At 42.2% G+C, this 144,179-nt stretch overlaps 2 protein-coding genes across 9 annotated transcripts; both read left to right on the top strand.

Annotated features, from left to right (window-relative positions):
• Positions 1 to 347: 347 nt before the first annotated feature.
• On the top strand, positions 348 to 3,845 carry rps24 (ribosomal protein S24). 2 transcript variants are annotated; one of them, XM_035951894.1, is made up of 6 exons: positions 348 to 439; positions 1,121 to 1,186; positions 1,275 to 1,484; positions 2,081 to 2,194; positions 3,179 to 3,199; positions 3,756 to 3,845. In XM_035951894.1, exons 1-5 carry the CDS (start codon positions 437 to 439, stop codon positions 3,182 to 3,184), a joined length of 399 nt encoding a protein of 132 aa, XP_035807787.1. In that variant the 5' UTR covers positions 348 to 436; the 3' UTR covers positions 3,185 to 3,199; positions 3,756 to 3,845. The 2 variants fall into 2 exon arrangements, with proteins under 2 accessions (XP_035807787.1, XP_023134033.1); XM_023278265.2 differs by lacking the exon at positions 3,179 to 3,199.
• A 33,662-nt stretch (positions 3,846 to 37,507) lies between these two features.
• zmiz1a (zinc finger, MIZ-type containing 1a) lies at positions 37,508 to 139,174 on the top strand. 7 transcript variants are annotated; one of them, XM_035951899.2, is made up of 26 exons: positions 37,510 to 37,687; positions 61,563 to 61,677; positions 63,494 to 63,565; positions 75,522 to 75,598; positions 108,127 to 108,235; positions 110,935 to 111,048; positions 114,652 to 114,757; positions 123,797 to 123,832; positions 130,060 to 130,195; positions 131,223 to 131,337; positions 131,469 to 131,689; positions 131,782 to 131,983; positions 132,132 to 132,413; positions 132,516 to 132,695; positions 132,876 to 132,944; positions 133,058 to 133,223; positions 134,189 to 134,330; positions 135,646 to 135,856; positions 136,043 to 136,148; positions 136,308 to 136,468; positions 136,576 to 136,643; positions 136,733 to 136,801; positions 136,897 to 137,180; positions 137,531 to 137,715; positions 138,204 to 138,479; positions 138,707 to 139,174. In XM_035951899.2, the coding sequence occupies exons 5-26, from the start codon at positions 108,167 to 108,169 to the stop codon at positions 138,812 to 138,814; spliced, it is 3,306 nt and encodes a 1,101-aa protein (XP_035807792.2). In that variant the 5' UTR covers positions 37,510 to 37,687; positions 61,563 to 61,677; positions 63,494 to 63,565; positions 75,522 to 75,598; positions 108,127 to 108,166; the 3' UTR covers positions 138,815 to 139,174. The 7 variants fall into 7 exon arrangements, with proteins under 7 accessions (XP_035807795.2, XP_035807792.2, XP_035807791.2 ...); XM_035951898.2 differs by lacking the exon at positions 63,494 to 63,565; XM_035951902.2 differs by lacking the exons at positions 63,494 to 63,565; positions 138,204 to 138,479 and having other exon boundaries at positions 37,508 to 37,687.
• Positions 139,175 to 144,179: the final 5,005 nt, after the last annotated feature.

The following is a 144,179-nucleotide window of genomic DNA, read 5'->3' as shown; positions in this document are numbered from 1 at the left end:
CTTCTATTAGGCGTTGTGTTACTGACGTCTAGTGGACTAAAGAGGAAAAGCAGGAGGTGTTTTCTTAAATGTCTGTTTCCCTAAAATACTTCACAATGTACACATATAGCTTTGCCGGATTATTACAAACGTCATCTGTTTTATTCATTTGTTATGCATGCTGACTTTTTTATGTTTTTGAGGTGGGAAAAAGGAAACCAGCTTTATATTTTATATTTGTATTTCTTTGGCATTTATTTGAGATACTGCATCATTTACTGCCAACATATTACGTTTAATGTAACAAAATTAAATTATTTCGCCGACTTCCTCATTTTGTCATGTTTTTACGTCAGGCAATACAAGTACGTGCCCACTGAGTTTTCTGCAGGCATTATTCCGGTCGCCTGCCGGTCCTTCCTCCTTTTCTACGTCCCTGAGCGAGGCCGGCGTCAAGATGGTGAGTCTTGTGGTGAAAATTACAAGTAAAATCCGTCGCTCATCGAGGCCATCCGCTCACCAACGCACATTTCTTGCAGACTAAACGGTCCTTTAAGTCTGGTGTATAATAAAATGTCAATATTGATGTAGTGTGAAGCTGTGAGAGAAAATTTAGCGACATTGTCCAAATGCTATTCTGGCTAATGTCGGTCCAGACGTTATCACACTATATTCAACTGTTTGGGACCGGATTTTAATATTTCTCACTGTGTGTTTTCGTTGTTCTACATTCACTATAGAATCATGTTAACGTACACCGCTGTTCCATCATTTATTACACAGACTTTAGTAAAAATTTACAGTCGTAGCCCCCCATGGCTAAACGTTAGCATACATTACACAGTTAGCTGTAGCGAGGCCCCCTGTTTAGGCGAATAGGGATGTAAAAATGCGCTACTCAGCTCTATTGTCTGACACGTGTTTATTAAAATACGGTATATTCAGTAAAACCTTTCACAGTTCTGGGACTGGAAACTATTCTAAGCAGTAGTATAGCCAGGAAGCTGATTGTAATGCTAGTGCTACGTGACAGTTCACTAAAATGCCGTTAGCTTGTGATGTTGAGAGTTGTATTTGAATGGCTGCATTTTCAGTAGTTTTGCGTCTAATGGCATCACCTTCTGCCCTCTCCTATCTTCAGAATGACACTGTAACAGTCAGGACCCGCAAGTTCATGACGAACCGGCTGCTTCAGAGGAAGCAAATGGTAAGACTTCACGTGTTTTGCCGCTTTCGTCTTTTGGTGATCATTAGCAGCTCTCAGTGCATCAATTTGTTGACTGTCTTCTCTGCAGGTCGTCGATGTCCTCCATCCCGGCAAAGCCACAGTTCCAAAGACTGAAATCAGGGAGAAGCTTGCCAAGATGTACAAGACCACTCCTGACGTTGTGTTCGTCTTTGGCTTCAGGACTCAGTTTGGTGGCGGCAAGACAACAGGCTTTGCCATGGTGTACGACTCTCTAGACTATGCTAAGAAGAATGAGCCCAAACACAGACTTGCCAGGGTGAGTTTAAACTGCGTGTTTAGTGTGATAGCTTGATTGACTATTATCAGAGAGCTGTGATTTTACAGTGACAGTCATTCACAAGCAACATTGCGTTGTCATCCATTTTAATTCTGCTGCAGCAAGAAGATGAAATGTTTTGTTGTAGGCCTCAAATGCAGTTTTATGGATAACTGTTCTTGACTGTAAGACCTTTTAATTATATTGTAGAGGCTCTTATTGCCGCTCAAAGTTGTCAGATACTTGAAGTACCTATTTTGCATGGATATAATTTAAAGATTTTGGCAGAGAGCCAGCAGAGCAGCACTTGACAGTTAAAAAGGTTGAATGACAGGTACAATTGAAAGATGTGTTGGCATGAAAAGTTAGTCCGTGAAGTGTAGGTCAATTATACATAATTACCATTAATGGTGTTAATGGTAGGAAAATTAGTGTTTTGCCCATTCATTTGGCCGTGGTAGTTATATGTGAATATAGACATGCATAATTTGAACTGTTTTTTGAGTCTGTAAAACTAAATTGTCTACCTCTCCTAATAGATTCAGAAAAAGTGAGCATAATATGGTAAAATGACATGCTCTATTTGTCTACCACAGCATGGTCTCTATGAGAAAAAGAAGACATCAAGGAAACAGCGCAAGGAACGCAAGAACAGAATGAAGAAAGTACGAGGCATCAAGAAGGCCAGTGTTGGCGCTGCTGGCAAGAAGGTAATGTCACACATGTTTAAATACTTGGTTTGAAGTAAACAAGTCACTAACCACATTTGTAATTTCTTCTAGACACTCAACTCAATGTAAAAATAAGTAGTCTTATTATAGTAGGATGTGAAAAACAGAATTTATTTGTCATATTTCCTAATCTAAATATAAGAGGAAGTTATGAAATATACTCCACATTCTTTCTTGACTTTCATTGCCACCTGTTCTTTTGCTATCCTGCTAATCTTCGTTTTCACCACTCTTTTACTGTTTTAATTTCTTTTGTCATCTTTCCAATCCTATCAAATGTTCTTCGGAAACTGTAGAAGGTAAATGTTGACCCTGAATAGACTAACTGCAGCGTGCAGATAATCCAGGAGTTATAGATAAATAGCTAACTCCTGCTTTTACACTCTCAGCTATCCATCTGAGAATGAAGGCCTTAACGCTTTCCCTTTGGATGTACATGATGCATCCAATATGAAAGGATTTGACCCACTGAATAATGCTTACCTGACCATCCCTGCTCCCAGTACTAATGAGTACTATAAACTAATAGTAAACCTTGTTTTAGAAACTTAATGACAGTATGAGGAGATCCTCCTAACAACAAAGACAAGTTGTTTAAGTAATGTACTAATCAGTGAAATCTCCTGGTGTAGTTTTGTTCTAGTGAAACCCTGCATACTCCTGCATCCCCCAACAGCACTGGCTTATAGTCACATAGAATTGATCTCTGAATTTCAAAATTCAGCTGCACTGTCTTTAATACCATACAGTTGATCTGCAATAGTTACAGCACAGATGGCAGGTAAAACATTGACGCTGTATCTGATCTGTAATATACTGGCTTGCATCCAAATGTGTTGAGTGCAGCCGCTGCAAGCCCATTCAGAGATCTTTTCTATTCCATATTTCAGTTTTCAACATGTTAACTTTGTTTTGTTCCACCTTTTTGTTCTTGATTTTGCTTTCCATGGATTTCTTTTGCAGAAATGAGGTGTCAGTTTGCAGGTATAGAAGCAGAACAAGCATGGTGTGCCATTGTGTTGCACATCAAAAGCTGATAGACCTGAGTTGTGTCATGCATGTCACACCCTACTTTTCCCTGCAGTTTTCCTTCAGTGTGTCTCTCCCTTTCTGTGTTGTTTCAAACTCCTGGCTAATAGGTTTTCCCACTACCCCAGTCCTTTGTACCGCTGTCTCGGCTGTAATGGGCATAACCATTAGGCTTTGCCCACTCTGACTTCAACACAAATGCTTTGACAATGCAGATCTGTAGTTAATAGAAGCAGAGTGTAGCATGTGGTTCTTAGTTTTTGTTGTCTTGTGTGTGGGGCAGCTCAACTAAAAGCCTGCCAATGTGTGAATTTTACACTAGAACTTCTGTTCTTTTTTTAAAATGTGTTGCTCAGACTGTCATTTTTGGTTTGAAACTGTCCTACCAAACAATGCTACTTTTGTCAACATTGTTGTCTCAGTTTTGCAGTGTTTAACTTAAGAATGCTCGCATTGTCAGTGGTTATTTCTACTTTTGCTGTCATACTAATTTACTGTTATCTCTCTGCAGTGAGCCCGGACAGCCAGGGAGGGTCTCCGTGCTCAAGATGTTCTTGTATATTGTCATCAAATAAAGTTTGGAAAAAATTGGAAAAAAAAATTTGGTCCTTGGGTATGTTCTTTTAAACAGGCATTTTTTGATGACTGTAACCAGTCTGTTTTGACTCGTTACCTTGAAACCAACAGAAAGGGGTTTGGGTGTCTCAGTGAAAATATTAATTCCTATTTCTGTATTCAGTTGAGTATTGAATACTTGGGATCAGTTTGCTGAGTGAACAGCTGACATGCTTTGACATCATATTGTATATTTAAAGACTCTGGTAGTTTTAAGTACAAAATGCACAAAAGCTGCTATTTGGTTTTGATTAATTTTTACCTCAAATTTCACAAGCTTGAACTGTGTTGATGGTGACATCCAGTGGTTGGAAATCATTCACTGATGTAACTGCAAGTGTCAAATTCTTATGATCTGACTGTGCATGACACATTTTCTTTCCGTTTCTTCATCTTACCCTAACCTCTTCCACCCTCGTGAGGGAGTGAAGTATTTTCAAATATAGTTTCGAAGCTATTTTTAATTAAAGATTTAGCTGTAGTAACTCAAATGGCCACATGAGGGCTCACTTCATTGAAGAAAATGTGACACTAGTGTGATACACTGATCTGGTGCTATCAGCATTTACCTGTCAGACAAACTGTTCACTGTTAATCAGTCAAAAAATAATTGTTCATCAAAGAGGCTTGTTGGCTAAATTGTGCTAATACAGAAGCCAGTCAGTGTATGAACCTGCCTTTTCCTGTTTATAAATAAACACCATTTGGAACAGAATAGATATTCCTCTGCAGCGTGACCTTTTCAGATAATTTGCATTGAAATACCTTCAGAGACTGTGTAAATGAAGTGATTAAAATGCCAGGGAATGGTCTGTCCTCAGGGTAACCCTCACTTCAAGCCTGCCTCCTTTTCTGCCTACAATTTCCTCATGTAGCTGCAATCAGGTGTGCCCTTATGAAATTTGCCTATGACTTAAGAGAAAGAAATGTTTGATGAAAGGTACAATGTTAATTGCAAACTGAGTACACACTTTACTAGTAATGAATAATAGCCTGCAACAGGAAACATAATGCCTTGTACTACTGATGGTTACAAAAAATAAGAACTTTATTGCATCTAAGTGCTGCAACTTTGTCTAATTGGATGTAACACCTGCATGTTAGGGGCAAAGCTCTGTGTTGTACATAATGTATATGATTGCCTTTAACCTTGCAATTTGACATATATTCATGCCTCTACAAAGTCTTGAATGTAGGCCAGACATTTTCTCCACTAGAGTCCTCAGTGCCTACACCACCGGGAAAAAAAAGGGGGGAAACAGTAGCTTGGAGGCACTTCCATTGACACATTTTGAGTCGTGGGCTCTCGTTTCCCAGTAGAAGGGCCTATATATACCCAGCATCCCCTGTGGGCTTTTCTTCAATCGACACCAGTTGGTTAAGATTAAACAATGACATTTTATCAGGATAATTTGGAGGCCAACAAAACAGAACATACTGTAATACGACCCCATTGATTAAATGGACAGATGCAAAGCTGAATGTATTCATCTTTCCTCAGCAAAATCCAAAATGACCCAAAAAATAGCATCCGGATTCACCGATCACAGCTGAAATGTGCGTAATCGTGCCCTAGTGGAAGCTGAGAATGGGTGCTGCATAGGTACGGAGCTGGAAAAAAAGTTGTCAGGGACAGATGAGAGAGATGCTGCGGTGCCTCTCGCAGCTCTGTGGCGCTCTACTGGTGTGTGGTTGTGGGAGGTTTGACATAAGTGGAGCTTTCAACCCAGGGACTGGTAACAGATGGTGTTGGGAAATTAAGCTCCTCTCTCCACAGCCCTGTTGGTCCATCCCAGGAGTCTCTGCCTCTCCGTCTTTGTCTCTCTTTCCCTTTCTTCTCGCAGCCCCCGTTCCCAGTGTATCTCACTCATTTTTCTTGCTTCTGTTTCTTATCTGCTGGCCCCTCCGTGTTGTGTTTCGGTGCTGGAGAAATGAAATCGGTTTCATTCCACCCTAATTCTTTGATAGTATTAAAGCAGGATGACATCAGAGGGAGCCCACTGTAATAAATAGAATATTACTGAGATAGTAATTGAAATAAACTGAGGAGAATGTGGAAAAAGGGAGATGGGTTGATGCGATGGTGCAATAATGGGAGGATGGAGATGAGAGATAAATGAGCTGACAGTGTTAAGAAGATGATGTATGACATTGAGTTGCAGGTTGGTATGTTTGTACGGTACCTGCAGTCTCAGCATTAAGAGGCCTGCAATCCTAACAATCTCCACACACGCTGCATAAAAACAGACAAAGGATAACATTCACTTCTGCTTTCCTTCAGGCCGGGATGGGGCTTTGTAATGAGAATATTCTTTTTTTCCCCGCTTGTACCACAAAGGTGTTTTTTTTACCTTCAGGGTTATGATAAATGGTTATGAGGAACACATGTTTATGCCCTCACAACAGGTGCCATTTTAATGGCCTGTTTCTCTCCATGCAGAGTTCAGTTGTGGTATTCTAAGAAGAAAACGGACAGAATTCCTCATGACTCAGTGTGTGTTTTTGCCAGCATGTGCATGCAGATATCAATAGCAACAATACATGTCCAAAACAGCGCTGTTGCTTCCCTTGTCATGTAACTGTCTATACTAGTTCGTTAATGTGCAGTGTTATTTCTCTAAACTGGATATCATACTGTAATTAAATTTCAGCTGTATGTTTTTAACGCCACTGTGAAGTTTTTTTTTTTTTTGCAAAAGGGGCAACTTGCTGCTGTAAAGTGTGGCCGGGCATTGGAGGATGTGCTGCATCTTAATGAGGTATGTCTCCCTTTTTGGCCTCAGCAGGGGAATCATCACAGCTCATTTTGCAGTCCTGCAGTGTCCTATCAGCTTTGGCAGCCTGCACTAAGTTCACTCCATCTGCCAGTTGCTAGGTGCTGATATATAAAATGATCTGTGCCTTGGTAGCCCCTGAGCACCGGGGAAGTGATTTGCTTTTGAGGACAAACTGTGTTTCGTGAATCCTAATTATCCTCTTTGCATCACCAAGCCTGACATGGTTTTGTCATTTATCCCTCTCTGGAAGCGGTGGAAGGGGGGAAAAAACCTGCAGAGACTGCAGCAAACTGCATCTGCCCAAACAGACAGGGCTCACCATAGATAAACTGTATAGTCGCTGAAATGCAACAATGGTATTTTCCATCACTCCATTTTCACAGCTTCGGGGAGAGGTGAAAAAATGATACCTGCCGTCTAATTCTGGCACTCTTACCAGTGTGCACATGTGAAAAATCACTTCTCAGTTCCAATCATGTGAGGTGTATTGAATTCACTCTGTGGCATTTCTTTCTCTCTTTTTTTTTCCAGGCTGTTAACACGCTGTCTGGGGCTCAGAGGACGTCAGACCGATGTAAAAGCGTGTCAGCTCACCTGTCTCCCCACCACTCGCCGGGAATTCTGCTCATTCGCGTTGGCAATGGAAGGATGGTCTACAGGGCAAGTAAAGAAAAGGAAGTGGGGGAATAGTGTGGAGGGTTGCAGAGGAGCAGAGAGAAAAAGGGGGTTTGGCTGCAGGGGAGGTAAAGGAGAGAGGGAGAATCGGCAGGGTGCGGTAATGAGAAAGGGCAGCAGATGTGAGTGACAGTATGATGGAATGCTCTGTGTGATAGTCATGCTTTCCAGACTGAGAGATGTGTGTGTGTGAGAGAGAGAGAGCAGTTACTGAGGAATCATTTGTGCATGTGTGTGTCCTTGGGTTTTAGGGGAAGGATATTTGATATAGCCTGTTTGTGCAACAGTGTTCATGACATAATAGTCCCTCAATGTATTCATTAAACTTAAACATGCCAAAATCCTATACATAAAGCCTCATTATGGCCTCTTGCTGTACAATTAATGTTAATTGTGATAATATTGGCTTTGATTAGCCTCTCATTCACCCTCTTGCCAAGAGTTAGATGAGAAGATTGATACTACATCCACACCTGTATGCTAAATATGGAGCCATACCGCCAGCAGCCAGGTAGTCCTGCTCAGCACAAAGACTAGAAATATAGAGGCAGCCAGCTCTGTCCAGAGATAATAAAATAAGTGCTAATGAGCACCTCTAAAACTCGCTAATTTCACATTTTCCATTTTTTAAAAAAAAAATATCCACCTACCTGCCCTCCCAACAAACTAACATGTCAATATGATGGATGATGGGAAGTGATGGAAGACAGATTTTTGCTAAATTTGGAAAGAAGCTGTCATGATATCAGATGTTCATTACAGAATTAGTGTGGCCAAAAGAATTCACAATAATGATATTGTCACAATATCTATAGAAAATCTAAATAATTAATCACAAAAAAATGTAAATCATTTAAAAAAAAAAAATCTTTATCTTTTTATTGCAAATGAATTGCACTAGAAATGACATATATTGAAGTGTCAGGCAGATAATTATTGGCACTGGAATATTTATGATATCATATCTGTATTATTATTATTATTATTATTATTATTATTGTTATTATTATTATTGAATTTATTTTATTTTAACACCGTGGTTATTGTCTATACCAATATATCATGAAACTCACACCAGCTGTGTCCTGTTTTTTTTTCCAGTCTTTAGGACAATCCACCTTTTAAAAATAAAAAAAAAAATCTCTTTTTAAATCTTTATCTTTTTATTGCAGATGAATTGCATTATTGCTGTATTATTATATTATATTATTATTATTATTATTATTATTATTATTATTATTATTATTATTATTATTATTATTATTATTATTATTATTATTATTATTATTATTATTATTACTACTACTACTCCTATCACTTTTATCACTATTATTATCATTACTATTATTATTGAATTTATTTTATTTATTTTATTTTAACACCGTGGTTATTGTCTATACCAATATATCATCATCATCATCATCATTTACTGTATGTGCTAACTGACACAGTATGTTTCAAAAACTGAAGTGTAACAATAACCTGTTGTGGTGCTACAGAGGCTCACATGCAGGATTATTTGTTGGTTTGCAATCTTTATGCTAAGCTATGGTAATGAATGTATGGCGTGGGCTGTTGCTGCATATCTCACAGACTGATGTGTGACTGTTCTTCAGGTTTTCCTCACACTCGCAGTAACATATTTTCCAGAATATCAAAATATTCCTTTGAATTCCTCGGTTTCAAATGTCAATTACAGTTCCTTGTAAGGGCTGGCGAATGTCATTCAAGTGAATTGGCAACTCAAAGAGTAACAAAATATGAAAAGCAAAGAGAAATTACATCCCACAAACTCAATCGGTTTCTAACTTATCCTTATTCGGGGGACATTAACTGCATACAGACAAATTTATAGATTCAATTTATGAACACAATGCTCCCTCGAGCACAAGCCTGGTCCAGTTTTCTTCAATCAATGAAACAAATTTGTGTTTTAGACATTGCATCATGCTGCTTCCAAAGTACCAATATAACTGTGGTACATGGTTTTCCAATAGCAGTCAAAAACCAAATTGTCTCAGTCTCTGTGGGTGCACAGCAGTTTGATATAGTCCCTGCTGGAGAACATGGTGAAATTGTAATAGACTTTATTCCTAGTAAGGATGAGACAAGGTTGTGTTTGGGCTGCACACAGCACTTGGCTGTCTGTACGGCTGAGTTATTCTGCCATTTTTCAGCACATGCACATTCCTCCACTCATTGGTATTCCTGTTCATATTACCCTCCTCAATCAGCAGCAGAGAAGCTCTGATTAATGGCAACTGTGAGAGCAATCTCCCAGTGATTCATTAAACAGGACTGGCATGAATAAAAAGGAAGATTTGCTCATATTGCCTCTCAGATCCCATAATATGTTCTGTCGCTAGAAGAAAAAAAAGTGTAATTCATGGTGTTGTTAGTGGCTCTTGACATATCCACATGTACTGCACATATGTGAAATAAATGGAAAAGTCAAATTACTGATCATCATTACATCAGATCATAGTTGGAATAATTGATGTTTCGTGTTTGAGTTTGGGTATTTCGGTTTATTCACTGCTTGCTTAACACTTGTCCAAGTAATTAAAATGTAATATATCTTATTATTGCTGTTTGACGGATCATCTCACCACTGGTACATTTTGTGGTAATCCAAGGCTTTGACACGTCTTGACAGATAGAAGACTTGATCTGTTTTTAAAACCAAAAGAAGCTCTCTTAGCAGTGAAGACCTACTAAATATTCTGGTTATTTGGATCATTTTCCTCATCAATATGCCTGTGTTTCCTGACTAAATTATGAAATGGATAATTGATTATTTCCTAAATAACTTGCGGGTGATTTAGCTGATTTGTTTTTACTTAATTCACACAAGCGGATGTGTAAATGCTGCTGTTTCTTTTAGCTAAATTTTAGTCACAGATTCACTTTCATGGCTAAGTGAGCAAGTTTATTTCATTGACAATACAAGGTTGTCAATATGAGTTCAGTTTATAAAACTGTAATTTTCCCACTTTTAGTCGCAATTAAATGAAGTTAAAAGTCTTCCAATCACTATCATATGAAGAACTGTGAAATAGCATATGGCAAAAACAGCATTGCTTTTCTAATGTGTGTTTAGGTGCCATAGGTTATGTGTGCTGGAAAACGCTGCTCGTCTTACAAGCTGATTGGGAAGCCAAAAGAGACATCCTCAGAGCCCGGACCGCTCTCACTAGACAAAACCCATCTCTGGAAAATCACCTCAGTGCTCCCATCCACCATATTACCATGGATTGATTTCTATCAAACATTATCCCTGCAAATGTGCATGAACATGGGCCATCAGGCGAGTGTCATTACTGCTGCTCATTTGCGAGGTAAGAGACGATCGGATGTGACAGGGGCGGAATTAGCTTTGTGTTGGCTCTCTGTCACTCTCATCCTAAACTGCTGCTGGGTGGAGGAGTATGATTAAAAGGATATATAATTCCACCCTGCACATTAAAGGCCCCGTGCCCCACTTTCCCTCACACCCATACCGCAGAGCGCACAAAGGCCGCACTTGTGTAGTGCATGATGCTGCAATGGAAGCCTCCCCACTTCTTCTGCCTTTCTTCTTCAAGGTGATTGCTGATCTCAGTGATAAAATGGATGAAAGCATCCAGGTGGAAAGCCAATCATATAGAGATCCCTTGTATTGCTTTTTCATTACAGCACACCTACATGAAATGGATGTAGCAGATGGTGTAACAGAGCTGAGGCCGTGTTTCTTTACACTGGCTCTATAGTGGTGTCTTTTGCACTGTGACAGCCTGCTCTCTCATTGAGCAGCGTTAAAAATCAATAGGCTCTGACCTTACCTCTGTCAGAGCCAGTGTTGGAGACCCCAACACACAGATCAGGACAAAGTATGTCTTCCAGTGTCGCAGTAAAAGCACCAGTTGGCTGCTAAAGCTACTCTGCGGCAGTTGAGTGCTTATGGCTAGTAGATGTTAACTAGTTTCAGCAATCTCAGGAGGTAATTTATAAAATATCGATGCTATTACATTTACACATAGAGTATTATTTCAGCTTCATTGCAGTATTTCCAAGTGTATTAATTATAATATATATATCTTTAAGAGTAACATGCTAAATGCTATGTAGCCATGGTAATGGCATGGTCCACCACTTTGGTCAAGACTGCATTTTCTAAACAGCAACACTGGATCGATCCATCAAAATGTTGTCCAGACATCGATGCTCCCTAGAAACTAAATATCTTCATTGAGCCCTTTAGTTTTTTGTAGTGCCACCATGAGGTAGTTTTAAAGAATCAGAAGAATTAGAATTACTGCCACTATTGCCAAGTAGATTTTCACATATAAGGAATTTTAGGTGGAGTTTTGGCGCGTATACAGTAGGACATTTTTAAAGAAGGATGAAAAGGTTTTTAAAAAGCAAAAATTGCAAGTCATATAAACAGCAAGTAACATATCTCAGTGGATTGGTGCAGACATCCATGTTTCCCTCAAGCTGAAATGTAAAGATTCTGGTGATGCCTTAATTTCTCTTTTAGTGCCATCATCGAGTCAATGCTTTCATTACTAACACTTTAGTTAATAACCAAATACCTGAAAAATAGAAGGACATTACCATGGACCCTGTCAGTAGTTTATAACTGGAGATAAATAGCTTGGTACACTTACTCAAGTATTATACTGAAATACAGTTTTGAGGTACTTGTACTTTACTTGAGTATGTCCGTTTTATTCTACTCCGTACCTCTGCTGCTCTACATTCTGAGGGCAAAATACTGCATGCTGTTGTCATTTTTATGCCATTGCATTTCAAGCTTGTCGTAGATGTGGAACTTTTCTCATTTTATAGCTTAAGCATTAAATAATGTTTTTTTTTTGTTTTGTTTTTTTTTTACAAGAATTTAAACCAAAAAAAAGATTCTTTGACATCAAAGTGACAACACATTTCCACACAGTGATGCCAATTTATTAAAAAAAATATGTAATGTACAATAAGTGATTGCAAAACTATTCACCCCTTTCAAGTCTGTATTTAGTAGATGAACCTTTTGCTGCGATTATAGTACTGAGCCTGTGTAGACAGGTCTCTAAAGGGGAAGACTTCCAACTGGGGTTAATACTATTTATAGGCGCTGTAGGTTATTTTGAAGATTTACATTAATAATTCAAAATACACTCAACAAATCATGTTGTATTACAATAATGTACATTAATGCATGGGTTATTCTTACCCAGTAATACAATACACAGTATTCATTGTATTTGCACCAATACCACTTATTACTTCACAATAATTCAGTGATGTAGTATTCGTTCATTAAGTACTTACTCCTCTGGTGTTAATTAGCAAATGTTACTTTGTGCTAAACAAAGATTGTGAACATGGTAAATACTAAACATGGGCAAGCTGTCATTCTGAGCATATCTTCTTGGTTTTGTAGGTCAAAGCCCTTTACAATTCCAAGAAAATACAGCATTTGCATCCCTAGAATTCATGGCTGTACAAGGATCCAGATGAATCACAACAGAATTTCCCGTAGGTTATTGTATTCACAAATAGTGAACTGATTTTTTTTCCATATATTTGAACTCCAGTGAAATGAATGGACCTGAAGAAAGCATAACCCCACAATGATTATTACATGTGCTTTAGGATTTGAATAGTTTACCATGCCATCTCCACATGCTACCTTTCCGGAGGTTTCTGTATCCACCGTAAAAACCAGGTGGAACTGGGTCAGCTTCTAATATTACCAGGAAAGTTGCACCTCGGAAAGAGTGATTTCTCCCTGTGTCAGTATTTCAAGTTGTGTAGATGGATTAGACTACGTGTTGAGAAGCCCATTAATAATTAAGAGGAACCCAGAATATAAGCTGTTCCCTGTTGTGCAGTCAACTGCACTGGCAGGAAAAAGAGCAGGGATAGAGGAGAGAGGGATGAATGGTGAGAAGACTTTATGAAATATGGATACCAGAAAGCGAGAAGGACAGTAAATCTAACAGTGAAATGCTTATTTGTTGTTTTAATCCTGCACTGTAGCACTGAATAACTGACTTTTGCTCAGAAACCGCATACATGAACGTGAAATGTGTAGATAAAAACGCTTTCCATGTAATGATATGTGATATGACTCCCATTTGCGTTCAAGCTCTGACTGCGTCATCATGTTAAAATACGGCAGCAGTAATTGTCTCCATAGACCATCATTGGCCGTGTATATTAATACAAGGCTTATTATCGCTCACTACAGGAGAAACAATTACTTTAAGTACTTCCCTCTGTGTATTTTGTCGGAGAGGTGGCATAAAATAGAACACCTTGGTAATCCCTAATGGCTTTTGTAACGTATGCATGATTTCCTGCCTTCTGGTGCAGCTATTCGAAGAGCAACAGCTATGATTAGCTTCCCAGTGGTGATGTTTATTCCCAGCGAGGTTCAGCCCAGAATCTCAGACATGATGCAAAGACCGAACATAAAACCCAATCAAATAAAATGAAAAAGAAACTGCGCTGCGATTGTGGTGATGCCGTGGTGGAGTTTATGTTTACTGCCAGGGCAACATTATTCACTGAACAGTTTATTGCTTTGGGCTTCCCGGGATATATCTGCTTTCCTAAGTATTTTAGTGCACCGAAGAAAAGCAGTGAGGAAAGAGCGAGCATGTGGAATGTGAACCCGTGCCATCATGAATATTTACTTAATACTTGAGAAGACTAAAGGCACCAGGATACTCTTCGACTTTGGTTATATTAACTTGACATGAGTGCATTATAAGCTACTTGAGTTGCTTCTTGCCAAATGTTACATGCTCCGTTGAGCAAATGACTGCGAGATTTTCACTGGCCTCTGTTGAAGCCCAGACTGCAATATTAAGATTTAACATCAGCGCTGACAAGGGTTGGAGGAAGGAGCTGTTTTGTATTCCCTCTTGCCAGGCTTGAAGACCAGCATCATACAAACTAGTGGGGAGAGTAGCACGCTATCAATGGGCTGACTGGCCGACTGGCTCTGGCGTTCAGCTTCAAAGAACCGCCTGCAGGCATCGTTTCTAATATTGTCTCAGAGTCTGTTTTTCACAAAAGTACTGATGCATGAGTGGCCTGAAAAAACAGAGGGGAAACATCAAAAGTGCTTTTGAAGTGTGGGGGTTTTTGTCAGACCACAACTAAACGTTCCCACCTGAATCCTGATTAGTATACAGCCATCTCACTGAAGGAGATGAACAGTCTTTTTTGGGGGGGATTATGCTTCTATCCAGATAAGATTTAGGATCAAGTGAAGTGGCGGATATATGTTAAGAATGTGTCAGTCATCCTCAGAAAGTGTGTGATTGTACACTTTCTCTACAAATGCTGACGATGGTGTACAGTGTGTAAGAGGGGGGGGCAGGATGAACAGCTGTGTTTGAATATGCACGGTTCCATGTCTGGCATGTTAATCCGCAACCAAAACAACAGTATCAAAGTGGAGGATACATCTGATTGTCTGAGTCTGAGCACACGGCTTGAGCAGAGTGTATATTTCTCCCCTTACCCCCTCCTATCTCCTTTTTTTCTCACATACTACCCACATCAACATATACAGCATTATGTAACCCAGGGCCTGGTGTTGCAGTGAGAGTGGTCCTCAGTTGGGGATGTGTAAACAGCTGCAGTGTCAGTTCTGGGTGCACTTTATCATCACAGCATAATGCAAAGACCCCAGGCATCTTATGTAGCAGAAACAGTGTGAGCGGGACCTACATGGAAAAATCACAGAGACCCTGAGTCACTAAGACCTTTTCTGGTGGAGCATGTTTTTATTCTATTTCCTCACATTACCACAATTTCGCTGATGCGTCCATAGATGCATAATCCGTGGCTTTGTGATTAAAATAACTGTTGCAAATCGCTGTTATTATGCCATATTACCATTTTTTTTTCACTTGCTGAGAGAGACAGACATGAGTGTCAGCACTGTACTCTGGGAAATGACTGGTCTGTCACGCTCTGGTTGACTTCCATCTTTCATCCCCTCAATCCCCGCCATGTTGTTTTCTGACTGTCACTTTAGATTGGCCTCACAGTACAGTAAGTCTCCGCTCATGTCTAATTGGAGAGACGAGAGGGACCCACCTCGAGCCCCGTGCTGTCTCCAAATGCTGCTACTCAAGCACTTAGAAACTCATTAAACTCACCAACATGGTCCTTTAGCTCCACCTGACATTTTCGTATCAAGTGTCACAGATGAGTATCATCAACATAGCTGACCTGGAGAGAGTCAGTTGTGTCTATTGTTCGGAGGGTGATTCTTTATTAAAATTAAATCATGGCTGGATAAACTGCAGAACACTAATTGCATTGTTTGTAATCTCAGTTGGTGATGCTTGATCCAATCAAATGTGTTTTGGTCATTTTTCAGCACATTGGCTTGATAAATTATATGGCTAAAAAAAGTGGGAACTCACGCTGACATTTTGTGATTTCCTTACGGTACAACATGCTTTGATATTTCTGCCAAAAGTGTGTCTCCAACTTTGCCAGCAGTTTTCTGGAGCCCAGTGCTGCACTGCATGAGGTCAAGTTCAAAAAGAAATCAAAAGTTTGATGTGGAAGACTGACTCGAATGCCGCTTTGACCACAATCTCATCCAGCACCTTTTCGGATGAAATGGAACATCATCTCTCAGAAAAGTGTGAGAGAAAAACTATATATTTGAAAGCGAAGAATTGCAGAATGCGTAAAATAAACACAAATACCATATATACATCAGGTTCCAGGTTAGACTGGTGCTCTTTTAATGATCTTGTTGTCCAACATAGATCGTGTAGAATGTAAGAAGACTTTTACAGCTAGAATAATAGTGGTTAGATAGTTTTCTTGGGTTACTGCCGTGTCTGAGAGGGTTCAGTGCGATGGACTCTCCTTATTCACCTGCTGTCATGGTTCATAGCACTTCACTCTGCTGCTTTGCTTTACTACCCATCTTCACTTGTATTTTCTCTGCTGATCTAACACTATTGTATGATGCTACAGTGAAGTTTAGCCTGCATCACTGAGTATGTTTTGTTCTCTAGATCACAGATTTTTTTTGTGCCCTTGAGCAACTTTTAACCTTCCCTTGTCATGTCACACTGTACAGTGGGCGTAACCACACGTGCAAAAAAGGAACAGGTGCGCACAGGCACACATACACAGCATTCACACAAAAGGAGGCAGTTAGAGTAAGCTCCGGACACATTTGTCACTCTGGCAGGCAGGCAGGCCTCCCATTCTCTGGGTTGGTGGCCTGGTTTCTGCACGGGGGCTGGGCATCTCCCCGCCTGCGCTGCCTTGTAACTGTCAGATCTCGACTGTGATTTATGCAAATTGGCAGGCAAGGGCTTGTGGGTCAACCGTGATATGTGGTAAGACCATCACTGGGACAGTGTACAAAGGCAAGGCAACAGATGCAGTCATGCTGCATATGTAACCATGTATACCAGCTGAAAGGTAAAAAAAATGAAGTGAAGTAGTGTATGAAACAACATTTTAGATGATGAAAAACACATTTTGGTTAAATAAAAATCCAGTGTAATGTACTTGCAATGAAAATCACAAATATTCTAAGCAATTTATTCAAGGGCTTTACATTTTAGGAATTTGACAGAATAATGAACACATACAAAACACTGCGTACACTGAAAAAAAATACAGTTTGAAATTGTAGCTGCCTAATATGATACAATGCCAACGTACTGTGTTCATGAAACAACAATAAACTCACACTTAAAATTAGTTTTTGGAACAATTTGGGTTAACAGAACAAAAAAAAACATATAAATCAGCTGCACAAATTTAACATATTATTAACGGTACCAAGTCATTACTTTACTATAATCAATTTGTTGTAACATCAAAAGCTAACATAAAACTACATAAAGGCAATCTCCAAGCACCCATAACTACAGAATTAAATCAGAATTTTACCGGCTAAAACCACTCAGCAACACAGACAGGCCCTTCCATTTCCCCCTTGAACGTAAAACGGGAGAAATATCTATCAATCAAACCTGCTGCCAACTTCTGGACTCGAATCTGTCCCAAATGGGTCTCTCACAATCAAACACCTGCTCACTTTGTTCCCATAACACTTTAGATGATTACTTGTGTGCAATCTGGCATTGTCCACCCGAACAACACTTCTGGAAGGAGATAACTAATAAGCAATCTAGCATATTGGACTACTGCATTCAGCTCTCCCCATCTTTGTGTTTACCAGGCAACCGCAGAGCCACTCAATTACCTCAAAATACTCACAGTGATCTCTTAAACAGACCCCAAGAAGTGCATCCACCTCCCCATTCCCAAAAATTAGAAAGCGGATAGACTGCTTTCTGACATGATCTACCAGCATGAGTGAAAGGACACAAAAAACACATGAAACACGATACTTAAAAGTGCCATGGGAGCAAGACCTTCCTCTTCTTCCTCTGACTTAGTTTGAGTTGCTGATGTTGGTCATCACTATCTCTTCAAGGAGAAGTTTTCTGGGTATTGGTCAAAGAAAAAGCATGTTTTATGGCACAAAAACATCAGAGGACTGCTAGTCATCTTCAGCAAGTCCTTCACATAAAAAAGTGTTTCGGTAAATGTTGCTGCTTTTAGATGCTTGTGTGATGTTTTAAAATCCATCTGCTGAAACTGGAAAGTTTCACATGCTCACCTAAAGAGTTTAATGAAAGGTGTACCTTCAAGCAGAATTCTTGAGATCTCAACTTGTTTGGAAACCAGTTCTGGTTCAACAGAAAACTTGCACAAGTAGGATTTTGAAGCTTGCAACCCTGCAATGAGAATTAGCTTTTACAGAACAAGACTATTTGTGTCAAAACATATCAAAAATATTAGTATATTCTTAAAAATTTTCAGCAAGATAAGACATAGATGTCATTTTCAGTATTATTTACCAGATAATGAAGCATTTTTATAGAAAAAAACAAATCAGGCTATTATCATCTATTGAGTGATCTCAAGAGATTTTACAATTGATATTCTTTGTGAAATAATATAAATAGATAAAGAAGTAAATAAAGTTCGAAATCCATGTAGGGCTCAAGAATTTTTGTCAGAGATGCTCTGCTCTGGTTAGACTTCAGCCAGAGTCCTTTGTTGCACATCTTCCCTCATCTGTCTCACCTCATTATGTGTCAGCTCCCAGCAGTCTCTAATATCTAATTAAGGCATGAAGTAAAACCCTGGGAAAATATTTTAAAAAGAAAAACGTGTGTAGATATTTAAAAGGATATCACTGCTCTTTGAGGATTCGATTCCAGGTAATCCAGGTGGCAACGGGGGTAAGTATATGACACTGCCATTCTCTGATACAAACAGTTGGCCTTTCTATTTTAACGGCTGGGCGCTTGTGGTGCCTGGCGCAGTTTAATTAGTGTGAATACATTAGGTCTGTGTGAGATCTTGCGACCTGGCAGGGTTCGGAGCTGGGCAGGGACTGCAGAGGAGCAGGCTGCATCAGTGGCGCTCCCAGGCCCTGCTGTAATGACCCTGCCAGGCTGACACAACGCTCCCACCTGGGGGACTACTGTGGCTTTCCAATGACAGATGGAGGGTTACGGAGACGCAGGAACTGGGCTGGATTACTGCAGGCTAACAGAGCAACCATTAGACCAGCCAGTCTGCCAGCAAGCCAACACGTCTTTGTGTTGGCTCCACCTTTGCCTGGTAAGTAATATAATGGTGTGACCAGACCGGCTGCCAGAAGACTAAGTACATCCTTACTCCATCATCATTTCGCATCACTGGTTATGTTTGGAATTGGTTACGTGCTGGGTGACTCATGCTCTCCAGTTACTGTTCATGTGTATTTCATCTACAGTTAAACACAAATGACCAGACCTCTCATACTCTTTCAGCTGAAGGCCCCAGTAAAATGTTGGATGATCTGCTGGTTTCACCATTGAGAATAATATTAGTAAAATATGTCATTTATATTTATATATTAATAATGACTGATGGGGCTGCACAGTGACGTGGTGGTTTGGTCTCTTTCGCCTTGCAGCAAGAAGGTCCTTAATTTGCGTCCTGGCATAGCTGGGATCTTTTTGCATGAAGTTTGAATGTTCTCCCTGTGCATGCGTGGGTTTTCTCCGGGTACTCCCACAGTCTAAAAATATGCTCAGGTTAATCGGTGATTCTAAATTGTCCGTAGGTGCGGTTGTTTGTCTGTATATGTAGCACTGGGATAGACTGGAGATCTGTCCAGGGTGTCCCCTTTCTTCGCCGTAAGTCAGCTGGGATAGACTCCAGCCGCCCCGCAACCCTAAAGGGGATTAAGCGGTGTATAGATAATGGATGGAGGGATAATGACTGATGTAGCTACTTCTTCTAACCAGTTTCCTATACCAACATCTGCATAGTTGAGTTTGCTATTGCATAAAAATAAGGGCCACAGCTACATGATATAATAATGAAGATGAAAGTAGCACCAGATAACAATAAGGTAGCTATAAATATCCCTTTTTAATATATCCAGTATTTATATTTTGTAAATTATTTGAAGTTTGTTCAACCTAAAAGTAAAAATTAACCTGCTGCCTTAAAAAAATGATTCATCTGAACATAGGTTGAATAATTATTTCAACATCATGACATGAATTTACTCAACAAGCTACTCAACTTAAGATTTGAAATTGAATTAGCTGTTTAGTCTCCCAGACAATCGTTAGACACATTTGATTACCATTTACCTTTTCTTAATTTAATGAGTGACATCTTTTTTTGACATGCAGAATTATCATTTACTAGTGTTAAAGCCAGAAAGCATTTCTGACTGATCCCAAGTGCTTTAGTTTAAATTCTGTGTAAAGGTGTAGGGACTGTTTTCAGTTGGAACCTTCCTCATGGTTTGCACTATTTTCTAACAGTTCTAACAGTCAGGATTATGATGTCTTCAATGGCACACAGCAAGTTTTCATTGTGAATTGGTTCTTCAAGCTAGAAGAAGAAGAGTATCAGGGGAGTTCTGACTCTCAAGCAATGCTTTATGGGACATCTGCCAGCATTCTAGTTTTGTTTCTTTAAGAACTTCATTTAATGAGTTGATTAAGCTGTCAGACGTAGCTTCATTTAACTCATCATTTAAAGTCAGATAGGGCAACTAATCTCTATAAAGTTAACTGAAAATTAACATACAGATATTTTAGGTTATATAAATCTGAAATGGACAAAACGTGTGTTTTTGCATTAAGTTAACAGAAAAGATTAGCTAATTCTACTAAATTACTGTTTAATGTTTAACAGTGTGTCCTTGTTTTGTTTATTTTTTTTAAGATACCTTTTTATATAATGTATCTGCATTTTCAATACATATACCACAAGCTGTCCTTATGTATCATTTCTGTCCTTTTTGCCAGGGCAACAAAAAAAAAAAAAAAATCGCTGCTCCATTCACTACTGCTCATTAATTTTATTGCTCTTAGAGCACAGTAATAATTGAAAGTGACTTGGGTGAGCTTATCAAAATGTTGATCAGCTCCTGTCTTCTGTCTTTTTTACATTATGATGCTTGGACAATAAAATAGAAATAAGATTAGAATAAACCTCTTTTTATTTCTTTCTTTTAAAATAGAATGTATCCACTGGAAATTTCATCCCTGGATTAAAAGTCTAATCTGAAGAAAGAGACTGGCTTTAAGTGCAAAATGATTAACTTTTAGATTAGAATATATATCTTTTGGTGGTATATTCAGAAACTATAGAGCAGTGCTGGACACCAGTTGACACAGGTAATGACATTGCACAGCTTTGTTCCACTGGACCGGTGAGATTTCATAACAGACTTGACATTATCTGACACATTTTGATCACAGTGTGCCAGTTAATCAGTGGTGTTTGACTTTAGACACAAGCAGGCAGGAGTGAATATGAACAACTCTTCCTTCTATTCCAGCGTGTTGATCAGAGAACTGAATTTGAAGCCATCAGATCTTAAACAAAAGGGGACTTCCACCATTGCCTCTGATGACCAGTGCTGCTCCTGTCTGTTTTAGTCAGCAGAAAAAAGGAGCTCTTTGGTCTGGTTTGTGTTAGTGATATAATCGTTAATAAATGAAAGCTCTTCTATCACACACCCTTAGGCAAAGACTGGCGGCTGGCTGGGACTTCACTTGCAGCCGGCGAACGAGGGGGAATGGATGTAACAGTTCTCATAAAAATAGGGGAGGGATGGCGTGATTGGAAAGAGAGATTAAAGGTGGAGAGGAGGAGAAGAAGGGAATAGACACTGCCCTTAATGTGCTCTGTCTATGCGCTGTCCAGAAATGCTTGAATCTAATGGGGGACAAGCATGCACCGCCTCCTGAAGGTTGTACAAGCAATTATGCCACTTAGGAGTCTTTGACAGGCAAGGTCGTATCGGCAAACAGACACGAGGAGCATTATAATATAATGTTCTGTATTCTGGGTGACACGGACCCTTTTCCCGAAGACAATATCAATCTTCTGAGTGTCACTCACCACCCTGGTGTGTCCACGGTGACCTAAAATCCTCCCAAATCCTACCTGAGTAGGTGTGGCACCAAACATAAAAACAGGTGCTTAAATTGTTTGTCCTCTTTAAAGTGGAGCTACCTTATTTGTTCAAACAAACCTGATTCCAATATAAATTCTTAGTGTCTGAGAATAAGGGAAAGGAAAAAGAGCGGCGAGAGGCAGATTTCATTCAAACCCTAACCCACCAGAAGGGAGCTCCTGTGAGCCGATAACAAAAGCAGATGTGAAGGGAGGACTTTGCCAGAAAGGGTTGATGTAACAGTTTGCTGGGTGTTTCTGGTGTTCATTTCATTCACTCCATGCAAGCTGTGCTCTGTTGTCAGGGGAGCCGTTAGCTCGAGTGTGTGTGTGTGTGTGTGTGTGTGTGTGTGTGTGTGTGTGTGTGTGTGTGTGTGTGTGTGTGTGTGTGTGTGTGTGTGTGTGTGTGTGTGTGTGTGTGCGCGCTGGAGAGAGAGAGCATGTGTGGAGGAACAGCGTGCACCTGAGCTCCTTGGTGCCAAAAGAAACACGGTTGCCATGGACACGGACGATTATTATAGGATGCAAAGAGTTCCGTGTGCAAGAATGTTGGACATGACTATGTTAACATTAGGGAAAATAAAGACTCTATTTAAATTAAAGCTGTTACACTTCCATTATAGAAATGTGCTGCTTAAATCAGACAACACGCACTTGCAACATTATGTTTTTTTATGTTTCTATGCACGCTCATTTATGCGATAAGATATGGACTTTATAATCCAAATACATAATAATAAAGCTAAGAGCTAAGATCTTTAGTCCTTAGGCGACATGTTTTTTTGTTTTGTTTTTTTTTTTTGGTATGTTATTAATCTACAAGTAAGAATGGGAGCAGGTTCACATGTGACAGAAGGGAGATTAAAAGCCTCAAATCAAAGTCACATCATATGTTTACACTAATAAAGCCTCTATCTGGCATTATGTTTGGTTATTCTCTGAGGATGAAGTATGTGCTCTTCCTGTGCTGCCGGATTGTGTAGCTTGATACCATCGTGTTACACTTAGAGCACACAACCCGCTCCATCTCCACAGTCTGCGTCAGCTTTAAATGTTCAGAGAGGTGACAAACTATCCTGCTTGGCGCCGGAGTGCAGAGGATGTTCAGACACTTTGCACCAAGGGACAGATATATTAACTTTAATGGTGTCAAAACCTGGAGCCTCTTCCCTTTCCATATGGCCCACTGAAACACTGAGCAAGAAGGGGCTCCTACCTCCAAAAGAGGGCGCTGTTTGATTGTTTGGAGTGTACACTGTCGCTCTGGGGTGTGGAGGTTGGAGATACAGAAAGGGATAATTATATCTAATTAAGCTGGATGTCATCTTCAGCCACTGCCTCCTACACACTTCACCGATGACAACCACAAAAGGTTGAAAAGAGAGAAAATGCAGAAGTAAAGCAGCAGATGTTTACTTTCCACCACGGTTGTCTGAACATCTGAAATGCATATGCATGTCGCTCTATTGTTTTGTAAATGGGGAAGCATTAGTGTGTCATCTCAGGCTTCCGTCACTGCAAACCTTCTGTATCCTCTTTGTGGTTTTTACTGCCGTGGCGTCATCCCACTCACTTATCAGCGGCTGGTCTCTAACAGCCTCCTCCATCCATCTCACGGCTCCTTCCATTCGCCCCTCCATCTCCTCCCATATTTTTATACGCCATCCTCCCCCTGCCTCCTCGCTCTTTTTTCATCTTTCTGTCCTCGGACCTTCTCTCTGCTGGTAGACACTGTGTCAGCATGGGATGAGATTAGCCCAGTGTGTCGGGCTCATGGGAAAACCTCTGAATATGCAGCAAAAGCCCTTTTGCTCCACTTTCTTTCTTTTGTGTATGTATTGTACTACGGCCATTTTTTCCTCATGGTCGGAGCATTAATTTAACCCCTTAGCAACGACTGCAACACCTTGAAACTAAATTTAACCCTAAAATCGCTGCTTAACCTCGTGAGGACCAGATTTTAGCTCCCATGTGACCCACAACCACAGCACAGACGAGTCATTCATTTTAAGTGCTGCTACCCCAGAGGCTACTTTGACAATTTGGATTCATTTTTGTGACACCATCTCATCCCTACACAGTATTTACGCTCTTAATATCTAAACCCACTGAGGTCAATATCTAGCCTTCTGCAGCTGAAGATGAAGGACAACAAGCTGTTGCACAGGCCCTTCGGGGAATTATCCAGCTGCAGTAGCTTTCGGTATCATATTGTTGGTCCCGGCAATATGCACATTAATCACCTGCTCTTTGCGAGTCTGCTGTTCTCACTGCCTGCTTGCTCGTCCTGTCACCTCCCTGCCCTCGAGACGTCCTTGCCTTAAAGTATCAGCTCCATGTGGATGTAATCCCAGTGATACATGGTAAACTCCTGACCCGTCTGCGCTGTGGCCTCTCTGTTAGATGCTATTACGTGGGCCTCTAATTGCTGCTGACATTCATTTACCCACTAAGGCTATCACCTTCCCTGTTACTGGACTGACTTCTGTCTCTGGGTTTTAGCCTGTGCCACAGAAGGCTGTGTGTTCGTGCGTGTGTGTCCATTCAATACATTCTAGGTTAAAGTAGCTGTTCATATACAGTAATCAAAACAGGTTTTCAATTCACTTCCCCTAACTGCACGAAAAAACACTGCAGCTCTGTTCCCCTGTGTTTTGTAAAGCAGGCACTGTCTTATCAGCAGTGCCTCAGAATGACAGTATTCGCTATATGTGCAGCTGTGCCACAGCTTGGTTACACAGGGACTTATCTTCCCAGAACATGCCATAGACACCTGCATTCAGCTGCACTGCAAATTGATTTAAGCGTCTGCGTAATATTGCTGTGTGTTTTCTGAGGCCACACGGCGACTAGAAACACAGACATCGTGGGGATGGGTTGTTGATTCGTCGTTATTTCTGATGCAGACCAAACACTTTTGTCATTTCCTTTGCAAGTTAATCAGCTTATAATGGGATGCAGAAATGTTATGGTTCCAGCAACTCCCACCCTACCTATGTACTCGATGTTTAGGAGAGATGAAACTATTCTTAATGTCTATATGAGATTAGAAAATGAAAATCAGCACTGCTATCTGTGCAGGGTCAGCTTGTGCTTGTGTGTGATTAAGGCAGAAGATAATCTGCTCAGCTTATCTGATGCTCTGATAAGGTAGCATGCAAGATGTAGGAGAAATAAAAGAAACGAAGAAACAAAAACGCTACAGTAGAGATATCATGTCATGTATTAAACTTGTTGCAGTTTAAGTTCTTTGTATTTTCTTGGAAACCTGATCCATCCTCTGATGGACACCACTTTTTAATAACACCTTTTATAAAAGGTTTAGAAATTTAAAGTGATTGCTGTTCGAATGCTTTATGAATTATTTACTTGTTCCTCATAGATAAGCTTTTAGCCAAGCATTGAGATTAATGTTTGTGTTGCCAAGTCTCTGGCTAGCGTTTATTTGCCTCCAGCGGGACACTTGCTTTGCAGTTCTAGCCTTTTAATTCATACAGTGCCTCCCAACAATGGAGCATTTGACCTCTGACCTTCTAAAAAATGACTCAGAGCCATTTGCAAAAATGGGTATAATCAATACTTTTAGACCAACAGTGAATGAAATTATTAAATCTACATGAAGATATTTAACCCCCAACTCTGCAGCTTCCCCAATCTCTACGGAGAGTTTAAACGGCTTTGCTTTTGCCTTGCTCCTTGCAAGTTTATATCTTCAATTCTTGTGAATGCTGTTTCTATCCACAGGACAGATGGATGCAATTGTGACTCCAAATGAATAATAATGTTACTCTACATCTAATATAATAATACACTCAAAAAGCCTTAACCCCACTGCAGGGTCACTACGGGGCAGAACACACGTTGGGTTAATTTCTCTCAAGTGCCGTGTTTTACCATTTAACCCAGAATCCTGATTTGTTCATTTGATCCAACCTAGGAAGTAAGATTAACTCTCTTGCTGGGAAAAATATTATCCATTTACTGGCTTAGTCCCAGTATAATTGCCATCCTGCTTTTGTATACTACTACTAATAATAATGATAATCATAATTATAAGAACGAGAATGTTTTATGTATTGATGCCAAGACACTAATGTAAGTTTGAATTTGGGCCATGTTATTAAAATCAACTTTAAGTGATTTGATGTGATCTAAGATAAACATCCCTATTAAAGAAAAAAAATCTTTAAAAACTTATGGGTATAAATATTTGTCAAACAAACATTAGTAGAGTACCTATAGACAGAGATTGTATCAGACGAGATCAGTATTTTATTTCAGTTATCACATTGTTTAACTGAGGTAAATTAAAGATGATATATAATGATTGTTAAAGTTAGCTAGAGTGCTTCCTGTGAAGCCACACACCATAGCACAGGTGCTATTTTACACTTAACTGAGTTTGTATTTATGACTCAGGTGACCAAAAAACATTCAACTGAACTGAACTAACCTTGGAACTAACCTTATAAACAATTCACGATCTGGCAACCTATATCTTGTCAGAGGCTTATCACATATCTATAAAGCATAGGCAAATTATTTATTATCATCAGTAAAAGCATTATTTACAGCTTATGAATCCTTCATAAAAATGCTGTACGAGGAAAGTAGTACCACTCTGATGTACAAGCTGCAGTCTAAAGAAAGCTCCCATCGCAGCAGCACTTTGTGTGTCACAATTTGATGCAATACTCCACACATGAGAGCCTATGTATCTGCACTTCCCTGAGAGGGCCATTTGAAGAGCAGCAGGTCAATACACATTCATAGAGAGTGCATTTCCCTGAATGCTTCAACAGTCCGTAAAGCCTCAGTGCCACTTTCCACCATATTCTGCCTACTGCATTAATCTATCCCACAAAAGCGTCATTCTGTGCTTGGAGAGAGGACATTCTCATGCACACACACACACACACACACACACACACACACACACACACACACACACACACACACACACACACACACACACACACACACACACACACACACACACACACACACACACACACACAACAGAGGCCCACCATAGACACACATTTTCGCAGCTTCAATGGCAGAAAATCCATAGCCCTTTCTGGGAGGAGGAATTCCATTAGATAATAGATATGGAATCCATCTCGATTCCCCACCTTATCTTCTCTCAGGGTGAGGGATCAATACTGGGGCTTCAGCTCAACTGCCAACAATAACAGGAAATTGATGGGACAGAGTAAGCAGCTCGGAGGTCCAGTAATGGCACGTTCTTGGCCGTGTCTGTGATGCAAATCAGAGGGGGAGTTAATTGGCGAAAGGGCATTTGTAGTAAGAGGAGGAATGAGAGTTTATGCCGGGAGTTCGTGATCCAAATTGTTGGAATTAAGCAGCGAACCAGTGCTGTTTTACAGTAGAAACAAAAGCCCAGAGAGTGACAGAGAAGGATCTCATGCACAGATATCCAGTTATCTGAACAAATGGGTGTACACACAGTAATGGCATCTAATTTTCCACAGAGCTGCGGAGGTTTCCTGTTAGGGTTGCCAGGTGCTGTGTTTACGGAGACCATTGCCTGGCAACGCATTCCAAACAGCATTAGGATATGAGGACAAGGGAGCAGTGGTGAGGTGAGTGTTGGGTCAGGTGCTACAGGCTATAGATACTGGAATACTGATACTGCTCACAGAGGGACCTGGGTGGTTCCTTCCTTACGCAAAAATGAGTCATTTCGTGTTTGTGTACAGTAGGTCCCGAATGTGGCAACGTGCGGGTGGGTGGAGGCCGGGAGGTTTACGGCTCGCTGGTAATCGAGGTCCAGAGTCCGCTCTCGCTGAGATGTTTGCACAGCTAAAACACCACATTTATTGCGTCATATCACAGAGGGGTGTCAGCAACAGGGTGAGAGCATGGACAGCATGACTGACCACTGTAGAACAGACAACATTTTCAACCTTGTTCAGGAAAGTTTGACTGAACAGGACTTCTTTTTCTTGGGGTCCTGTTGCCACTGCCCAGACTCCTGCTCTGGGGTTTAACCTGGCCCTCTTCCATCACAAGCCACGACTGTGACAGCCTTTAGGCTCAGTGACTGCAGGACTTTCATTCTATAACTGAAGCAGTCATTTTCATGGACGTGTGTCTGGTGTTATTCCATAACTAATCTGTTTTGTGATCTTTGTTTCAACCATCCAAGCGCACACCACCAACTAGACACAACCAGCAGGTGGTGCTGTCTTCTGTAGTATCGCCTTGTTTTCTTTGGTTTAAAATATTTTGGCTTTTTAAAAATTCTTTACCAGCATCCATCAATTATTAGACGCCTCGCTGTGTATACAACATTTTAACTCACGCAGTAAACCTCCATGACTCTGTGCTCCTCCACAAACAAAGATGAGGCAGATGAAAAGAAGAGTCCATTTTACATTGTTAAGATATACATGATATACAAGTTGTGAGCAACACACTTTCCTCTCTGATCTCCGTGGTTGTCTAGCAAAGCATTATCTGCAGTAATAGAGTCAGATCTTCACGGACAAATCCCTTTAATGTCATCCACATCGCCCAGGGGAGACCACCCTCATTGGGAGCAGGGTGGTGGGAGCTAATTTCAACCCACACAATAGACTCATCTTCAAGACTGGCTTGTTAGATCACACTATTTCTTTGTGTAAAAGACTGTGTGTGTGTGTGAGTGTGTGTGCGTGCGTGTGTGCACATATTAAATGGAGAACTGTACTGTCTGAGCGTTGCCACTCTGGGGAATTAAGGTCATGTTTTCATGCCTCTTGAATACTAATAATTGAAGACTGAAGCTTTCCCCTTCATGGACACACAACGGTCTAGCAAGGGTCCAGATCCCTCAGCAAAACAACCAAGCCTTCGGACGGGAGACACAATGTTCTCACAGATAACATCATCATGCAGTTGAATGCGTTAGGAGGAAAAGATCAGGACATGATCTTATGTTTTGATCGAGTATTGCGTCTTTGTGGTGGAGCCATCCCTGGGCCACTCTGTGCCTCGCTCTCCCGCACAATGATGTCATCTGTGGGAAGGTATTTCTCTCAGACACAACCTGTCTGCTCCTGTCAGGGGCCACAGTAACTCGAGCCGCCATGAAAGTCTGGGAGTGAGCACCGGTCACTTGCAGACAAGGGCGTTATTTATTTTTTCTGGAGGAGATTCAATACCTCCTCCTCTCGCTGCTCCATGGCTCAGAGCTTCGTCCTGAACTCTCCCTCCTGAGACACACGAGAGGTTGTGAGCTCAGTCACTGAGTTCTTTGGAGAAGTGGAGAGTGGTAGGTTGTATAACATGATTAGCCCTTGTTAACGTACACAATCACAGAGATTTGGGGTGACTAATGCTCTCAAGCAGACTACAGGCTGTATTTCCGTTGTTTGGATGCAAAATAGGCATTGTGAGTGGAACCTTGCAGTGTTCATGTCATGAAAGCCTCCATTTGAAAAAAAGAGTTTGAATCACATATGCTCTAAAATTCATATACTTGCAATGTTTTCTAACATGATTGTGATGATTTCTAGACTATGTGTGCCACATGTTTTGTGTTATATAACCCAAACTACACAAGCTTTGAATGTATACGCTTGTTTACAACATATATGATTTGGATTTTTTACTTTTCTTTTGAGTGTATTCAACTTTATCAGAGGGTCTTTAATGTGGAAAGCAGGGAAATGGCTTTCAGCCAACATCTGTTTTCAAAATCTTGCCAGCCACATTGTAGAAAGCGCTTCTTTGAGAGACAGAAAGGCTCAATTTTTAAAGAAAAAAAACAACCAATAAATATTCAACTGTAGGGAATGCAGTACTTTAGCACAAATGCAACAGCTAAGTGATGGCTATTACCATCTCATGTTTGAAACAGGAATTGTTTCCGTGTACACTGCAAATGTTTTTAGCACAGGTTCATGAAAGGGTGAACCCCTGTGAGCTGCTGAAAACATCCAGTTGCCTTGACATCTGCAACTGCACTGAAGTGGAAATTGACATGAATTTATCATACTATTACAAATAATCCCAGTGTCGCTGGCCATTCAGCTTTTTCATGAACTCCTTCATGGATTTCATGATGAGTCACCATGACCAGCATGTTGGGAGACAAATGCACCATTGAAAATCAAAAGAGCATGAGTCAGCATGGCAAGGAGGAAAGCATATTCCAACATATGTCATAACAAAGTATTATTGGCTGTAAAAAAAAACTATTTAAACTTTGAGGAGGTTCAGATACCAAGATAGCTATGCCAGAAAAAGAAGACCTACTTCATAGAGTCTGTGAAGATTCTGTGATGTAGGTAGGCAGTCATTCAGGTCATGGTGTTGCAAAGTGCTAAAAGGAAGGCAACTGGACTTGTCTCATTTTCTTGAAGCTGAATCACCAAATCCTAGCTGACTGGTGGGGAGCCCCATGCATTATTATGATAACTGCTTTTGGCTCCAGTCTAGTTGCCTTCGTTTTAGCACTTAGAGACACTTAATAGAGAAGATTAATTGCTTACTTTAAACATATTGAGTGCCTCTTTATGTGAATGAGAAAGTCGCCTCACACATCACAAGAAAAGACACCACAAGAGACGATATTTAACATGAACACTGCAACAAATCCTTGCTTGAAAACATAGCCTTGCTAAAGCATTCCGAGTTAGAGTGCAGCAATCGACTGGCTTAAAAGGTTATGCGAATCAATACAAATTTGTTTTGGGCACCAGCGCTATTATATTAATGTCATCCTGAGAAATAGGCACTAGCTTAGGTGGCTTGTCTGCCAGCCTGTTTTCCTTTTTAACTCCAGTCACGAGATCCTTGCTGCAAAGCAAAGATTGCTTTTGACAGCCGATTTACATGGCATGCAGGGAAGGTGTTTTGAATGGGACTTTCTCTAGTTTAGACTAGCAAAAAGGATAATATTACCACCCTTTTTCTCCATTCTAGCCTTGCACCAAGCTTTTGCATCAGTGTAACATACAGAGCAGGTAACCTACGGACTTGAATAAGCTGAATTAATAATGTTCTGCGTCCTCATGAGAGCTGCTCTGTGACTAGTGAGGTAGCTAGTTGTGCAGTCAAGGATGACACAGAGGTTGAAATGGTCACACATTTACTCAGCTCTCTCCCTATCCCTCTGGCACATGTTCTTCCAAGGTCAGATACTGCATTGCATAATAATGTAGGGAGAAAAAAAAAAGCCCTCACACATACACATGCCTGCAAACACGCAAACTGTGCAACAATGAGGGTAAGAAGAGGCCAACTAAAAATAGTACTATCACTGCAGCCATCACCTCAAGCATCGGACCACCACTCTTCACTTCACATCTCATAACTTAACAGTCCTGCTTCAGATGCAGCAATGAGTTCCCGAACTGCATGTTAACCGCGAGTTACACATGCTTTAGTGAACATAAACAACCACGAAGGCTTTAGTGCCTCATATATGTTCCTTTTATTTCTGCCAGTGGTTTGGAAACAACTCATGACACCCATGTGTCAAAGCTCGTCACCCACTTTCCTCTGCCTTTTCTCTCCTTTCTTTCCCCTTCTTGTATCATCCCCCCTTCTCCTCCACCTATTTCCCATGGCCTCAGGGAGCTGTTAGCTATCTGGATGCTGGTGCTCTATTGTGAGCACTCATTGATTGCCTCTCTGCTCTCCACATCCAGTCAGACCAGTCAGCATGGGGCCTGTGCTGTCTGCCTTATCTGCCGCTGCTCAGTCTACATACAAGGCGAAAAAACAGAAGAGAAACGGCGATTGAGAGAGGGAAACCGGGAGAGAGAGCACATTTCTAAAAGGCTGTTCAAGCTTCCAGAAGCCAGCAGTCATATCATCTGTTTTCTGTCCCTCTCCCTTTCTCTCGCTCAGCTCCTTGTTCTTCTCACAGCCAGAAACAATCAATGGTGTACTCAACCAGACTTCTCTTGTCTTGTTTTAAAATAGTCCTCTTCTGCCTTTTCTCCACAGGAGATGATCCATTTACTGCCCCACATCTCATCCACTTGAAAATTAACCCTTGTTTCACCTCCCCTTGGTTCAGTTCACCCAGTCAATCAAATCATTCTTACACAAACAGAAATCTGTTTTTATAGGTTGCTCAGCAAGGATTTAACCCAGATTTAACCATTAGGAACAGACAGATGATTATATATTCATACTAAATAGATGGCATCAAGTCAAGGTTAGTAGTGAAATGATTTGTTGATTATGAATGAAAATAAATTAGATATTTGCTTCATGATTTAATGTGCAGAGACGCTTGTGGTGGTCAGACAGAGCCAATAATCTGTAGACTGACTCATGGCATTAGAAAACTACACTAAAGGTATAGACCAGCCCTATTCAATTAGCGGCCCGCGGGCCACATGCGGCCCGAAAGCAACCCTCGAGTGGCCCTAAAGCAGCTGCCGAGTGATTGGGACTTGGGTCCGAGAAAAACAGAAAAACATCTTTCAGTAACACTGACAAGTTCTTACAAAAATTCCAACATTATTGCAAACATTGAATGCAACACTTACCGTAACCTAGCAACTAACCCACAATGCATTGTGTTGAGGAGACGCGTTTGAAAAGTTAACATTAGCAGTTCTATACAGGCGAAAATGGCAGCATGTCTTTTTCTATCCTGAAACGACAAATCGGCGAAGAAAACCGTCGGTTTAATCCTGCGTGGACTGACAAGTATTTATTTATTTACCACCAAGTCCGAACGCCAAACCAATGCGTTTACTCTGCAACGAGTGCTTTGCAGCGCTGAAAGATTATAATGTCCGAAGACACCACGTTGGAAAAACATGCAGCGTTTTGGACAAACTTTCCCGAGGGATGTCATGAGAGAGCGGCTATAATTCAAAGTTTGACTGCATCTTACAACCGGAGCTGTACTACAATGAAGCGGACCTGCACAGCTCAGGAAAGGGCCATGAAAAAGAGGCTGTTCACAGACTCAGAAACTGTGAAGGACTGCATGTTGGCTGTCGTGGATGAAGTTTTAACGGACGATAAAGTTAAGACGAGTGTGACATCTGCTATCAAACAGGTCTGACACGTCAAACATTCTCGCCACAGATGTCTTCGAGACATGGTAAGTGCAACAAAGCAGCGTGCTGTAGCAGACACTAAAGGTAGCTTTATGTATTTATGTGACTATTTTCTGTTCACTTATTAGAAGTTTAATATTTAGGAAAGACATTTTGTTTTGACAGTTATTTCACTTAGTTGAACTTTATTATGCACTTTGATGTCAGCTTTATTTCGTTTCAAAGGGATAGTAACTATCACTGTGCTCACTGTTTATTTTTTTGATTATATGCACTGAAGATGCGACTGTCTCAGATGAGACCAAATATGGACAGAGACAAACTCAGTTTTTTGTTATTTCAAAAGAAGAAAAGTGTCTCAAGTTCTGAAAAGTTACTGTTAAGCAAGTTACTTTTTAATGCACTTTGAGATGTGACCAAAACAAAAGATGGTGTTTCTAATCTGCACTTAGTTTTTATGTTCATATGCACCTTAACATGTGCTCATATTTACCTATCAAAATGTGTTGAAGTTGTGTGTTTGAAATGTACAATTTAAAGAAGCAGTATTTCAGCACAGGTTTAGTTTAAATACTGCTCTTCTATTGTGTTTATGTCCTTTTGGATGTGGCAATACGTTAGTAAACATCCAGTGTGTTTGTTATCGTATCTGTTTGTGTTTATTTTAAATGGTTAACTTTGCTCACTGTCTGCTAAAAACATCCCGCCCAGCTCATGTTCTTAGTCTGAAAATCCGGCCCGAGTCAATTTTTAATTGAATAGCCCTGGTATAGACAGTGTGGTGTGACTTTATAGTGTTTCTTCTCTTTCTGTGGTCAGCAATAAGTTACATTCAACCATCATGTTAAAGGGTTGTTGCAGAATTTATGGAGAGATTGTTGCTAGTCTACTGCAGTAAACTTATTATTTGTATGACCAGCAGTAGTAGTAATAATATAATTTTACTTTGCTTACCATATGGAAATAATTTGCTAACCAAAACAGCAATGCTGCCGGGATCGGGAGAAGTGCTCCTAAAACCTGTTTACACCTGTTTACATCGGAAAACACTGTTTATTCTCTTGGGCCTCATTTCAGTGTGAAAGACGCGTCACTCAGTCACTCTGTTCTCCTGATGACAGAACTTGTTTCTCAGTATTTCGCTGTAGCATTTTCAGCAGCAGGAGCCTGATGGTGGCGACAGCAGGGTGGCACTGTAAACCACCATCACACCTCTGTGTGAATGGCAGAGCTGATGTCAGCACAACTGAAACTCTCCCTCCATCATGTAGCTACATGAAGCCCCAGCAGCATCCATCACTCCCCCTGCCGCCTCTACAGAGAGAAGCCTTGTCACCAGCAGAAAGGTGGCCAAGAGAAATGTACATCATTTCGCTTTGAACACGGAGTCGGAAGCCAAGTCTGGCCTTGATCGTCGCTAATGTTTTAAGGCCTAAACAGTTTTCATATGTTAATTTGATACACTCCAACACAATGCAATATGTATTAACCTTGTCGGAGCATGCTTCACTGAGAGTTCTCTTTGTTCTCCTTTGATGCATTCACTCAGCCTTTGAAATCCTGCGCGTATGAAATTATACACAGAGCCAAGTCAAGCTGAAGTCACCCCACCTATAATCCATCCATCTTATTGGCAGCCATCTGGCCATATTATTTTGGAGAGGCTCAGGCGCACGCCTCGCTATGAAAGCAAAGGCTTCTGACAACAAGCTGTTCTTTGAACTGCAGAGTGCCACTGGAGAGTGACCCCACCAGCTGCAGGCCTCCTGACACCCGTAACAGGCCCTGTCCCCTTGAGTTGGTACTAAACAAAATCTTGATGGATGATCCCGAACAGATAATGTTATTATCGAACTGAAAGCTAAATGGCAAAAGCCAGCAATAGATCTGTCAGTTGCTGATCCCAAGTTGTTGGGAAACAGTAATAAAGAAACCTATATTTGTCTCGTATTAAATTGAAAAAGGCTCAAATTGTCTGACAACAAGCAGCCTGAGGATCTTAGTGGGGGAAAAAAACTGCATATATATTTATATACATAGGATTTGTCTGATGTGATTCCGTGTCAACATCAATATTGCCGTTGCAACATGACAGGTGAAAAACATCAATGAGAGAAGCAGTGTCAGAACAAAGACGTGGGTCATCTCATCAAACCACTTCCAGACGAGAGCAAAAAAAAATCCGATCATGAGCTCACAGCTACAGCGCTGTGACATTGACTGCTCATCCAATCTCCATCTAAGAAACAAGCCCCCCGAAATAAAAATGACTGACTGCCAGAGCCGGTGATGTCACTGGCCACATTTGTCCCCATCAGTGTGGATAGCTACTTCGACCCGAGGGCTAGGGTGTCCTTGAGACACACTGTGATGCAGACGCTCGCCCCCCCAACCCCTCACTGCTGATCCCCCTTGGTCAGGCCCTCACTGCATCAGCGTCAGGAGCCCTGCAGGCAGGAAGCTAAAAGGACGGCCCCTTCCTCCCTTCCTTCCTTCCTTACCTCCTTCCTTCCTTCCTCTCAAAGAAGAGAGTAGCCTGGGCCTGGGAGCTGCTGACAGGAATTTGACCCTTGGACTGATGACACTGCCAATTACCTTTCAGCAGACTTAATCTTGTCACCTTTATCACATTTATTGACGATCTTGTATCTGAATTTAGGAAATAGGGTGTCTGTAAAGTACACATACAGAACTAGTTTTTGCTTTTTTTTTTTTTTTTGGCTATGATAGTGTATTTGCAGCAACTGACCTGCCACCCCATTCTTCATTTTTGTCATTTTCCCTCCAAAAAAAGGAGTAGAAACCACATTGAAGAAATCCTGTGTGCAACCACAGCATGAGGAGCGCAGTCATATGCAGTCATTCTATCTGATGCACCGCGAGCTGAGCGGCCCTCCCTCCGGCCAGTTCAGCCCGGCTATAGGAAGAAGACAGGGAAGAGAGCTCGTGTGCTGGCGTCCGTGCGTGCGTGCGTGCGTGTGCGCGTGTCGTGCGTGAGAGTGCGTGTCGGGAGGAGAGACATTGTTCCTTGACGTCACCGCTCAGCTCAGCCTGCCGCTGCTCTCAAACACGTCTTTGTTATTCCGAGGCTTCCACCGGAGACCGGCCATCCGCAAAACACGGAGCCCCGGTCCGCCTGCAGACCTGCTGGAGCGGGACGCAGTGGTGTGGGGCAAAAACACAACTGACATTATAGCTTAATATTGGTTCATACAATAAATACAATATATGTCAATTTTTTATCATCTTTTATAATTTTTTTTAGGGCTGCCACTGTAAAAAACTGAAATAATGATAGTAATAATAATAATAATAATAATAAAGCTGCTCTTATTATTAATTGTGTATTACAATAATGATAATAATAATTATTTTTATTATTTATATAACAAAGTGTTTTATTTTGTTATGGTTAAAAACTATTTTATTAAACATATTTAAATACAAATACAACCAGTCAATCACTTCATGTGATAAACACATACATTTGTTTCTTTTATTATGGACTTTTGTATTTTTTGTGGCTGTATTTTAGTGTCTTATGTTTTCTCACTATTATTTCCAATATTTAATTTTTATTTATTTTGCTCACTTTTGTCGCTGTACGACTAGGGTTTTTTATTATGATTATGATGATGATTATTGACACGAAGTCCTACCACAATTATTTAACATACTTAAACCAAACAAACCTGGGCCCTTGACATTGTAAACATACCTAACAAGTTTAAAATATTAAGGTTAAAACCCTTGTGGTGTAGTTTATGATGTGCATGTACCTGTGTATAATAAATATATGCTCTATAAACCCAACAAAATAATATAAAATATACCTAACTCTCAGGCCGTACAGTATTATCAGTTATGGAGAAATACTCTATAAGAGCTTGTTGACTGAGAGAAAATAGAGCAGTAACTATTTTGATAAGCAAACAAACAAACAAGCAAACCCCAACATTTATGACATTATTTACATTTTCAAAACAACAACATTAATATTATGAAGTTGTTTACATAAAAATTGTCATTGTCACAACAACAATGATGAAGTATGAAAGTATTTGCAGAAATGTATTGTCTTAACAACAGCAACAATACTACTACTACTACTAATAATAATGGTAATGTGAAATTATTTGCAGAAATGTGTTGTCATCATGACAACAATACTACTACTACTACTACTACTACTACTACTACTACTACTACTAATAATAATAATAATAAAGTTATTTGCATAAAATTGTCTGTCATAACAACAGTCACAACAATGATGAAATACGGAATTATTTGCGGAAATGTGTCATTGTTGTAACAACAACAATAATATTAATATTCGTATTAGTACTGTATACATAAAACATATTTTTCTAGCAGCTAATAGAGTCCAATGAGCAACTGTTGAATGAACTATGAACTGCTGGTTTGGTTCCAGTCAGTGTTGAAGCAGCGCTGTGCTGATCAGAAGCAGACAATAGCTGGAGCTCAGAGCGGCGCTCCGCTCCGGTGTGAAACGTGCCGTTAGCAGGCTCTTAGCGAGTAGTTACACTTTCACACCCGGTGTCCTTCCGCGGAGATCTAGGTCGCATTTTCGCAGCGACCGCCGAGCACGGCTCTGTGGTAACTGAATAGCCAGTGTAATCTGACACTTCAACTTGCCGTGCTCTACGGTAGTTGATTCAGTCACTCAGTCACACCGTCTTCGCGGCTCTCACGTCGTCTTTGTGAAGTGCAGGCAGCGGGCGAGGGGCGCAGCGTAAACACGCGGTTTGGAGACACAATACGCGGCCGAGCCGCTGAGGTCCGAGCTCAAAGTAAGTTTCGCGCCTTGTTATTTTTTATTTTTGGTTCCAAAGCGGGGCTTTGAATGTGTGTGTCGGTCGCTCAAGATGGGGTCCCGCTGGACAGACACTACCTGCTAACAATAGGGTGACCTCCTGGAAACCTTTAACAGCCGCTGATGAACTCGTGTCAAGGGAGGCACATTCCGGCTGCGTGAGCCGGAACGGAGCGCCTTTACGCGGCGTATTATCCAGACTGTGAGCCGTACATTGTGTGGACGAGTTGCGCTGGAGCGAAATAGCCCAAGTCGGCGTGTCTGCAGGATTATTTCAGGAAAGGTGCATGCATTATGTGGAGGCAGGAATGTGCTCAGTGGCTGCAAGTCTGTGTGGGTGAATGTCTCGTCTCGGTCAATCAGCTGGTGGCCCGGTTGATGCTAAACTGAGAATGTATGTCACTTAGCTAACAGTCAGCAGTGTGTCTGGGCTTGTTGCCTCCCTTCAAGGCTATAATCGGTTACCTGTTGTAATGCAATTAGCAGAGATGTCTCTGTGTTACTCTGCTGCCTTCAGCTAAACAACACATGTAACGCAGCTCCAGTGATACGTGCCGCCTTGACAGGCACTGATTGTGTTTACTGGATCTTGTCAGGGATCATTCAGAGATCAGTGTGAGGTCATGGGGACCTTCAGGGGTCCCTGTGGCTTCTTGTCTTGCTTTGCAAACTGGGTATACTTGTGCCCTGTGTGGATATTTTAATGAAACAAGTGCCAGCGTCCACTCTCTCCGGTAATTCACCTTGCAGTGCACACCCACCTCTGAGTGGAAATTACTATGTGCATCTGGTTTCCTTGTCACAAAGCTCTCTGGATCTGACAGAGATCAGCGGTGCCACATTTTGTAACCTCTTCTGCAGCAGAGTATGGATGAGCGGCTTGACTCAGCACAGCCTCCTGCCTTAAGTCTGGCGGACCCTCCCCGTTAAATTCCTCCCGTCTGGATGTGAGGCCAGCCTGGGCAGAGCGCAGAAGAGGGGGGCTCACGACAGGAGGAGGAGGAGGAGAAGAAGGAGGTGGAGACTGCCGCTCTTTCATTACCGTGCACCCTGCTACAGGACAGCTGAACTTTGAGAGGGGGTGAAAAAAAGACCCTTTATTCTTATTAGTGAGGTACTGAAGTTGAAGGGAGCGTGATAAGAGCAGATCATCAGATCCTTTACTATTGTTGCACAGTTGTGGAGCGTGATGCCAAAAGTGTTCCCAGTATCTAATCTGTAATCACCCATATCTTAATAAATGTGCTCCTTATTGTCACAATGTAGGCAAGATAACAAGTGAGCAGAAAATCAGTCACTGCAAAAAACCCTTGACTAAAACTTAATATTACAGAACTGCTCCATTGCAAGAGTATTGCATAGGATTGCAGGTGTTCATGTTATTGTGTCCACTCCCCATATGTCGGTCTAGGAAAGTGTGTAAACAGATTTCAGATGGGTACACCCTCCAGTGTCTCCTTCCTCGGTAATTTAAATTGGTGATGTAATGAAATTGTTTCAGCAGCAACACTTGTCAGCTGCACCACATTAATTAGTGCCGTTCGCCTTTTTTTCTTCTCTTTTTTTTCTGTTCCTCCTTCTGACAAACCAAAGGAGCATTAAGTCGTCTCAGCAAAGCATGAAAAAAAGGCACAGTCATTCAGAGTGGGTTACCTGATAAATTGTGAAAGAAAGAGGGCGAGGAATTAAAGCCATCTGCAAATGTTTGAAACTTGGAAGTGTGTGTGTGTGTGTGTGTGTGTGTGTGTGTGTGTGTGTGTGTGTGTGTGTGTGTGTGTGTGTGTGTTTTCTTTCCTTCTGTTGTCCCTCCTGGGGCCTCTCTGCAACCAGCCAGCCAGCCAGCCGGGCTGCGAGACAAGACAGAAGAGTGTCTGATTCACTAAACAGGCTAAAGGCTCCAGTAGACTCACTTTGAAATCAAATTTGGGTGTTTTCAAAGGCTTTTTAAAGACGGCGCTGGGCTCAGATGCGAGTTTCGTGCGCTAAGACTGGATTGTTTGGTCCTTTACGCCACAGTGCGACAGACCATGCTGAAATTGCGACGGGAAAAGTCTTCAATGGAGACAGAAAGACAACACAAGCGTTGGCAGCGCTACAAGTTGCAGCTAAACATGAGGAAGAAAACTGTATGTTTAATCCCTAAACCAAACAGAGACAGACTGAGATGAATCCCTTCCTGACACACTATTATTAAACAATATGCCACTTTAAAAATATTGGATATCTGTATAAATTAACAAAATTGGCTCTCATAACTTTGATCTCTTCCGTGTCATTTATTGTTTTTCAGTAGATCAGCCTGCAACAAGTTACGTCACATATTCAAGTGTCTTTTTTGAAACACCTGCAACAAATCTCTAGTCTCGCCGGCTGATTATTCGCAGAAAGAAGTGAGGTAGTGAGTGCACCCTCCTCCCTATCTTTGAGCCTCTGCGAAGCGGTGAGGTAATGCTGATTAGAAGTACGTACGGGGAAAACAACTAATTACTTGTGTCTGAGTAATTAGCTTTTTGTTACTCAGCAATTTACTAAGTTGCACGGTCTTTGCTGCTGTTTGCTGCTCGTCTTCACAGCTGCAGCCGGCTAAGTGCTTAAAACCTGGCAAACGCTAATCAATGTTTTGACAGCCTGGCATTTCGTCTAACTGTTTGTTGTTTGAGGAGTGCTGCGAAATACTTGCTGCCTGCACTTGATATGGATTCTTGTAGTCTCGTGTCTCGCCATCAGCCTGAACCCACCCACTCGTGTCCAGAGCAGAAGTCGGCCTTTGTTTCCGTCTCTCTCTTTCTCTCGTTCTGTCTCAAATGTGGTTCAAACTTGGCAGCACTCTTCATCTAAACCGAGCCTTTGTTTTCAATGTGCCTATTTTGGTCTTTTAATAAGGGAAAAACTTGTGTTGCCTTAGAGCGTTTTAAAGACTCGCGTGGAGAATAAAGGCTTATAGGGAGTTACAACCTGAAGTGCTTGCTTTGAGCTGAGGTTGTGCCCTCGTGTCAGACCTTTAACTACTTCCTAAATGTTGTTGTAATTCTACCCATAAGTCTACAGTTAAGCTGTCTTCGAGTTCAAACCTGGTAATTGTAGTGTAACTAATACAGAGAAAATCAAGCTTGCAGCAGATGTAATTCATCCTGCTGACTGACTGTGGTGACATCAGTTTGGTGCAGGAAGCCAAAAGTGGACCAACGTGAGGCGCCAGGACAACGAAACCTCAATTCCACACGCCTGTCACCGCTGTCCTTCAAGCTGCAGACCTTGCACTGTGGTTCAGTTTGTGGCTGAAACAGGCCTGGTTTAAGCTCCTGAGGTGTCTGAGGAAGGCTGGAGAGTCACGGTGAATAATGCTGAGTCTTTGAGCAAGGCAGTTAACCTCAAGCAGACATGAGCAGTGTTGTTTGGCAGCCAACTGGAGGAGACTGGAGCTGTGCTGAGCTGTTCCCAGGTGTGTGGAACAGGGCGGTGCTGCGAAACCCTTCCAAAAGTGGCGTATTCCACTTCTCGCAAACTTTTCACTCATATTTTCTACTATTTCGCCTTGAAATTAATATGCTGTGTCTTTGCATTGGCCGACAGTCGATAGATATCTGTTTAATATAGACAAAACATCAACTTAACTCCTGCTTCTGAAGAGCCGTCACTTCAACCTTGAGCTCTGCCAACATCAGGGAGACACAGTCCTCTAAGTGCTTTTTTTTTTTTTTTTTTTGGAGGCGAGAGGGAACCAGAGTGCAGAAGAGGGAGAGAGTGAAGAGAGAAGTTGCCGGCCCACCCCTGTCACTGTCTCATGCATGTTTGATTTAATGTTCTTTGAGAAACGAGTACAGGGGACGTCACAATGGCCATGTCCTGTTCCCGTCCGTCGGGAGACTGGGGCCCTTGAATCATAAATGACACCCGTCCTCACCAGGAACAATATGAGAGTCGGAGCCCGCACAGGAGGAACAAAATGTTCCCTCTATCCATCTATTCGGCCACCGCTGCCGCCTGGACTCAAGACTTCTCACCATCGCAAGCAATTACCCTCACTTTTTTTTTTTTTTTTAACTGCTGATGAAATCCTCACAGAACCCGACTCAGCAGCGTTTGTATATGCGTCGGCGAGGCGGCGAGAGGAAGAGGGGTAGCGATGGAGAGGGAAAGAGATAGTATGTGTCTGAGTGAGTGGCGTTGGCGTGTGTCTGTTTGGCTTGTAAATCCTGTTTAAGCTAAACAAACTCATTGTCCTCATCCTCTGACTGTGTGCTCAGTGTGTGTGTTGTGTGCGCCCTCCCCTCTTTTCCCTCCTTTCTCCTCGTCTCTCCCCTTCTCCTTGTGAGTTGTAAGTACAGTCACTAATTAGTCCCCTCTCCCTCCTCATGCTGGGTCAGTGGGTTTACGGTTTCAGCGCTGATCTGCTGTGTTTGCCTTGTCTCTCCTGATAGCGAAGCATGCCTGCAAGCCAGCGCAGACCGCAGCCTCCTCCAAAGAGGTCTTCACACCTTCCACAGTGTCCCACATGGGTTCATTTGCCAGACAGCCACTCAGGACCGTGCTCGGGCTCCCTCTCATGCAACTTGCCCCCCTGCGCTTCAGTTCGTGCCAGGTATTAGACTAACCAGTCCGGCAAAGAGCTGCGCCTGCTGGGTCGAGTCAATAGCCCGCTATGCTTTCAAACAAGGGCAATGCATTTTGAGGAGGATTCCAAATGATGTGAATTAATTTTAGATACACTTTAGTTACCCTCTACGCAGCATGTTGCAAATCTTCCTAGCTTATAGGCTATAATGAATCATTTTCTAAAGATAATACACCACATGCTGTGTTTATAATATCATTTGTGCTATAAACAGTCTCTTGTCTAGTCGGCACTGTTGTCTCTTGGTGCGCGCTGATGCTGATTTTCTGGTGGAGGTTGCGTGGGAGATGCAGAGTGATGGCAGAGATTCTGTGAAGGCGGTCGAATTGTCTCCAACATGGCCTCCAGGGATACATACTTCCTTGTTTTCTGACAAAGTAAATTAACTAGGATTTACTAATGCAACGGGACAGCATTTATTCTTCGCCTGCGATATCAGTCATGAAGGGGTTGAGGGAGTCATGCAATATCTGTTCTCACATACCGCTCATGCTTGCACATGCAAAGAGCACGGAGGATGAAATGCGGTCCATATCGAGCAGAGGCTCTCATTTTCTTTGCGGAGGCTCATATTACATGCAAACAATAAAAAGGTAATTCGGTTTTAAGGCAGGGAGAGGGCTGCTCGCTAGATGTCGATTTTCCAGTTTTGCTTTTGGTCTGTTAATGATGCCTGTTGTGGTTGTTATGGAGAGCCCTTCAGATCATATCGGCACACAATCATGAGCTTTGCTGCCCTACTAAGACTGTTTTCTTCCCACTTTTCGACATCGCTCAATGACAGAAAAAAGTCTATTACTGTGTGCAGTGTGTTTGCCCTCTTGGTGCCCTCCCCTCCGTTTTTGACACTGGCGGTTGAGCCAGGCGCTTTCCCAGGGTTCTAAGGACTGACATCCCTTTCATTTTCCCGCCTGGGCGGCTCAGATAAAGGGGCATATTTTAAACCTCTGTGTGGATACACCAACTGTAAAAAGAGACGGGCTGGTGGGCCAGGGCCGAGCTGCAGCATTAACTTCACAGAGAAGAAGAGGGATGAAGAGGGATGGGGAGGGGTGATGGGGAGTGAAACAAATAAAGAAGCAGAGAAACTGAATTTGAAAGTCCACATTATTAAACAGTGATCTCAGCAGTTTATAATATATGGTTTAAAGTGCTATAGCTGGCTGCAGACCTGACTTTGCAAATATCACAAACATTATCTGCAATTGCGCGGCAGATAACCCATCTCTCTTGTTTATCGCTGGTCTGTTACAGGGGCAATGTGTTTCACCACTTTTTTTCTAATCTACCCCGGTTGTGTGTCCTCACAGCAACGCAAAGCAAAGAAGCCGTCGTTTATCATATCAGTAATGAGACCAGGGTAATCGCGTGTATTCCGGAGACAGCAATGATACACTGCTTGCCGCTTGCCAGGGATCAGCCTCTAAACAATGTTTATCATTGTCTCCCTGGGCTCTTTAATTATCTGGCAAACATTATTGACAAACCAGCAAGGGTCCCTGTGTTTTAAAGATGCTGGGTTACTGTTCACAAATATTGGTTGTGGAGCGCGCTAAAAGCAAAGAGGTTTTACATAATTTTACACACAAACTGACTGTCACGTCTTGCACTTTTTCATGTTTAATGGAGATTCTTGGTTTGTCTAGCATCCTTTGCAGTATATATTTTAGAAATTAGCAAATTTTAGGAGATGATTTAGGAGCACCAAGTGAGTGAATTTTATCACATCCGAAGATCTGATGCTCCATTTATTTTCACAGTTCCAAAAACGCAGTTAAAAGTCTCAGTGACAAGAAGAGGGATGGTCTGTGCATAAATATGTCCAGCTCCCTCCTAAATTTCATTGTTGAAATATGCTGAACCTTTGAAAATATTACAGCTATGAATTGTATCACCATGAAGTTCTGTACAGACAATAATGGTTCCCAGATGATGAATCCCATTGATTTTTGTGATCCTTTGACTTTTTTATGAAGTTAGCAGTTGTGGTTTTGAGTGAAATGTCTCTCCAACTGTTTGACGGATTACTGTAACATTTGCCGCTCACATTCAAGAGCCTGTCATCATAAGCTACAATCATGTTGTTTACCCTCTGATCTTTCATTTAGCACCAACATCAGGTCAAGATTTTGATTTTGACTCGTGCTTTTTGGTTTAAGTAGCTGGAGGCGTGATGGTAAAGCAAATTCTGTGTCCTAATGATGTAAAAGAGCATTTTTAATAACTAATTGAACAACATTTATTTTGAAAACATCCTAAATTAGCTTCTTTGTTCACGTTTCTTCAGTCAGTGTTGAAGTAATACATCCAGGATGGAGAAGTAATGGAGCTATTTTGAGCTCCTCTGTGTCTGTTCCAAACCCAGCAACCCCCCATTACACCAGATTACATACATTAGCAGCATCTAATACGGTTATTACACATTTCAGCCATGTTGCTCTCCATCCTGCAACCTTTGCTTGGCCGCTGAGTGGAAGCTGAATGACATGTGTTGACACTGTTAAAGACACACGTGAGAACATCACACGTTTCATGTCTGACTCAGGCGGGGGGGCAGTTTTCCTCACCTGCAACGTCTCAGGGTGTTGCTCAACGACGTGGCTGCAGTCGGAAAGGAGCGAACCGATGCCTAAGACTGTGCTGGTAAGCGATGGTCAACAACAACAGTAGACTGACATGACTCTGAAATATGAATTAGGGCCAAACACTACATTAGCTACCCCCACACATTTACACACACACACACATTGCCGGCCTCTTCTCCTTGTCCTGCCTCTATAACCACGTCTCTCTGGATATGACATCAGCATGATTGTATAACAAGAGAGGAGGGATGTCTCATTGACAGTTGCATGAAATCACCTTTGCTGTGCCGTGTGTTTGTGCGTATGTACAAGTTGCCGTGAAATAACTGCGTGAGAGCCAGAGAGAGGGAAGTGGGGGTAGCAGCTACAGCGGTGGCTTGGGGTGAGGTCCTGCCCTGATTTTCTCTGGAATTCCTTTGTTTTTGGAAGCCAGAAAGGGGGAAACTAAATCTGCGTAGCCTGAGGGTCTCTGCTCCTTGAGAATTCTCCGCACACATCCCTCTGCCGCCATCTCTGATGATTTTAGGGGTAGCTCTGTTTTCAAAGCTCAGAACAGCCGAGGTGTTTTTCACCTTCCAGAGAAAAGAGAGGGAAAAAAAAGATGACTGCACCAGGCAAACCGTCTCAGGCCTGGAGGGACCGATGCTACTCAAACATAAATTTGCTCTATGTTTCAGAGCTGCGGAAATGAAAGTCAAATGTAGATCCTGTCACTCAGGGCACAGAAGATACCTTCCGATGAATATGGATGAAAAATACAGGAGCACAGAGAGCACAGTCTTTATTCAAAGATTAATAATTAGGGAAAAAATGTTGCAATGATTGCCCTAGTGTTTTCCATTTTTAATGATTCTCCTTTGCAAATTAATAAGTGTTTTTAATTGTGTTTCATGGCTACTGGAAGGCCGCTGTGGAAATGTTGTCAGCTACTCCTGCATGCTGAAAATTTCACCTCACATTCATGGCTCATTAAATCTGATAAACCATGGGTAATGGTGTTAAAATTGTACAAAGGTATCTCCATTTACTCCGTGCCACAAGTTTTCCGTGACCAGATCCTTATCTGGGGGGCTGTCGCTTTAAGTAACTAACTTCCAGAAAGCAGAGCTTTTCCCTCTCGTTTGAAGGGGGCTCGTGTTGAGTGAGGGGGGAATTGAATAGGCTTGTTGCCTGCCTCTATTGAGTCTGCCTCATTCTTCCCTGTCCCCTGGAACGAAGGGTGGGGGGGCTTGAGAAAGGGGAGGTGGCAGAGGAAAGGGGAATAGGAGAAGGGCTTGGAGGTCTGATCATGTGAGCAATAATAGTGTTCATGCTGGTCCCTTTCAGGCTGTCACAGTAAATCTGTTTGACTTGTCACTTTCTAAATCATTACCAAGGCTAAAAGCCTCTCTATTGGATTGTGGTGGAAGGGGGGAGGCAGCAGGTTTCCTTTGTGCCTTCTTGACGATGATGATAATCAAGTTTGTTTCTGGCCATCCTGCTGTGAGGCTATAATTAGCTTCCTTCTTCTCTCTTCTCATCATCTTTCTTTTTGTTGCGTGTTGCTCAGAGTGGAAGAGAGTCGTTGTGTAGAGGTCATCTGTTGACTTTTGTGTGACGGTGCCTGAGTGAACACTCTCTTAGTTTTATCCGCTGCACATTCAGAGACAGTTTATTTTTCACTGTGTACTAAAGCGACTTTAAAAACCAGCCCTGGTGGTGATTTAGTGCTTGTGAGGTCAGTCAGGGTGAGAGTAGCAGCTCGAGGTATGTCTAAACTTGTAGCGTCACTCTCCTGACCAGACTGGTTGCTGACTGACAGAAACATGACAGGGTAGATCTCGTCCCAGCGATGAAGTCTGCGCGACGTGACGTCTGAATCCCGATGACAAACTCCCCTCACCCCCTCACCTTCTTCCGTTTTTCTTCTTCTTCCCCTCTGGCTTCTCTCCTCTCCTTTTTTCGTGCCGTCCATCTTCTCCTCTCTGCTCACCCTGCTCACTCCCTTTTGCTTCCCTCTGCACCACACACACTTCTTTGGTGTGTGTGCCAGCAGCACTCATGCCTGGAACAGAGCGCCAGGGCAGACATCTGTCGCACAGCGTCCCTGATCTGATCTGTGGCTCGAAGCATCGGGGTCACGAAGAGTAGCAGCCGCCAGTCCAGGCACTGCGGGAGACAATCTGAAAGCTCGATCTCTGTATTTTCAACTTCGGGTGTCTCTGTGTTTCCTCTGTCTTCCTCATTAACATTCACATTGCACGCAACCGCGAACACACCGGGGCATTAAGTTGTCTGTTGTCTTTATGTCGAGCGTCTGTCCTTTGGACTGCGTGGCACTTAGTCAAACTGGGCTGGCGCTGCTCCACGTCTTCCTGGTGAGGCGCTTCCTTCGACTGGCAGGTGCAGAGAGAGGAGGGGAAATGTCGGTTTTATCAGGTTGTTCGTCAGCTGCGATGATGTGCAGCTGATCTGAAAGGAGGATTTTGACAGTTAGACTGGATCTTTGTGCCTGGGGCAATGCCATTAATGACAAAACCAGTGACAGAATGAATAAAAGGGTGTTAATTGCAGCTGTTCGGTTTCGTTAGAGAGAATGTAAGTATGGATTGACACACACGGTGTCTGCCAGGTTTGATACTTCACATACCTTCTTGAGAGATTAATGGCTGCATATTGATCCCGCTCACTGTTTTGACATTTATTGGTGCTGCAGTGGAAGCTTTTTCCTCAAAACAGGTGAGTTCATGCCAAGTGACAAGACTGGTAAATGCTTACTGCAGACATTTATGGGAAAATGTCAAATTTTAATAGAGGGACTATCAAAGGGCCACAACACTGTTTTTGCATGTTGTACCTCATTAAGTACAAATTACTTGCCTCGTGTTTAACATGTACATGCATTTTCTAGCGTTTTAGTGTTTTTTTGCCTTCTAGGCTGCCATTTGTTTCTATTCATTCCACTAAATTATGAAGTTTAACTTGCAGGGACTTGATTGAGACAGCTAATCCATCACAGTACACGGAGCATTTAGTTGCCCTTTAAGTTATGTTATCTGAATGTAGTGATGCCATTGACAGCGGATTTAAAAACTCCTCCTGCTGGTGTGTTTGAAGATGCTGCGTCAAGAGATTTTAGAGCAACCTGTATAAAGAAAGCGGCGACTTAAACGCACATGCTCCTTTCTCACATCCATGTTTACTCGCTCGCCATTCTCATTTGATTTTCTGACAGCACAGCTTGTCAAAGCAGTGCTTTTGGCTGTATGGAGAGTTTTGACAGTGGTTCCTGATTGCAATTTCAGTGTCAGCGCAGACTGAGATGAATCTTGTTTAAGATTCTCAACACATTTTCAAGTTGTATTTCATTGAAGCCAGAAGTTTGGAAATCAATCTAAAAACATGTGATGTTCTCTTGGAAATGATTGGCAACAATATGTGGCTTTTTTTTGTATCTGACAATCAGATTGAACTGCCCTTTTGTTTCCACTTCTTCATTCAGTTTTCGGTTTGGAAGAAGAAGGAGTTCTTTTGCAGCTAACAAATCATTTGTTTGATATCTATCCTGTCAACATCATTTCCAGTCGACTCAGAAGTGGTTAGCTGTCCTGGTCGCTTCAAACGGTTTGACTAATATTAAAAAAAAAGGAAGGAATTGCCAGATTTAACAGTCAGTTCAGCGGCACCATTTTTCTGCCCTTGCCCACAGTACAATGATCTCAGATTGTAGCTTTCTAACCTGGGAGGCAGCCATGAATGAGCAAAACATCTTTGAATCACTCTGAAAATCTGAGATGTGGGCAGAGGCCTACACAAAACTCCAGGTATGGTCCTTTAAGATAAAGCAGTAGACCTATTTGATTAACTCGAAGCCTCAGGAGTACTCAGCTTTCCAAATCTCCCAAGTCACTGAACCTGAAGCTGCTTTGATTCAGCTCATCTCCTGTGAGTCAGCAGAATCACAAAGTAAAAGGCGAGCATGTGTGACAAGTAGATTAGTCCCTTTTGTTGCGCCTGTTCTCTTTCAAAATAAATATCTTAGCATCTTTGTTTACTTAGGATGAACCCCTGAGATGGAAATCGGGCTGAGATAAGCTAAATGGCAGACACTGCTGTTATCTTTTGAAAGATAATTGACCTGTGACACTTTATTGGCGCGAGCCCAAGCCCGCGATCGCCCCATGATTTGAATGTAAATGCTGTTTTAAAGTAAGCCTGAAAATGAATGTTTACTTATTGCCATTATAAAGAGGTTGATTTGCTAAGTTAATACACTTACTCCAGTCTGCTGTATAGACCTGCCCTACACTTGTAATGCTGGCACTGGTTCGAGATTAGAGCGGCTCATGCGACCTGACAAACACATGGCTACTGTACACTTTTAAAGACATTAAAAAAAAAAAACGATCTACTCTGCAGATTTCAGATAGCATTTCACTAAGCAAATATTAACTGGCTGGCTCCGTGCATTAATTCGGTTCACTTACAGTTTCGTAGCCAAAGCTTACAGTATGCTTATACAGTATAAATCAGTCATTCATAGGTCATGTTGGCACTGTCACAATGTACTGTATCCAATAACATTATGATTCACAACGATAGATAATGACACGTCTTTTACCTGTATATTAACATTTTTTTAATTCCCATTTGTATTTAAAAAAAACCCAACAACAAATGTGTTCTTTATAATTTGTCTTTTGACTTTTCGAATGCTCATTACAATTTCTCTATGCCCATAATAGTGTTTTCAAGTTGCTTGCTTTGTCTGAAAGTGAAAGATCTTCCATTTTAATTGATATACAAGAACTAATTATCATATGTGAGAAGTGAGAACAAGCTAAATTTTTGCCATGTATCTCTAAGGTCGGTCACCACTTTGGTACAAACTGAAATTTCCCTGATGTTTTTTTTTTTTTTTTAAAAACATTTTTTACTGTAATATAAAGTCCTCCACCTTTATGGAAACAGTACAACCATGTCAAGAAGTAGAGAGAACTCAAAAATGTAATTATTTTTTAAAAAGTTTTTATCAAAGTATTTCATAAAAAGAAGAAAAAAAGATTTATTTTACAAAAATTTAAACAAAAAAAATTAAATCAACCTGTCGGACATGAGTTCGAGGGTGGCCATCAGTAAATTGATTCATGGTGATTTGGTGATTCTTTTTAAAGAGAAAATATCTTTGAAACCACCCAATGGGTTTTTCTATTCTGAGGTTTAAAGGTGAAGCATGCGGTTCTAATCCAAAGCAGTTTTTGTCCAATTCATTCAACAAACATCCCCTCACTAGTCTTCTACCTGTTCATTCTGTGTGTATGCTGAAAAAAGTGTTTGTACACAGTCCTTGTGCTGGAAATAAAAACCGATCCACACAACACTAATCCATTGTTTCCCGTGCACATTTGAGTTGGTGTACAGGAAGAGGGTGAGGGAGGTGAGGTGCAGTAAATCTGTCACGTGCTAACTATGTAAATATACTAACTAACTAAACATCAGTGATTCCTCTCCAGAACGGCACACTTCACCTTCAGTTAGAAGCAGAGCAGCGTGTCCTCAGTCCAACTGCACCCTGCTCACTTTTTGCACCTGAACTTTTCAAGCTCTCTGACCGAATCCTCTTAGTGTCCTTTCTGCGTTTCTGTTATGCAGCAGCCTTGAAAAGCTGTTTTATACTGATGAGAGGCAAGGTCGGGCCGGTGAAACAGGACAGTATGGGAGGGGGTGAGGGGGGATGGAGGGTGGCACAAGGAGAAGGGGGAAAGAGAGAGGAAGTGTGTGACACTGCAGCTCTCATGGTGTACCACCCGCTACTCAGCTGCAGCTACAAATCAAACAGAACCGAGCCGCTGCTGGCGCTGCGCCATGACACTGATCACTGGCACACAGAACACTGTCAAAACCATCTTGATGGGTAATTAGGGATACTCTATCATTTCTGCTATCGCTTAGCTGCAGTGCTTATGTAGCGTAGTATGTGTATGATGCATATGTGACATCTAAGGTTGTGGGAATGTTGGAAAAGATGCTGCAAGGATATACAGTACAGCATTCTACACATGCAGCCCTGCCTGGGTGGTGCGCTTTGAGATAGGAGGATCTTGGCTGATCCCTTAAAGTCAGTCCAAAGCAGTAAACTCTAGCTGACTCTGGGGTGTGTGCGTGTGTGTGTCTTTACGGCTGTGTGTAACCTTGTGGTTGCTTTAAAGGTTAGCAGCAGTGTTGCGCTTCTTTGTGAGTGTCGCCGATGCACATCGTGTCCCGTATGACTTTGACCAGACAGGCCTCGCAGCTTCACAGAGCCAGCCAGATAGATAGATTGAGCTTTTAGCGGTTCTGCATATACATAGCAAGGAGAGAAAGAAAGTAAAAAACACTGGTTGGCAAGCCGTTTCCCTCCCGTGATTTAAACATTTAGAATTTTCCCATTAACCCTCATCACTCACAGGAAGACCTCTGCTAAAATGCCTACTTTTGCACTTACGCTGTGAACAATTTTGCAATTTGTGTCGTTATTATCCTAATTTGCCCAAGCGAAAATGAGAGAAAGGAAGAGCACATTGTGTGCCCTTTGATTAAGTGGGATGTTTGAATGTGGGTCCTCCACCTTCAAGAGAGATTTGATACTTGAGGGGTTGAAGTGTTTTTGATGGAAACTCCATTAATGATTGATAACAGGAGGAGAGCGGTTATCTCCCTGCTCCAGCACCATCAATTATTAAAAGCTCTCTCCTTGCATTTTGGTGGCACATAAAATATCAGTCACCATTTTGAGATCTTGAGTTGATCATATCTGTCCAAGGAATTTGGGCTTTGCATTGATTCCTGAAAACTCTCTTTGTCTGGTGTTTGTATGTTGTGCATTTTAAAGGTGATGCTAACAGTTAGCAGTGGTTTGTTGCTGTTGTCTGCCCCCATCAAGGTAAAGTGTTTCTAGACTTCCCAGACATAATTTCAAAATTGCTTGGCAATATTTCGATATTACATTTTGATGGAACACAGAAATTTTTAACAAATGGATGCGTTCTGTCGCTGAAACATTTTGGGTCAAATAAACTTTCTATAGCCTTTAACATTTCATCTCCACTGTAGACTCTAGTCCTGCTGGCTTTATGCTAAAACATCTCTCCTGCATATCTGGGATTTATCTTAAGATGGTTGTGTGCAGCACACCATCTGATGTAATGGCTAGAGTGATTCAGTCCGTGTTCATGGTGACAACCTTACACGCACACGCCACATGTCGAGTATAATGTTGAAGGACTGAGTGGATGGTTGAAGTGATGCTTGAGATTCGTGTCAGCCAGTGTATGAGTGCGTGTCAGCGCCACGGTGGAAGTTCTCCGGATCTGAGTGCTGATTTGTGCTGCATCGAGACGAGCTGACAGGCCCGCAGGCTTCTCTGTGTCACCGCCAAGGTTCCCAATCGGTCGTTGCAGAGGGAATTCTCTCAGAAAGCACCACTGTACCTCCACACAGGAGACCTGATTAAGTCTTTATGCTGCGTGTGGCAGCAACAGAGCAGAGCGTCCGGCCGCTCTGCTCAAAGTGCTTCAAGGCTGCTTCAAGGCACGCAAGAGTAGGTGTCTTCACGAGGCTTCAAGTAGCTGTGGAGCCTTTCTCAAGCCAAGGTAATGATTATTGGCTTGCATACATGTTGAGAATGCCTGGAAGCACTTCTGTTGAGCGCTGCTCTGTTTTTGCATCATCTGAGTGACACCCTCATTTACTGGTGTCAATATTCGAGTTATTCATTGACTGCAAATGGAGCCCTGCAGTACTGTGGCTGCATTTTTTTCCCCTTCTTTTCAGTAACAACAACCTCAGTCTCTTAAGATGAGCTGGAAAAAAAAAGATCCTGGAGATATGAAACAAACAACAAGATGGAGGGATGTAAAGATAGCAATGACAGCAAACGCAAAGAAACAACAATAAGGCGATATCTTTTCTTATCTGGGTGCTAATCAGTGTGCCTCATAGCAGCGAGGTACCGTGTGCTGCCCATCTTATGTCAACAGCAGTGTGTTTACATAAGCTGTTTCCCGTTGGCCATGGCTTCTGTCCTGAGAGCACCAGGCGGTGTAATGGTGAGGCAGTGTGATTCGATTTACAGATGGAGATTAATGTGAACGGAGTTAATAGCACGGGCATAAATCACAAAGAGGAGGCTGGAAGCATTGTGCTTGACCTTTTGAATGGTGATAATGATGCTGGAGACAGATACGCTTCTACTGGGGCTGCGAGGCCAGCAATGCCTGGGTTTAGACAACGCCGTCACAAATGCAAAGTGCGCACGTGCGTGGGGTTAATAGGTGGGCCGGTCAATGCTGTAGCGCATTTAGATGAAAGTGACAGCATGTATGAAGCTGTCAGAACATTACACGCTGGAGAGTGAGGCAAATGAGTAAATGCACTCAGAGTCTGGGCACATACACACACACACACACACACACACACACACACACACACACACACACACACACACACACACACACAGGCGCAGCGACAGGCTGATACCTGGCTCTTTCTTTAAGTGGGAAGTGAAACCTGTCTGCTTGTCTGTCTGTATGTCTGTCTCCCTGTCTGTCCTTGCACCGCAGAGCATCAGCAGGGTTATTAGAATAGCCCTATGGCTGTCACTGATAACGCCTGTATGGGTGCCGCTACTGACAGCGCTGCCTGCATGCGTGGCAAACACAAGTGGCCTGGCCGGGGGATTACTGCCTGCTGCCATTTCTGCTGATGCCTTTCTTTATGTTATCCTCTCCAGTCAGATGTGCTGCATTTGAATAACTTGGCTGATGTTGTAGAAATGGAACTCCTTGAAATCTCCACCTGCATACAAATGAAGGTGCACGGACAAAAACGCTCGCACACTGCCACAACACATATTTAGACTTTCTCGGTTTATTAGCCTCCCCGTCTCCATCTTTTTCTTTCCTCCTGCTAGTGGCCGTAACTGGTTATTTACATGCTCTGTCACTTACTGGGAGGAGTGATGCTGATGGGTTAGGAGGCTCACTAATCCACTCTGCTGCTGTCATTAGAGAGAAGCAAACAGACTATTACCACCTCCTCCTCCTCTTTCTGCTCATCATAAGCCTGCCTGAACCTCACACACACACACACACACACACACACACACACACACACACACACACACACACTTGCACGTGCACTCACACAGCTGTGATGGAGAGTGCCTCTTGTTTCTTTAGCGCTGCTGAGTGGAGCCCTGCTTTGGTAATTGATCCTGTTTGCTACGTGGGGAGGAGGGAGAGAGAGAGGAGGAAGGCCCTAAGTGTTGTCAGTTTGCTGCATTAATTTTTCAACCGTGGCCAGTGGAGGCTGGAGGGACGAGGAGGGGCCCCCGTTGCAGAGCAGGCTGAGAGGAAACATACTGTACTTAATGCTGCCGGCACGTACATGGCTGCTTGTCGGTGCTCAATCTAAAATAAGTTCCTCTCTGTGAGACTCAATTATGATTCACCTGATTCATCTACTCACTCCCAACCTCCTGCCGATGACAAATCTGTTTTCCTCCATCTCCTTTTCTTCTGCGGCTCATAAATAGCCTTCTGGTGGTTGTGTGACTTGTACCTCTTTGTCTGGGCTCCTTCTCATGGTATACAGCAGAGCTGATAATAGACAGGCCTCACTCTGGGTTTTTTTTTTTTTTTTTTGATCCCAGCTCTGGATTCTGGTCCCTGACTCACTGATGATGTCACCAAGTCAAGAAGAAGTGGACAGAAAAGAAACCCAGACATTCAGTTTTTACTCATAACCACTCAGGAGTAGAACATTCTATTATTACTTCTGTGTTCTGCGCAGCTCTCCCTCGTGTACTGTGTCAAAATACACATGTCCTATAATTAGTACCACTGTTGTCACAATGCCGGTGAGTAGCAAGAAAGGCAACCGCTTAGTGTTTTTTTTTTTTTTTTTTTTTTTAATGTCCGTCAGAGCCACGTTAGCGAACACTTCCATGAGTCATTAAGAGGTGGTCACAGCCTCGGAAGACGTCACTGCTGACATTTGTTGCCGATATGAGTCATAATTTCTTGCTTTTATCTCATACTACCCAAGCAATTTGAGCACAACTCATCTCATTTAACACGTCTGATACTTTTGTCTTTTGCGGAGATGCGGCAGCGCCATAGATCCTTGCAGATGTCAAGCGAAGTAGCTAAAATTGCTTTGTGATGATGCAGTATGTAAAACACGCTGTGGGAGAGAGCTGCCTGGAGGCTACGCGGGAGTGAATTCATGATCAGTGGAGTTTCAGCACTCAAGTCTTACATTGTCAGAATGGGTCGTGTGCAGAGGACTCCCCTCTTGACTTAACTTGGCAAGCACTATGCTTTGTCATGCCACCGTCCAAAAGACCACTTAAAACAATGCTAACACAAACAGACCTGGAAATAGTAGCCTGTCCAACACTTTCTGTCCACACTAGCATATATTAGGGCTCCAATGACATGCTGTTTTCAGGGCCTGACATACATTTCAAGCAAAATTGTTGAAATGGCATTATTTATTAATTCTTTGACACGTTTTATTACAAAATAAGTTTTAAACAGTTATCCTACATGCTGATATCCTGATGGATTAGTATTATAGACTTTAATAAGCAAGTTCAGACAATGCTCGAGACCACAGAGTGACGACTACAGATGGAGAAAGGAAGCTGCATCAGAGCCGAATTAACTCATTTTTGCATGAATTCATTTTATTGGAAATTTAACAATAACATTAGATGAAAAAATGTGAAATATCAGGTCCAATAACTGCCCATTGACCCTGAGAATATATTCTTAAAATGTGACCATTTACACTCACAAAACAAATATATATAAACATACTTAAAGGGATTATATGGTTCAGTGATTGTCAGTTAAGTGGATAAGAGGCTGTGATTTCTAAACTTTCAGTTTAGTGCAGACTGTCTGTTATCAGTTTGTAGCCTTCAGGCACCAAAATGAAATAATTCTGATGACATCATCAGAGATAACTCTGATGACATCATTGTTATACTTGTGCAATTGGCAGTACAGGACCAAACTAAGCAATATAGACAAAGTTCTACAGGCAACGTTTGTGTCCATCAGGCTTGAGAAATGATCAAACAGTGTATCAATGTTTTCCTAAAGCGTGCATTTCTCTCAACGCTACAAAACAATGCCATACTTTTTAAGTATCCATTTGCAGCGTTTTGAACATCTGTTTTCTGTGGCAAACAGTGTTGGCTTAGTGTGGACAACAGTAATGACTGTTTAACAACATGCACGCCAAACATTGTAAAAGCCAGAGCCGGGCCAGAGATAACCCTTTGTGATTTACAGCCCCGTCAGGTCACACAGGTGAGAGTCCTCTCGTCGCCTCTCTCTGTTTTGTCCCATACAACAGGTGTGTTTTCTCTCTCAGGTTTGATTCCTCTCCAGCAGTCGCCCCCTCCTATCCTCTCACCCTCCTGCCAGCTTAGCTAGCCAGGACAGGCCTTATTCCACTCCAAAACCATGATTGCATTCTTGAGCTATTCCACTCCCTCCTTCAGAACAAGAGCCCTCCGCATCTCTCTCCCTTTCAAGTAGAGGCTGCCGGGCGCATTTCCCCTTTGAAGATGTAATCTTGGAAAACACAGAGACATCTCCGGGATTATCTTAAATGTCTTCAGTATGTCAACAGCCTAGCCCTGTTGCAGAGCAGCGCTGGCTGTTTAAGGGGTCGGCTGCGATGACAGCCAAGGAAAATGCCGCACCACAGAGGTAATCACAGGGTCAACTCTGTTGACTCCATTCAGGGCCAGACTCCCACTGCTTAAACTGGATGTTAACAGACACAATGAAATGATGTATTTCCCCGTGTGGCAAGGCTGTGTTTACAATCGAAGGTAATAGCAGGCAGTGGAGCGCTCAGTAACAGATGGTGTTGGTAGGTGAGGTTCATTTATGTCATGGCATTTTCCAAAATGTTATGACAATCCAAATGGTGCAACATCTTAACTATGCATACACAATAAGATGAGAGGCATCGTTGAGTAGTCACAGGAGGGAAAGTTGGTATACACCAAATTAGAGGCACATAAGTGGGCGCTCCTTGAAAAGGATCTTGACTTTGTAATCATATCAGATGTTATCGGGGGGTGATTTTAGGAAGGGTAAGTGCTTGGAAACTAAATCAGAGAGAGGCTGCCTAGGGAACACGTTGTTATCATAATTACCTGCTGAGCGATGACTGCAGAACCGGTGTTGATGTTGACGCCGAGCTGCCCTCTTCTCTCTCCGACAAGCCTGTCTTGTGTGGGCTGCTGCCTGCTTCCACATCCTTTTGTGCTCTGTTCTGTGTTTGTTTTGTTTTTTTCTTTCGCTCTCTTTTCTTTCGCCTCTTTTCAGCCAGGAATACAGACTGCAGGCCAAAAAACGCAAATATTGTTTTGGTGAGATCAGGCTCGGAGATTGAGGACGGACTTGCGTCAGTGTGTACGTGTGGGTGCTGGCAGGCTTTGGGGTTGCTCCCGGGAGCTGAGGCGAACCGGAGACCTCATCTTCTCGGTTTCAAACAACAGACTGCTCCTGCCGGCGCACAGGGCCTACCTGCACGTCGTTTTTATTTTTATTACAAATGAAATGCAGTCCGGGCCTCCTCGCTGGTGGCATTTAAACAGGAGGAAATAACAGATGATGATATCAGAGCAAGAGAGTGAGTGAAAGAGAGGGAGAGACCACTCAAAGAGGAGAAACACTTGACCTGTTTGTTTTGGGAAAATGGTATTCCTCTGCTAATTTCCTCCTGATAAGTATCTGACAGCTCATAGTAAAGTGTTTTATCTTGGCTCGAGGAAAATGGCTTCTCTCGCTCACGGCGCCAATCGATTTCGGAGACTCTGCTGCTGCTGCTTTAAATTGCATTCACTGGTTTTTAGAGTTCTTCTATTTGCATAGAGGTAATCGATTACATATATTAGCCTGCTGCTTTTAGCTTAACATGGACTTTCTCCTTCCTTCTCCTTTCTCCTTACCGCTCTCCAGACGCGGCTGCAAATTCTCGCTCTTTCCTCTTCCACCTAAGACCATTGACTGCTGTTTGCTGTGCTGGGGGCATTGATTTTTACTGCTCTGCCTCTCTCTCTAGTTTAACAGTTGATGAGTTGTGTTAAGACACCCAGGGACAGCCCTGCCTGTTTTAAGGAGATGAGGTTGGCTTTTATAGCCCTCCTGCTTCCTCAGCCTTGGATGATAAGGTGTGTGTGTGTGTGTGTGTGTGTGTGTGTATATATGTGAGTATGTGCACACATGAGTGAGTGTGTATGAGCTGAACAGCCACTGGAGACCAGGATTCCCCCCAGGAAGCTAAAGTAAACGTTGCGGTGTTAAGGGCTTTTAACAGGCAAACTCGGGCTTTGTCATCTCAAGCATTTGAATCACTTTAAAGACTTTGTACAGAAAATTGGTTTATCTCAGTCAATGAACAGCCACATCATCAGATACGATTACCAGGATTGAAGTGTTAAGAGAGTAATACCAAGCATGATTATGAAACGGGAGACGCCTGGCTCGAGTGGAGAGTTGACAGAGAGTTTAGATTCAAAGGTGACAAGAATTTTTAGTCTCTCGCAGGCACCTCCAGCCCCCGACAGCCCACACACACACTCAGAAGTCATGGATACAGACACAAACCTCATTTAACACGATTAGTCTCTTTGAGGATTTTACCGCAGCCTCTTATATCCTGGATGAAAGAGTTCACACTTCTGACAGGAAAAAAAAGAAAAAAGCTGGAGTCTGCAGAAGCTACTACGAAGCACTCAGCTTTTCACTGCAATATTCACCACATTATTAAGGAACACATTGCTTTGTGCTGTGTTGCTCACAACACCATCTGTAGTGTGCAGCTCAAGTGGTAGCAATTTTCCTGCAGTCTTGTTTCTCTCATGCAGTATCACAAGTGAAATTCGATTGCAGATCTTGATGTTCTAGTGCATTTAGTTTCTCATAAACGTTTGCATTCTTCAGTGATTGCTCCCCGGCAGTTTCCAATGTGTAGAAATGTACTGCCATCCCGGTATTTAGCTCTCTCTTGCACTCTTTGGATATGAACCTTAATGTCATTTCAGTGTGTGAGAAACAAACATTTGCTCAGTGTTGCTCTTCAGCTGGATTCCCATCTAACCTCTGCTGCAATAAAACCAGGTTGTTGTTTCAAACCAACAACAAAAGCTAAACATAGCTTTCTCGCACGGTTTCTAAATGATATCCCCTTGAAAAAATATGCAGTGGAATGAATTAAGCCGATTGAAAGTGAGCTCAATAAAGATGTAGTTATGGCGTTTTCAGAACTTAATGTATGGCCAGCTTAACAATGATATTATAATCTCTCTCTTAAAGCCATCACATTTATACACTCACTACACACACATTTTTAAGAGGGTCCATTGGTGCGTGTTATAGCTGGGTAATATCAACCTAATAGGCTTACCTGTCAGCACTGTAAGGGGACGTAGACCCCGTAAATCACATTTGTCTGCGACACCTGCTCGCCTCCCTGCGTATTTATGGGTTTCTCCTCCGCCCTGTCCTCTTCTTTTTGGCCTCTGTCCAAAATCAACCCCCCCTCTTCTCACATTATGTTCTTCAGTATGTTCCCTTCTTCTCATGGATTAAATGAATGAGCAGGTGTTATGATGTATGAGGGGCCCCTCTCCCATCCAACACGGCTCCTTTTTAAACCATACGTTCATTGTTTCCTCAGTATCAGGGGGAGATTTTGGAATTAGTCTTATGAAGGAAGAAATTTTTGAAACAGTGTGCTAATTTTCATTTTTGTCTTTTATTCTGACTTAACCAAATGTCTTGGATGTTAAAAAGTCAGCATTGATTTTCTTGATTCAAACATGTCATCTTTCAATAGATAAACTATCCCAAAATGCACACAAAGATGTACCACAGTAGTTCTTGTAGAACTGACATTAGATCCCTTCAGGTTTCCATGCCTTTGTGTGTGTAAGATTCATTGTTGGCTGCGCCCCACTGACCAAATTTTCTTCCACTCTGATTAGAGGTGCCAAAACATACTGTACCTCTTGGACAGTGGCCACCCGGGCAGCCCGAAGGAGTGGAGCCTTGTTTCTTTCAGTTTGAGAGATTGTAAGGGAAGAAACAATGAAAGAGGAAGCAGACTGGTACGTCTTTATAAAATAGAGGATCTCTAAACCAAAACAGTGATCTAATAGATGCTAAACAGCCCTGATGGTAGAGCTTTGGGGTTTGTCACTACAAGGGATGGCTTTTATATCAAGATCAACAGATTTTTGGTTTTACAGATTATTGGCTGTACTATTCAGCATTTTTCTGATGGCATGATTATTTTTTTTAGACCAATTTCCGATATAATAAACTGACACATCACGAGTAATAGACAGTCACAGCTTAAGGGTAATTCTTTTAATTACACATATGTAAAATGTAAATAAACAAAACATTTAACAAAGTTTTGAGAAGGATTTTCATATTTGTGCACTTGCATATTGGTTAAATATATCACTTGTCTATTTCTTTGATTACTATTAATCGATATAGGTTTTAGCCATGAAAACATACTTACCAATCACCTCCTAATTTGAACCATAAAACATATTGTAAATGTATTGCTGTGTACTTTACATGTGACAATAAATTTGAAGTATGTTAAAAGTATCTAATATTTTGACTTGAAAATGTTTTTTATGCTAAAATGAAGGGAAGGGTCTATTGCCACACTAGCAACAGACGCTTTAAAATGTTAATATTAGTGTCCTGACATGCTCTTAGTAATAAGACTAGATGCTGATGTTAACAGTATAGAATTAACTTAGTTCATCATCTTATTGCCTGTTAGCTTCCTGTACTAAGCAACTTTTCATTATTAGCACCAAACCCAATGTGCAGTTGAGGTTGATGAGAATGATGGTGGTTTGCCAAAGTGCAGTTTTTTAACTGATGATTTATAGCATGGCTTTAAAAAAAAAAAACATCCAACAACTTTTTTGTAAAGGGAGGGGAGATGTGTTAGTTTTAACATCAGGGTTGTGTAGTATACAGGCCACTAGTGTCTCTCACCACAGCTTTTGTAGTGAAGCGCAGTCCAGATGTCTAGAGACAGAAAGGAAAATGTGCTGGTAGGCTAATCCCAAAACTTACGTGTGTGTATGTGTGTGTTCTGGGTCTACGCTGGATTTGTATCAGCCTGTAAAGGGCGCAGCGAAGCAGTGAGGAGAGACTAAGAGAGGTGTATTAAGGCAGTGAATCTCGCCGCTCTGTGTGTAATGGACTCAGGATGAGGGCTGACCAAGCACCAGGCTGCTGATAACCTTTAGGAAGGACATTGTTCCTGTACAGCGGGGGGTGGGGTCGCGTGTTTTTTTTTTTTTTTTTAACACGGGACTTGCTGCAGTATACACGCACGGCGGTGTGATTGGTGGCGCAGTTGTTCATTGGTTCACTGGCTCTCCGGCAGGGTTAGGAGGTAGAGTAAATGGGGCAGTATAGCAAAGTCCCTCATGGCTTCCTGCACACATTTTTCAACACCGCGGCGTATTTCTCTGTGATACATTTGTCCTCTGTCTGAACCAGGTTCTCCCTGGCATTCCATTAAAAGAAATTTAACAGCCTTTTTCTTTCTGTCTTCCTTCCCCTCAGATCACCACTTAAGGAGAGGTCAGCGAGGGACGGTGCGTGAGGAATACATGAAGGGTGGGGTGGGGTGGGGGTGGCGACCACAACGGCAGCACCACCGAGGTCAGAGTTCATGCAGGTAAACAGATCTTTATTTTAATCCGCAGCTCGTTGATTGTGCACACTCTCTTTTTTTTTTTTTTTTTTTTTTTGGTTCAGTTCTGGCTTTTTAAAAAAAAAATTTTTATTGCGAAGTGGAGCAGACTTGGCATTCACAGGCAAAGTGAGGGAGTAATGTGGCTGGTTTTGATTGGACCCTCCTGGGCTGGCGGCCGGGGAGGAACTGGGAACTGAGCAGTCTGCAGCTGCTGTTTATGAGGAGCTGTGCAGGATCCTGTTTGGCTCAGTCTAAAAAATCCAACCAGTCCCCCCTTCCAGAAGCCTGTGGCCAATGTCAGTACTTGGAGAAATGAACAAAACCATGATGCTATGATTCAGGAACCATTTGTTTCCAAAGAAACTTACTTTTTCTCTATTTTTCTGCGGGCAGTTGCCAGACTGGGGAAAAGAGAAAATGTGTAGACTTGAGATTTATAGAACACTAATAGTAGTGCATTTCTAGACTATATAACCATAACTCAGACTGTAGACTGCACTAAAATGATAAATTTGAGCAATATCAGCAGTGCATTGACTGAAGGAAATGTGATAGAGCTATTTTGACCTTATTGTGGTTCATATTCAAAGATCTAGTGCATTTTTTCCCATTGCACTAAATCAAAGAAATTATCAGTCATTTTAAAGTAGGTCCATAGTCTCTCCAATTTTACACTCTTTATTTGCCTTTGCTCCTGTATTCTTTGCTACCAGGGATTAAGTAGGATGACTGGGGGGCTTTGGAGGGTGGGTGGGAACAGATCAGGAAGCAAATAAATAATAAAGTGCTAGTTAATCTTCCTTGGTGTGCTGTGTGTGTGTGAATGCTGAGTAATGCCACGGCTTGGGGAGCATCTGCTGCGCACACAAACACTCATGTGTGCACGTATAGGCAGACAGGCACAGATACTGTACACACATGCGCGACTAGCAGGGATCAGCCAAAGCGATTAGGACACGGACTTCAGAGCACAGAAAGTGACAGGTTTGACACACGTGCACACACACACACATACGCATACACACGAGTACGCATTACAGGTCGGCCATCAGCAGAGTGACAAGCAATGCACAGTGAAAGAAAGAAAAGAGCTGCAGAATGTGACAGCAGACACATGAAAGTATAGGAAGACAAGTTCTACTGCTTTTCTCTGCTGCTGTCGTGCTGTATTCATCTTGCCTGGTGCCCATGGACTCTTATCTGTTCCTTTTTTTTTTTCTGCCTCTCTCACATTAACACATAGACTACGCACCAACAGTTGATCAAACAACTGTGCAGTTGAGGCAGAATTTGGCCAGACAGCCAGCCAGGATGAGTAATGTAGAGCTCCTTTGGCTTAATTTGTTTAGAAAGCCTATCATTGCTGCAAACATGTTACAGACTGTTGCTGTTTACACAAGAGTATTTTCCCCTGTAGGTTTGACTAGATGCATTTTTAATGTTAGCACCACATAATGTGGTTACTGTTGAACAATGTGGCTGCTGAAAGGTGATGAAGGTGAAACCGAAGGGAGAAAAAGAGTGTGTTTGTGTGTATTGGTCAGAAGGACTTATGCAGTGTATTATGACCACACGAAAGGTGAAATTTTCAGTGTAGGTACACAGCCTTTGAATGCATGAATTGATAAAACAATCACAGTAACCCATTCTGGTTTTGTTGGCCTCTAAACAGTGCGTTGCTACAGGATCTAGGATCCTACTCCCAGCGTTCCTTTTGCATTTTTCTCTGTTTCTTTTACTGTTTGTGTTATTGTCTCTTCTCTTTTTCTTCATTTCTTTCCATTTTTCTCTCTTCCAGACTAAAGTTTGTCTGATGCAGATCTGTTAATGAAGAGCAGAGCACATAAGGACTAATGTGTTCCTCTCTTACGTGAGTTAATTGGGGCTGCACAATTATGGCCAAAATGATAATCTCAAATATTTTGATCCATATTCAAATCATGATTATTTATCAGGATTATTCTTGTTGTTGTTGTAGTGGACATAATATTTCTATTGCACCTTCACATTTAACCCTCGTGCTGTCCTTGGGGTCTCTCTTAATCGTTTGTAGTTGTATGCTTTTATGCAACAAGGTCTATTTGGTCCTAAATTCCAAATGTAAATGGTAATGGGTTGGACTGAAGTCAGACTGAAGGTGCAGCACAGAATTGATTGACAATTTATACTATTTGCTTTCAATAACAGTCAAACCAGGTGGGGTCATTTTGACCCCAGAGGACAAAAGGTGTATGGCTAACTGAGAGGACTTTATGAGGGTTAAATAAGCAGAGCTGTGTGGTGCTACATTCCTACTAATGTACAAATTGTTGCAGCAAAATAAGACCTAAAATCAGTTTATACTTCCCCTAAATATAGAGCATCTTGAGGCAAAATAAGAATGTTTGGCAGCTTTGTGCAGAGAAGCCTCAAGTCTCCACTTAGTTGCTGCAGCTAATACGACTCAGACAGCTGTGTCACAAAAAAACTACTTTGAAACAAAGCATTTCATCTAAATGGGCTGTTTTCTGTGGCCTGAATTCCTCTCAGTGAAGCTTTTTAAATATCAATATTGCAGTAGATCATGTTCATTTAATGTTGGAAGGCCAAAATACATATTTGCTCGTTTGTACATCCATAGCGTACTTACACTGTATGCTAAAGGATGGGAGACATATACGATGATATAATGCGAGTCTAATCAAAGCTATTATTCTCAGAGGAGTTTTACCTCCAGCTTAGGAGGCGGCGATGATATGAGTATTTTTATCCTTGCTGGTGATGCTCATTGTGGTTATCGTCTCACGGCCCATTTTTCACATCCACAAGCCGGCCTTTTTTGGATTGGGTGCTGAAAGAGGCATCTCACAAACAAGCAGAGGTATAAAGTGGTGAGAGTGGGAGGATGAGAGAGAACATTGTCTTCTCCTTCCCAGCTTAGGGACAGTGCAGAACAGGTTGTGTGAGGATACTTGCTATCCTTAACAATGTCTAACACCGCCTCAGGGCCACCTCTTCTTCTCTGGTGCGGCTGAGGGTTGTGTTGAGCAGGGGAGTTGGAATATGCACATTCCTCAGCATCAGATGGCCTTCCTGGTACACTGAAATTCCCAGAGTCCCAGAGATGAATGTTTTTTAATGGCTCTTCTTAGTAGATTTAAATTACTTTTTTTTCCTTTCCCATAATTAAGACTTCACTGTTGTAGAGTTTCTTTCCAGTTTAGAGACAGAATTCAGCATGTTCTGTGCATACTTTAGGTGCACTCACTTTCATTTTTAGCTCCACATTAAGTGGTTTTGATAATCTGTCTGTTTACAATTTGTGTTTCTTGCCTCGTCTCGGTTAATTTTACCATTATTATGATGTTCCCAAAACACTGCAATTACTAAGGTAAGTGCAAAGCTTCATTACCAATTGAAATGTTGGTCCAGACCATAAAAAAATAAGAGCCAAGTTGTCGTATAATTTCCCTTTAAATGTCTCCAAACGCTGATATTATCTGAAATGACATCACTCCAATGGGCCGCCATCTTTGTGCGCCGGTCGGTCCATTATGTTATCCATCACTGGGTCTCTCTGTCTGGCATTGTCAATTACCCAGAGGAAAACAACATTAGAGGCCTGAATGGGACACGGAGCTGTGGCAGGCCTGACATGGCTGTGTTATATGATTACACAACCTGTTGGCTGTCCGCCTGTCAAGTGTCTCCTGACTCTGATGAATGGCTGTAATATGCCGCGCATCACAACACGCCACGCCACACACTCATTAATGGCTTCTCATAATGCCCAGGACGTTCCTCCAATGCCGCAGCAGGATCGGCGGAGAGGGAGAGGGAGCGAGAGAAAGGGGTGGTAGTTGTAGAGCGAGTGTGAGAAATGGCGTTTCATGAATACTCCAACCTTGTACCAGTAAACAAAAGAAACATGGTGCCCTCATTTGAATAAATTCACAAATGGTGTGGCAAGACGCCAGTATCGCAGTCACACGTAACTGTTTGTGAATGAACGAAGGCTGACAGAAATAGAATGAGAGTGAAAAACACTGAGAGATGTACGAATTATTATGTTTTTAAGTGTGACACATATGTTTCTCAATTAGATAATATTCTTGTCCATCTGTGGCCTATTTGCATAGATTATCAGTAATGTGTGCAACGCGGCATGCACACCAGTGTGTGGGAACGTCACAATGGAGACGCTGGAAGAAAGGAGGTTGAAATTGTCGTCTGTTGGATGCCATCTGAAGCTTAGCTGATTGCTCTTTCTCTCAGTGAATTAGGAGCCATGCTACCCAAGATCCTCCAAACTACTCGACTCTCAGCTGTAACAAACAGATTTGATTCTCATAGAGACACTGCTCTGAGAGCTTTCAAACTAGAAGGATGAAAATCGCTCTGAATGAGCCATTTTTCTAAGAAGTCAGAAGGGGGAGGGGCTGTGCGCTAATGGCTGTATGGCAACAAAGTAAAGTTTTTTCTCACAAAGTGTACCAGCCATGGAGAGGTTATCGAAAACCTACACAACCTTAAGCCACGAGGGATGGCTGTGGATCTGTCAGACTTTTAGCGTGCGATGCCTATTGGGAAGTGTCAGCCACATTGCAGGAGCCCCATTGATAAGCACATTCTTTCTCTCGACTTGACAGGTCTGTGCTCAATATACTGCGCCTTGGCTTTGTCTTGTCATGTATTTTGCGTCGCCTCACATTAAAGTCAGTATTTTTATAGCGAGAGACACAGATGTTAAGAGATTTTCAATTTCACCTCGCTCAGATGTGCCAGCGTTTTCAGGCTCGATGCCGCGGAGGAAAGAGCGCTGCACCTGCAGTGTGTATGTATGCAAGAGAGGAAGAGACAGGGAGACAATCTGTCTGAATATTCCTCTATCTGTGTGTCTGCGCTAGTCTATGTGTTCTTTCTCACAGCTTGAGTTTCTCAGTTTGAAATGCAACACCTGCAGATGTGTCTTGTAAACTGCAGCCGCCAGCTTCTCTCTCATTCAGAGGGGACCATTGAAACAAAGCAATTAAAGCAGCTCCCTCCATGGGGCGAAGACTCGGTGAATGGGTGTGCCTGCGTGTTAGCGAGTGATTTTCCTTTTGTTTTAACAGCAGAATCCTTAAGTTGAGCAGCAGGGAGTCATATACATGTCATAATCGTGTGTGTTTAAATATGGAAGTCAGAGGTCACTGACAACCTGTTGACACAGTGCAGATTTATGCAACATGCGCACACACCCATGCAAACACACACTCGACCACAGCCTAGTTTTCAACACACCACGTTATAGCAGTGGTTTCTTGTTGCTGCTGATCTTTGGGTCCTTCCAGCTCCAGATACCGGAGCCGGAGTTATTCTGCGCTCCGCTCCCTGACCCTCCTAATTGAGAACGGCTGTTACTGAGAACGAGAGAGCTAAACAGACAGAGAGAGATTGAGAACAGATTCTTGTGTGAAAGAAAGTAAGAACAAAAGAACGAACAAATGAAGGGAGCAAAGAGCGAGACCTGTGCAGGCTGATGCCGATCAAGTGGAAGATGGCCATGCGCTCAACAGTTGGCCTCATGAAACCGAACCTCCCTCCTCCTTCTCTCTGGCCGTGAGCTGAACAAAGCCAAGCACAATGTCCTATATGTAGGAGTAGCTTTCAGTATAGTTTATGATAGCTGTAAGAGAGAAAAATTGAGGGGAGCAGTGTGCGGAGCGGAGAGAGAATAGCACAAAGCAGAATCAAACCAGAGTGTTGGGAAGAGGAGCGGTAAGCTTGGTGACAGCTGCATGCATGTCGTAGTGGGTGACGGTCTGTCCGTCTGTCAGAGCAGATATTTCTGTCTGTTTAGTGCTGCCTTACTGGCTGCCAGAGACACTCCTCGTGTCATCGCTGGGTGCCTGCTGTCACTGGCTAAAAAGGAGAGAGGGAGTGGAGTGTGTGTGTGCACATGGATGTGTGTTTGTGTGCGAGCAAGAGTGACGGAGAGAGAAACTCGAGCAGCTGTCTTGAAAGCTCTTCCACTCTGTCAGTACATCTAGAATCTGCTTTCCCCTGATATCTCCTCGGTGAGACAGTATTTTAGTCAGTTGTTTGGTCAAAAGGCCCCAGTCTTTCTGCTGTTTAAGGAACACTTCAGGGAAATCAGCGCGTGGCGCGGTTTATCAGTGAAGATAATGAGATCATAAACGCTGCCGAAATCGTATGTCTGCAGTGGAGCTGTTCACTGTGCACGTATTTAAAGGAAAATTCAGTTTTTGTCTTGTTTTTTTCATGTTTTACTTAGATCTGTAGCACATACATCTACTGCAGAAATAACAAGCGCTCCATTGCTTCACAACAGGGTTCAATGAAGTCAGTCCAGCTGAAACAACCTAATCATAACAACAGTCAGTTTTATAAGAGACGTACAACATGAGGTCAGATATAGCTGCGGCCTGCGGTGACTGAACGAAAATAACTCAAAACACTAAATTGACATTAACAAAGAATTTGTATTACTAATGGACTGCCTGATTTGCTTAACATGGTCTGCATCAGCACTGATAGCAATCTGTGCATCCCTATTCTACCATATCCAGATGCTGAAGACAGAACAGACTCTGGATGAACAGATTCATGGAGGCTTCGCTGCTACTTGTGTGTTTATTCTTTGGTGAATGAGAGGCTTTGTGAAGTGCTTTGTCTCGCTCAGGTTGAAAGCTGCTACATTAATGCAGTCTATCACTTCCTCTTGTGATACATTATTGATACAGCGGTGCCAAATATCGATATATTTTATTAAAACATGCAGACACTCTAAGCTGATTCCCACTAGCACAACTCATGGTGGCACTTATTAAGAGACTGATGGAAAGCAAACCAGAGAACTAATTGAATGGAGGTATTGTTAAATTTAATAGTAGTAATATACACGCACACTCTGACACCGCATTGCAGTAAAGGAGTATATTTTTCCTCCTTTTTTTACTTTTATAGAGGCATTTTTCTCCTTTATTTACACATATATTATGATGCATCATAAGTAATTGTCTTGTAATGCATTGTAGGCTATGTATTGTGAGCATTTTGTATTTCCTATATACCAAAAAATACAAAATAAAGGAGAGAAATCATAAATTGTCCAGTATCCAAAAAACCACGAAGATTTGCATTGTTGAAACAGTTCGATCCTTGCATTTTCTCAGCCCCCCGGGGAATCTAAAGCTGTTACCAGTGGAGGTGGCGAGTACAGTGTTACACTATCTCGTAGTCGATACTCGTATTTATTTGCACCTTTTGACAACAGGACCCAGGTTTTGAAATACCACAATGTACTCTTAGCGTGCACGCAGTGGTTGCTGATAGCAGGGGACTGGTATTATCTTGGAAAAACTTGTAGTAGCTGTAATGAAAGGACACGGCGGTAGGCAGCCGAGTCTGTCAGCTTTGTGTAGGAGGTACAATTTACATGAAATATTAAGTAAAAATAGCACACTATTTTAAATTTCCTGGGTCAACATAATGTGAGTGTGGGCGGCACAGTGAGACAGTGTGAAGCTGAAAATCACCGTGTGCGCTGCCTTCGCCGAAATACTTCCAAAAATTAACCTGGCTGCTCCGTTCGGGGCGTATTAAAGATATTTAAATGTGTGTTTACAAGTTGTGACTTTGCAGGATGAAACAACAACTGACAGCTGTTTGCTAAAAGGTTTGACCTCTCACTGTATGTTGGGTAATACTCAGCTGCTATCATTTAACATAGCGAAAAGAAGGGAATACCACGAAGTACATGGACGATTTAAGGGCCCCACACTCTCATTATTCAAACAATGGACCGATCTTTTGCATTTGGAAAATCTCGGGCTTCTATTTCTTACTAATATGGTGTATTTTTGCCTTAAGTGCTGACCATTGACTGTTTGATTACAGTCATCTGTTGTTCGAGTGCTGTCGTCTGATTACAAACATGTGTTTTTCACCAACCAAGATGGCCATGGAGTGAGGTAATGGAATATTAAAAAGAAATTTCAGAGCATTAGTGAGGTATTGTGCTGCTCGGTGTCTCGGCGGTTGCCACGAAGGTTGAGGGTTTGCGCTCGCTGTATGAATGTGGAGTTCTCCTGGCGTCAGTGTGTATTTTCTCTGGGTGCCCACTTTTAATGAAGTTTGGTAAATTCCCTCAATATGAGAAAAGGGATAGATTTACAGGAAGGTTTCCAGTTTAGACAGCGCTTGTGATTAAAGTTACTCAGATAATTCAACTTTTCTTGACCTTTCTCTGACTGTCAGCAGCACTGGTGTGATTTAATCAATCTCGGAAGCAGCATCGCTTAATTCTCCAATGTGAATTCCAGGCCGGTTTCGGCAGCGGTGTGAGCTTTCACATGGACGTTGCCTTACAATTTTGAGGCATCCGTGACAACATTAGTCCAAGTTTAGAATCTACACGGTCAGTGCTTGCTTCTTCTGGCTCCTCCGCTGCCTTGACAGCTTTGTAACCACACACCCGTGTTTATGTTCTTAAGGTTAACACGGTTATCTCTGTGTGCAACCTGAGCCCTCAACCTACATGGGCACTTGGCATACGTGTGTGGTTGCGTGTGAGCGTTCTTGCAGCTGCAGGACCCGTCTCTTTCCCCGCGTCTCTCTCCAGAAAGAGCTGCAGGGACTTGCCAGTATTTTCATTCCCTTTGGAGGCATTTCCGCACACCAACAAAGCCTGGCCTGCGTGATGAAACAGAGAGGAAGCAGCTTTTGTGGAGGGAGCAGCCAATTTCTGTGTGTGTGTGTGTGTGTGTGTGTGTGTGTGTGTGTGCACTGCTGACCCCGGCTAACAGTTTGTTGCATGCAAATTTACTTTTGAGCTCGCAATTCAGGTCGCCCCAGGCTCTTGTTTGCAGACGAGCCTACTGTAGCACGAGAACAAGCCTACTCTGTATCCCATTCAGAAAGCAACGTTGCCTCCTGTTTGCCTCTAATTAACTGGTATAATACCTAGCTTGTCGGATTGGTTAGTGTTTTTTTTTACAGGGCTTGTTAAGCACTGGCCTTACACAGTCTTCACTTCCTCTGTAGCCATTGCCAAAAGGAAATGTGTGCTGTAGCCCAGGTCACAATTCTCCAGGGTGTCTGGCCCTGGGAAGGGATTGAATTCAACCAATAACAGTAAAAAATTATCTGCTTAGTGGAACTAACATGCACTCTTTCCCCTCATATTTCCAATGGATAAATGATATGAATCGAGTATGTTCAGCTCTGCTTTCTTGGACTCTGTGTGCGAGTATTAATTTTTCTCGGCGCTGATTGGATACCCTTTTGTTTATTTGGTGGCTTCCAGAAATAAGTCTGTTTTGGTAAGAACTGAGGTTAAGGCTCACACGGAACTTGATTTTGCTGTCTCACTCGAGGTCATGACACAGCTACCGAAAATCGCGAGTGTTTTTTTTTTTTTCTTTTTAAATGGGAGCAAAAGCAAAGCCACTGCAGGGTCTGGCAACCGCAGTGTCTCTGAAGCACAGATTTTCTCTGGGGTTGTCTACAGAGTCAGCGTCCTGTGGGTTGACAGCCAGGGCCCTGTGACACATGCTCATGCCCATAAACAGGGATTTGGCCCTCTGGAGAAAATAACCTTGATAATTACTGGGTGCATATGGACCTGCCCACAGCGAGAGGGGGAGGTGGACGAGACGAGGGCTGACTGTGAAGGAGAAAGAGAGGGAGAGAGAGAGAGAGAGAGAGAGAGAGAGCCACATCCGCTGGTGCATTCCTGCATGCTGTGTCATACTGGTGCTGAGTTTCCCTTCAGTTTGCACGGAGATTTCCACAAGGTGGAGAGTGCAAAGATCTACTGACGCAACGCTCGGGGCTGTGGACACTGACATTTAAGGTTTAATAAGGCAACAAGCTACACATTCATAGACTCCCCACAGTCACAAAAAGACAACATGACTGTTTGAAGGATGAAGGCAAGAGGACTTTGTAGACAATGGTGAAAAATTGGAGCCATATGAGGGTGGGATCCATGGAAAAAGAAGAAAGATTAAACTTGGTGACCTAACCATGGAAGCGCTCATAGACTTGGACTCTCCTCTCCCAGTCTCTTTTCTGGCCGCGTCACGTGGTCTCGCTGGTCTCGCTGGTCTCGCTGAATTGGCATCATTACAGCAGCCAGAGCTGAATGTCTGTGGCTGGCTGGCCGCCCGTCTGCTTGCCTGTCATTCAGCTGGTTAAAGAGGCCTTGTTGAACCACTGCACTGTGCCTGGCTACTACAGGGCCATTCATGCCTGTAACGGCAGAAACAGCCAAGTCCTGTCATCAGCGCTAGCTAGCACATACCAATTTACTACTAGAAATGACAAGGGCATTTTGCTTGCTAAGCACAGTTTCCCTCCGAGCAACCTCATAACCCATTTTTTTTGAAGTTTGCATTACATTTCAGAGAACGCTCCCATCTAACGGAACAAGTGTCTTTAGACAAACACCGTGTTCGCATCTCAAATATACTCCCTGTCTCTATTGCGTGTACGCCACCTACATTGAGCGTATAGCGGAGTAGACTGATCTGTTCCCCAAGGATTCATGCAGCAACAGCACAGAACAACAAAACAGATCCTTTGTGCTGCCTTGAACAGTGGAATTTTCAAACAGAAGACAAAATACAGTTTGTCACTCGTAGAGGGTTTTTTCTTCTTTCTTTTTTTTTACCCTTGCTTGTCAGTTGCTCTGTGTGCCTTTGGCTAATGGCAGCTCATCCTGTCACAGTTGACCTGCGCCTCAGTGAACTGTTCTCCGTCCTTTTCTCAGTCCCAGTGTGACACACAAAGTGAGGACATGCATGAGAGCCATGACTTCATTCTGTGCTCTCCCTCCTTCCTCCGGCTCTTCTTCCCCACCTCGACTCCTCCGGCTCCTCTCCCGTCCTGCCGTTTTCCTCTCCTGCTCCTCACTCCACGTCTGCCGTCCTAACATCTTCCTGCTATGATTAGCACGAGTATTTTTTTTTCCCCAGCCAGTGTAACGTCTAGATCCTCCCGTGTCCTTGGAAAGCAGCCTAATAAGCTCAGACACACACTGATGTCTCTGAGCTCCACAGGCCTATTCTCCAGCGTCACCCAGCACACACTGAGGTAAACAAAGACTGCCACACACATGTACGCACACCATCCTAGTGTGCTAATAGACCAGCATACCAACCCAATGAGGACGACGTTGACGCCAGCTCGCTAACGTTGACCTTCCGTGTGCCAATCACAACAAATCTGCTCCCTGATTTGAATATGGGGAGGAAAACAGTGTAAATTGAAAGCAGAAATCCCCCTGGTGTGAGACAAGATGAGCCTTCGAATAAATTATTCAGATGGCAGCCTCTTTCCTGCATGATTCTCGCCTTCTGCTACGTTTAATGGCATCTGTGATGACGCCCATTGGAGATTAATCCAGATGTAAGACGTTTGTACGAGTGTGTGTTTGCGCTCGTGTGCTTACATTTGTATGTGTGTTTTCTGTGTGTGTTTGTGTGTGTTTGTGTGTGTGTGTGTGTGTGTGTGTGTGTGTGTGTGTGGCCTGCTCACCCCTCTTCTCATGCATCCCGTCGTGTCGTGTGATGGGGAAACAAAGCCTCAACAGGGGAATTTATTTCTTCTCCGGAGAGGGCTGTAAATAAACAACTAGTGAATCAATGCCTCCATTTGTTTTTTCTCTGATAATCCTGCCTGTGTCGTTAGGCGGTGTGACAGTGTTTTGCAAGCCGCCGCAGCTCTCAGCAGCCATATTTCCTCTCGGTGAGAGTGAGAAAACACGCCACACCAGCCTCATGTTTCATTACCAAGGATCAGTAAATTACCGCATCACTCACTGCAGCTCATTTAGCGCCGTGATGGAGCCTTTGTATGAATGAGGAATAACGACAGCATTAGAAATTGTGCTTTAGAGCCACCCAGTCAACTGAAGACACACAGGCAGGGAAATTACCAGGTGCAGTTGAATGCAAAAATCTAGTAAAAATGTGTGTGAATACATTTCAGTCTATTTGAGCATCATTGATTTGCTGCAAAAGGATGACCTTCCCTGACACATTTACTTACTAATGCATGAGTACAAAATATTGGCCTGTGTTTGCAGTATTTTTCTTAATATTGCATATTGCGTTATAATAAAAGTGTAAAAAAGGAGCTGCCCTCAGTTCGTCTGGATGAATACGTATTACTGAGCCATAACCGCAGTTGCTGAGGTTCGATTCCAGCCTAGGCTCCTATTGCATGTCCTTGCCTCTTTCTCTCTCCCCCCTTTTTTGTTTTTTGTCAGTTGTGCCCCAGTAGTAAATTCAAAATAGCTCAAAATATAATCTAACAGAAAAAAAAAGTTTGTTAGCAATTTTTCTCAGGGTCAGTTGTTGTCAAAAAGCCCTTAAAGGTGCAGTTCACCTAAATTTCTCACGTTGGGTTTTGTGTGGTTTGTCATGTCTCAGATTTCTACCTTTAATACATTGGCGCTCTGTTTTTTGTTATTTTTTTCTCTCTCTCCACAGACATTGTTTCTGTTACTCTGTTTTTCCGAGGTATTTGTGATACTTCATCAACATCGCTTTGTTCTACATGTCCACTTTTAAAATTGGTGAAAATTACACAATCTGCAGCAATCAAAGTCTGTAAAAATCAAAAAAGTCTGTGCTTTTTGGTGCAAACGTGAAGCTATTAGTGACCAACAAAAATTCATGAAACAGGAGCAAAAAACACCTATAAAAATTCCGGGATTCCGAGGGTTAAAATCTGGATAAATAAGACCTAATTTTACCTTTAACCTGGCTCAATGAAGTTTTATTTTTCCTAATCACAGTTCTGTGGTATATAATAATTAGCATAGCAAAAGTCCCAGAAAATGCGAGGGGAGTTTCTTGTATTAGTTATGGTTCGATGGCTAACAGGAACAGTGAATAATGGCGTGAGCCGAGTGTTCTTGGTTATTCAGGAATAAAGGTAACCTCCCAGTGTGTAAACCTTGATTAGGAGCAGCCATTCAGCTAATGCAGCCGTTGGTAATGCCAACATGACTACACATAAGAGCCTCTAATGAGCACTGGTTTACCATGCTTTTCTTTGTACTCAAGTACCCTTCTCTGTATCCCATATCCAAGTGTGAAATTACAATATCAGATCATATTTAGTTAATTAAACCCATATGACTAATTTAATTTGACTCAAATATGGGGAAAAATGAATAAATCATGGAGGCGTATTTAGCTTGCTAGCGCTGGTGTTAACAGTAATTAAATGTGGGGCAATCTGTAGCCTGTGAAGATAGCTCCAGTCTTTTCTTTCCGCCTACTGTACAAGTACACATGTGGAAAAAATGTAAGCCAGATGATTTTTTGGAAGCCATCTAGCAGAATATTAATGAAATGATGTGGGAGTTTCAAACGCAGAAATAAGTGAGCTAAAGATGCAGTCCTGTAAAATAGGCTAGCGCATTAATAGTCAGCGACGGGTTGTCCCATTAGGAGATCTGCACATCTCAGTTAGAGAAGAGCCAGAAGCACAGAAAAAATATTCCACCATGATTAGAGCCTGGAGAGTTCAAAGACAGCTGCTTCTGCAACTAGATGGGCACAAAACACTCACAGGGAAGACAAGAAATCAACTCGTATTTGTCATTAAAGTATTTTATGTTTCATATTTGGTAGGGATTAGAGATGCATATTCTCTCCAGCTCTGTCAATCCTTGTTATGTGCTTCCAATTTGTCAGATGCACAACAGGGTGCTTTATTACATCTCGATAAATGATGCCACCTAAGTCTTGTTTTCCTATCACTAAAAAGCACATTGTGTTTTGTCACACTCCCTGATGTGCGTTGCATTCTGTTTTGTTTCATTTTAGACTCGCTCTGTGATTGATGAGGATTAAGAAACGGATTTTGCCTAACAGGAAACACAGGAGCGTCCTCATCCAAACTGGTAAGAATTCTGATTTGTGTCTTCAGTTGAACAGTTTGGAATCTGCAGGTGTGGTGATGCTGATAGGCAGTTTGGATTCAGCTTTTTGTTGTGCACTAAACACACAGGCACTGTATCATAGAAGAGAACGGCGATCATGTTATGTAGTAACTGAAGCAAAAGACGACGTTCTTTCAAGAATGAATTAAAAAACATACATACTCGCTCAAACTTAAATCATCTGTGGAGAAAAGTTTTTTGATTTCCCTGTGATACTGACATTGTTGCTATGCTGTATTCTATTGTTCCGCTCTTAGACAAATATATTGGACCACATGTGTGTCAGAACATCCTGAATTAATTGCCACGAGAGACTGGCCACCATAGTTTTGAGCGAAAGCACATGTTCACATGATGATTTACATGATGTGGGAGGGGAGAGGAGGGGGGCACCAAGTCACTCCGTGCTTCAATACATCACTGTTCGTCCTCTGATGTGGTCGATTCAGACAAAGCCCATTTGAAGGATGTTTACAAGAGCGCTTTCTTGCATGTATACCATAGTGCTGATACCTTTCTGGCTCTGCCTCAAGCTGTCCCCAGGGTTTGAAATCTGAACAGCGCTGTTAGCCGTGTTGAACCAATGGTAAGTTTCCTTGTGTGGCCATTGATCTGCCTCTATCAATACCAATATCAATCTCCAAGAGGAGGACAACCGCTAATCCTCATTTCCTCATCCTGCAGTCATCACCTCCCTGCTGCATAACCTGCACAGCCAGGCTCCATTTGAAGCGAAAACATGCAGGAATATTGTGTTCAATTAGCCTTTGAACAGCATGAATATTATATATTCAGTTATCCCTTGGACTGCATGAATATTAAGTGTTCATTTAAACCTTGGCAGAGATGAAACACCCCATCAGTCGTCATCGAGGTGTCGAAAACCTTTGACCACCGTGGTGGACGGTGTAATTGGGGTGAATGAGGATGTGAGGAAACATCAGACTGAAGGATGTCATATTACGGCCTCAACACATTTAAGTAAAAGGACACCTTATCCCTGTGCTTTTGTTTGGGAGGCTGTGCAAAATGTCGACAGTGTAGTTTGTATACATGTGAAACGGCATCAAAGCGCTGGAAGGTGAATAATTTTTGGTGGCATCTGCACATTCTGCAATATGCTAATGAGGAAAGCTGCAAAAGCCAGATTGCCAGGAGAGAGAAGGGGAGATGGAGAGAGAAAAAAGAGGGAGGGAGCAGAGTGGAAAAGAGAGAAACAGACGGAGGCTGGTGTAAATTATGGATGCAACCTGCGATTTCCAAGAGGAAAAGAAAGGCAGAGAGAAACCTCAAGTCATGCATATCAGATTACGCATTTACCACATTTTCTTATCATGGTCCGTGAGCAAACTCGTACACAATCTGGCCTCTGTGCGTGTGTGTGTGTGTCTTTGCTTGAGACAGAGTGAGTGAGAGAGAGAGCACTTACATATTCATCCATGTCAAGTTGTGTGGAGTTGTGTTGTGCTGTCAGGCATTCTCAGAACTGGATATGACGCGTGTGGTGAAAGCTCTGTTGACTTTCATTGCTACTGTGTTGCTTCTGTTTGTGTGTTCACAGTCACACGGCTCCTGATAGTTCACACGTATCACCTCGGCGTTGTGCGTGCACATGGACACGCTGACGGACTTGTTCTGTTGTCAGAGCTGCTTCAATTATTTTGCAGTAATGACATTGGTTTAACTTTACTGAAATACTTGAATCTCATTATGTCTGCTTGAGCAGTTCTAAGTAGAGTTAAGTGAAAGTGAGCATTCATGTCCCGCTACCACATCCCACCCTTGTGTGCCAGTCCCCCGTGTGCCTGCGCCTGTGTGAATAATGGATCCATTCTTGAGTCGTGTCTGTGACTGGGGCCTGTGCAGTGGTGTGGTTTCCCCACCAGAGGTGGAGGGCCAGGAGACGGGAGGGGCAGGTGGTCTGGAAATAACTCTGCCTGAGCTGGGAGCACCTTAGGTGGGCCTCTGTGCCAGCTTCACCTTCCTTTAACACGCTCGCACGACAAAAGTACATTTCTGCAAGCGAACCTGGCGTACATTATGCACACATTTTCCAGTTATGTTAAAAAGGAAATGTGCTTTAACCTGTCTCCATTCAGCTTTGGTGTCTTGAGTGATCCCCTCAAACATGGCTGGAGAATTAGAAAAGAGCTGCGATTTCGAAGAATTGAACAGGAGCCACATTGCACTTAAAGCGAGACGCGTCCGAGCTGGAAACAGAAACTATGAAGCTGCCCTGGATCTTGCCTGCATGTAAATGTGTGTTAATGTGCAAAGTAGGTCATTTATTTGGAGCAGGGACAGCCGTAGTGTGCCTCTCTTGAGCGATGTCAGAGTGGGGAGTCAGTGCATAAGCAGACACATTGTTGGATTTGGTGAACTGCGCCGGGGATTTACATGTACAGATATTTTGTTTATATGTCAAGCCCAAACTCTGAAATACCAGAGGGAAAGGAGGGGGCATGCTGAAGGTGAAAATGGCTGTGGTCAGTCCAGAGACAGCATCAGTAACCACAACCAGAGATAGCAGCCTAAAAATCAGACTAAATCAGATTACCAAACAAACAGCTAAGAGGATTAATCCTGATCTCTCTCTCTCTCTTTTTTCCCATCAGACGGACATTAAATCTGCAATCTATAAAATCCCTTCAAATGATTTTCTATTTTACTTTGTGGCTCTCATTTTCTGGTCACATGTTTGGAGTGAAGCTCTTTCTGTTCCCGGTGAACTCTGCTCTTTTGTTCTGCCTTCAGGCCTCCAGAAATTGCTTTACTAAACAGGGTATCATACCGGCCTTTAAAAATATCTTCCCAGAGTACAGCATGAATCTGACCTCCAATCAGGTGCCATGCTGTTAAGCCCCATAATGTTATAATGAAGCGTTCTGCCCGACACACTTGTTGTTAGGAGTAAAGCTGAGCTGAGAGATGCCTGTGGCTCTGTGGCTGTCACTTAAACAAGCACAGCAACGTTCGCTGCCACAGACCTAATTAATAGAAAACATAATGTATGGAAGGAAATAATTACACCTTGTCCCTCACCTTCAGAGATCAGAAAACGTTGCTGCGTTTCTTCGAATTAATCTCAGGAATGATTTTTGGTTTACAGGGAATCAGTGGCAGTACAGTATGTTCTCAGGGAAAAAAAGACTGTAGATTAATTTGGTTAATATTTCATAAAGCTTACAAAGGCAAAGGGCATTTGAGGCTTTTCAGATTATTTGTTCTCAGCCAATATTACACACCACGCTTGAGCTGCTGTGCCGCTGTGCTGCAAGTCTACAGCTCCCCAGCACAATGCCAAAGAAAGGCACTTGCCTTTAAAAGTATTTGTCTGTGATAGCGTTGTTTGTGAAATGGGAGCCGTTCAGATGCACCGCTCCGTTTCCTTTGCTGTGATCTGATTCAAAGGAGCTGGTTCACGCACGGCATTGTATCGCTCTCCCGAGTGCTGATAACTGCTAAAAGATTTGTATTAATATCCTCACCGGCACTCTTTGATATCAACTGATTCATTTGGAGTCTCCACTCGGCGACTCGCGCACACCTCGGCTAAACACAGCAGCGGAATACAGCGTTGCTCTTGACAGCTTGACAAACTGACATTCCCACTCTCAATCACTCCCTCTCCTGCCCTCCTGCTCTCTCTGATAGAACCGTATATTGTAACCAACAAGACTGTAATCAGCGCAAACCTAATCAAATCATTGCTCCAACAAGCAGCCCTGGCTGCCGGGCTTCCGCGAAACACATCTCAGATAAAGAGGCAGGCTGCTTGTACTGTAAGCAGCAGCCTCTGCATGAAATGTCAGGACAAGCAGGATTATTTTCGAAAATGTCACTGACAGCATAATAGCTTAGTAGACGAGTGTCTCAAGCTATGTTTGTATCTCATGTCAGCAGGTGCGATATGTAACTCCGTGTGTGTCTCGGAGTGTGCAGCCATAAAAGCTACTGTACACAAATGAAAAAGTAAACAGAATGCTGAATCTGTTGACTGAAACTGGTGTGTGATTGGCAGAGTGTGCGAGCCATCGAGTTAGCCATTAAAGTGTGTGTTTTAGATCCGCACAAACAAATGCACATCTCCAAACCTCCTCATTACTGGCAGCAGGGAAAGCTGCCTGGGCACTGGGACAACTTGTGTGTGTGTGTGTGTGTGCGTCGGTGTGTTCGTCTGCACTTGTGTGTTTGCGCCTAATTCAGTGGCTCATTCCAAGATTTGGTTAACCGAGTTGGCTCGCCCTATCACATTGCCACAGAGTGTGCAGTTGCTTCAGCCTCTGTTTCATTTAGTGGCACCCACGCTCTTATCCTCTTGCCATGAAAACACACAGACACTCGTGCTTTTTCCCTCAGCCGTAACAGACACACAAGGCTTGTGCACACACACACACACACACATCTAAGTGAGAGAGTGACAGAGTCAGAGGGATGGAGGGAGAGGGAGAGAGTGAGTGAGAAAGAGGAAAAATAAGAAAGTACCAATTAAGCTCCTCAGACAGTTCTGCCAGCAGACATCAGGGGGTTGGAGGCGGAGAGTGTTTGTGTGCATGTGTGTGTGTGTTGGATGAGGGGGTAGGGGGCGTTTGACTGGAGCCACGCTCTCTAACTTTGTGTTATGTTATCACTTTTGTACTTTTGCAACTTTTCAAAGAGCTCATCACAGTAAGGTGTCAGTAACCTGCTGCGGGATCCAGCAGTTATCAGCCCTTTTTATATTAGTCTGTGAACACAAGTTGGTGTAAAATTAGGATGTAGGTTTGTTCCTTCTATTTGCTTTGATCGTGTATATAATATGGGGTTAAATAACACGTTTATTAAAGAGTGGATTGACTTGCAGATATTAAAAAGTCAGACACTAGGGATCGATACGGATTATTAGGAAAAAAATATGTATAAATGACTTTACTTATTTATTTATGTTTTAAATCTGTTAATTTAATGAGAACGTTTCAGCATTTATCCTTCAGTGTTGATAGTTTGTAAGTGGCGTATAGTGGTGACTACAGATAGAGGGAGGTGGCCGCGTCACAACCAAAGTGGTGCATTTTTAAATTAATTTATTTGATCAAGAATCACTTTCAAAAACAATATTAATATTGATAATTGGTCAAAATGCCTATTTACCACAATCAACTACATACATAATCTATAAATAATCTAAATAAATATTTTTTACAATAAAAGCACAAAACTACACTTGTTTGCTATGAAGTGCCACATTTATGCAAACATATTTTTTGTCAGTTACTTTAAAATAATAAAGGTTTATATTTTCACTTTGCATCTCCTATTGAATCATCGATCATTAAATTGATATATCAGTTTAGACTGATTGATCATGATGTCGCTGTATAGCTTGGTTCACGTTTTATTCAACCTTGAAATATTGGGAAAATGTAGCTGATCTGTGATGAAGATTTAAGTGTCTCTAAAATTGTTAACATTATCTAAACATGCACACACCTTAGCTATATCCTAAAAAGTTAGATATGTGTGTACTTGAATTGTAACTAGTTTCATAGCTTAGTTTTATGCTGTAGATTTTTAAAAAATATAAAATGTGACACCTTCAGACTGCAGTTGCTGAATGATTAACAGTCAGAAACTGAAAGATATTCATAAAGGATGAAAAACTGAAAAAAAACAGCAAATGCTAACATGTGAAGTAGTTGAAACCAGAGTCCATGTGGCATCTTTGGTTGATAAATAATGACGAATGTTATTGTCAACTTTGTATTCACAGCCACAAAACAACTGTCATTGTTTTGCTTTGACACGTTCATGTCAGCAACCAGTAGCTAAGCCCTAACCCAACAGTCTTAGAGACAGAGAAACTCTTGCTGCACTGCCAAACGAAGCCTCCTCCTCTGCTCTGTGCTCACGCTGTGAAACAAAAGGCTAGTTTGGCCAAATCAGGACTGACATCATTGGCAACAGCTGCGGGCTGCATGCGCCGTGTGTGTATGCATGTGTGCGTGTGCATGTCTCTGTGTGTTTACGTCTTTGTGTGCGTGTGTTTGTGTCTGTCAAGATGAGGTGACCTGATTGCTCAGCTGAGCAGTTAGGGAAGACCCAGCCTTGTGTTGTCAGAGTAGCACCAATAGAAAACCACACGAGATGGACCACAATGCAACCCTGGCTGGCTGGCAACCCCCCCACCTCCCTCCCTCCCCTCTCAGAGTATCCCCTGTGTTTTGTGAAACCCCCCACCACCCCCATCGATGCAGACACTAACGCACACAGTGGCACTCCTGACCATGCCAAAGCAGATTTGGAGATGAAAAACGATCCACCACTGGCCGCGCACTGCAGTATCAGCTCCCAGCTACAGAGCGGTCAGGCCAAATCCTGTCTAAAGATCCTTTATCCTCATTGCTGTAAAGATAAAGCTAGTTACAACTGGACCTCTCCGCTCCTCCCTTCTCCTTAGCTCAGGTCAGAGCCGATTCCATCAATTATTTCCATGTACAGTATTCTTTGTACTCCTGTATTTGAGAAAGAAGCCAAAAAACTTACTTTTTATACAGCTTGATGTGTGAGTTTTTTTTTTTCCTAACCAGCTCCAGAAGCTGTAAAACCTGCAATGAAACACTCTTCTTCCTTGAGGTGCTATTAGCTAATTTGTTTCGGTTTCCCCTCTGAGTTTTGCAGTTACATTAATGTGTGAATGCCATTTGAAGAAACCTTTGCTTTCTAAGAATACAGCTGTAGAGAGCCTGCAGAATTTAGATCCGTTTCAGCGCAAATCCACGTCGGTTTAAATACACTGACCAACAGCACGGAGCACCGGCAGCTTTGGTTGTTCGTGCCAGTAAAAAGGTGTGTGGCCTCGTCATTCACCCCTCCCAGCAGGAACACATAAAATGCCTTCTCAACACACACACAGACGCACAAACAGAAATGGCCCCTGACCCCCCGGGGGCCTCACCTCAGCAGCCCTGTGGCGAACTATGTGTTTGTGCGTGAGGCTTAATAACCTCACTAGGGCCATCCCACCCCTGCTGCTCTGTCTTATTACTCCCTGTACCCTTTCTGTTTTGTCCAGACGAAGGGAAAGAGATAGGATGGATTTCAAGCAGCACCTTGGGGGCCTGGAGGAGGGATGAGAGCGCGGGGGGAAGGCTGGAGTGAGAGTTGCAAGGCGGGAAGGGTCAGGGTGAGGAGGGTTGGGGGAGAAAACTGAGGAAAAAGGAACATAGAGAGAGAAAGCAGAGGTGGGGGCCGGCGGTGGTATTGACGTAGTTCAGCTAAGTGAAGGATTAGTGGATCCACAATGAGCTCGGAGCTGCTGCTGCCTCATTCAGCCCGAGGTGAAGTGGCTCCTCGTACCGAACTGTTAAAGGAAAAAGGACATGCTTACATGCATGTACCCACATCGACGTGATATTTATGCTGGAACAAAAAGGGTTCTTTATCAACTCCATTCATGTAATAAATATGCTTAATTTTATCATTCCATTCTTCAAGGAAAACCGTCATCTGTCCATCCATTCCTGTCTCAGGACTGATTTCTCTGAGTTTATAACAGCGTTCCAAGGCAAAATACCTGATCACACTTCAATTAAAGTGGTACCAAAATGGAATTTGTTCTTCCTTTGCTCATGTACCTCTCCACCAATGTTTTTTTTTTATTAAAAAATGGCCTTGTAGTTTTGTATGTTCTTCCTGACAATCAAGTAGCATTGATCACATACCTCCACCTTGCCAGAGGAATGACTTTTTTCAATACCTTCACTTGAATTATATCTAAGCGAAGTCTTGATATCGTACAGTTCTCTTACTGTTCAGAAATTTAATAAAAAGACAAAATAAAGGCTGATGTCATCAGAGCCTTATGCAGCTTTTTCCTCTGTGCCATAGACCACCACTGCTGTGCAAAATTTATTGTATATATGTATAAAAAGGTTATGACCACCTGTCTTGCTTGACCTGCAATGTTTAGGTGCGTGGTACATGTCAATAATCCACATGAATGTCAGAGCTCAAGGTTTAACAGCAGAGCATTGCATTATAACAAGATGATCGATGTTACTCACATCACCTGTCAGTGGTCAGAATGTTGTAGCCAATCGGTCAGAAATTTGGACACACCTTCTCATTCCAAAAAAAAAAAAAAAAAAAAAAAAAAAAAAAAAAAAAATATATATATATATATATATATATATATAGCAAAAATTTGGACACGACCTCCCATTTAGTAGTTTGTATTAAATTATTTTGTACATTGTAGATTAATATTGAAGACATCAAAACTATACAAGGATATATTATATTGTAAACAAAAAAGTTAATCTTTAGTATTAATCCACAATGTAGAAAATAAATAAAAAGCATCCCCTTGATAAAAGCACTTGATTTCAGTCTACAGGACAAATAAAAAAGTGAATGAATGAATAAATGAATGAATGAATGAATGAATTGACTTGGAGTTGAGTGCAACCAACAGGATAGGGAAATGAGAAAACATCCATGCACTGTTGTTATTTATTCAATTTGATGACAGCACGCCCCCTATAATAGAATATTGCATGATATTTTATTATGTTATTCTGAAAGAACTATGTTTTTCAGTTAGCTTACAATGCTGAACTTTGCCTAAATAAAATTCCGTCTAAAGTCTAACGTTATGATTGAGTTCAGAAAACACAGAAGAACCTGACTGTGAACATTTGCCACTTGAACTTTTTAACACTACTGCCTCTTACAATTTCTACTGAGTTTATCACCCACATAAAGCCACATGCACTGTAGACAACCTTAAGAGTCCAGAAGCATGCAGAGAAAAACACAAAACATTGACTTCTTGCTCTTCCTCCACCTGCCCATCTTTGCTCCACTTTCTATTCAACTCTGTGTTCTTTAACAGATTCGACTGCTGGAGAAACATGAGCAGGGCTGACTTACTGTGTTTCCTTTTGTTATTCTGTCCAGACTTAAACTTACACCACAATCTAATGCTTGTTCCAAGCGAGAACTGCTTGCATGGACAAGGATAATCGTATATAAGTCTCACTAAAGTATTGCTTTTATGCATCATTGAAAACCCCCTTCATGTTGAATTGTTCGAGTCACTTGTGTACTCAAGTGTGTGTCTGTAAAGACCGAACAGGTGTTTCTGATTGTGTGTCTGTGTGTGTGTCCACATGCATCAGTGAGGGTCAGGTGTCTGTCTGGTTTCACGTTGAAGAGGAAAGCCAGCGGCTCAGGTTTCAGTGGGGGTCATCTGTCCTGCTCTGCATGCCTCAGAGGTTAAAGTTTACTCTGCTGTGGTGGTGAGAGGGAAGGACTGGTTTGTTCTGGGCTTCCTCCAACACACACAAATACGCAAATACATACCATTAGATGTCCAACTATGGAAAAAAAGATATAATTTCATCATTTCATTGTGTACTTACATTGTTATTGTAACTTTTAATACTTTCGCACCTTTACAAATGTTGGAAACATGAAACAGCTAGACATTATTAGCAACCACATACTGCTTTCATTTTGACAAATCAGCCTCGGGCTGCAACTTCCACTTATTTACATTATAGGATGAATCTGGTGATTGTTTTGCATCCAGAATGTCACAAAAATGCCTCAGTCATATTCCTTATTTAATCTAGCCACAGATGAAAAACAACAAGGAAAAACACTGGAGAACCTGCAAATGTTCATAATTTTTGCTTTGAAAAGTGACTCCAGCAGTTGCTGATTATCTTTCTTGTTGATTGATTAATCAATGAGTTGTTGTAGCTCTAAATAATGGCATGTGGAATTCAGTTGTGTATTCATTATTCCATTAACCTTAGTTTTGTTCTTGTTATTCCTGAATACATTTTTGTGATTCGGATCAACAATTTATAATTAATTTCTGCAAAAGCAGACATTCTTCTTTTTTGTTTTCCTTGCTGAATTTTGATCCAGAAGGTCAGATGGCCTCCTTTGCACTAAGTACCAAACTTGTGTGTGTGTCAGTCCATTTGTCTATTAGTTTCACCTCATTATTTGCAGTTTTGTTGGGAATAATATTTTAATAATAGTTTTTTAATAGTATTTTAATAGTTTTTGGCCTGTTTTTGTTTGTTCCCATGTTCGGTGCTTTTTTTTCCTGTTTTTACTTGATATTATTCTGTATGTAATAGGTAAACCCACCTTTTAAATTCTCTAATAAACATAATTTCTCTTTGAAATAATGACAAATATCTGTAAAATATTGACACATTTTCATATTTAAATACAGTAAAAAATTACTTTAGGGTGAAATGTGAAAGAAGGAATTACCATTTGTAAAAATACAGATTTTTGATGTGGATGTTATTTAAAATTTCTGCCTGTTTTTTGGGGTTGACATGTAAATTCATGCTTTTTTGTATGATTTTACTAGTTATTGTGTGTACTTTAACAAAACACGGAAAATCTGTAAACTAGCAGTTAAATTGTTTGCTATTTTTCAATCTTTTATATGCATAAATTTACTTTCAATTAACGACATATTTGCAAAACAATGATATTTTATGCTAATTTGAATACAGTAAAAATAGTGTAATTTAGTGGAAATGTAAAAGACTGAATTACTGCCTGTAATGTTGACATTTTTTACAGTTTTGGCCTGTTTTTGTCCTTTCTTCTGTAAATTTATCTAGGTATGATCTTTAATTTATCAGAACAGGGAACAGAAAATTCTCTAAAAACTGTTTAAAAACAATTTTCTTTTTGAAATCTTTATACTAAGGCGATTTTGTTAGCAACACTGTACCACCCATGCGTGTCAGTATTCTCACAATAGAACAAACTTGTATTAAATATGTCCTGTACACGTGAAACTAACTTTATTGCACATAAATTATAAACCACAACATCCTGACAGTGACTGTTTTCTCAGAAGACTTTAATAATTAGTGGAAACTCTTGACGCTCTGATACGTTGGTGTGTCTGAAAAACAAAAGCGTGGTGACAGTAAAGTTACATAAGGCCTGCTGTCTGTCCTCTTCTGTCAGTCTTTCTCTCCCTCCTGTTTTCTTCCATTCGACCCCCCTCTCCCTCCTTCTCTACCTCTCTTATACAGGAACTGGCCAATTTCCTGAGCCTGTTTTTCCATTTTGCTTCCCTGTGCGTGTATCTTTTACATGCATATGTTTCTGTGTTCCTCTGTGTGAGCCTCTTCGTCATCCCCCCGTCTCGGACTGGCTCTCAGCTAACAGCTTAAAATGTCACAACAGTTTCATTTCATGGGAGCGGGCTGGTTGGAGAATGACCTAGTGTGCTGGCTGCAGTTGGAGTCAGGTTGTGACTTTTTCAGCTTGATGCTCTTACATCAAAATACATATTTTTGGACATTGTATGAGCGCTTTATCTCGACATTTTATTGAAGAACTTGTAGCATTTTTTTTTTCATAGTGCACAAGACTTGGGGTCCCAAAAATCAGAATTTATTTTTCTCCCTAGTTTTGATTTTGCTGTTTTATTTGCTGTATATGCACACAGTTTACAAAATACACAGTCTTGCCAATGGTTTCATTCTAATATAGTGATCTACAGGTGGCAGTAACATGCAGAGAAATGCAGCAACAAGCAAACAAAGGCAGGGAAGAAGAAGAAAATTGCCAGTGAGTAAACATGGATATAAGCGAAGCGGATTTTAAACTTTTAAGAGCTCTGTGCTACTGTTTTTTTTTTTGTTTTTTAATTTTTTTCTCAGATTTTATTCCTGCGGTTTGGCATGGAAGCATATGCAAATTAGTATTTGGTAAGAAAATTCTCACCAAACAGTGTGAATTATGTACTTCTATGTTTTTATATAATGCATTTCTTCTTGTCCACATCCACATCAGACTCCTTTCTTTCTTTCTTTCTTTCTTTCTTTAATAATGCTGCTCCTAAAAGTGCGAAATCTTTGTCGCTTTTCACTTCAAGCACTCATGTTTTATATTCTTTAATGGACGTTATTCAGATGTTTTTGTAAATGAAACTTGCCCTCCTCAAGTGAAAAAGGGTACATTTACTTAGCAACAGTCATCAATGACCAACTCTGACAAATATGCACTCACGTGTGAATGGGTGCTATTCAAAAAGCACCTTATGAAAAGTTAGCACACTTGAAAGCATTTGGTGAACTATGATCTTTAGATGATTAAAGATTTGATTTTGATAGGATGCTGATGAAGATATTTGTATGTGGTGCAGAAATGCCCAAACTAAACTGAATCTATTCTACTAAAAGAAGTGTGGGGTTTTTTTTGTCTCATTAAACATAAACATGGGCTGAATTGCCATATCTGTCGCTTTGCCCCTCTGTTGGCCACTTGTCCAGCTGAAATTGTGCATCCTTGATCAAAGCTGACCAGCGTTCCCCTCTGGCTCCAATCACACAGAATAACCTCGCAAATGTTTTTCCTATTCAGATTGCAGCTATTACTATTTGACATAAAGTTCATTTAGTGCCTGCTGTCGGTGTGTTTGCGCTGCTCTTGTTGTGTGTGTGTGAGTGTGTGAGTGTGTGAGTGTGTGAGTGCGTGTGGCCATTGCCGCCTCTGTTGATGAGGGAGATCTTTTTTGCCTCCGGCACAGTGGCTCATGGAAATCAATGTTTGATTTGCCGACTACTTGATAAAGGATTTAACGCTGAAACATGCCCCCTCCCCCTCCTCTCAACTCTCTCCTGCCCCACTCACAGTAAAAGAAACTGCCTTACTGAATGCATTTGTTCATTTTGCCCTCAGTCAGGCCTGCGTTTTGCAAAGTGCTGGTATTTGCTGCTGTTCGTGCATATACCTGTTTGTGAATGTGTTGGCAGCTAATAAAGTCGATGTGATTACCTGATGGGGTCTTGTGTCCGTTGGCTGCTGGCTACCAATATGTGTGTGTGTGTGTGTGTGTGTGTGTGTGTGTGTGTGTGTGTGTGTGTGTGTGTGTGTGTGTGTGTGTGCAGTGTCCAGAGTGGTGTATAACCACTCCGGTGCTCCCTGCTCTCGGTTTATGTATCGACCAGACTCTGGAATGGAGAAATGCCTGCCCAGCACACAAAATCAATGGCTGCTGTTTTCTCTCCTCCAACGGCCTCCTGTTATCTGCGATGAATACAAAGCACATATTGTAACACACAAGACACACATTCATTCACCTCATCTTCATGTCTGCTCCCTTTTTTGCGCCACTGTTGGCGGGGGTCACATACGAACCCCCACAGGAGATTGCGCTAAATTACAAGTCAGTTACACTTAATTGGAAGAAATATGGCTCTCACGGTGTGTTTTCTCATTCGGTGCGTGTTCGCCGCCCAAGTCCTCTGTCACCTAACAAGACTGGAGCGAGACTTACACCGCCGCGGCTTTCATCGGACTGCGAAGTTTATTATTTCTCCTACTATATAAACTCCAGCAAATCAAACAAGGCAGCCTAGAGTGTGAATGAAACATCATCTGTCTTCCATTGTGTTGAGTCGCATTAGCAAAGTGGCCAACAAGTGTTTATTTAGCCAGGGGGGGCAGTCCATTTCATCTCAGGCACAGAGAGGGGGGGATAAGATCAAGCCTGTTTTCACCATTGTGCAAATGTTCCTCCCTCTGTCTCTCTGTTTCCCCACATTGTCCCAAACTCTTTCTTTCTGGCTGTCTGTCTCCCTGTCAGGGATTATAGGTAGTGGCGGGAGGAGGAGGAGGAGGGGAGGTGGCAGATTAGCGGCGGCCGTCCAGCAGGTCCGTCTGTCTACCCTCAGAAAATAGAATTCATTTGTGTGATCCAGATGCTTATGCTCAGCTCTCTGCGTCTCAGTTTGTGTGTGTGTGTGTGTGTGTGTGTGTGTGTGTGTGTGGTTGTTGCTCAGTCAGAGGAGAGGATTGGGCTGGGGGCGGGGGTGTTTGGTGGTGGTTGTGGTGGTGGAGGTGCAGTCTCGCTCGCATTCGCTATGCAGCTTTTTTGTACTTGCATCAAAGAGAACGGCCATGACCTGAAGACTGCACACCATGTTTAACCACCCCGACAGGTTACAGTATGAACAGAAATGCGTACCGACAGAGGTGTAGAACACACTGGTCCTGTCATCCCAGACTATGGTTCCAGGAAGCCAAGCTATTTTTCGGTTTATAAGTACCTATAAAGTTGTGCAATGCATTCATTCTAAAAGATCCCTTCCTTCTAACTACAATGCAGCAATAAAAATGAAAAGCAATGGGAAAGGATTAGTCGATTAACTCGCCTGCAGGTTAAAAAGGCATGCTATCTTTAAAACAATGGCAAAAATATAATCTTTTATCAGCACCAGAAGAGGTAATCACTGAAAAAATCATCACATTTTCAACTTTCCAACAGCCGTTGAACTACTCATCTGAAAAACTAAATCCAAGCTTAGAATCTCTTATATTTCCTCATTTAAGAAAGTTGCCAAAAATAAGTGCTTCATTCTGACCACATTCTGTGAAAAACAAAATATTCTGCACTCATCTTTACAACAGAGAGACTAAGTGGTTCAGCTGTGAGCAACAGTCGTGACAAAAATTTAGGGGCTATTTGGCTGAACTGCAGGCTGTGTTTACACAGTGCAGATTGATGACATGTATGGAAGCAAGGTAAAAGAAAATCTAAGCAATAAAATATCTATAAATTGTAGAGTCACCTTTCTGTTTCCAGTGTTAGTAACACCTATGGGCACTTGGAAAAATGTTATATAGGTTGTTTTTTTTTCATTTCTGTAAAATAAATTACAGAAATGCAACTTTAGTGTCTTCTTTTTATGGTTTATAGCATTACATCTGTATCATACTGCACAAAACACATTTTTTGGTGTGTTAGTAGAAGAAGAAAATGGTATTAAAAGCTGGCAATGACTGCTGAACACTTGCTCATCTTTACTCTTCCTGTTCTATTCTGACTTAGGTTTCAGCCTGTATTTAATGATCGTTAGTTGTGGTCCTGTTGAGAGGAGACAGACGGAGCAGGTGGGGGCTGTGCAGGCGGTATCAGGGTTACCAGAGAGGGGAGTAGGGTCCTCTTGTTGTGGCAGAGTACTTCATGCAACCAGGGTGGGAGTGGCGTTGATGGATGGACCCTGACTGGAGATCTCATGGAGGGCTTCAGAGCAGGATACTGGAGGAGGCCTGTGGGTTCCCTGAAGGAAGTACTGTAGGAAGGAGGGGAGGCGACAAGACCTGCCATTAATCAAACTCCCTCCACCTGCCACCTCTCCTCTCTGTCGGCTGTCCTCTCTTTATCCATCCTGCCACCCCTCTTCCCCTCCATTCTGCCCACGTTTTTTTTTGTTTTTCTCCCCGTCCAGTCCTCTCCTGTAAGCGGATGCATTGTACTCCTCCACTCCCAAACATCACGTTGGGATGTGTTTAATGCTATTACAAGGTGGCAGCTCAGCCGGCGTGCCCTCCAACAAGGAGAGATGTTCTCACGCCGGGGTGAGACACGACTTTAGTTTTCTTAATTCACTTAAACTCGGTTGCTCCTGCTCCCTGCCACCAGCCTCTTAGCTTCCTGGTCAGCGCGACCCTCTAATGCCCGCCTGAGACTGCTGTAATGCGAAGCGTTGCTCATTTTGTTGCTTTGAGGTCAGTAAGAACATTACGAGGTGCTTTGACAGGTCAGAAGTCTTGGCCGGTGCTGCTGTGTGTTTTATTCGCTAACTGCTACTTCCCTACAGCGTGTAGATGAGGCGGACTGGCTGCTCCGAGTTGCATTTTCACCACCAGGGAACTTGTATTGCAGTGGTCATTTAGAGCGTTAAATAGTTGCTGGTGAATCAATCATTCGTCCCGTAATGGAAAACCTTCCTCCCTATTGAATCTGCTTCCTCCTTTTTTAGCGCAACAGACAAGAGCTGTGTTAGATTAAAACTAAACTGAAATGATTTGTTGATTAATTGATTAATTGATTTTTTAAGCCAAAAGTGTGGCTTTGCAGCCTGGGAGTTTTTCATTGTTTTCTGATATTTGATATGTATCAATAATGAAAATGTAGGCCTAAGATCAATATCACAATATTAATGAGGATATTTCTTCAATATAGCAGGGATCTAATATTACATATTAAGTAATTAAAAGCATTCAGCTGTGTTCAATATATGTGGAAAACAGCAATTACTTGTAGCAATAACTAATTCTATTGATCTGTTTTTAATTGTGTCTTACCCAGAATCATTGATTTAAACTATAAAAAGCTGACATTTGACTTATTGTCCAACACTACAGGAGACACAATGAATCATGTACTAACACAAAAGTACAATTGTACATTCTGTATCTATATAGATAGATATCATCTAAAAATAATAGTGTTATAATGATCATCTCTGGGCATACAGTAGTGCATCATTCTCAATTCCTACAACTGACTGAGTCTTTCCAGCGTTGTTCGACATTTACAGAAATTACAGCCAATAACATTCACAACAGAACCAAGAACAGAGCAATAATTAAACATCTCTGCCTTCCCCCCAGCCTACACTTCTCTCTAAAAACATGGGCATTTTACAGCATTTCTCTGTTATCTGCCATCTCTTGCCTATATATTAAATGAGCAACAGTGTGGGCTCATTAAAAATGCATGTTGCACATTGAGCTTAGGAGACCAATTATCCTACCTAGCTCCTTTACAATGCCTGATAATAAAAGCCCCTGCAGTGGGCCACTCCCCAATAGCTTCACTGCTTCAGCCACTCTCACCCCTCACCTCCCTCTCTCTCCCTCTCTCTCCCATCTCCCTCTCCAGCTGCCTGTTGTCTTCACACCACATCATCAGTAAACAGGCTTTTCAGTGGATTTGATGGAGTGCAGTGTTTTGATCTGTTGGGATGTGTGTGTGTTGGAGGGGTCTTCTAATGCTACAGTGCTCTGCAGGTGGCAGTGGACAATGGTATTACAGACAGAGGCAGACATTTGAGGGAGACACAAAACACACCTCGTGACACACACACACGTGAGCTCACATGGGTAAACATACACAATAGATGAGACTGTTAAAGCACATGTCGTGCCATCATGCTTTTTGACAGAAGTGTCTTGAGAAGATCAGAGCGCCTGGAGCACAGAGGCTGTTTCCCACCACATGCTGTACATCAAATATGGATGCATGTGGGAAGCAACTGCATCACTGGAGCACTTTAAAGCCCCCATACTAGCAACCTGCTCATCAAAAGGCTTGCCATCATTGTATACATATGGAACTATATAATGTCCGTCCCCCCACCTTGCATTTGTTCGTGCGTTTACATGTGCGTCGCTGCCGCTGTACCCTTTTAGGATCAAACACATGCAGTTGTACCTCACAGCAGGCGAGTAAACAGTGTGAGAAAAGAAGGCGATCTGATGGTGTTTCTGTAGCTGATGATTACGTTTGTTTAAATGTATACGCCAGCACACATGGCGACTTGTCAACACCTCCCTGCACTTCAAAAAGCACAGAGCTGATGGATGATACATCTACCCTGATGGAAGAACAGCAAAGGAAGTGAGGCTGTTCTGCAGAGTGCTGAAATCAGCTTTGGTGCTGAAATGATTAGTCCATTCGTCATGTCAAAACATGGAGCGTTAATCAACAACAATTTTGATAATCGATTAATCATTTGTCAAGGAAGAATACACAACTTTCACTAGCCTGCTGTTCTCAGTTTATACCATTGCTAGGAGTAATAGACCCTATAAACTCCAAGCAAGTTTGCGATGTTTTTTACTGTGTCCTCATTTTTCTCTCTAAATATCTTCTCTGCAGTACGCAAAGTTGTAATGACATAGTTAAAAAAAAAAAGAAAAAACAAAAGGGGAATTTCTTTGATTATTTATTTTACAAAAATTTAAAAACGTGTAATCAACATGTCCAAGATTTTTCCAAGTGCTCTTCAGTTGCTGTGTCTCTACAGTCTGAAGATTGAATCTTTAATTTGATGGCATACTTGTTGTCTGTATGTTTTGCGTAACCTCAACCTGTAATTCAACCCAATTCAATTTAGCACTAGCAAGTTTGGTGAGCTGGCTTGTATAGTTTCTTTGTCAATGGCAAGTTTGCTTTGGACATTGTAGTAGTCTTGCAGCTAGAATTAGAATTTAGAGTTAGCACTAGCAGGTTTGGAGAGTCTATATGCATAGTTTCTTTGTCACTTTTTAGCAGCGCACTAAGTATTCAGCATCTTGCACTAGCTAACTGGTAGCATCGGCACTGCTCACTACCTGGAGCATTTCCTAAATGGGCCTGGATCGGTTGAACATGGCAGTGCTGTTTGGATTGTGTAGGAGCAGTGTGAACTGGCACTGGGGGGGTGAATGTGGGGCGCTAGAGTTCACCATCTAGCCTCCTGGAGGTGTTGTGGGACTAAATAGGCGACACAACACCGTTGACGGGAGGCTTCCACCTGATGAGCCCCGGATTTGTGCTAGGAATCACTGCGCACTGGTGTATATAGTGATAGGTCAGGGATCATCGATCCTTCATTGAGTGGCATCTTTCTTGTTTGGAGCGTAAGTGTCTTGTGTTTAAACGAGCAGCCTAGAAGGTTCTAAATTTTTGTCACATGTTTGTTGGTCACAACTGATTGACTAATGGCTTCATGTTTGCACCGAGGAGTGCAGAATTTTTAACGAAATCTTTTCAAAACAAATGGTTAACTTCATAAGAATTTTTAAAAATGAGATTATAAGCTTTAATATGATTATTTTTCCCAATTGGAACAGCACATCACACATTATTAGTTCAAGGACTGCTGAAAAGTTGAAAATCTTAGTTGTAGTAAAGACAAGTTGAAAATACCCAAATTAGTCATCCAATGCTAAACTGGAAGTAGCAACAGTTTAAATCCAAAAAATTAAAAAGGCTGTGAAAACAATCATCAGCTCTATTTTGATTTAGCGTGCTGTTTTAATTGGCTACAAAACCTGTCAAGGCCAGTAGCCTCGATTTGATTTGATATGCTCCCTGGCTGAGGAAACCTCTCCTTCACTCCCTGTAGGTGTTGTTAAAATCAGACCGACTTCATTAATAGTCTGATCTGGATGTAATTAAGAATGAGCAGAAGGCGGCCGGCAGGGAGAGAAAAAGTGAGAAGCGGAGAAGAGTTTCCCCTAGCAGCTTTCTTTTGGGATCCCTCTGTCACCTGTGTTGACAGGCCAGGGAAAGAACACTTGTGAGGAGTAAGAAGAGGTCAAGGGAGCGGGACTTTCTGATGAAGCTTGACCCCCACCATGTCATGTTCTTTTAGCAGCTTCGTTATGAGATGGTGAACACTGGGAGCTCTGGGCTATCGCTGTGCTCTAAGATGTTTTGGCTCGTTTGTCCACATTTAATCTGCTTGCCCGTCTTTGTTTTGTGTGTGTGGATTATCTGAAACACCCCCTTGCACATGCACACCACTTTTTCTGCGCTCGTGTTTACGCAGCACTGGGTGGAAAACATAAATTGGAGACAGAGCGTTCCCCGTCTGCGTGGCTTGGAATAGGTTTTGGACTCGGAAAGCTGGCTTTCCTCTCAGGAAGTGTTGTTCCTCACCGCTCTCCATAAACACTGGAAAAGAGACCCAAAGAGAATCTCCCAGACTCACTATTTCCACTGTAAACACACAGACATACACATATTATAGTGCTCCCTCTCTCTGTTTCTCTTTTAAATGTCTCTTCACTTTCTCTGGCAGAAGCCTATATATTTATATACAGTATGCAAGAGAGTGCGATCCACAAAAATAAGTCCTGACCTATGCAGATCAGCTGCCTCAACTTTTAAATGTATGCATGTTATTTTTAAGGCTTTATATAGCCCTAACAATATTCATACACAAAAACTGCAAGATCTGGAGATGTCTCTGTTTCATCAGTTTCACTTTTAACTTAGATGTAGAGGCTGATTTTTCAGAAGTCGTGCAAAGTCTACTTTTTCCATCCAAAGCTTTTTATTGCGACACAGCTGTCGTTAGAAAAAAAAATCAGGATTTGCTTGTTTACACCGATCCCCTTGGTGAAAATGCCAGTATGTTGCAGCTGAATTACCTCTCAGAGCAGCGTAAATGTTACTTTTTAGTCTTAACAAGTGGTTGGATTGCAGTTCCCCCTGTGTGCCGCGCAAGTTAATAAATCCACACCAGTGAGAGAAGGAAAGAAAGAACAAAAGCTCTTTCCATCAGTTTCACTTGTCATGGCATTTATTCCTGCACTGGAGCATTATGTTGTTAAAATATCATCACAAAGTCCCTAAAAACCCGAAATAAGACCTGAAATGTGCGGTTTGTCTTTGTCACAGCTTGGATTTGACGATAGGGAGCAAGACTCACTAATCTATCGCAGGTAAGTTGGCTGCTGTGATTTCAGTGAATCAGTAAAGTCCCATATCTGCCTTTTAAAGACACCACAGATGCAAAACAATTCGCCGTAGTTGATGTGCTTTGTTACACTAGCAGCCAGACGTTACGTTTTTTTGCTGCTTTTCTCTTTGCTGTGGGAAAAACGGGGACTGAGCTCACTTTACCACCCAGCTGGCTTACAGTGGTCCTAACCTGTGTGTGCACAAGTCTGTGGAGAGGCAGAGCGACGGAGTGTCAGGGAGAGAGAGAGAGGTTAGAAACCCCTTTTTTTTTATTACATTTCCTCCGCAGTGAAAGAGGAGGCAAGATGGACACTCCATATCTCCCCGCTGCACCAGAAAACTCATCTAAATGGAAAACACATTGTCTTCATTATTTTGCGAGAGCTGAAAGAACAGGGTTGTCATGGTAACAGCCATCTGAGTGAGAGCAAGCGGGCGGCCGAGGGGCTGGTTTTAGGGCCAGAGGAATGAAGAGAGAGAGGGAGAGAGAGAGAGAAGAGGAGGAGGAGGTGGGAGGGAGGGAACAAGGAGTCAGGAGGGGTGTGGGGGAGAGAGGAGAGGGGACCGAGATGAAGAGGGTGGAGATCGAAGGGAGACAGTAGAGATGGAGGGAAGCAAAATAGGAAATTGTGGGGGTGAAATAGACAGAGGGAGGAAAGAGAGCAGCGGGTGTGATGGAGAGAAGACAGGAGGGGGAAAAAAAAGAAAAGAGAAAGAGGTTTCGTGAGAGGAAGCAGGGAGTTCCTTTTCCAGTGGAGCCAGACAGTGCAAATGGCCAGTTAGTGGCTCTTAGAGAGCAGTTCAGAGGCCCTTATTAATTTCAAGGGGCAGCAAGATGCTAGATTTAACATCTTAGGAAATCTCTTCCAACTGTGCGTGACTGCAGCCCCACTGGTGCATGCCATTGCGTGTGTTTGTGTACGTGCGGACGCATGAGAGTGCATACTGATGTACAGTCAGCGAAAGAGCCGTCTTTGCCCCGCTGAGCTAACATTAGAAGACCGGCTGCTTTGGTAAAAACTCATCGAGGGGCGCGACAGGCTGCAGCCAGCGCCCCAGCGGTGATCGACAACCTGCCTGCCGCTGTCTTTATTAGTTGCTCCCTTCGAACAGCCCCTGGCAGCAGCAACCCCAACACCAACGCCCTTCATCAAATATTTACCCCTTCTGAATCTACAACGTGCACCAAGGCCACATCAAATAAAACCAAGTGCCAAGGCGAGATCTAATCCAGTCCAATTCCTCTCCTTGTCAACTTCATTCTCCTCCCTTTCTGATGGAGGGTGAATTTTCATGAAGCTGCTGTCAGTTTTGCATCAACTTGAGGATTAGGGCTGTTGCCACACAGAAAGGAGACCGAGATGATTGTTTATTTAAGTTGTTTCTTGTTTCTCTGATTCATAGCCGGTGGCGCTGATTTGACTGAGGCCTGACACAACATCATTCTGGCAGCCATCGGGCGATTAAGAAAATTAAAATAATTGCTTGAGTCTTTGTCTTGTAAGTACTTCCCCCCTGGAGTATTTGGCTTGCCGTTAACATCCATTAGGATTTGACATCCAACCTTGTGCCTCTTCAAAGGACCCATATCATTATCGTTATTGTTTGTAGCTTGAAAATGGGATGGAACTGAGAAACCAAAACACTGTCAGATCAGGTTAGTTTATCACAGATGACGGCATCATAGAAGTTTTTATTTATTTTTTTTAATAAATGCTGCTCCACTGTTATCTGCATTGCATTGCGTGTTCAGGTTGTTGTATTGGTGTTGGTGTTTCCCTGCAGCCAGGTTGAAGTGTTTTCTTCGGAACAGCAACCAGATCCATTGCAGATAAAAAGCCGTGGGGATCTCTTAGCACATGAGTAAATTATGTTTGTGTTTTTTTTTACTTCTCATCAGTTCCCCCCCAGATGTGCAGTCATGGTCAGGGGAGGAACGAAGGCTGTGGCTGGTGATTGACCAGCACTTAGGGAAAGAGACAGCGCGCACTCAGTCCACTGTGTGGCTGCTCCGGCTGCCTGGCTTGGCCGGCCAGCTGCGTGGTTGCCTGTAGGTCTTAGTGATTCATGTCACACTGTAATTGGTTTACCTGCTCCCTGTGTGTCTGCGCTCTGAGAGGACCAAAACAAATTACCCAAGGATGACCTCTCGCCATCTCCCTCTCCGGCTCTGCAACCATTTCCCCCTATCTCTCCCTGCTTGTCTCACCCCACCTCCCACTACATGTAATGTGTTGTCTGAGTGTTTTTCCGTCTCTCTCTCTCGCTTTCCATTTATTTATCTATTTGTCTGCGCTTCTTCTACATACCTCGAAATCTCACAAGCAGAGCCACAGTAGAATAATATTTTATAAAGAAAAGAAAAAAAAACATTCCAGAGCACAATTACACACATTAAAGCCTCTTGAGGCTGATGTCAGACGTCACCTCGACATGCGTGAAGATAAGCTGATAGGACGGAGCTGAGATCACAAATAAACACACACACCAGTGGAGTGCTTTGTAGCGCTAGAAGTGTGTTTTGTAAAAGCTGCAGTGAAGCACATTAGCCTTTCAGTGCTGTTTTTTTGCGCTCACTGTGCCAGATAATACCTGCGTGGATTGTCCCCACAGTGAATGAAACTGGTGCTCTGTGTACACCATTAGGCTGTTTCATTTTCACAGCAAGCAGATGTTTTGTGTTCTTTGCCACTCATACTCTCACTCTCGCACAGTGGCGAACAAACACTCACAGAGCAAAGATGAATGAGTGCATCGTTCTCCCATCTAGCCGTGTAGGCAGGTCTCGCTGTCTCTAAGGTTATTTAGCTGTTTCTGTAAAAATCCATTGTCAGAGGATTTTACTCGGAGAGCGCAATGCTTGGAAACGCGATTTGTTTGTGTTTGTTGCATCGCTGGTTACACAGGCTGTTTTTGTAGCGGGAGGACCTGGTGCATGTACTGGCAAACATCAGTCTTGTTCTAGTGTCCTTGAACAAGTCCTTTATTCTGTACCAACTCCAGGGGGTGCTCTACTGTAGACAGGAGAGTGGAAAAATCAATACGGATTCTGTACTTTTTTTTTTTACTCTTAGACAAACATTTGAATATCTTACTCCGTTTTGGATCGCAGTAACACATGCTTGTGTGTTTCAGCCGCCTACAGGCAGTTCGAACTTCTTTTGTAGCCATCTGACAACGCAATTCCAAGTATCTGATGCACCCAATTTTCATTCCAAAATTTAATATCTTACTTCATCAAGAAAGATGTAAGTTATTGAATGAAGTTGAGTGCAGACAGGGAGCCTTTTCTCAAGCTCAGTTTCAAAACGAGAACAAATTTATGTGTGATCTGACAAAAAGCATTTGGAATAGTTTCCTTGACACTTAACCGCCAGAGTTTTAGCTGAATTATGTGGTTTTTTTTGTTATGTGTATTTTTGTTACTTGAAACACTTTTCTCAGTTGTTAGATTGTGTGACATCCGTGACGTTGTTCCTTTCATTTAATTAGTGCTGTTGATCAGTTTTGTGGTAACTGAAAAGGAACGTAGAACCACTTAAGCACAAAAAAAGTTTTATTTTAGTCCTTGCTCTGCTGTCTAGTAACCTTTTTGTCGAGAGTCTCTTGAGAAATGGCACTTTCTTTATACTGTAGTGTGCATATTTTGTCATGCTGATTTCAAGGAGATTTCTGATTGAAAATGCTTAAGAGTATTTTTTTTTTAAATGGTCAATTGGATTGGACACTCAAAGGGAGAAATCGGGGATGCAGCAGCGCCGTGGGACGTTTTGTTCCACCGAGCGCAATGAGGTTGGGCTGGTTGCTTTTTTCGTAAGGATTGTGCTTTTTGGAGTGTCAAAGACAAGGGGAGTGGAGGGCAGGCTGGCACAGATATATTTTTTGCTCTCCCTAATGACACCAATACCATTTCATGGCTTACTGAGCAGATTGAATCACACTCGCTCTTTGTAAGTCTCACTCTCTGCCCCTGTCTCTCTGTTTCTCTTCCCTGCGCACACTCCATCACTCTCTCCTCACACTGACTATCGCATGCACATTTGTGTGCTACCGTACATTGATGTGTTACGCTCACCCCGGTGGATGTTGTTTAATTGCATTTGGGTCAGCAGTTTGCCAGTGCTGAAACCGAAGGACATGGAATTTGTCAGTTTACCCATTCAGCAGCCACAGGGGGCGGTGTGTGAGCTAACAGCTCTGCTGGAGTCAGGCCCGTAAGGTTAGCTTTACACAAGCCTGTCAGACTGCACTGTCAATCACTCCTCTCCTCTCCTCTCCTCTCCTCTCCTCTCCTCTCCTCTCCTCTCCTCTCCTCTCCTCTCCTCTCCTCTCCTCTCCTCTCCTCTCCTCTCCTCTCCTCTCCTCTCCTCTCCTCTCCTCTCCTCTCCTCTCCTCTCCTCTCACATATTCTCCAAAATGCACTACACCGCTGTTATTCCACTTAATAAACCTTACGAGATTTATGCACTCCTTCTCTGAAAGGGCTCAGTACTTCAGACCGTTCTCAGAAGACCTGGTACAGTGATAAAAGCTGCAAACACTGGCCTCGTGTTCTCCTCACACACACTTACTTCATCCCCCTGTGCATCACGAGTGATAGAATCTTGCCTTTCGTGACAGTGGAAAATCGTATGTGGCAGCCAGGACATACAATCTTTCCCCAGCTGGTATTTATAGTCCTCAGCAACTGGAACATTCTATGGAATAAGGAGTTCATTCATTCATCATGTGCTCAAGCGCCGCTCTGCTCATGGATGACCTGATTTTGTATCTCATGGTTAGATAGATGGCCTTTGCCTATTAATCCACTTGAGACAATAAAAACAAAAACATGGGCGTCTGTACCAGCATGACACGGCACACAAACGTGAAAATAGAGAGCAACGTGGCGCAGATCGTCTTTTTGCTGACACTAGAGCTGGATAGTATTTTGGTACCATGACTAAATATGTGATTAGTTATCATGTGGTTATATTAATTACTGATTTCTGTAGTCATAAGCTGACGTAAATTGATATATGGCAAAACTATGGTTCAACAGCACTTCATTTTCATAGAAAATAGACGTGGAGCAACATTAGCATAATTTGTAGTCATGTTTCTGACCAATAGGTGCAGCACTGACTCTTACTTTAGTGTTATTTTTGGTCTCCACTAATTCACCACAGATATATTTCACTCTTAAGCCCCACTGTATTCACCAGCTAGTTGCTAACTTTGCCTTTTAGTAATTATTAGGCAGAGGATTTATCAGAATTTTCTCATTAAAGCAGGTTTTCTGATGGAGCTGAAAAAGCTTCCATGAGAACAATGAGAGTAAAATAAAACAGAGTGGAGCTCAGACTCGAAACTTCCATATAGCAGAGTGGAACAGAGCAAGGTAATAATTATCTGTGGATTTCCCTCTATAGCCGGCACCTTTAACATGCAAGCAGTTATTAGACTTATTGTTAAGGCAGAAATATTAACACTTGAAGTGTTTTGGTTTCCTGACTGATTTTAAAAGCGTTATTGCAGTTCAGATGATCTGACTGAAAATTCATGATATTCCTCAAATTTTTATCTTGTAATGCTTAAATGATTATTAGTTGAATCATTTTATCAGTGTATTTTATCCAATTATCAGTGTTGGTTTGTGCTACAACTGTTGGTTGATTAATGTATCAGTGGAATAACAGAAATTTCATCAACAGCATTTTGAATTATTAAGAGTCATTCACCCTCTGAGCCCTAAAACCTGCTGGCAGGATTGAAAGCAGTGTTTTCTTTACAAAACTGCCAAAATCACACCATTTATCAGGGCCAGAAACTGTCAAAACGGAGATAATTTTCAGATTTCAAACTCTCTGGAAGTAATTAAACTCAACATCTCTGATGTGCTGTTCGGTTGGGAAACCCAACCACGCTTAGGCTTAAAATCATCCAAATGACTTCATTCTACATATCTAATTCAGAAAAGTACCAAAAATAAATAATTTGCTTGAACCAGACTCTGTAAAGAACAAAAACTGGTGTGCTCTTTGATGCAACTGGTGAGTCTTTATTAACTCAGCTTTACCCTGCAGCCATGTGACAAGAATTGGGTGACTTTTTATAACTAGGTTGGGTAAGTGTACATTGTGCTTATACAGAGCAAAAATGAGAAAAGTCTGGAAGCAAATTGAAATGTAAGTAGTTAAATATGCGTAGTATGTAGAGTCACCATTTTTATTTTGCAGGTATTGGTAAAATCTTGGGGCTTATCAAAGAATTTTAGCTTTAGTTGTTTTTCTTTCTTCCTTTTTTATGATGTACGGTATTATAACTTTGTAATGCTGCACAGAAGGCATTTTTGAGTTACCTGTAGCCATGGTTGTACTGTTTCCAAGGAGGTGCTGGACTTTATATTGCAGAGAAAAAATTATCCCACAGTATCAAAGTTTGACAGGAGAAGAATATGCACAGAAACTGTTTGGGGTTCAGAGAGTTACTGGGGAAAAATGCCAATCTGTAGAGTGAATAATTAATAAATTAGTTAAAAAGATAATTTATAGAGTAAATGCATTTATTAGTTGCAAAAATCTAATGTCTAAATATCATGTAACAGCTGCCATCCTCAAAATATTGTCATGATCAGGGAAATTATTTCAAAAATGTTCTCATATTTGAATCTTGCTAGTTGAAAGAGAAGCCACTTCTCCATGTACCTACTACATTGTGCTCTTTTTTTGATCTCACACTTTGAGTAGTGAAATAATCGGCTGTTCCCTGGGGTATCTGGTGGCGCATACCTGCAATACTCCACAACAGAAGCTCCATATTTATAGACAGCAACAGAGCGGCTCACATATCCCCACATCACAGCTGTTTGCATTGCAGTGTTGGGTGTCACATAGCTGCCCGGTGCTCCTGTGGTTGTCACATTAAAACAGAAGATAAACAAAGAGCAACATTTGGAGTTTATTTTTTTCCACCCCTGGGACAAGTCATTTCACATTTTTATAGAGGCTGTTGGTTATGATGGTGTGTAAAGGGGTTGAGTTTTATAAAGCCCAGAGGGAGCGATATGACTAATAGTCAGCTTTGCTGAGAGGGAAAAGGAGAGGGGTAGATTAGTGGAGGAAAGGATTAGCAGGGAGTCTAGAAAATAGGCAGAAACAAGGCAGAAAAACAAAAAAATATGATGATGGAAGTAGGATTGTGTTAAAAAAACGAACAAGAAGCTGTAGCTGAGGACAGACTGGAGTGGACCAGAGAAAATGAAGGCAATGAGAGCAAGAAAGAAACAGTGTGGCAATGGGAGTTTGCCACTAGAGATAATAGTGTGTGTGAGAGATGGCTGGTGGCTTTTTGCAGACACACTGAGAGCAGAGATTGTGGGAGGGAGAGAGAGGGAGGCCAGCACAGCTGAGTGGTGTTGATTGGCCTGTTTGAAAACACATGAACTGCAGACAGGGAGAGAAAGGGAAGGAGAGAGGAGCTCCGTGCACTGGGATAAAGTGTCGCTCTGTGCCGTGCCACGCAGCAGCCCAAACCACATTAGAGCAAATGAATCCATTCCACCTCCTGTTATGGCAGCTCCCACACGGGGCCCCAGGAAGGAGGAGGAGGAGGAGGAGGAGGAGGAGGAGAGGGGAGGAAGAGTGGCAGGAGGGTTGAGATATGAGGGACGGGGAAGAAGAAAATGATAGAACAGAAAATGGAAGGTGGTGTAAGGGAGTTGCATGCTGGGTGGCTCTAATGATGTCTGAGGGCTATAGAAAGGCAGAGCAAAAAGCACACAGTGGCGAGAGAAAGGAAATCTGTGGCCATATAACTGAAGATGATGAGGAGAATAGAAGATCCCCCACTGTGTCCAGAGAGCAGGAGTGATAGTTGGTCTTCCCTTTCATCATGAAGATGATGTCTGGTCAAACTTCACCTCGCTGCTCTTTTATACTGTTCAGCACTGCCATCTACACTTTGCATACAGCATAGACTGAGCTTTGGAAGATTAAACATTAAAACATCCTCACATAGAAAATGTGCAGACTATTGTCTAAAAATCTGCCATTATTTACCTTAAGCTTAGAATCTCTAATGCACATGCTATGCTTTTTGCCTCAGGGCCTTGTGACACCCATTCCAACTTTAATAATCTAATAATCAGTTTCAGGAAAATATCTACACTTGTTAATATGGCTGATAAATTGATATAATTGTTTAACAACTGTCGATATTCTTAGGATAGAGCCATGTCCTTATCATTTCACAAATTTCAGTTTTCTGTTACACCTATAAAGACTTTATTTTCACTTTTCATTAATTCATTCATAGTCAGAAGCACAACGAACAGGTTGCAAAGTGTTGTTACCTTCATCTCTAGAGTATTGACAAGAACAGTGAGACCTCTTGCACAGTCACAAAGTCATGGAATAGAATAGAATTGTATTTGTAAAAAGAAAAAGGTAGAGAACAAAAGTAAGAGCAGCAGCAAAAGATAAGCTATATACAAATATACATTATAAGAACAAAATAAATACACATCATAAAAAGCACTACATATAAAATATGAAAATAATAAATACCCAAAGTAGGTATAGCCCATATTATATAGTGTACAAGAGTAATATTACACATATCGTCATATGAGATTATCTGTAACACAAACGTTGATTGGTCTGATTTTTCAGAGCCGATCTTGATACCCATTATTCGTAATCAAGGATATCGATAACTTATATTAAGAATCAATGTACATTTGCAGGGAAACTGAAAATCTTGGTGTCAGCATTACAAAAAACACAAACTCCTACACATATTGAAATTGAAATGCCTTTTTAAATTTGTTTTTTATGCATTTAGTTAAAGAACTTTTCACCATTTATCCTTCGATGCTAATAGCAGGTCGTTACATGAACCAATCAGATCGAGCTGTGGGCGGGACATTAGAGAAAAGAGAGCTAAATGCGTCAGAGCCAAAATAGATGTTTTAGAATTAGTTCAAAAAGGTAAAGACACCAATATTTGGCAAAAAGGTGAATACTGGTTCTGATATTCGGTCTGCAATGTACAGCACAATACTCTAACATGATACCATCAGAAATCTGTATGGAAAACAAGAAGATTTGTGTCTAGCCCAATTCACACAGTTGTGCTTTTTCCACTCTTCATCATGTTGAGTATCCATGAAATTTTGTGCATTTTACTCTTTCTACTGTTAGTTTTTATATGTGTGAATTACACAGTCATGGCCCTTGAGGCAGGGAACAGAAGATTCTGAATTCTGTTTAATTGAATGCGTGCCATCACAGTGCAACACTGGCTTGTACCATTTTAATTTGGTAATTTAGCAAACGTTTGCATTGCCCTCATACATATTGATATTAGAAAATACTCTGATTGACCTATCATGGTTGCACTGATTGCGACGCTATCACCCGGCCCTGCTCTTAATGTGCTGCTCCTACGCAGTGCACGGCATCCGAGTCTATCATGAGCTGCAGCGTAACTGCTTCCATGTAACCCCCACCGACTGATCACATTCACAAAGCAAACTGCACTTGACAAAGCTGGTAGTCATTTGTCTGAAATGAGAAATCACTCATGCTATGAGTGATCATACACAGTGTGTGTGTGTGAGTATGAATAAGTGTGTGTGCCGCTGCTGATAATGAAGAGATAATTTCAACACTCTCTCTCCTCCTTTCCCTCTTTCTCTTTTCCTCACCAAGCCTGGCCCTTCTTGGCCCCTTCCCGCCATACTTCACTGCTTTTCATATTACTGTTCTTTTGTTTCAGAGCACTTATTTCTTGCCCCGCTTCCCCCAGCTTGTTTTGCTCAGGAAGAGAGAAGGAGGGAAAAGTATTTGTGTGTGCGTTCGAGACAGTGAGAGAAAGAGACAGAAGCTTCCTTGGATGTTAGTATTGCTTGTGGTTTGTTACTCTGCTCTGATTCATAGCGGCGTCCTCCCACTGCTGTTTAAAAGGGAGGTTATAATATGCACATCATAATTGGATGTGTAATCCTTTCCTTTGCACCTCTGGTAAGCAGGGCTGACTGTAGCTGATTAAGATGTTGGGTAGACAAAGATTAAGCAGGCCTATCTTTGGTGAAATAGCACCAACAAAGTCAAAACAGAACAGAAAAATTGTTGCTGCGGCTACACACACAAGTTTTTTTCAGGGAATCTGTTGAAAAGCGAGCATGGAGAGTCAGTATTTTGTTGGCATAAGATTCAGCTTCCCTTCCTATGATCCAATGACAGATTACTATGTTTTATTTTGACAGTAAAGAAGAAGAGGTGAGGATGTGGGGCAGCAGGAGGAGCTCTGCTATGTTTACACTGAAGCATCATCTGTTATGCAACACAATTTTTTTTTTCTCCTCTAAACGGGGGTGTGGTGCTGGAGCGTCTGTCAGCCTGGACAGTCAGCCAGGTGGATTGACTTCTTATCTCAGTTACAATGCCGCTGACTGAACACAACCTGGCCGGCCAGTTGCATTTCCACCTCACTCATTTTCCTTTCAGAACCTGCGGGCCTGTCTTTTCATCGACTAACAAAAGCACTGCATGTTCATGGGAGGAGGAAGGGTGTGTGTGGGACCTTGTGGACATACAACAGAAGGAAGAAGGGAAACAAGAAGGGGGAAAAAATGCAGCTATCTCCACCCCACCCTCCTTTTTTTTTTTTTTTCCTTTTCAGTCTTGGCTTCAATGTGTTGGGACAGCAGCAAGGGGAGCTGGAGGAGAAACAGTTAATCAATAGCCACAAGGTCAGACAGCCAGCTCTGGGCTGGAGCGTGTCCTGTTAGCGGTGTGTGGAGCTGCCTGGTTGCTGAAGGGGATTTGTAGCACTTGTCAGGGCTTAAAGGAGCCCTCCCTGGACCACTTGCTCCAGGTGTAGTGTGTGAAGGAGACAGGCTGGTTAGCAGCAGGAGAGGGAGACATCTGCTGGACGCTGGAAGACACAGCAGCTCGGCAGAATTAGGCCGCCCAAAGTTACGGTCATGTTATGCTCGGTCGGAGTGACTTTGTGCCCTGCAGTGTGCAAATGTGGGTGTTTTGTGGGGACTTTTCACAGACAGTCAGCAACCAGTGCAACACAACCTGACAAGAGACGTTTCTCTGTCCACCGTTTGACCACATTCGCTCCCTAATTCCTCTTCACGAACGCGAGCAGCGTATTCGCTGATGTTCAGGACTTTGTAAGTGCACTCCAGGTAATTCTACTCTGGTAATGCTTAAGCTCAGAGGATTAGTAATACAGTCTTATTCTCAAAGTGTTCCTTTGAAGTTTTACCTTTACGCTTAATCAAAGTGAAGAATTCAAGCTTTTGTGTTTACATGCTCTTAAGTGTGTGTGTGTGTGTGTGAGAGAGAAAAAGAGTGTGCATATTTGCAGTACTCTTTCTAAGATAAGCACACCAGACTGAGCGTTACACATGAAAACTCTCCGGCTGAGCACTACGCTTCCATTGCATTCGTTCTTTCGCTCTGTTTCTCACAGCGGGGGATCTTGGGGGACCCTTTATCAGCGCTGAGCAGCTTTCTAGAGCCCTGCCCCCACCCCCACCTGTGGTTTCTCAGTTGGCCTTTTGTGTGGAGGAATGTGGGGCGGACCAGCACTGATGGAGATAAACACAGAGGGATGGTGAGGGACGGAGGCCTCGCTGGCAAACCAGCAAGATGCCTATTAATCCAGGCTCAGTCCATTTCTCTGAGATGGTCGGAGTAGTGAGCACATGGCTGGAATCGTTCCTGTTGTCGCCGCTCGCTGTTGGATCTCAACAAAATATACACAGACTAGAAAGCGATGCTGTGAAGCTGAACCTTATCTTGTGTTTGATGTCAGCATAAATTAGTTGTCTATGTCCACACTGATAACCTTGACTGTGAGGCGTGCTTCTTTAAAAGGGAGATAACGTTTCTTTTTTTTTTTCTCAAATTCAGTGACATTTTTCTCCCGTCGCCAGCATAAAGCGAGGGAAAGTTTTCTTTCAGTTTCATCATGTTTCCGTTTGTCGTTAACAGTGCTGCTGTGGAACATCTCAGTTTCATGCATTTGCCAAAAATATGTGCTCGAGGCAGATCAAGCTCTTCAGTGAGTCAGTGCATAAGCAAGCTGGCTGCTCAGTTTGAATATTTGTCAAGCTACTAAAATGCCGTTTGAACTTTACATGCCACAAATTCTCCACATGGGGGGACCTGACAGCTCTAACAGATGTACCTCTCCGCCTCGCCTTCTTTTGCAGAATAAAGAACTTTTAATGGAGTCCCGGTAGAGGCATCAAGATGAACACGCTACCATCGATGGACCGGCACATCCAGCAGACCAATGACAGGCTACAGTGCATCAAACAGGTGTGTAAGAAGACCCATGTGTGGGAGCCTTGTAGGCCTCCGATCACTTATTGTACTGATATGCAAACATACATTCTAGAGGCAAAGCTAAAAGAATCCTACATTAGTTTCTCCTCTCTGCACCTTATATGGGCATCAGTTTTTCTGCCCATTAGCTCCAGTCACACAGATCATGTTGCACAGGGTCATAGAGAGAGAGAGGGAGGTAAATCTGGCAGCGAAAACAAGAATAGACTTCAAAGAGACTAGCAACACAACAGACTCTGCTCTCTTCTCTCCCTCCCTTTCCTGCTCCCGTCTTCCTGACTCTTGACGTGTATCGGTCCTTGTTGTGGTTTTGCTAAAATGCTTCCTTGACTGTCAGCTTTCAGGAGACACCTCACTGCCAGGAAGACAGAGACAGATAGACAGACAGACATAACCCAAGGCTACCGCCTCTGCCTGTGATTAATAGTCTACTAGAACTCATAGACTGGTTGGCTAGCTGGCGGGCTGTGGGCATATTTGTTTATGCTATGTGGGTGTGATCCTTTATATCTCCCAACATCCATATGACACCATGCTTTAGAGTGAATCAGTGAATGGTGGGGCTCCCAGCTCATGATTATAAGGTAACATATCACTTTTTCTCTGTGTCTGCTGTCGATATTGATACACCCCTACCCACCTACCATCCCCTCATTCCCACCTAAACTCCTGCGCATGCCAACCTTTATCTGTACAGACTCTGATTGCCTCAGCTTTTTTAATTTGACTGCATGTATCCACTACCGGTTGATGTCAGAATCCTTTTTTCTCAAATGTCAGCTCTTTCTTTTTTTTTTTTCAAATTTGGTGAAATTGACACGGCACACTTCACAAAACCTTCTCCACTTACTTTCCTTGGCGTCACTGATAAGCCCTAAATAGCTGGATTTAACACGTCTAGCTTAATAAAACGCACTAATTGTAGTTTGGTTTATATACTCCTTGGCTTGCTGTAATAGAGCTCATAGCGAAGCAGACTTCAAAGGGACTGAGTTAGTCAGTGAGCTCTGAGCTGGTGGCGACTGTGCCAGCAGGGTGTTGTTTTGGTTTGGGGAAAGCCGCTGGCAGAGAGCCAGGTGTTATGTTGTTTTTCATGTAGCCAGGTAGGCAACTGAACAGCCTGATCCTTGGCTGGCCTGAAAAGGGGGTAAGTCAGTCCGTCATCTCGCTGAGGACAATCTGTCAAACGTCTGGCTCTTTGTGTGCTGAAACCCCATCACTGCTGCTGCTGCTGCTGCTGCTGCTGCTGCTGCTGCTCAGCCTTCTCTCCCCCACCCACCTCCCCGTTCTTGTCCTCATCCAACCCTGAACAGCAACAACAACAAGAACAGCTCAGGCCCCATCCTCCTCCCCTAAACTCAGCAGAGCCATTTCCCTCTGCTGTCCTCCCCCTCGCACCAGAGTCGAGGTTGTCAGGCAGAGTCGGTGGCGAGCGCTACAGCAGGAGGAGCTGTGAGTTCAGATCCAGACAGACAGCCCCTGCTGTGCTAGTTCTGATTCCTCTCGCGCTGGAGGCCGATACGCCTCCCATCAAGCAGCAATAATGCCAGATTATATCACTCATCTAGAACAGGCTCTTCTCCTCCCTCTCACTCAACGAGAGCATCTCACTTTCTCCCGCTCTCCCTGCTTTTCCTCATCAGCAGTCAAACCCCTGAGAGTCCACAGCTAACTCTATAATGGCTAATCTTTACATCACAAAAGATGAGTCACTCAAGGCCTTTCTTGAAGCTCCATGATATCACTGGAAGCTCTCAGAGAATTTCTCTGTGGGCGGGTACCAGGCCCGACACGCCGCGTTCGCAAACGAAGAGCTCTTTTGTCACACGTTGCCAAAAAGCTGCCCTTTGAAAAACGCTCACCTCTGCTGCCCCCTAAAGACAATAGTTTTACCTTCTCTGCAAGAACACACAAAACACGACGCTTCAGCTCTAGATGGGAATAATAAATGCTTTCAAGTGGGCTCAATCTCGCCGACTGAACAAGCTGCCGCTCTGCGCCATTTCAGAGCTATTAACCTCCTGAGCCTCGAAGAAAGGGAGCCCAATTTTAAAACCGCTTATTGTGTCCTGCCAGCCTCAGTAGCCTTCAGACACTGGGAAGAAAAGACTCAACTGTTTCAGGCCTCAGTGAACATGCGAGAGAGACAGACAGAGACTGAAAGAGATTAGACAACACACCAACGGCTCGTATTGAGTCTGCACACATAGCTGCCAGGACCAAGGTTGTTTTCTTTGTGCACAGCCAAGTCAGCCAGTGGACTTCTGGTGCCGAGGCTCTGTTACACTCTGAAAACAGGCAATGAATGAGGGGAAGAGATAGAAGGAGGATTGTAGGGAAAGATTTGGTTGCTGTGTGGGTCATGCGGGTGAGGGATGGGTGTTGCCAAGAGAGATTAACAAGAAACACTGGCATCATTGTTGATATGGGTGTGATCTTCTTCCCACAATGCAGCAGAGCCCTGAGTGGGCGTACATTGGAAAGAGTCAAGGTCCTCACAGGGTTGTGCAGAAACACAAGGCACTAAATCAAGGCAGTTTGGAGGGAGAACGCAGGGCAGCGAAACGATTTGGTTTCTGTTTTTTTCCAATTTGTACTTAATGTGAAAAAAATAACAGTCATTATTTCCCATTGTTTCTAATGGCGGTCTCCTTTTTTGTCTGTTTGCACAGCACTTACAGAACCCCGCCAACTTTCACTCTGCAGCCACAGAGCTGCTCGACTGGTGTGGAGATCCCCGGGCCTTCCAGCGACCTTTTGAGCAAAGTCTCATGGGATGTCTGACGGTACGCAAACACTAATTATGGCTTTTTGTTGAGTTTTTCAGGTGCTTTTCAGGAGACGTGAGCAAAACAATAATTACATCTTGGATACTTGGGGGGGAAAAAAAGATGGGATGACGTGTCCAGTTTAGAGGATTTTAGGCTTAGGTTAACCTAGATTGAGCAGCAGCCGAAACAAGATTTATATCATGGATTGACATTTGGATTATAAACTCGTTGTAGCTGGTTATTGTTGCACCAGGTTTGCATCCATTTCAGGGAAGCTGTCAGAGGCTAGTTTACAGAAGACCACAGCTTTTTTTTTCCACATTGTGATTTATACACATACACGTACATGCACAAAAGAGGCATGAACATTTTTGTGAGTAGCCTGTCACCTCTGGCTATCACTTCTCAACTCAGCAGCTACTACTCATCGATCTGGGCGCTGGGCCAGAGAGCTGGCTTTCACCAGGTGTGTCAGAAAACTCACACACAGTCCTACATACACACTGACATGCGTGAAAGAGTCTTTAGCGCAAAGAAAAGAATGTTGCACATGTTTATTGCTAAGAGATCAGTCTTTGTAACACTGAGGAAACATTGTTCCCAGCTGAAGTGTTCACGTGATCAAACAGATAAATGCTCATTAATGTGTAAATCACAATAAAAGCCTCTTAAAGGCTGATAAAGAGCTATACAATGGAGCCCGCCACTGAGATCCCTCTCAGCATGGGGCTGTTTCCATCAGCTAAATTGTTTCATCAGACTCCGAGAGCAAACTGCTGCTTATCTGGAGAATTACCGCACGCAACAAGTCCGCGCATTCTTTCAAGGATTTTGTCTCCATGCTGGTTTTTGTATCAGAGGGCTGAATTGAAATTTATAGATGACTGTGCAAATCGAATGTAAGCCTCGTGTGGAGACGCTTGTTCCCCTTGGGCGTGTTGAGGCCATCATCTGATCCTCGGTGGCTCCAGAGCCAATGAAAGATGACAAGACTGCTGTCAGTACTACACAAAAATAATAGTTTTTTTGTCTTTTTTTTTTTTTTGCACACTGGCTAACAGTGCATGTACACATGTGTTATTTCCATCTCTAGCCACACACTTTAATAAAATCTCCCACGTAGTTCACTTGTTGCGGCCTTTCACATATAACCGCTTAATCAACAAGTACAAAACCGGTGCTTTTTGTCTTTTTCTCCAGCAAATAGATAAACAAGTATGTGAATGGCCCACTAACCTTTGAGAGCCGTTTACAGCGCTGTTTTCATACTGACTGGAATATGGGCCTGGATGTACATCCTCAGAGGGAGATTAAGCTTGAAAAGGCTTATGAGGTGAAACACTGTTAAATCCATGTTGAATCTATGCTAGCCTCCGTAGCTGGCTGCCTGCCTCGTGCAAACTGTAGGGCAGACTCACTCACGCAGGAAATTAAACGATTGACAAGAACATGATTTGACCGTTTGTCAGAATAGTTTGCATAATACGGTTCGGTTGAATAGATCATGTTGACAGCGTTATCCCTCCTAAACAGCTTCAGATAAATGTTATACAACTCTCGTGGAAATGCATTGTTATGTATTGTAATCTATTAATTAGAACAATCAAATAAACACTGGTATTGACGTAGTTTCCACAGCTTTAATTCAGTGCTCAAGCAGCTATATTACCTGTAACAAAGGCTCTTTATGATCACTGCTTGCTGTTATGTCGACGCTTTAAAAGGCACCTCGGCTGACCTTGTTAATGGTAATGTGTGTTTTGAGGTCAGCAGGAGCGGAGGAGTTAATGTCATCTGTTAGCAGATAAAAGCAGAAGTGGTTCCCTTCTAATAATGATTTACCCCTGACCTCCTGAGTCCTGTTTAACGTCACTCAGCATCCCCTAATATTAGAGGGTTCTGCTTCTTGTCCCATAAATGTTCAGCTTGTTTTTGAAGTCATTAACAGTCACTCAGGGGATGCTTGATTAAAAAAAAAAAAAAAAAAAAACCTCTTTCTACTCTGGAAATGGGCTCTAATCAACGATAAAAATATTCCAGTACCTGTTATTTTTACATTTTCCTCATCTGTTTGGAGTATTTGAACAGGCATCCTCCTGCTAGGAGACAAACTGTTCACTTTTGGGGCCAGAGCAGGCTTGTTTTAGGATCACCTTTCAGAAACTCTGCTCGTTCTGCAGAGCGACTGTGGTTTGGCTCTCTTGCCTCTCTTGGAGGAGGATGCAGTCATCAGACTCGTCCCGACTGTGGATCCCTGGAGCAGTCCAGACTGCAGACTCCACATTAATCTCACTGTGTCTGTGTGTGGGACTGTTCACAGTATCTTTCTGAAGGAAAGTCAAGTTTAATGATAGAAGTGGCTCAAAATGTGAACAATGGCCTACTGTTTACTACTGTTTATGTAGCAGTCATGATTCAATTTGCCCAGTTTATCATAGATAGATTCCTTTTTATTTATTCTCCTGTAGGTCACCCTTTTTTCATTTATAGCTACTGAGTCAACGGTCAAGTCTTCTGTCATTTTATGTACGGTATCTTTATATGTGCAAGTGACACCTTATATTGTGACACCATATTAATTAATATGAAATTATTTAGAGAGAACATTTTGGTCATAACAGATTAAAACAGTGGTCAGACATAGCACAGAATCACATCTTGCTGAAGCTTCTAAAAAATTGGGAAAACAAAAACAACACTTCTAAAAATACACTTGAAAAACATCACCTAGTGGCTGGCAACTTACTTGTTTTTGAGAATCTCTGAGAAAAAATGTCCCAACACTGGTTTTCCTCCATTCTAACCCTCTGAATTCCAAGTAGCTTCTCTGTGTTTTTTGCTCTTGTAACACTTTTACTCACTTTGAACTAATTTTTCACTGCAGAAAATAATAAAAGGTATAGTCTGTATGTTATGCCAATATAATATAATATAATATAATATAATATAATAGGAGAAGTCCTGCACCTCATTGGAAACAACTAAAAATGTCTTTTGTGTAGTATCACAGTTATAGTGCATTTAATCACTAAAAAGACTAAACAAAAGTGGAGTTTTTTTGATTCCAACTTTTCTTTATCTATTTGTTTGGCATGAATAAAAAATAAAACTAGAATCAAATTGTACAACATTGTGCCAACAGGTGTTAATCAACTCTGAAAGAAACATATTATATATATTTTACTACTGACATTTTTAATTTGTTTCCATACTTGTCTGCTAAGCACAGCTTGCAGTTCAGCCAAAACATAACATTTTTCTGATGTGATAGTCACTAGTTGCTTCACTTTTGCACTTTTTTTGTTTGTTTCTTTTACATAGAATCAGATTTGTGCAAACAGTTTAGTTTTGGTCAATTTTTGAATGAGAGAAATGTAATATTTTGATTTTAAGCTTAGATTTGGAAAAGTTTTCTGATGTCATAACATTTTTTCAAAATAAAAGTCCTCGTCTTTTCTCATGTTTCTATTGTAGGGGGGCAAATGCAGGTATTCTAAATTAGGTAGATGTATGTGCTGCATCCGTCCTAAAATCTGCACTTCTGGATATGGTTTTGTTATTTATTGATATACAATGCAGAACAGCAGCTATACTCACAGTCCATTGCTCTTTCTCCAGGTGGTGAGTCGCGTCGCTGCTCAGCAGGGCTTTGACTTGGATCTGGGCTACAGGTTGCTGGCTGTGTGTGCTGCCAACAGGGACAAATTCACTCCCAAGTCTGCCGGTAAGACCCACCACTTTGACAAAATGCCAGCAGATGCATGTTCATACATCATGCCATTTACCGCTGTTGACTTGTTAGAGCGTTCACGACGCAGTGCTCATTGATCTTCATGCTACAAATAGTCATTCATCAAGTAAAACAAAAATCACAAACAATCACACATCATAAAATCACAGCCTAAAGTCATGATTATGAGTAAAGAAAGCCTTATTTGCTACTTATTTTTGTTCTTTTTGGAACTTAAAAACAAATAAGAATGTTTGTTAAAGTTACCATTAAACTGTTTTCTGGAAATGTTTGATTTCATCCAGTGACGTAGGACCACAGACATCACACAAAAAGTCCATTGAGCATTATAATGTCAGATATTTTTAGTCCCTATTAAACATTAATGTGCTATTGAGATGAGCTGTCTGAGCGGTAGCCTCTGAAAAAACAAAACAAAACAGTCTACTCAACAGCTTTTCCATACAGGCCCATATGTACAGCCTGCATGCACGCACACATGAAGCAGGAGAGAGAAAGAGCGAGCAGTAATGCTATCCTCAGACATTTATCTATCAAATCCAATTTCCCCCCGATCCATACCTTCCCCTCGCCGCCTCCCACAGTCCTGCAGGAGCGGCCTGTTCTTGTACATTTATCAAAGTGAAACGTGCAGAGGCGGGAGGGAGAGAGAAAGAAAGAGATGGATGGCTGGAGAGGTGTCGCTGATGTGTGCTGGACCACTCACTCTGCCTGACAGAGACCTGACAAAGCCATCGCCAGCCAGTCAGAACACAGATAAACCTTTGTTCAGCAGTTGTATAAGTAGCATTAATGAGAGTCAAATGTTTTGATTTAACTGTCGGATTTCTTTGTTTTTCTGACAAGGCGTATATTCCATAGGCCCAAAACAGGAACTGCAGCAACAGTATTGACGGTAACGCTCTGAAATTGTATCCCATCATTCCTCATACAAGCTGCAATGTGTTGCAACTCAATCCACAGAAGGTAGAAATGTATCAGTTTCTGCTTTTTTTTCTGCTCACATGGTCCATGATATGAACATTCACTCAAGCTGAATATCCGCTTTCAGTTGTGGTGGGAAGCGTCTTGTTGGGGAGGAACTTAAGTGGTCAGACAGACGTCAGTGTACAATATTGATTGCTCTATTTCTCTCTCTGTCTGTGTTCCTGTGTCGGGATAATGTGATTGTTGTCCAGGCATGGCTCGGACTGGCTGGCTGGCTGGGCCCGGCTGACAGTCAGAATCATCTTCAGCCCTGCTGATGGTTCTGGGATCTAATAGAAGACAGCACTGGGTTTCAGGAAGAGCTGTTTATGCACGGCGGACAAATGGGAACTGTAGTGTAATTATGCGGGGTCGAGGGGAGCAGGGGGAGGGAGGGAGAGGCAGATAGGATGCAGCCAGTCATCAAACGAGGCAGGCAGGCTGTCGGGGTGGGAGGCAGACGTGACTCAGGGCAGATCTTACTCACTGAGCGTCCGTCCTAGCTCTCTCACAAGGATGTCTGTCTGAGGAGGCGGACGAGGGGGGCGACAGAGGAGACGTGGTACTTGCTTAAACCCAGAGATACATCCTCATAAAAATGCATAAACAGAGATGCAGACATGCATTTGGCCTTTGCTGCTCTGTTAGCTATCTGCACGGTCATTTGTGTATGTGCCCGTGCATGCGTGAATGTGTGTCTAATTGTGCAGCTCCAGCACGACGTTCTGACAGTCTGCATGGCGACAGAGGGTCTCTGACACCTGAGAGCCCAGACAAAGGCCAAGGAGGAGTCTGGATGTTGTCTGTGAGCTCCTCAGGGGAAGTGGCAGATTCTCAAGACTGCAGATCAATCATGCTGACACTTTTCTTTCAGAGTGTCACTTAAATAAGGAATTGATAAAGCAGTTGTTTTTTTCACTTTTCAATCAGATTGACATTTGTATCACTCACTTATATGTACAAAACTGTAGACTGCATGCAAATACAGGGTAATCAGACTTTTATTTTGGAAAATGGTTTAGTAAAGTTACTAGAAGGTCTTACATTTACAGAAAAGTCTTGTGTTTACAGTCTTCTTTTTGCACGTGTTTGTCTGTCAGCGTCTTCCAAGTACGAGCAACCATGAATAAACTACAAAGGCCTAGTCCCACTATAAAAGTGTAAACTGCTGTCCTGTGAGACCTGTCGAGTGAAGTGGAGAGATTTTCAGCAACAGCAGGCTGCTGCTGCTGCTGAGCTGTCTGGAGATTGCGACCCTGCAGTGAAGCCTGGGGGATTAGTGCGTTGCTCTAATCTGGAATCAGCCGGTGAAGAGACTTATCTGCTGTTAGGCAATGTAGCATTAGCACTGTTAACTCTCCGAGCCAGCGAAGATACACAGCTTCGACGTTGTTAGCGTGCTCCCACCTACCATCGTTGCAAATTTCCCCTTGAATAAAATGACTTCCAGGTTTGAATGTTTAGTGTAGGCATCCTGTAAGGCCGTGCCCTAAGATCCGTTTCTAAATCTTTGTTTTTCACCCCTAATAATTTGTAATCTCTAGTCCGCTCCAAAGAGACTTCCAACTCAGAAAGGCTCATTAGATAATAGGTGTGCAGCTGCCTCTCAAATACGCACAACGCTGGTAAACTCCGAGCTGTTGGCCTACTGTGAGGTTCAGCAGACTACAAATCAGATTATCCACGTAATCTGTCAAGGGTTTTATCGTTTCCTTCCTCAGCTGAATCGACCGTTCTGTCATCAAGCTCTCAACAGATCGTTTACTTCTCTTTGTGTAGCAAAACCTCTAATAATAAGCATGTACAACTGTTATTATGACAAGTTATTTACTTTTTATATAAACTTTTTTCACCTCTTCTACTTGGCAATGCTGTGTAGATTAGATTTTAATGGAATCTTAAGTATGACTTAGGCTGTTGTGAATGCGCATTATGTTTTCAACATGTCTTAACGTGCTCTGGATTAATGGTAGCTCCTCCCTGGAATGATACCTCTGTTTTTATCACTTTTAATATTCAAGTCAGGCACAGGTTGCTGCTTGTTGCTCGTCTGTTTGTCTGGCAAAAATAGTAATTTGTTTGTATTTGCTGGCATCACTTGATATCAGAATTCAAGCAGATGGTTAAACTATATCTGTGTGTTGTGGTATAAGAGTCAGTGAAAATATCATTTTTATCTGCACCCATAATCATTCTTTTTGATGTTTTGTATGTTAGAGTAGTTTCCCTACTTCAGATGGTTAAGAAAAGGGAGAATTTGATTAGACGAGCTCAGCTTTGTTCTGGGTGGCTGCTGATGTCCCTCCCACCCACTCACATCTGACATTATAAAGGAAATTTGCTGGCAGAGCTGTCGGCGCCCGGTCAGTCAGCAGAGCGTGCTAGCAGGGTAATCTGTTGTTTCACATCAGGTAAAACAGCCACTCCGCTGTGTCAACAGTGACAGAAAACTTCCAGGGTGGGGCTGCAACTCACCACAAGTCCTGTGAAAAACACAAACACACACTTCACCAGCCCATAACTCCTCTAAATTCAGAGAGAAGTGCAGGAGAATGAACAACTGAAAATAAGTGCTCCCATTAGACTCTGTGTGGACTCACTGCGGTGGGTTAGTGCCTGCACACACACACACACACACACACACACACACACACACACACACACACACACACACACACTCTCTCTCTCTCTCCTTTTTACAGTCTACAACAGTCTGACATGTCTTCCACTTATCTGTTTCAATTTACTTTCACTTGACTGATTTTCTCGCCCTGTCTTTCTTTCCAACTTTGAGCTGTGTGTGTAGAACTAGAGGAAGGTGTAGGCATCCTTTGTTACTGACCCAATCAACCTTACAGACTTTTATATTTAATTACTGCTGAGTAAGAGCAGCGCGCTGAATTATTAACAGGAAACGGGGTTTATTTTTAGCAGGCGGGCCTCCTCTCTGACACTCAGCAGTTCGCTTTAGATGATGAAACCCCTTTGCAACCCCAAAACTACCTTCAGAACTTTACTATAAAGTTTATAGAAATAAAACTCACAGGGAAATACTTATTGGGGTAGTTACATTTGCTGCCTCTGGCTGATCAGGTCCTCTATCACTTGCTCTTTAATTGGTTTGGTTTACACACTCTTGCAAGCAAATTCATTTAGCTAATATCCCAGCAGTTGTACTCCAAACACAGGAGACTTTGTTCTTGTCAAAACCGGATGAGCAGATGATTTAAAGCCTCCTTTTGTTCAGGGATGACTGATTTATCACCCCCCACCTCAAGACTCAACTAACAACCCCCCCATTCCACCCAACAACCCCCTCAGGGGCGTGTGACACACCCTTGTTAAGTTAAATCTCTGGCCAACAATGTCACTGTTGTGTGTGTGTGTGTGTGTTTCAATTCAGCATGGGGGTAATTGTGAAACTGTTGATGACTGGGGGGAGAAAAAAGCCACACAAAAGAAAACTTCCCTCATCTGTCACAAGGCCAGTGGGCTTTCCCTCTCCCCGGCTGCATGGCTCATCTCAACACTTAGGTAAGGAGAGAGAGAACAATGACAGCTTAGATTTTCCTGTTGGTTCATCCAGTTGGTGATCTATTTTCCGTGCCATGTTGGGTGAAGTTGGGGGCAGGCGAAGTGAAGATGAACTCAGATTCACCTTCCACCTGCCTCCGCTGCTCATCTCTGATGGATTTTGTTAGTCGGATTTACAAAGCAGCCTCTGATGAAGACGGGGAGCAGGGGGGGCGTTGTCAGGTTATATTGTCCTACGGGCAGGAATCCCCTCTCTGATAAGCCTGATAACTTACAACTTGTCTGTCGTGGAAGAGATTGATCTTCCTTCTCCTACTTCCTCTCTCATGCTTTGGCGTCCAGCCAGCCTGCATAGCATATTAAGCTCCACCCATTTATGCAAGTTTGCAATCTGAGTTTGCAGGGCTGTTTTTTTTTTTCTTCTTCTTCTGGTTTTCTTTGCCCTTCCTGACAAATGGCAGTCGCATTGCTGGATCATGCATGTGTGTCTCTCTGTGTAGCAGCTTAACGAAAACAGGGCAATGAAGAGCTAGACTGAACACATCAATAACAGCACCTTACGACAGAGGTGAGAAGCACTGGAATATCTTGCCTTCTCTATCTCTGCTCCTGTTTGTCTGCGTCGGCTCGCTGTCTTTATCTCTTCCTCTCATCCCCCCCTCCTCCCCGGCTGTCTCCACTGCTCCCTCTGTCTATCCCTCTCCCCCCTCCCTCCCTCCCACTCTCCCTCCCTCCCTCCCCCCGCTGTCTCGAGAGTGTGTTGGAGCCGGTAGCAGGTACAGCAGGAGCCCATTAGTGCAGAGCCCGGCTCTGATTGGATAAGCTGGAGAAACTGGGAGACTGCCTCTGAATAATTGATGTGCATTGTGCAGACGCTGGACAAGGGAAAAAGACAGATCAGAGAGCAAGGGAGGAGAAGAAGAGTGAGCGAAGGAGAGGAAGACGGGACAAGAGAGAGGAAGTGAGGAGTAAGAAAGAGTGAGCAGAGTAAGGGATATGTGCAGGGAGTGAGAGTGATAAGGCGCTGGCAGGAGGCTGGGAAGCAGCAAAAGCTTTGAGAGTTGCCACTGGCCTCTGCGGGAAAAGGAGCATTTGTGACACTTGAGTCTTTTCTCTGCGCTATGAAGGGAATGAGATGAGATGTGCAGGGACTTTGCTTGGCTCCGGGTAAGTGTGCGTGTGCATGTGTGTGTGTATATGTGTGACTGTCCACTAGTGTTTCTACACAGAACAATTTGGTTTTCATGTATGGGGCTGGATCAGGGGTTACCAGAGGCCAGCTGAGCAACTGAATTAGATCTAAGATGAAGCAATTACAATTAGTAGTATTTCTGTTTAAAATATGCCGTCTTAGCCAATCTAAATGCAGAAATATTAATTTCAACTATGCTTTCACATTCATGTTTATTGTGTCTTTTGCAACTGTAATTCAAACCATAAACTATATGTGCTTGTTGAAGTGCTGCTGTAACTGTGGTTTAAAACACTTTCTGTTCACAGAAGACAGGATCAGGACCGATCAGCTGACCACAGGTTGACCTACATGCTGTTCAGTCATAGGGTTATTCTGAGTAGGTTTCTGTCAATGTGTGCAGGCTGTGTGCAAGCATGTATTCATATGAATCATTCTTGGTTCATTCTTGGTTCATTCTTGACTCAGTTTCAGGTTTTGTTGGACAGGGTTACAGTTGAGATTGGGTTTTTTTTTTTTAAGCCGTAATGTCTTGTGTTCTTAGATTACACAAATAAGATTTGATTGTGAAATTGTTCTTGCTGAGGTAATTCATTTTGACATTAAACACACACAAAAGCCATAATGTTACACTAATTTCAATTGTCAACCGTGATGTGTAGAGTAAAGACTGTGTGAGTTCAGATGACTGAAGCCAGCAACATGCATTCAGTAACTATTTCCACTTTATGGCACCTTAAAGAGCTCGTATCCACGTTGGTGTTAAGAGTGCAAGTGTATGTGCATTAGTGTGTGTCTGTGTTTTTCTGTCAAGAGAAGATGACCCACTTTTCCACTGTGGATTCTTTTTTTAAGTTGTTGACCTGTGCTTGGAGCCAGAGCCTGTCTGCTCGTCCACTCATTAGGAGAGAAGAAGGGGAAGGAGGGGGCTGGAGTGTAGTCATGGAAGGACAATGCGGTTAGATCAGTGCACAGAAATGCCTGCTTTTTTTTTATTTCAACCTGTCAGCTGTGTTAGAAGGCGTTTAATGTACTTCTTATTGTCAAATGTGTCCCATAAAAGGAAACCAAATTTGAACGAGTAAAGGGCAGTCAGGCAATAAAAACAACAAGTTGCTGCGGGCTGTTCAATCAGTGTTTAATCTAACCTTAAAACTGACAAGTTAATTAAAAAGCGGCTCTTGCAAACAATAACACAATCTTCCACTGACCTATGAGGTGAATATTATAACACGATATGACTTCCAGCTAAGCTGCTGTGGAGCTGCAGCGCTTCCTGTTAGCCTGAGCAGGGTGTAAACCGCCGAAACCATCTGCATCCTCGACCTCACAGCCACATGCAGCCGCTCTCCCCCCTCCTTCTAGCCTTTCTCCTTCCTCTCTGGCTCTGTTTGTATCACTTACTCCACACACTTTTGTGACCTCCTCTGACTGCGCTCTGAGTACTTCCCATCAGGCTGTTTAGTGACTCATTCGTGACATTTGACTTTGAACTGTGCATGTGCGGCCTGCGTTTTGTTTTCGCCATTTGTTTCTGCTTTTTCCGTGGATCATTGCCATGCTTGACAACCGTCCCTCCTTCCACTAAAAGCGAAGGGGGCAAAGCAAAGTTGTGCTTGATTCGTTGCTTGAGAATTGAGAAAGGAATTTCTGGTAGAACAAGCTGATGTCTAGTATTGATAGCAGCGAGGGAGGAGTCCTCGGCGCCTCGAGCGGTACGGCAGGATTCCAGGTTGTTTCAGGAAACGCTTCAATTCTAATCACTTCCACATCTATTCAGCGCTTCAGTTGAGGTGTTGTAGCATCTTCTTTTGGCCATTCCTCAAGAAATCTCCCTTTACTGACTCACATGTAAAAGGACCACAGCTGGAGTTTCGTCACTTTTAAATTACTGCCTTATATTATGAAAGAACCGTCGCGGGAAATCTCAGAATTCTTGATTGTGTTCTTTACCCTGATGATTTCATTGAAGCAACAACATTGTGAGATGAAAGACTCATTGTGGAAGTTGAGACGAGTAGCGTGTCTGGTTCTAATTAAGCATGTGATATTTACTAGTTCCCCTCCAGTGGTGGGGAGCTGCACGTGGCTGATAAGGGCAGTTCATTCACAGCTCGCTGTTCTCTGATGTTCTTTCTAGCCATGTGAGGTGCTTTACTGTATAAGCACATCTCCACAAAGCTCAGACACTGACTGTGTTTGTTTACCCACCAACACAAACCTCAGTTTCCATATTTACTTTACTTTTTTTCCCTGTTTTCTTTGTACGTGTGTTTGCGTCCACATACCTGTGTGCTGACGTGTTTCCCTGTTTACTTTGACGTGGCTTTGAGTACAAATCTGTGCATCTTGGCTTATTTGATGTGGGTAATAGATGTATAATCGTGGAGGAACACTGTGAGTGTTTTCAGATCCAGATGTGGAAGTCCGTGACCCAAGGCTTAGTAATTTAGGAAGGAGAGGACGTGTCACAGAGCATATAACACAGATACACCCGTCACTTTAGTTTCATATCCCCCATGTATGTGAAATCTGTGGGTCAGTGATTGTCATAACAAATGTAACCAATGCAACTGGCCTCATAGGATGCAAATACACCACCATTAATAGACCTGGAATGATCAGTCAATGGAAAAATGACCCTTGATGGTACGTTTTTCGGTTTTATATGCTCATAATTGGTACCTCTTGGGTTTTTAAATCATATTTTGATTAAACGGGCAATTTAAAGACCTTGTGCTATAGGACGTTGTGAAGGGAATTCTTCCATATGTTTGATTAAAGGAGAAAAGAGTTGTCATATTTATCAAAAGAGACTTCGTTATTTCACTGAGGGAGCTCTTTTTTTGGATGTAAATGTACTTTAGGGTTTGAAATAAATTGAGGAAATTAAAGCCTGCTCATTGCTTTGCTAAATACATTTCTAAATGAAAGTGTAAGAGCTTCACATTCCACTGCTTGTCCTTTATATTCCCTGACAGCCCACAAAAACGAAGTATCCCATGAGAGCAATCATTTGAAGCTGCAATAATATATAGGAGAAGAGGTGTTAAGAAGAAATAAGAAATGCTCATCTTTAATATGAGTCTCAGTTGAGCACAGTTTGACTACAGATGACTCACAATACATTAAAAATACAATAAACAGCGTTTGTTGTTTTTGGTGGCCACATGAGACACAGAGGTCCCATATTTCCCACTGGAGCTCCAACATTCTGCACCTTTAGTCCGATCTTAGCAATCATACTGCATAATGTTTGGTGTTTATGCTGATTCTCATAACTCTGCCCCGTTTAAAAATGTGTAATTTGAACCCCACAGAAACCAGCACCTGCAGGAGATGTCAGAGTGACTCAGGTAGAGCTACCCTCCCTTCTGGGCTGCAGCATCTCTTTGGCTTGTGACCCACACATATCCTGGGGAGGAGGGGATCTGCCCACTCCCTCCATCTCCACCTGTCCTCTGTGTAGCATCCTTCCATCCATCCCCCACCCCCCCTCTGTCCTCATATCTGGCTCGCTGCCAGAGGTTGTGGATGGAATTCTGCTAAACCAGCCAGATAGAGAAAACTGCATTGTTTTTTTCTCAGTGCAGGTGAACAAAACCAGTATGGGAAATTAAACGCTAATGAAATAAAAAGAACAAAATCAAATGAAACAAAGTAAGACATTTGAAGTCAGAGTTTCAGATTTGGAATATTTTGATTTGTGTGAACTGTTACATTAAATGCCTGGTTTTGGTTGAGTGTGATTTCTGACACCGAGCTCTCTCTCTGCAGGGCATGTTGGAGTTGTTCTGCCTCCAAGATATTGAGACTAAAGCCCATTTGATATGCTCTTCTCTTGGAAGAAGTTGGCTTAACAGAGAGGGGGCAGAAAGGGGGATATCATTGACTGCTTAAATGGCTTCCATTACACTTCGGCAAAAAGCATGACTTATTTTTTTTATTTTTTTATTTCAGCGGATTTTATATCCCTTCCATATTCGTCTTTTGCATAATATTCTGTACCCACACAGCACAGACCTACCTGCCAGTGTTTAACAGACCTCTGCTTATGATATCTATTATAAATTGCTTCTTTTTTATCATCCCACACATTGTCTCAGAAGGCTTCTCTGTCTAGTGCCGCAGTGTTCATGCTCAGAATTCTTCATGTAGTATTTTCTTCTTTGTTTGTGGTGCTATCAACACACCTACAGTAGAGGTGCATGCACGGTATTACATATCTCTATCAAAGCTATGCGTAACCAGTGACAGACAGATGTTTAGTAATTTCAGGAGCAGAGGATGTACAGTATGAGAGCAGAGATGTGTATTCATCTGAAGATTAAATCCTCCACAATTATTGTAGTGCTTTTGATGAATTTGGCACAAACTCCTGTTTTGGGCTGTTGTGCAAACCAATGTAGTTAGCTATACTGTATAATGAAACTTCCAAGTTTATACCTGAAGAGGAGGATGATCATGGGCAAGAACATCTTAGGGTTGCAGCTCTCTGTTGAACAAAGCTCCTTCAGCACCTTTTATTGCGACTAATCCCTACTTTGTGTTACCGTGAGGCTATAACAGTCATATGGAGCACCATCTTTACAATAAGCCTCTTGGATGCAGCCTGCAAAACATGAATTTGACATTTCAATAAAAGAGTTAAGATCTGCAGTGCGATATCGTCAGTAACATATCGTAGATGCCGTATTGGTATCATGGTGCACTCGTGCAGAGTCATGGCTGTAACTGCATCCTTAAGAGGAAACAGGTGCACTTCTCTTGCACTAAATTTCAGTGATGTGCCATGCATAGAAAACTGAAATGTGTTTGTTTTCCCAAAACAAATTTAAGAAAGAGGTGTCACGATAGAGTCCTTGATGCCAGAACTCATCAGCATTTTCTTCTGCTTGTAGTTTGAAATAAAATGATTCTTTTTTATTCTATTACCACTCGGGTGCTGCCTTTTTCTGTTTGATTTGGGAAAACAAACACGGCTGATTTTGATAATACACTTAAGCTGGCAACACTTATTGTCACGGTCTGTCGTTTTATTCTACTGCTGAGAATGTTTTTTTGGGTGACTCCCAAAAAGCGCGTGCTGGTTGACATTATTAATAAGAAGTAAACATTATATTCAGAGTGAAGTTAAGTGGTTGGTTGGGGATTCACTCTGCTGGATGGCAGGATGCCAACAACAATGAAGTGAAAAAATGTTCCCCGGCAAGACACTTGATGCCACATTGGCATTGTGAACGCTTAAGGTAACTTACTCAGAGAGCTTAGTCGCTTATTTTTGCATTTTTGCACACAAATATAGCAAATAACCATGTTTCATATGCATACTTTGTCATATTTAAGTGATTTTATGTTGCACTGTTAATGCCATAAATAGGCTGGCATACCAGCAGTTGTAATGGCATTGTTGGCTTTGTTTTTTTATCCAAAATTACACACTATCTTTGATGAGTTTTGCTGCCTATTTAACACGTTGGTTGCAGGAGAGAATAAGACATGTTGCATCCATTGAAACTGTCATTTCAGTGGATGGAAGTTCGCTTTATAACCACCATTTAACAAACTCTGGCACAAAATGAAGCTATTTTAGTGGATTCTCCTCTTCTCTCTCTCAAACTAAAAGTCTGTCTAAGCAGCCATATAGCAGATTTTGTACAGTGATTCACACCTGGGAAGTATCCAACACAGTAACACTCCTCTGCTGTTGGCTTCAGCATCTTCGCTGAAAAGAGCCGAGTGTACCCAGTTTGTACATGTGGCGGATCACCGGCTCCACATTTAAAACATATCAGGTGTTTATCAACAAAGTGGGCTCACCATCGCGTGGCTAACTGAATTATGTTGGGGTGCACACATTTAAAGTAATAGCAGTCTGTCATGATTTCGTTGGCAAATGATATGCTCAGTAGCAGAAGGCTTTTACCACACACGCAGATGCTCGCACACACACAGCTCTGTCAGAGTTCATAGTAATTAGCATTTGGGTTTCCTTGTAAAAAGGACTTGTACACACACTCTGTCATTAGTTAATGGGCCTTGCAGCCTGTTACCAGGGCTTACTCTCCCTCGCTGCTGCTCCCAGAGGGGCTGAGGTGAGGTGAGAATGAGCCAGGGCTTCTGCTATCAGTCAGCTATACAGCATTAAATACAGCTTGAGTGAGGAGGACCCATATGTCTCTGCGCATTACTCAATTAAAAGCCCAACCTTCTAAGAAATGGAGCTGGTTGGAGAGGGTTCAGGAGAGGTTCCGGAGAAATCAGCTTATGTCCTGCTCTCTCTGCAAAGCAGGACGTGAGAGCAGACCACTTGTCAGGACGAGGACTCAGTGTCCAGGCCCCTATCAGACAATCCAATGAAAACACTAGAGCCGATACTGGATTTTTTTTGGGCCAATACTGATTTTAGGGAGTATTGTATATATTGTGAATGCATTCCACAAATTAGTCAGCAATTTGCCATGAAGATAAAGCTTGGCTGTGTACCACTGTCTGCTCGGCTGTGATAAGTACTCTGCTACATGTACTGCAAACAGTGTTGACAAAATTTCCCAAAGTATTTTTTTTTCTGTATTAAGTTCTGTAAAAGAAAGTTTTTGCAACATATATGACAATACTGATGTATCTGTGGTAGGGCTATATCGATCAGTAATATCAGCCAACTGAGGCAAGAGTCAGAGTTTAGAAAATACCTCAACACAATACAGTTGAGCTGTAGATACTTGAATATCACTATAGCCTGTAGACTTTTATTAGTAGTATTTTCAGTCACATATTTAACTAAGGCTAAACAAAAGACTGCTCACTGTTGAAAGGTCTGTAGAGTGAGATTATCCGAGATAAACTCATTTTCTGCTCAGCAGCTTCTGTCACGGACAGGGGAATACACAGCATTAAATGCCTTCAAAGAAAGATGTTAGAACTAGGATGTAGTTTCTATATTTCTGAAGACGCACGGTGGAGTAACCGGTGACTGTCTCCTTTGTAGGGGTTCATACAAGTTGAACAGTTATTTCAGACTATAATGGTTTGTATAATTGTTGTGATTTTGTACTCAGATGTACTCAGAAAGAAAAAGGCTAAGAAGTACACACTTATCAATACTTTAGAAATGGCCTTCTGGCAACACGATCACAACTCCAGATAAGCCAAATGTTACATCCTGTAGCTACAATTGCTCTATTTTCCCACAGAACTGTTAACTATCAACATATTATGAAGTAACACTGACTTACTGCAGAGCTACTTACTTCTTAGATATCCTATGTTACAGAAATACTGGGATAAATTCACAATTCTGCTCGTCATTGAAGAAAATCAAGCTTATTAAATGAAAAGTCACTGGATGTGGTTGACCGTGATCTTGTATTATGTCATTGTTGCTTCATATACCTTTTTACACTCCCGACTCTGCATAGATTTAATTAGTATTGCGGACCTTTTATGTGAACGGCTGATGAAACGACAGCACGGAGTGATAAAGGCTTCAGCAAAAACCTTGGCTTGTCTTCTCCAGGTAGCAGTTTGAGCCTTCCGTGTAAAGTGTGTGCTTTAACTACAGAGCTTTAGCGTAAATGAAATGGGAATAAATGGAAAGAGGAACAAAAGGAGAGTTGTAATGAGGTAGAGACCTTGTCTTTATGTGATTGTGTTTTTTATTGGCTGGAATCTTGGCATTTTTGCTTCATGTTCTCTATTAGTGAAGTTAACTAAACATGATAATTAATAACAGTTCAAGCGGAGGACATCAGAGCAGCACTGAGCATAGAAAATGATTGAGAGGAATGTGGTGGTGCAGGTGTTGTTAGAACCGTATTTATGTAGGGTAAAGGCAGAGTGAAAGGACTGTGGCAGTGTAGTTGTGGGTGTGTGATGGTGTTGGCAGGGGTTTTAACACGGGGGACTGCGAGGTGAAAACAAGTTCATATACAGTGTACTAAGCTTGCTAAATATGTACGATGGCCCAGAGCGGACCCTCGCTCTATTATGAATGACTTGTGGCCTTGGCAGCTTGTTAGATTCAGTAGCTCGTAGCCACACTGATGTGATAAGTCACCACGGCTCTCTTTTGTCCTGTGCCTCGCTGTCTCTCTGTCTTTTCCTCTCCCTCAAAGCGACTCCATCACTTGTGCTCGGAGCTTTAGGTCTAAATGGTGGGTTGCCAGTTGAAGAGACAGTCCCTCGCTGTGGAGGTGGTGATTTAGTGGGGAGATAAGCTCCCTGTAATGGCAGGGTGGAATAATTCCTCTTTAACTAGGAGGCTTGGCTCTCTCCACCCTCCACAAGAAAATGTTTCTGCTCCTCTCCTTTGTTCTTCAGTCCTTTTCTCATTTTTTTTTCTCCCCTTCACTCCTCTCCCTTTTTTTTTTTGATTGTTTTTGTAAATAGTCACCTGTCGGATCTGATATTAGTCATTCAGAAAATATATTATTAGCTCGCGCAATTCAGACTTCGTACATCATACTGTACATTTTTTAACTGGCACTACTCACTGTAGTGCGCTTAAATGTGAACACGGTTTAAATTTCAAAGTCACAACAGGTAATATTCCTTTTGTTTCAACCACAATTTTATTTTAATTTAATTCAGGCAGCATTTTGACAGACGTTTGTCATAAGCCACCTTGTAAATCTTCACAATTCAATGCCAATTTCTTTGTCACGGACTGTGTTTTCAAAAAAATCTACCTCTTGAAACCCCAAACCTAGTAACAGCGCTTTCTAAAACTGGTGTATCTGGGTCTACAAGGCTAAAAATAACATCTTAAATTATTTAATAAAGTGCTGAACACGGTAACCTTTCTTTTGTTAAGTTGATGTTTGTCAAGAGAAGTTTTTACTATCAAGAGGCAGCGTGTTTAAATAAGCCACAAAACACAAGTTGATTCAAAAAAGACAAGTTGATTGGCGTGGGGGGGGGGGGGACTGAATAAAATTGGCACATCATTGGCACAAGACAAAAAATATCCCAACTCATGTCTTCATGAAGAGGATAAGACAGCTGATAAGTCCTCAGGGATATGAGAGGACATGGCAGAGAATAAAGTGTTGATGAGCAGAGGAAGCAGAGAACAGTGAAGATATCTCTGTCTCATACTTCCTACGCAGATGTTATCTGTAACCCCGATCACTCTGTCTGTGTCAGCCTCTCTCGCTCCTTTTTAGCTTTTTCCTCTCGGTGGCAGAAAAACTCGGAGGTCCTTTGTGATAGATTTCAGTTTACATTTTACACTGCAGGTAGATATGATGTGGTAAAACCGTCGTGAAATCCACCCAGGCGAATAATCAATGCAAGTTTATTGCATTAGTCTGCCACCTGGAGGCTTTAGCAGTAACTTCAGGCTGAATAGATCGGACACACATTTCACTGCTGTGCCGTGGGGACACCTTGACAGGAGAAACGTATCTATTCGATTTAAAAGTGTGTTATAGGTGAAGTCGAAACGAGAAAATTCAGTTGATTTCTCTGATCATTTACACCTATAATTACAACACGATAAATCACTGCCAACCCATAATCATGCAAGTATGTGCGCTGAGCAGAGACTAACACATATGTGTGTGTCACTGTGTTTTCCTTGCAGCCCTGCTGTCGTCGTGGTGCGAGGAGCTGGGTCGCCTCCTCCTGCTGCGTCACCAGAAGAACAGGCAGAACGAGCCACAGGGAAAAGTGCCCATGCAGCCCAGCATGAACAGCATGAAGCCCGGCCTCACACACAGGTCAGTGGGGAGTCTCTGAGACATATCCTGTCAGATGACTGTGGCTATCTTACAGTAAACCCGCATTCTCAGTTCGGCTCAAGGTTGTCTGTTCAGAGTTTTCCCTTCCAAAAAACACAACAAAAGAGGAGTATCAAGGTCAGTGGAAGCCAGTGATGTGTGTCTGTAAATTAGCAGAGATGAGTCATTTGCATTTGCAAGGTAGCAAACTTAATCATTAAAGTGAACTAGGGTTCACTTTAGTAGACGGGGTTGGTTGTCTTTAGGGTATTATCATGATTTCAGTGCTTATAAGACAGACATGCCGAGACACAACGGATTTCCATTGTTTGGAAAAGAGCCAGAATTACTGTAAGCGGAGCTGAACTGATTTGGGGTGGAAGGACAAACCAACAGGGAGGAGAGATGTGAAGTCATGTTTTTGGAGAACATTGTGTGCTCATGTCTCTCTCACTTTCTCTCTCTCAAAGAGAGCCCGGAGTTAGCCAACAGTCCTGTTTGCCTCTGCTGAGAATCTTGGGATAATGTTGTGCCTTTATGAGGAAATATTGAACATGTCGTTCATTCCAAGAGCTAACCTCTGAGTGAAAATAAGCTCCACTCCAAAAACAGCAGTGCCTTCCCACTCCACTGGCCACTTGCCTCTCCCCATGAGGATTTAACTTGTTTATTATATGAAGTCGACTCTAATATTTTACCCCAATATTTATTATGAATCTGAATACTAAACATTCCAGCCGCATTCCACCTCTTCATATCCAAAAACTTTTCGACAACTCAAGGAATTAATTCAATCATGTTTAGTTTTTGCTGGTGCGTCGAGACATGTAACTCTTTATCAGCTCTTTTGGAACTTTTTACTTACTTCACTGTGCAGCCATTAGCAGATATCTTGGCTCAAAATGTGTTTTTAAATTGAATGCCAGACATTGGAAATTGCCTAACATTTTGGCAAGAAGAATCCCCAGATCATTCACAACTTTCAAGTGACATCAGGCACATGTTTGTGTTTTGGTCTGCTTTCCAGTGATGGATCATTTCCCTATGACTCTGTCCCCTGGCAACAAAACACCAACCAGCCCCCTGGGTCATTGTCTGTGGTCACAACAGTGTGGGGTGTGACCAACACGTCACAGAGTCAGGTATGTCCACGCAAGAAAACAACCCACTCTATAATTATGTAAGTTTAGCAACCAGTGCTTGACTCGCTGTGGTGTATTTTACAAACCTAAAGGACATTCTGCCTTCCTGTGTGATGCTGTGTTAAATACAGGTGCTGGGTAACCCAATGGCGAACAGCAATAACCCCATGAATCCTGGGGGGAACCCTATGGGATCGGGTATGTCTGCCAGTGCAGCAGGGCTCAATTCACCACAGTTTAATGCTCAACAGCAACAGTTCCCAAACAAAGGAGGTTCAAACCAATCGTACATGCAGCAGGGTATGTACGGCAGGCCTGGCTACCCTGGAGGTCCCGGGGGATACAGCGGGAGGTAAGAACCTGGATATGACTCGTTTTTTATTTCAAATTCAAGCCGTTACATTTTAACATGATGATTAAAATGTACCTTCTGTTTATTTATAGTTACTCTGGAGGCCCGAACGCCCCACCGGGAGGTATGGGAATGACCTCCCACACACGTCCTCCTGGTGATTTCACTCAGCCAGCTGCTGCTGCTGCAGCTGCGGCTGTTGCTGCCGCTGCTGCTACAGCGACAGCCACGGCAACGGCTACTGTGGCAGCTCTGCAGGAGACCCAGAATAAAGATATGAACCAGTATGGACAGGTACAGAGCACACCTGCTACCAGATGCTTTCAGCTGTAATCACTTGGCGAAATAGTAAAACAAACACATATAGGAACATGTCATCCCACTACCAGCTGGAGACCCGGTGTAATCATGTTTAACACTAAACTGTCTGTTTTGCCTTCAGATGTGTCCATCGTTCCAAATGGGCCCTGCTCCAGCCTACAATAGCCAGTTCATGAACCAGCCAGGCCCGCGAGGGCCCCCTGGAGGGATGAATCCAGCCAGCATGGGATCAGCCATGAACAACCCTAATATGAGTGGGCCTCCAATGGCCATGAACCAGGCTCGAACCCCAGGCATGGCGCCTTTTGGAGCTCACAGCCAAAGGATGCCTCAGCAAGGGTATCCCGGAGGACCTCGGCAGGGCATGCCCATGCAGGGGATGAAGAGGCCGTATCCTGGGGAGGTGAGTGGGAAGGTTAGATGACTAAAACAATCTGGGGATGATGTTTCTTGTAGCATGTTAAACACGTGTTTCATGGCTTTTCCTTTAAATTTCCTCTTCAAGGGAGGTTACGCCGGTCAACAGTATGGGCCAAACAGTCAGTTCCAACCGCAGCAGGGACAGTACCCAACAGCAAATGCCTCCAGGCCACTGCCATCTCCTAACTACCCCAGCCAGAGGATGCCAGGGCAGCAGGGCCAAGGACAGTACACACCTGGCATGCCCATGGGCCAGTACTACAAGGTCTGTATTCTACACCATTTATCCATACTCGGGTCAGAGGAGGGGCTAGAGCCCATTATGCACTGTGCAAAAGGCATGGACACAAGTTACATCTACAGCACATTCTGGAGCAAACTATGCTATACGCCTGGAACAAAAAGGAGCTCTATCATATTCTTATTGCTTTTATTTTGCCTACAGCAAGAGCCTTTTAATGGTCAAAGCACCAACTTCTCTGGTGGTGGATACTCCTACAGCCAAGGCAATGGGGTAAGTTTACAAGTTGCATTTCATGCCAAGACCTTTGCATGTAATTTGACCCTGTCATGATGCAAAATGACTTAACCGTATGTTTTCATTATTGCGCTTTCCTGCTTTTGCAGCCCCCCAGGCCCGGTAACTACCCCCACTCACCAGTCCCTGGAAACCCCACACCCCCTATGACCCCAGGAAGTAGTATTCCTCCGTATCTGTCGCCAAACCAGGATGTGAAGCCCCCGTTTCCACCCGACATGAAACCAAATATGACAGCGCTTCCGCTTCCTCCAAGTGAGTATCCCGGCAAATGACGCATTTGTCTGCTTTTATCCATATGCTCTTTTATTGTATCTTGGGGCTTTCTCAGTGTTAAGCCCCTTACAGACATGCACTTCTTTATGTTAATCTGACAGCAACTGAATGTGCTGGCATTGTGTGTGAATGAGCACATGCACATTTTCCATAGAGGTTGCAACGCAAATCTTACTAGTAAAATTTCCATATCACTTAACACATCACAAGTCTGGACTGCAGCTAATTACATTAACAGAAAGGCATGAACAAGCAAGTTAGTTTCAGTTGTGTGCTGGCATTTTCTACATTTTAGCACCAGTATTTCTCTGTTTGCCAAAATCACAAAACACGTGCCTCATTCACTTTGTTCTACATTTTCAAATCTATTCAACTACAAGCTGAAATATCCATAATAATAAAGCTTTAATACAGTAAAAGCAGACAATAACAGCTCAGATTTAATAATACTCACCAGTACTGATTACTATCCAGGTTTTTTCCCCACTATAGATTAAAAGGAGATGAAGTTTAGTTTGTTGCTTCCAGCTGCTTGACTTTTTCCTCAGAATTTGCATTTGCACACATAGAACAACAGCACCAATAACTTCATTAAATACTTATAACTACAAATTATCCCCGACATGGAGACAGGATAAAACAGGATCCACCAGCAAGTCACACTGTTTGTTTTTTACTGTTGGTTAGTTAGCTTTGTGAACGAACTGCTGGTAGTTTAGATTTAGTCTTTTGTTTGTGAATACATTATTATGCATTATACATCACTTGCTGTACTGACTTTATCAAATATATGTCTGAATAAATCCATGAGGAACATGAACGGAAAAGTGACCTCTGTCTGAATGCCAGAATGCCATCACTTTAACGGATCAGTGAAGCCAGCAACATTACATATCTAATGACTAATGTATAATCTGTCCTCTCTCATTTACCTTCTCTTCTAGCTAACCCCAATGAGGAACTGCGGTTGACGTTCCCAGTCAGGGACGGAGTGGTGCTGGAACCGTTCCGCTTGGAGCACAACCTGGCTGTCAGTAACCACGTCTTCCACCTCCGACCCTCCGTCCACCAGACCCTCATGTGGAGGTAGGACCACACATTTAGCATGCTGTGTATCATTAAATTTCTTTAGTAAAGCAACTTTCTCTAAACTAGTGCAGTTTGCAGTATGTAAATTGTCTGAAATCATACAGTATATACGTGGTTCATTTATGAAACAGAATCGTCTTTTATTGTAACCCTGGGTAACAGGGCAACAGCTGATGGAGTGTCTGAGTCTTAAGGAAATAAATTATGGGGTTCAATATATAATTGCGGGACTTTTTGTAACATAGTTGACAGGTATCATAGTTGACATGTTTGCAGGCCTAAAATCAACATGGCTGCCTATAACCAAACACCACATGGCATTTTTAGAGAAAGATTCTTCTGTATATTATATATGCAATTGAGCAAAATTGAAATTGAAAGTTATTTATAAAGATAGTGTAGTAAACCTGTTGACATGTAACAAATCCACACTTGACTCACACACTACTTTATATTAAATAACTCAGAAAGCCTTGGAGTCTTGCCAGTCTTTTCTTCAGGAGGAAATGACATCATGTGGAGCAGGTCATGTGATCTGGAATCGACACACTTCCATGAGAGGTGTTTTTGTAATGAGTAACTTACTTGAAAAGTATTTCTAAGACACAGATCCAATTTGTAATTTTCCGTATAAGATTTGATATATTGCCAAAAAATAAATATCTGTCATGATTATCTCAACGTAATAAAAAGAACAATTTTTGAATAAGTTCATTTTATTATTGTTTAGATAATTAAAAGGTGGTTGTTATTGAATTCAGACAGTTATTTAGTTGACATTTTAGTGATATCCAGTCATTTTTTATTAATAAGTGATTGTTTCCATAATAAATAATTATGGAATTTGTAAAAGCATGATCATAATGAACATAAAAAAACATTAGTTTTTTGAATTTTACTAAAAATGGATGCAAGATAAATCCAATGGACTTCAGAAGTTCCTCAATTATATATTGACTCATGGGGAGACCTGTATTGTTACGATATTTTGTGGTTAAGTTTGAACTGCTGCTATTTAATTATCAATTTAAGGCCTTAAAAATGTGACAGACTTAAAATCGTAATATGTGAGTCTTAACTCCGTTAAACTACTTTATTTGTTCTTTACCAACAACTGTGTCCGATTGCCTCTTAGAAATGTACATGAAATCACACATCAGGTTTCACAACCCCATCAGTACTTTTATTTAATAGTATACTAAGAGATTGAGATTTTTTAGGACAGCACACTCTCAAAGACACACAGACTCTTCACTCGTTTGTTGTCTTTCTGAATATAACAGTCAACCGTTTCCCCCCGTTACCCTCATAGGTCAGATCTTGAGCTGCAGTTTAAGTGCTACCACCACGAAGACAGGCAAATGAACACCAACTGGCCCGCCTCCGTCCAGGTCAGCGTCAACGCCACGCCCCTCACCATCGAGAGGGGAGACAACAAAACCTCCCACAAACCCCTGCACCTGAAGCACGTATGCCAACCCGGGAGGAACACCATCCAAATTACAGTCACCGCCTGCTGTTGTGTGAGTACACACACCGTCATACTACTGCTTGCAGCACTGAAATGCAAATTCAGTTCATTCAACAAAAAGATCAGCTGGAATGATTTACACACAGATGATTAAGTTAGTATACTTGCTGTGCGGCGTAGACATGAGGTTCAGCTGTCTGTGCTAAATCTGTTTGTTTTCCTGTTCTTTCGCTTGCAGTCCCACCTGTTCGTGCTTCAGCTGGTCCACAGGCCATCTGTGCGATCCGTCCTCCAGGGGCTCCTGAAAAAGAGACTCCTTCCTGCAGAACACTGCATCACCAAGAGTACGACTAATTTTCTCTCTTTTTCTAGTTATTATGCACAAGTGCATCTTAATTACATGAGCTCACACCTGTTTCTCTTCACTTTAAAACAGTTCTTTAAGTGCACCTGTGACCGTTTGTAAAGTAGTAGGTTCCCTCTGAAACGCTTTCTCTCTTCAGTTAAGAGGAACTTCAGCAGCGTTGCGGCCTCGGCAGGCAACACCACTCTTAACGGGGAAGACGGCGTGGAGCAGACAGCCATCAAAGTGTCGCTGAAATGTCCCATTACCTTCCGACGCATCCAGCTACCCGCACGAGGGCACGACTGCAAACACGTCCAGGTTCGTTCAGGCTGTAAACCTTTATTGTTCATGAAAATTTGCATCACGTACCACGGCGAATAGGAGAATATTATTCTAATGAGCATTTCCAATGTTGTTCTCCACAGTGCTTTGATCTGGAGTCCTACTTGCAGCTCAATTGTGAGAGGGGGACATGGAGGTGTCCTGTGTGCAAGTAAGTGATATTTCTGAGATGTAATGATAGGATTATGAGTAGGAATTCCTCTAATGGATTATATCTGATGTTTTTTCTCCCTTTTTCAGTAAAACAGCATTATTAGAAGGTCTGGAGGTGGACCAGTACATGTGGGGAATCCTCAATGCCATCCAAAAGTAAGTTACTGTTCTTTCTCATGTTAAATACAGCTATAAGTTTGAGTTCATTATTTCCAAATGAAACCAACACAATCTGCATTCTCCTCCAACAGTTCAGAGTTTGAGGAGGTTACTATAGACCCCACGTGTAGCTGGCGACCCGTCCCCATTAAATCTGAGCTACACATCAAAGAGGACCCCGACGGACCGCTGGCCAAACGTTTTAAAACCATGAGCCCGAGTCAGATGACCATGCCCAATGTGATGGAGATGATCGCCCAGTTAGGCCCCGGTCCTGGCCCAGGACCTGGACCTGGCCCCGGACCAGGTCCCAGCCCCTACCCGCCACACCCAGGTCAACACGCTAGTGGCAACGGGGGAGATTACCCCGGAGCAGGTAAAGAAAAGCAGCCAGGATCGTACTGTGTAGACAAATAACAGGAGAGTCAGCTCATTTGTTGGAAAAATGAGCTGTTGTGCATTTTACAGCAGGAATTATTGATGTGTCTCTAGTGCATTAAACAAAGAACAGCCCCAAGGAGAGTTTTATGCTGAAACTGTTTTAAAATGTTACTGCTCTGATAAATGTTTCACAGCAGTGAAAGAAAAAAAACCTGTGTATCCTGTTATGTAACTGCTTTGAAAAGGTAACTTTTTGCAACTGCAGGGATTCATCAAACAAGCAAGCAAGGCCAAACTGCACTTAGTCTTTGACAAAAGAAGTGTTTCTTTTTTTGGTCCTTCTAGGCAACAGTTACCACAGCCAAGGGAACTTTGACTTTCCTCACGGGAACCCCTCTGGTGGTGGAGTCAGTGGAGGAGGTCCCCCTATGAATGACTTCATCCATGGCCCTCAGCTTTCTCACCCCCCAGATGGGCCTGGTGGTCTCCTCTCCCAGGACAAGCCTCTCAATCATGGCATGAATGATGCAGTAAGTAGATTCAGAGAGTTCCTTGCTTTCCCTTTGTGACAGTACGTTTGTTGGAATCAAGTTGGCTTAAATTAAGGTTATGCTTGGTCTGACGTTCAGACGTCTTTATCAATTACAAAGTTGGTCCTGTTGCATAATTGGGTACTTAGCTTGTAGAAGAAAATCACTAGACAATCTGTGCCTTACTGAAAACACAGATTTGTTATGAGAACAAGGTGCAGCCTGTGCCTCTGGCTAGCATGTGTGCTCAGTCATGCTCACATGCTCATGTCACCGTATAATGTTGCAGCTGTACATGTCTGCAGATCACAGCTTCCATTTAAAAGGCCTGTTTCATATTATTCACGCTGGAACTCATTCCGCCCCCCCTTCTCCCTCCTTTTAACACTCTCTCCTTCCCTCTCTGTGTCTCTCTCACTATATCTTCCTCCTTATTTCTCACTCTCCCTGTTTGTCTTTCGCTTTCTGTTTGCCTCTCGCACCTGCAGATGTCCCATTCCGATCAGTCCCATAACTCCATGCAGCAGAGCTTGCATGCGTCTCCCCTCCCCGGCAGCCAAACAGGGCCGCCCTTACATCACAGTGGCCAGTCAGGGCAACCCTTGCATCACAGCAGCCAATCGTCGCAGCCGCCTCGCCAGTCCCAGCCGCAGCCTCAGCATCCTGGGCAGAACAGTCACCCCCACAGCGATCTGAGCTTTAACCCCTCCTCAGATGGGCAGATGGGTCAGGGAGCCCAGGATATGCCCGAACCCTCCCTGGATGTAAGTGTGTCTGCTTTGGGAGCCACGAGCTACCTGATAACAGCTAACATCGTCGGCTGCAGCTGCTCTCATCTCTTTGCTGTGTGCTCTACTGACTCTCAAATTGCTTCTGACCAGTGGTAGCAGTGTTTATGTGTACAGTGATTCCGCAGACACTTCATTCTAAGTCATCTAATATTAGAAAAAAATGCCAATCAAAATTTTTTTCTGCTTTTTTTTATCCACAGCTGCTTCCAGAGCTGGCCAATCCAGAAGAGTTACTCTCATACCTGGACCCTCCCGACCTTCCCGCCAACAGCAACGACGACCTTCTCTCTCTTTTTGAGAACAACTAGCCCCTCACCCTCTCCCTACCACTCCTCCTGCATCCACGGGAGTCGTGACGTGTTTAACTGTCCGTCCACAGACACTTCACCAACCTCCCATCGACACTTCAAGCAGCTCTCTATGCTCACGCACGTATGAACAGTTTTTCAACAGACAGTGCGCGGCATAAGAGCTCGGCTGAAAAGAGGTACCTGCTTGTGAACTCCAAGGGAGAACGCAGGAAGGCCACTGATCCATGCACTCCCTTGTATTTTTGAATTCTGATGTAAAGATTCCACACACCAGTTCCACCACCTCAGACTCAAAAACGTAACATTTACAGCCATGTTGGTGGACACTAAAATTACATATATATGTGTGTGTGTGTGTGTATATATATATATATATATATATATATATATATATATATATATATATATATATATATATATATATATATATATATATATACACATATATATGTATATATATATACACACACACACACACACACATATGATATTTGTGACTTTTCAACTGAAAACTGTGCAGCTATAATCATTATATGTAAACAACACAGAGGAGACAGGAGCCTTGTGGGCTCTAGGAAGTGTTGTAGCTTTTTTTTTTTTTTTTGGTCTTTTTGTAAAATTTATTTTCGTTTTTGAAAAAAGACGAGAGTCGGAGGGAAAACCATTGTCTTGTAAGAGCGTTTTTATCCTATTTGAAATGTGTTCTTCCAAAACGTTGGCGTATGCCGTGACCTTTGACCCCCCTCATCCCCAGACTTCCCAGTGTGTGTGACAGTTGAAGAACTGGAACTCATCAGAATCAGAGCACTAAGAGGACACATTAAAATGTCCTTGAGTGTCAACAAAGGAAACGAGCGCACATTGTGCAATGTTAGTGTGTGTGAGTGTGTCAGTGTGTGTGTGTGTGTGTGTGTATGGCTACATGTGTGTGTCTGTTTACATGTCCTCTTTTGTTTGCCTGCGAGTGTATGTGAAAGACAGTGGGGAGAGAAAGTTTGAGACAGAGGAGGGAAGAAAAACGGTGAATGGGAGGGAAAGAAAACAATCGACTCAAAGAGCTGTTTCAGTTCCCGTTCTCTGCCCAGTCTGCTGTTGTTCTTGCGTATTTATTGTAATGTTTTCATCAAATTCAGCACCATTTGTGATCACAAGTGCATGTGTGCCAACAGCTCCTGTTGTCTTTTTCCAGCCTAAATGTGCTTGATCAAATCATCTTCTCACTTGTCTTTATATTTATTATTTTATTTCAAATTCATCCGTGTTTTTATTGTTGTCTTTCTATATGTTTTAATCTTTGTCCCACAGTGAATTTAATCAGATACACCACAGTTGTCCTATGCTTTTTGTAAGGGGTTGGGTGTGGATGTTACGTTGGTGTAAGAGCAGGATTTAAACATCTGCAGAGGTTTTTACATCACTGTATTTTATAAAAAGAAAAAACATCTGTGTGACTGTACTGATCTTTCCTTTTGTCGTTTTGTTACTGTTGTACTGCATCCTTTTGAGAAAAAAACATCCTGCATGATCCAACAGTGTTTCCAGAGCTGTTGTATATACCCTTTGTGAATATGTTGTGACTGTACAGTACTGTACCTAACTATTAATGGCAAATACATGGTACTGTGTGTCTGTCAAGGACTACACACACTCACACACACTTACAAACACACACACACAGAGTCCCTAATAACCAGTCCAATATTATAAGGATATGATCCAAATGCACTCTCACTGGTCTTGTATTGAGTACCTGTGTATTGTGTACAGTTTTTCCATTACCGTGTGACAATGCATCAGCGAAAAGGAGTTTTTGAATTACTCTACAGGCAAACTGTAAGTGAGTTATTTTCATTTTTTATTTTTTTGTATACATGTTGAATAATTGGTCAGCTTTAAACAAGCTGCTTTTTTCTATCTAAAAGATTGATAATGCAGCTTAGAGGTCCAAATTTCTCCAAAATGTGTTTGTTTAATATTATTGGAATAAGTGACCTCATCCTCTTTATTTAAAGTGAGAATGTGCAAAATGTCGTCTGGATTGTTTCGAGGTCTGAAAATGAGCTTTTGATAACCATACGTGTGTATTTTCATCACATTTTTTAAAATTGTTTTAAGTTATTATTTTTGTCCAGTGTTTCGATGACTGGTATAATTTGGTTTACACAGTTATATGCAGTACAGACAATTAATTGAAAATACACATGTTGTTGGATAAAAAGATCCCCCTTTTAAGTTTTGTATTCCATTTGAAGAACCAAATTTGACTTTGCTAGTTTTCAAAACTGTCAAATCACCTGCATATAGCACAGCTGAGGAATCCAGTGTTGTTTGTGTTTGTTTCTATGTTTGTTGAAGACAATGCACTGCCGCATTGGGATGTTTTATTTCCCTACACAGTGTGTAATTATAACTGTAACCTTTCACAGAATCACGTCTCGTAATTTTCACAATTTGTACTGTCTGATTGCAGACGTTGGAAATTGAGCTGAGGATTTAAAAAGAGAACACGGTTAATATTGTAAAATGAAATTTGGGGAAGACCCACCCCCCCACCTATTTGCATTACATGGGGAGGTTGTGGCAGAGGATTCAGGGTGGGGTCAGGGATGTAAGGGATATTTGTATATAATGTAAATGACAAATAGAGACACATTAACAGAAATGTATTCATTTTCTCCAGTGGGAGTGTGCATAGTGTATTTAGAATTTGTAAAGCTTGCATCCTCCTGTCAGACATTGAATTGGGAAAATGAGTCTGTGTTTGATTGCGTCTGTGCAGACCTCTCTAACCATGCCTGTTCATTTATGTAAGATACTTTATGTGCCCCTCCACGCGGGGTTCAAGAAAAAGAAAAGACATTTTTCCTTTGTGTAATATTAAACTTGTGTGTATTTCGCTATTACCTGTGTACTTTATAAAGGTGCTACGAAATTATTCAAACCTTTTGAGGTATAATTTGGACTCGGAGACATCGAGCTTTGAGTGGCTCTTAAGGGGTTGTTTCCAAATTTACAGTTTGTAAAAAGAAATTTTCTCAAATTTATAATTTTTATGCAATTTGGCAGAACATGCTATAAAGGTACAATCTGAAGTGATTGGCACAAGTGGCAGTTGTCTATTTGGTTTTGTACATTCTATGTACAATCATTTCATATTCTAAACTGGTCAGAAGAACATTGTGATTTTTAGTCTTGCAAATCTGTATGTAGTTAGATGACGTGACATCCTAATATTTATCTAATAAATATGTATTCAGATGAAACACAAGTAATGGCCTCTGTGTGTTTTGACATACAAAGTGCAACCAACATATTTCTTTCTCAGTAGCTCAGAATAACCACCTGACAGGGAGTCACAACATTGGCCAACATTAAATACAGGTTCTAATTGTGTTTTCAAGAGAACCTTGGCATATTTAGCATTTTAAAATAATGTTCCTATCAGGTTAAAAGTGAAGTAACATAACGTTTTAAAGCAGGGGTGTCAAACTCATTTTAGTTGAGGGGCCACATTGAGCCCAGTTTGATCTCTAGTGGGCCGTACCAGTAAAATCAAAGCATAATTACATATAAAAAACAATAACTCCAAAATTTCCCCTTTGTTTTAGTGCAAAAAAGTACATTCTGAACATTTAAGGAACTACCTTTTTGCAAAACATTATGAACAAACTGAAATTTCTTAAGGAAATTAAGTTCAATTTCAACAATATTATGCCTCAGTTTATCATTTGTGCATTCAAACTTACAAACTAAAGTGTGTCTACAAAGGTACAAAACAGTTACTGAACAGTTAACAGGTATCTGGAACTGAACAATACAGTAATTTGCTTTATGATCAAAAAAACTTGTGAAGATATAGAGATTTTTTTTAAATTTGCATTCATTTCCACATCTGTGTAGTAATCCTGACCACCTGAACTGGCACATCAAGCAAACTAAATGGGAACTATTAAGGAAGATTAAGGTTGTTAAGGTGAAGTTGTCTCCCTGCTTTGTACATTAATAAAATGTAAACATAAAAAATACATAAAAGTTGTGGCAGTACAGTGGGCAGATTTAACAATAGCAGTGAGTTTATTGAAAAATTGCATTTAATGTCATCTCTGCAATATTAACTCTTTACAAGGTCGTCCCACAGGCCGAACTGGACACTCTGGCGGGCCAGTTTTGGCCCATGGGCCGTATGTTTGACACCCCAGTTTTAAAGGATGTTGTCACAGCCACAGATTCTGTTATGTGATAACAAATTCCGAAAAATATTCTCACACCAGCATTTAAAGATATTTTTTTAGATGCTATCAAGCCTCAAATGAGAGAATGTAGTTTGATAGTTAGATATATATAAAACATTTCTGTAATGCGATATATTAACAATGATAGAACATTTTGTTGCAACATTCTGAGGATATTTTAGGAGTTGTTGAGGTGACACACTATAAAATGATCTTCTATAAAAGGAAAATCATTCTCAAGCAACATTCAGAAAACGTTTCTGGAATGTTAGGGCATAATGACCTTGTAGTGGTGTCACCAAATATTTTTAGAATGTCTTCAGAGGACATTATTGTGCCTTTAAGAAAACTCTTGAAAACTAAAACAAAACAACTGTGCTAGAACTTCACAAAATGTTCCCAGACTAATTTCATTTAGAACAAAAAACATCTCGATGGGCAACAGGCTGTTTTTAGTTAACAATGGCTGAATTTCCTTCAGTTGCATCACTTTCAGTGACCTTTTAATGTGCGTAATGGCACCGTCTTCTTCCTACAATCACGTCAGAGTTTCTGCCATGCAAAAGGTTCATCTTGACTTCACCACCTAAATAACTTGTTAATGAACAGAGAATATGTAGCAAGCAACAAGTTATTTTCTATCCTATGAGCTGAAATTAATACTGAATGAGAGTGTATCGATTCAATTACCATCGCGAATAATCAGCAGCTTTGTTTCTCAATTAATCAGTGAGCCACAGATTGGAGCGTTAAACGCTTCTGTGGTCCTCGGAGCAATTTCGTGATCGATCCAAGTAACTTTCAGCAGTTCCAGACAAACACAGCATAAGCTCACATATTCTGGTCGACTCAGACAAGTGAAACTGAAACAATACAACACTGAGACTAATAAGTTCCCAGAAAACTGGCGCCAGTACCAACGCTTGATAATTAGTAGTTCGGTCATTATAGACTTCTTTGTTGTTCAGATTCAATATTAAAAACAATCCAGCATTTGCACATTTTAAAGGCTGTTTCAAAGCTAAATAGGACTTTGTGATACTTGTGAACAGTTTTAGGATTTTCATTGTGCCCCTTTTAGAATGCGGAACAGTATATTTTGACAACACAGTTACAATATGACAACTTTA

Source organism: Amphiprion ocellaris, chromosome 16 (assembly GCF_022539595.1).
Source record: "Amphiprion ocellaris isolate individual 3 ecotype Okinawa chromosome 16, ASM2253959v1, whole genome shotgun sequence".
Classification (NCBI taxonomy): Eukaryota; Metazoa; Chordata; class Actinopteri; family Pomacentridae; genus Amphiprion; species Amphiprion ocellaris.
The sequence above is the reverse complement of the archived record's forward strand: the minus strand, read 5'-3'. Positions and strand labels throughout refer to the sequence as shown.

Bases quoted from the DNA above. Each gene is read 5' to 3' on its own strand.
- rps24 (XM_035951894.1), top strand. The intron at 1,187-1,274 runs GTAAGACTTCAC...TCTTCTCTGCAG, and splicing joins TGCTTCAGAGGAAGCAAATG to GTCGTCGATGTCCTCCATCC. The intron at 1,485-2,080 runs GTGAGTTTAAAC...TGTCTACCACAG, and splicing joins CCAAACACAGACTTGCCAGG to CATGGTCTCTATGAGAAAAA.
- zmiz1a (XM_035951900.2), top strand. From the start codon at position 108,167: ATGAACACGCTACCATCGATGGACCGGCACATCCAGCAGACCAATGAC. The intron at 130,196-131,222 runs GTCAGTGGGGAG...TCTGCTTTCCAG, and splicing joins AAGCCCGGCCTCACACACAG to TGATGGATCATTTCCCTATG. The intron at 137,716-138,203 runs GTAAGTAGATTC...TCGCACCTGCAG, and splicing joins ATCATGGCATGAATGATGCA to ATGTCCCATTCCGATCAGTC.